Below are 144,179 nucleotides of genomic sequence, written 5' to 3' on the forward strand. Positions count from 1 at the left end.
GGAACGATTGCGATTACAAGTAGAATTGTATATGGTTGTCAGGCCTGCCCGCATGTCACATCAGGCCCCTCTCACATCACTGAATGACAGAGCTGACATGGTCCTGTCATGTCACCATGACAGGGTCACAGGAATATCGGGGCCCTGCTGTCACAGGACTTTCAGACCCTCTCTGACATCCCTGTGACAGCTATAGGGCCTGTCATCCCTGCAGGGAAAAGGGCTGTGGCAGGTCCTGGTCAGAACCCTGTGACCAGGATACGCATCATGTATCAGTAGTGTCGGCCGTTATTGTGTCTGCATCATGGTCAGTAGTACCGTGGTCGATATCATGTCAGTATCATGTCATGGTCAGGTCAGTGTCATGGACAATATCATTTCAGTATCATGGTCAGTATCATGTATCTTGTCAGTATCATGGACAATATGTCTGTGTCATGGTCAGGTCAGAATCATGTCAGTGTCATGGTCAGTATCATGTAAGTGACAGTATCTTGTCAGTATCATGGACAATAATGTGTCATGGTCAGGTCAGTGTCATGGACAATATCATCATGTCAGTGTCATGGTCAGTATCATGTAAATGACAGTATCTTGTCAGTATCATGGACAATATGTCTGTGTCAGTGTCATGGTCAGTATCATGTAAGTGACAGTATCATGGACAATATCATGTCTGTCATGGTCAGGTCAGCGTCATGGTCAGAATCATGTCAGTGGCATGGTCAGTATCATGTAAGTGACAGTATCTTGTCAGTATCATGGACAATATGTCTGTCATGGTCAGGTCAGTGTCATGGACAATATCATCATGTCAGTGTCATGGTCAGTATCATGTAAGTGACAGTACTGTATCTTGTCAGTATCATGGACAATATGTCTGTGTCATGGTCAGGTCAGCGTCATGGTCAGAATCATGTCAGTGTCATGTCAGCATCATGGTCAGTGTCATGGTCAGTGTCATGGTCAGGTCAGCGTCATGGTCAGAATCATGTCTGTCATGTCAGCATCATGGTCAGTGTCATGGTCGATATTTAATTCTGCACTTGGGATGTTTGATATCAAAGACAGAACTATCCCTTTAACCACTTCCGTCCGTACTTTCGCTCCCCTTCTCCTTGTCTTCTCTCTACGCCAAATCTCGTCGCCAAAAAATGGCAGATCTACGCGCTCAAAACGCGTATCCCGGCCCGTTGTCAGCTTTTGTTTTCGCTATTTGTACTGAATTCTTTGCTTATGGTTCATGGGTTAACGGGGGTCATGCACTGGTGATTCAAGGTCCAGCACAGATCTCTGGAGCAGCGCTCTCCCACGCAGAGACACTTCGTGAATGCAGGATCCAAAGTGAAAAATAGTCAGGTATGTTTTTTTTCTAGTGCGTGATAATGTTGCTTATATTAATAAACAACGTCTTTTGTTCAAAACACTCTTGTGAACTCAGTCTTTGACTCTTTACCAGCACCGGCACATATGCAGCAAAGGTAGGACTGTTGTATTGCACTGAATGTGAAAACATGCTGATAATTATTTATTGAATCAGAAACACAGACTGATTCAGACTTTAGGCCCGAACTGCACCAATGATTCTCCTTGCAACCAAACATTTTCGAGTAGTTGCAATGTAGTTGCACGAAACCATAGAGCACCGAAGTCTGACGTCAATATCGGTAGTGGGCGCAAATCCACAGGTTCATGTACTTTTTATTTGCATTGTAATCCCCATAGGGGGATTTTAGATCGCCTCATATAATAACTGTTTTAAAAATAAACAAATCATCCATATTATCATATGGATATGAAGAATCAACTGACTGAGAGAAAACGTTATTGTTACTGCTACTGAATTAGTTACATTTTCACTAGAAACAGACTATCATATATGGGTCACTGACGGTCGTAAACCATACAGAGACACCTCCCTGACTAACGCAGAGACAGCTTGTTTATTTTTGGATCACAACGCTTATATGAAACGATTTTAAGATGAGCCCATGTTATTCTCCATAGAGAAATTACTTCCGTGAACCAGGGGAATCGAGGGGATGAGCGAGCGAGTGACGCCAGGACTTCGGCGCACTATTATCCCCAATGGTAGTTGCAAGGAGTTGCATTGGTGTGACTGACATCCTGTCGACAGTTTTGTTGCAAGGAGATTAATTGGTGCGGTTTGGGCCTTGACTTAAAAGGATTCCCTGGATAATAAGACAAATATGCCTTTAAACATTATACTTGCCCTCTATAACTAAAATACAAAAATAAAAACACCTTAAATACCGGTATTTCTTTTCTTTCATAAATAAAGAAACTTTCACTCAATAGGAGCTGCTCCCGTCATACATCCTAAGGTTAATATGAGCATCAAAGCAATATTTTAAATACTTTTTATTAGCATGTGCATTCCATACATTCCATAGGGCTGGACCATACATGGACATATGACATCAACTTGCGACGGGAGCAGTTCCTATTGAGTGAAATATTCTTTATTTATTTTAGTTATAGAGGGCAAGTATAGGGTTTTAAGGCATATTTGTCTTATTCTTTATTAAGTCACAACGGGCAATAGTAAAGTCATATTTACTATTTCCCCCACAGTACCTGTTAATAGGTCTATCAATAGAATACATTTAAGGCCTTAAATATTTATCGTAACTTACCATAGAAAGCAAATGTGGTAGGCCTATATTCAAAAAGTGCGTTACAATTTTTAATAGTAAATTGTTGATGGTGCCCAGTTTTTCCCAAGGGGCGGGGCTAATCCAGACCTGCACCAATATGATTGGACAATCAAAAAGATTTTTCACGATGGTGCATTGGTGCACTATCAGAGTTCCAGACCTGTGAGGCCTACCAAACACCAATCAAGCAAATGTTTGGTTTTTATGTTTTTTTGGGCCACCACAATGCTTTTCCAATGGGAGTCACATGGTTTGATCAAACATTTGTGTTTGATTGCTGGTGGTGTTCTGCCCCTCCCCCCTCATCAAACAAATGTTTGGTCAAACCATGTGACTCCCATTGGAAAAGCATTGTGGTGGCCCCCAAAAAACGACCAAACATTTGCTTGATTGGTCGTGTTTGATACGTGTGAATGAGGCCTAAGGGTACATTTGGTTCCATTTGTACACACTCAGAGTTACAGACCAGTAAGGGTTAATTTGGTTCCATTTGTACACACTCAGAGTTACAGACCTGTAAGGGTTAATTTGGTTCCATTTGTACACACTCAGAGTTACAGACCAGTAAGGGTCCATTTGGTTCCATTTGTACACACTCAGAGTTACAGACCAGTAAGGGTCCATTTGGTTCCATTTGTACACACTCAGAGTTACAGACCAGTAAGGGTCCATTTGGTTCCATTTGTACACACTCAGAGTTACAGACCAGTAAGGGTTCATTTGGTTCCATTTGTACACACTCAGAGTTACAGACCAGTAAGGGTCCATTTGGTTCCATTTGTACACACTCAGAGTTACAGACCAGTAAGGGTCCATTTGGTTCCATTTGTACACACTCGGAGTTACAGACCAGTAAGGGTCCATTTGGTTCCATTTGTACACACTCAGAGTTACAGACCAGTAAGGGTTCATTTGGTTCCATTTGTACACACTCAGAGTTACAGACCAGTAAGGGTCCATTTGGTTCCATTTGTACACACTCAGAGTTACAGACCAGTAAGGGTCCATTTGGTTCCATTTGTACACACTCAGAGTTACAGACCAGTAAGGGTTAATTTGGTTCCATTTGTACACACTCAGAGTTACAGACCAGTAAGGGTTAATTTGGTTCCATTTGTACACACTCAGAGTTACAGACCAGTAAGGGTTAATTTGGTTCCATGTGACGTATGTGCAGTCAGGGGAGGCATCATGAGAAGAAAAAGAAAGGAAATAATACAATACAATAAGTATTAATATTTGTCCTCTGGTCTATGATTTCAATGCAATTTTGGTGTGGTTCCTAATGTATTTTGATCATTTTTATAGTGAAAATCGCTGAAATTCTGTTCAAATACAACGGTGAGACGAGAGGTGAGGCATGGAGGAGCAGAGCCTCCCTCCAGATTACGCAACTGGATTGAGTGCGTGCAAATTGCCATTACTATGTATGGTGGAAAATGCTTGCCTTGAGGCAGCCAGTACCTCTGCCTCAAGGCAGGCTGCTGTTTAGAGTTCATGACGGGGTTAGCGGGGTGACTCTTGTAGAAAAAAAAAGAAAAAAACACCACAGCAACAAATGCGACGCTATAGAGCTTAGCTGTGATTTCTCGCCCTGAAAATGGAGGATTAGATTTGATTTCTAAACTAAGACATTTTTCAAAGCTGGACTTTCAGTCAAAGGCGCGATTCATACTCCTATTTTAGAGCCGAATAAAAGTCGGTTCGGCTCTGTAGAGCCTACAATGTGACGTCATTTGAGGTTCGGGGGGGGCGGGTACCGTCCTAAAGTCGGCTCTTCGGTGCTACTGAAAATGTCTGACGAGCCGAAATCATTTCGGCACTACAGCGCCGAAACAGCTGTAAAATAGGAGTATGAATCGGCCCAAAGCAAGAACTCATAAATATTGGGAGACCGACGCCAGAAGAACTACGAGGTTTGCTTCAAACGACGGGAGTCGGGAACAGACGGGAAACTACTCGTTCTTTTCAAACGGATTGGTATACTCGTAAAGACTGGCTTTGTGGCTCGTATAAAAAAAAACGTCTTTACTGCTTTCCCTGCCTTTTATTCTCAACGAGTGACAATTGTGCACACTCAAAGTTACAGCCTTTACGTTATTTCAGCTCCAAAAAAATCTAGACTATGAATAGGCCTTTAAGGGTCCATTTGGTTGCTTCAGCAATGTCCTGCACATAAGCAATATTTTTGGTTAAATAATTTGTTTTAAGGTAGCTCTGGTCCAGAGCTAGGTTTAAGGACAAGGTAAAGCTCTATATTGTCATGGCTACTATAGTCATGTGATTTAGAGGTGCAGTTGCATGTTGTTCCCAATCGAGGGCGCAATCCACTCTATATATTCAGGAACTGCTTCCTGTTCTGTAATTGTCACTTCCTTCCAGGTCGTTTTGAGTTGGCTGCTGAGAACAACAAGCTGTGAACAACTACTGGTATGAAAACACACACAGAATAATCATGTATTTCCATAACACGTAAGAGATAATGAGCCATTCTCTTATTGGAGGCTGTGATCATGAAGCAAAGATAATTCAGTCAAGTTTGGTGTTGTTGTGAGACCACTAGCTATAGACCATTTGCAGACCATGGCCATGTTTCCATCAGAGTTTGGAAGCACTCTTGCATTATGTGCTAATTCAAAACAGGTTGTATGCACTTCCAAACTCCAGCACTTAGAAAAATAATCACCTGCAAGTTGCAAGGACACAATGTAGCTCATAACATGTATACAGTGGATTTTTATGAAACAAACACTTTGAGGATAGAAAGAGAATAATTCAAGCTTTCTGTACAGCTGCAATGTTGGCGAGTTTGACATAGTTTAATACAATCAGACAGGACTTTTCTGTTTGGATGAATGGGCTGCCAATGGAAGTTGCACCTAGGTAGCACCTTGCCAGATTAATTTATATGGTAAAATGGTCTGCATATGGAGAATAGGCCCAAAAGCCTGTTGCTAATGCTAACACTAGCATGACTGAAGTAAAATGTGACAAGTAGCATATTAATTCATATTTAGAAAATGTTTCAGATGTCAAACATTTATGAGATGATGATGGTGGTCATGGAAGGGGAACCTTCTGAAAGCTTCATGGGCAAAGATAATCAACTTAGAAATCTCAAAATAGGTCAAAATGACCACTTCACCACTTTTCAACCTATACATTCATATGTTCATGATAGAAATGCCACAATTATTTTCTACTGTGTCTGTCGTATGGGAAGGCTGTGGACACGCTGATATGTGACCAGATTTGACTGAGAGCCTGCCATTGTGCAACGTACCTCCAGCTTTTCACCAGAGGAGAAAAACTGAATTTATTTACATTTTATGATCCAAAATGAGTTAATAGCACAGGAAGACTCTTCACATACTAGAGCATGTCTGGAATAAATATTCAAAAAAATCCAATGGTAGTCCCTCAGTCAAATTTGGCCTCATGTGTCCTGGTCAAACTGTGTTACACACAGTAGCATGCTGTGGTCTGAAATACAGTATGCGTGCGTTCAAATGAAGTCAACATGCATCAGTGTTCCAGACGTTTTGTTAACGGTGTCAAAATCGCTCTCACTGCCGAGTGTGAAGTCCGCATTTAGTCAGTTCCTTTGTCAAATCTTCTTTCGCTTTTAGATCTATTTATATTGTTGTTGTTGTTGTTTTTCTTGGAGCGGGCCTTTTAAATTGCCAAATTAAAGGCTCTGTCAGAAATAATGGGTTTGGTAAACAGCCATGCAGCGAAATCAGGCCCTGTTCTGGACGCAGCTGTCCTTGGCTGATTGGGTATAGAGAGCGGAGAGCCAATTAAATGTGGAATTCAGTTTGAACAGGGCCTCTGGTTTTGGCATCCTGACGGTGAAGCAGTTTAGGGACGGTGTTAGTGTCATGTCAACAGATGACACATGCAGAGGGAACGCACTTCAAGGAGCACACACACACACACACACACACACACACACACACACACACACACACACATTTTGACCTGAGATCAGATTCTAAAAATGTCTTCTACATCCTGACCGTTTTCTGAAAAAGCTATGTTTCTATGTCAGTCGTTCTTCGATTTTTCAAAAATAGCAGATCTACAAGCTCGTAGCGCGCCACTCGGTGGCGCACTATGAGCTTGTAGATCTGCTATTTTTGAGTGGTGTAAACCACTCCAACAACTGGCTTTGTACCCGTGTCTGTTCGTACCAAAAAAAATGTACCCGTGTCTGTTCGTACCAAAGAAAATGAGCATGGTTGCTATGGTCACCCAGTTCACACAGGTGTGATTTCATTACGTCAGACATTACGTCAGACCACAGCTGATCAGTCTATATAAGACCTTACACCACTCAGTTCACACGGGTGTGATTTTTCAATAGCTAAAGCATAACATAATGCTTACATCAAAAGGGGTTCCCGGAACTTCCCGCCCAAAATGGGTTAAGCAGTGGCGTCATGTGGCAGTCACAGTGGGCACTAAAATATGTTCCTATGTCCAGCTTTGAGGGTTTGTGTAAACACAAACATTGTCCTAACGCAAACATTGAAGACAAAAGTGTGTAAACACAATTACATTGAAGACAAAAGTGAGGATGCAAATTGTGACTGGCCAGAATGAGATGATAGGAGTGCCCCTCACTTCACACGGGTGTGATTTTTTTTTTTTTTATCCCATTATTTTGTAACCCCGTTTTTTTTTCTTCCACCCAGTGTCAATTATCTAATGTAATCCTGGGCGCTACACTCCCTCTGCCAACCTGGGGAGGGCAACCCCCCCCCCCCCCCCCCCACCTAGTGTATATGGCCCATACAGTACATGGGCACTGATGACGTGGAGGAGGGAACAACACGCCCTCAGCGCCCACACAGCGTCCCCAGCAGGAATCGAACCCAGGACCTTCTAGCGGTGAGACCAGTTTCCCCACGGGTGTGATATTTCAATATGCTCCCCACTTTGGAGAGGGATTGGTTGGAAGGGGTGCATGCATATTTTTTATTTAATGTTTTATCCCACGATTTTGTAACCCATTTTTTCACCCAGTGTCAATTATCTAATGTAATCTTGGGCGCTACACTTCCTCTGCCAACCTGGGGGGGCAGCGGACTGACCTCATGCTTCCTTCTATGCATGAGGAGTCCAAGCTGCTTCTTTTCACCTGACAGGGGAGAGTTTCCCCGGGCCGGACGTAGCACGTGGAAGGAACACGTTATTCCGACCAGTTCCTTTCCCCTCCATCAGGCGCCCTGGCTGGCCAGGGGGAGGTAGTTTAGAGACCAGTATTACGGCATGTTTTTGTGAGGGTACCTACCCTAGGGGGCACGGGGAGAACATGCAAACTCCACACAGAAAAGGCCCTTTCGGAGGAGGGAACACGCCCACAGCGTCCCCAGCGGGAATCGAACCCAGGACCTTCTAGCTGTGAGGCGACAGCACTACCGACTGTGCATGCATATTAAAATGGTGACAAGTTGCTTCTGCTATCTAGGCTCTGTCTTCCTCTGAGGGGTTCTGTTTTCCCCTGGGGGGGGGGGGGGGGGGGTGGTGTGTGTGTGTGTGTGTGTGTGTGTGTGTGTGTGTGTGTGTGTGTGTGTGTGTGTGTGTGTGTGTGTGTGTGTGTGTGTGTGTGTGTGTGTGTGTGTGTGTGTGTGTGTGTGTGTGTGTGTGTGTGTCTGTTTTCCCCTGGGGAGGTTTGTGATCCAAACAATGTCTCCCTGCTCTTAAATGGTTGTCTCCGAATTGTGCTTCACAGGGAATGATGTGTAGCAGAGCCTGAAGATCAAAATATACATCTGCCCCCAAACTATTTGTGAACGTTCTGACTGAACTGTTAGTTGGTTAGCTTACTCTGTGCGTGCGTGTGCGTGCGCGTGTGTGTGTGTGTGTGTGTGTGTGCGTGTGTGTGTGTGTGAGAAACACCTGCACCGTTTCAGTAATCTTTTGGACCCTGCGAGGCGGAACCTGAATCAAAGTCCTCCACAGCAGCCAGCTGCCGCTGCCGCTGCCAAATTGGGAGGTCCTCCTCAAAAGTATAGCTACTGAATTCCTGGACGTCGCTCACAAAATATGAGTGAGGCACTCATATTTGATACGGTCTGTTTCTAGCGAAAATGTATCTAATTCGGCGGCATTAACATTAGCGTTCTCTCGACAAAGAAATCATGTATCGTATTAAATGGATGATGCATGCTGGAAATAGCAGAGTGGCGCGCTACGAGTAGGTCTGCTATTTTTGAAAAATCGTGAAAATGTGCCTCAAATCTTTGAATAGATATTCTTTCAGAGCGAACGTTTTTAACTCAAATCTTTGCTTCTGGAGGGCTCCCTGGAACAACATATTTTCAGTTTTCAGGGTTGGTGGTCAAATACAGATTCTGGGGTCCTTGACATGAAATATTGAACACCACTGATGTAGAAACATAGGTTTTTCAGAAAACTGTCAGTATTTAGACAGTTTAAAAAAAAAAATGACGTCAGGCCTAAATGGGTTGGGTATGCTCAATAAGTTACATCATGCAAAATAAAAGGCTAATGCAACAATACAGTGCATTAAGTTCAAACTATTAAAACCATCTATACAACGCAGTCATATATAAATCAGTGAATACAATACAATGTGCTCTCCACAGGTAACTCGCCGTGGCGGTGGGACCCACCCCAGGGGTCTTAGCTTGTGACACCGCCCAACTCACCGGGGAGATGCTTGCTGGACAACATGGCGATGGCAATGCAGACGACATCGGGGTCCAATTCTCTGTGCGGACAGCAGCTCGCACAGATAGCCCGTTGGCAGAGCAAGGTGAGCACACAATCTCTAAAGTTCCACCTGTGTCTAACTACAGGAGACTGCAAGTGTAACGCTGTAATGCTGACATAATGAAGTGACATTATTCCTATAAAACAAACGTGTATGTGTTGCACTATTATTGTCTCCACCAGGCCGAAGGCATTGGGAGAGAGTATGTTTTGCACTCCGTGTGTGTGTCCGTGTGTGTGTGTGTGTGTCCTTCCGTCCGTCTGTTACCAGCTAATCTCCGGCACACACACTCCCTGGATGCCAACGATGAACCTCTGCCCCACATTTTCCAGAACGGCCTGTTATAGCGCCACCAGGACGCCGCTTTGTGCAAAACAAGTTTTTGGACAGTACACCTACAGATTTTGTCCAAACATCACACAAATTGGTACACAGTCTCTCTAGAGCCATTCAACGAAACAGGTCTTTCAGATTTCTCAGACTCCATCCTGATTGGCTAAGATTGGCTTCCAAAGTTCGCAGGAGTGCTCAGTTTCAAACAAAATGCTGCAAATCATGAACACATCGTGTGATTTCCGTGAAATTGTGCACGCACATTCCCACTAGGCCGAGGAAGAAATGCCACATGAACATTTTCAACTCAGCCTCATGGTGGCGCTATAACTGGCCGAAAAGTGTTTTACCTCTAACTGCATGGATCTGTGGATAACTTTGTATGCCAACTCCCTAGAGGCCAAGGAAAAACCTTTGCCTGGAATTTTTCACATCTGCTCTTTATAGCGCCACCAGGAGGCCGACATATGTAAAACACATTTTCTAATATTACTCCTTCAGATTTTATCCAAATTTCACGCAAATCAGTACACATGTTCTCCATAGTCATGTGATCAAGACGGGTTTGTTTGATTTCTCATAATCCACCCTCATTGGCTACGATTGGCTTCTAAACTTTTCAGGAGTAGCCCGCTTTGTACCCGTTTTGTACAAATCGCCACAACTACTCAACGCAGCGTCCGATTGCGGTGAAACTGTGCATGCATATTCCCACTAGGCTGAGGAAGAAATGCCACTTGACAGTTTTCCAATCAGCCTCATGGTGGCGCTACAACAGGCCAAGCCGCGTCTCACACACACACACACACACACACACACACACACACACGTTTATATATTACTCCTACACATTTTGCCAAACATCACACACACTGGTGGAGACCTGTGCCCGGAAGGGCACTTTTTCTAGTTTTCTCTCTTGTCTGTCCTCTCGCTTGTTTTCTTTCTTTTGCTCTCGTTTGGTTGTTTTTCTCTGTCTCTTGTTTGTTTACTTAAATGAAAATACTCGTGCTCTGTAATGACGTCATGTCAGTAGCACTCGGGTCACGCTGCAAGGGACGTTTGGACAGTTTGATATGTGACTCACGTCACTTCATGTGGTCGTTGCATTCAGACTGAGACAGATCTCAGATCGGATTTAAATCAGATTTGAAACCACCTCTGGATGTGACTCAAGTCACATTTGAAAAGATCGGATTCCATATGACCTGTCTGCATTTAGACTTATTTAAGCAAATCGGATTTCTATCTTGAAGTGACACAGATCTGATTCAGGCTACATTCAGGCTAGATTTGGCTGCCAGTGTAAATCAGGCCTAAGTGACTCTTTTATATTATCATCGTCCTCACCCCACCTGAAACCAATGCAGGTAATGACTTTGTCCCCGCTCTATACCGTCGTTGCACCATTGATGAGTCTGTGCTCCAACACACACAACACAATATATTTAGTCTAAGTTCTAGTCAACATAGCTTAGTTTTTATTTAATTTTCAGTCGGTGGGAAAAAAGTAATCGACGAAATGAACACTGGCGTTCACTTAACAGGTTCAGGTTCATTTATTTGTTTGTCCCCGAAGGGCGATTTGGTGTACAGCAAAGCATAACAGGCAGACACAAGAATCACATAAATTACAGTAAAAAGAACATGGTACACATATGATGTATATGTACTACAAAGAGAGACTGCTTTTCTCCCTCTATAAAGCTCATAAACAGATGTAAAGACTTGACTTAAATACTCAGGCAAAAATACGGAGAAGTTCTGCAGACAGATAGACAAGCAAGCAGATGAATGAAGGTTTCGGAGTCCCGTTTTATTTTCAGAGAGTACAAGACATCACAGCCATGGGGCCGGAGCCCCATGGATGTACCCAGCAGCCCTACGGCTTGTGGGACTAACTAACACAGATAGACATTTTCAGTAGATTTTATACAACTGAAGACAGAGACATCAAAGGGAAATGCAAAGGTGGTCTCAACCCCCTTTACCAAATTGTCAACATGTCTATGTCCAAATAAGGTAATGGTCAAGTCACAGACTCACAGGAAGAACAGTGCTGCTATCAGCAAGCCAGATCTGTCCCCTGCAGCTGCCTAGGTGTCGGTCAGAGCAGGAGACAACGAAATGTTTCTGCAGTTACTTTTGCTATTATTAATGTGAACTGTGGTTCCAGATACCACACATAGTAAATAAAAACAGGATGGCAGTTCAAGGTTTCGGTGTAGCAACGGAAATTCATAACGGCGACAAAGTTACAAAGGGAAGGGCACACGGCAGAGTCGCGTGCATTAAGAACAGAGAACGTAGCAAAGGGTACAAGGTCGTCAACGTGACGCAGAGTAAAGTGGGTGAGTGAGGTAGAGGACAGTGAGGTGTACGGAGCCTGAGGAGGACAGATGAATGGAGCTATTCAGAGTGACAGGAAGACGTAGAAGAGAGAATGGTGGACTGCATGACATTTAACCCCTTCAAAATTGTTACGTTCGAGTACAAACCGCTTCGAAGAACACCATGGAAACCTGCAAAGTGTATACTGCACCACACAATGGCTTTTTTTTATAAATAAGTTATAGCGGTTTTGAGCGCTGCAGCTGCTCCTACGCACAGCTTTGTGTGTCTGTCTGTCTGTCTGTCTGTCTGTCTGTCTGTCTGTCTGTCTGTCTGTCTGTCTGTCTGTCTCTATTCTGTCTGTCTGTCTGTCTGTCTGTCTGTCTGTCTGTCTGTCTGTCTGTCTGTCTGTCTGTCTGTCTGTCTGTCTGTCTGTCTGTCTGTCTGTCTCTATTCTGTCTGTCTGTCTGTCTGTCTGTCTGTCTGTCTGTCTGTCTGTCTGTCTGTCTGTCTGTCTGTCTGTCTGTCTGTCTGTCTGTCTGTCTGTCTGTCTGTCTGTCTGTCTCTATTCTGTCTGTCTGTCTGTCTGTCTGTCTGTCTGTCTGTCTGTCTGTCTGTCTGTCTGTCTGTCTGTCTGTCTGTCTGTCTGTCTGTCTGTCTGTCTGTCTGTCTGTCTGTCTGTCTCTGTTTGTCTGCCTGCCTGCCTGCCTGCCTGCCTGCCTGTCTGTCTGCCTGCCTGTCTGTCTGTCTGTCTGTCTGTCTGTCTGTCTGTCTGTCTGTCTGTCTGTCTGTCTGTCTCTGTTTGTCTGTCTGTCTGTCTGTCTGTCTGTCTGTCTGTCTGTCTGTCTGTCTGTCTGTCTGTCTGTCTGTCTGTCTGTCTGTCTGTCTGCCTGTCTGCCTGCCTGCCTGCCTGCCTGCCTGCCTGCCTGCCTGCCTGCCTGCCTGTCTGTCTGTCTGTCTGTCTGTCTGTTCGTTTGAGCACAGAATGTTGGCAGAAATGTAATCATTACAGGGTACAGTCAGACAGAAATGTAATCGGTACAGGGTACAGTCAAACAGAAATGTAATCGGTACAGGGTACAGTCAAACAGAAATGTAATCGGTACAGGGTACAGTCAGACAGAAATGTAATCAGTACAGGGTACAGTCAAACAGAAATGTAATCGGTACAGGGTACAGTCAAACAGAAATGTAATCGGTACAGGGTACAGTCAGACAGAAATGTAATCGGTACAGGGTACAGTCAGACAGAAATGTAATCAGTACAGGGTACAGTCAGACAGAAATGTAATCAGTACAGGGTACAGTCAGACAGAAATGTAATCAGTACAGGGTACAGTCAAACAGAAATGTAATCAGTGCAGGGTACAGTCAAACAGAAATGTAATCAGTACAGGGTACAGTCAAACAGAAATGTAATCATTACAGGGTACAGTCAAACAGAAATGTAATCAGTACAGGGTACAGTCAAACAGAAATGTAATCAGTACAGGGTACAGTCAAACAGAAATGTAATCAGTACAGGGTACAGTCAAACAGAAATGTAATCAGTACAGGGTACAGTCAAACAGAAATGTAATCAGTACAGGAATCAGTACAGGGTACAGTCAAACGGAAATGTAATCAGTACAGGGTACAGTCAAACGGAAATGTAATCAGTACAGGGTACAGTCAAATGTAATCAGTACAGGGTACAGTCAAACAGAAATGTAATCAGTACAGGGTACAGTCAAATGTAATCAGTACAGGGTACAGTCAAACAGAAATGTAATCAGTACAGGGTACAGTCAAACAGAAATGTAATCAGTACAGGGTACAGTCAAACAGAAATGTCATCAGTACAGGGTACAGTCAAACAGAAATGTAATCATTACAGGGTACAGTCAAACAGAAATGTAATCAGTACAGGGTACAGTCAAACAGAAATGTAATCAGTACAGGGTACAGTCAGACAGAAATGTAATCAGTACAGGGTACAGTCAAACAGAAATGTAATCAGTACAGGGTACAGTCAAACAGAAATGTAATCAGTACAGGGTACAGTCAAACAGAAATGTAATCAGTACAGGGTACAGTCAAACAGAAATGTAATCAGTACAGGAATCAGTACAGGGTACAGTCAAACGGAAATGTAATCAGTACAGGGTACAGTCAAACGGAAATGTAATCAGTACAGGGTACAGTCAAACGGAAATGTAATCAGTACAGGGTACAGTCAAACGGAAATGTAATTAGTACAGGGTACAGTCATACAGAAATGTAATCAGTACAGGGTACAGTCATACGGAAATGTAATCAGTACAGGGTACAGTCAAACGGAAATGTAATCAGTACAGGGTACAGTCAAACGGAAATGTAATCAGTACAGGGTACAGTCAAACAGAAATGTAATCAGTACAGGGTACAGTCAAACAGAAATGTAATCAGTACAGGGTACAGTCAAACGGAAATGTAATCAGTACAGGGTACAGTAAAACGGAAATGTAATCAGTACAGCGTACAGTCAAACAGAAATGTAATCAGTACAGGGTACAGTCAAACAGAAATGTAATCAGTACAGGGTACAGTCAAACAGAAATGTAATCAGTACAGGGTACAGTCAAACAGAAATGTAATCAGTACAGGGTACAGTCAGACAGAAATGTAATCAGTACAGGGTACAGTCAGACAGAAATGTAATCAGTACAGGGTACAGTCAGACAGAAATGTAATCAGTACAGGGTACAGTCAGACAGAAATGTAATCAGTACAGGGTACAGTCAAACAGAAATGTAATCAGTACAGGGTACAGTCAAACAGAAATGTAATCAGTACAGGGTACAGTCAGACAGAAATGTAATCAGTACAGGGTACAGTCAGACAGAAATGTAATCAGTACAGGGTACAGTCAGACAGAAATGTAATCAGTACAGGGTACAGTCAGACAGAAATGTAATCAGTACAGGGTACATTCAAACAGAAATGTAATCAGTACAGGGTACAGTCAAACATAAATGTAATCGGTACAGGGTACAGTCAAACAGAAATGTAATCGGTACAGGGTACAGTCAAACAGAAATGTAATCGGTACAGGGTACAGTCAAACATAAATGTAATCGGTACAGGGTACAGTCAAACAGAAATGTAATCGGTACAGGGTACAGTCAAACAGAAATGTAATCGGTACAGGGTACAGTCAAACAGAAATGTAATCGGTACAGGGTACAGTCAAACAGAAATGTAATCGGTACAGGGTACAGTCAAACAGAAATGTAATCGGTACAGGGTACAGTCAAACAGAAATGTAATCGGTACAGGGTACAGTCAAACAGAAATGTAATCGGTACAGGGTACAGTCAAACAGAAATGTAATCGGTACAGGGTACAGTCAAACAGAAATGTAATCGGTACAGGGTACAGTCAAACATAAATGTAATCGGTACAGGGTACAGTCAAACATAAATGTAATCAGTACAGGGTACAGTCAAACATAAATGTAATCAGTACAGGGTACAGCCAAACAGAAATGTAATCAGTACAGGGTACAGTCAAACAGAAATGTAATCAGTACAGGGTACAGTCAAACAGAAATGTAATCAGTACAGGGTACAGTCAGACAGAAATGTAATCAGTACAGGGTACAGTCAGACAGAAATGTAATCAGTACAGGGTACAGTCAAACAGAAATGTAATCAGTACAGGGTACAGTCAAACAGAAATGTATGGGTAATCATTTCCTCTCCCTTTGGCATGCAGAAAGGTGGATTTTCAGGCCTGTTTTAAAGGAAGCCAGGGATTTGCATTTTTTTGAGGGAGGGAGTCGGGGCATTCCACACTCGGGTGGCAGTGCTGTAGAAGGAGAATTTGCCCGCATGTTTGTTTTGAAAGTGGGTGGTACCAGGTCGTTTGTTCTCGCTTCCTCTTGTATTGTGGCTCAGTGGCTGTGGGAGACACTCACTTTTTTGAGGTAGTTTATCAGGTATGCGGGTACAGGGGGCATAGAGGGAAAAGCTGCATTTACAATTTGACGGCCGGGCTACACCGGGCGATTTTGTGCGCGTTTACTTGTATACGCACACACACGCTTTTTGGTCCGGTCCTATTTTAAGTGCGCAGTGCGCGAGGCTCGCGCGTTCGCGTAAACGCGCTCGAAAAGCCTGGTGTAGCCCGGCCGTTAAATGTCAGTCCCAATTTCAATTGCCTAACTCTGTTTTTTTTATGTTTTTTTGTGGCTTTCGCCTTTATTTTATACTTTTTATGGAGGGACAGATGGTAGGCTGACAGGAGATGGGGGGAAGACATGCAGTAAAGGCCGTCGGGATCGGGAGTTGAACCCGCGGCACACTGCCAGACTGGATTACCAGCCTAGGTGCCTAAATGGGTCCCAGACCGAGGAATAGTCGAATTAGTTTGTTAGCTTGGTCTTTAGTGTCATAGGGATGTTTGAGAACCAAGAGGTGCAAGCATAGTCAAAGTAGGGCTGAATTAGGGCTCCCGCTAGAGCCAGGGTGCCCACACTTTTTGAGTGGTGTAAACCACTCCTACGACTGGCTTTGTTAGTTTACGTGTCTGTCTGTCTGTGCTCAAAAAATTAGCACGGTTGCTAAGGTCACCCAGTTCACACGGGTGTGATTTCATTACGTCAGACATTATGTCAGACCACAGCTGATCAGTCTATATAAGACCTTACACCACTCAGTTCACACGGGTGTGATTTTTTGACTTGCGAGCTACTTTCAAAATGAAGAGCTCAACAAGATCTACCCACCAAAAAAAAACAGTATTATCCCATGGCTGAAAATTGTTTAAAATTGTACCAGCAGCGCACTTGAGGAAGAGAGGGGAGGAGGGGAAGAAATGGAACTGGTATGGTTTTAAAAAAATATATATACTGTATAACTGTACAACACTCTTGAAAACAAAACAAAGTCTTGCATTGTGGGTTTGAGCTGACAGGCACTTTTTGATGTCAGTCAATCAATCAAGTCACCTTAATTCTCTGTCACGTCTTTGTACACTTCATACTCTGTTTCCTCACATGATAGGTATTGGATAATAACAACAATAATTACTGCAACAACAAAAAATAACGAGTACATATATAAATATACACACCAGCAAAAGGAGATTAAGAATAAAGAGAAAGACAGCTTCAGGATAGACTTCGATAGACTTCAGTGAGGAGATCGACACCCTCTGCCAAGAGGATCCTATTTTATTAGTTTATTAGTTTATCAGTTCATCAATCTACAAGTTCATCATAGTCAGTTTGTTATGGTAGTCTCCCCTCAATATTTCTTATATTATTAATAATGTTCCCCCATATTCTGTCAAATTCCATTGGTTTCCCTTTAACGTTGTACATAATCTTTTCTGATGTGCTGTATGATAACAATTCTCTCCACCATTGTTTGAGTGTGGGCGGTTGAGATGCTTTCCAGTTGGTTAATATAATTTTTTTTGCTGCTGTCATTATTAAGAGTATCGATCTCCTCTCATCCTTATTAAATTCCTTGAGCATCTCAACATCTCCCAGTATTGAAATTCTGCGCTAGAGTCTTGAGAGCACTTTTGTTGACAAACGAGGAAATTCTGCCCAGGAATCTTGTTCTTTGGTTTACTTTATTGATTACCCTTGTTGTCAGGAATACAGCCAAGATATGTAATCTCTTCTTTGCTAGAGATTACTATGTCTGACCTTGAAATCATTTCCGTTTACTTTACTGAGAGCATGTTTGGACCCAAAAAATAATAGATTCTGTTTTTTCCCGAGATGTAGTGAGAGTTGCTCATAAGATTGGACATCATGTTGTTGACATCATCAGACGTCGTCCTTGTGAAGAAAGGCACCGCTCGCTTCACACAAGTGTGATTTTTTATTTTATTTTAAATCAACTCGGTGATTGTGAATATTGCTAGGACAAGTTGAGACCAACACAGTCTGTTTTGTAAACGGAGCTGCAAACACATACAATTATACTTATAATAAAGCTGGGACATTTGCATAAAGTTTCACATCAATATTCCACAAGAGAACTTTCCTGACTAAATTCAATTTAATAAAATGGGTATCTTTTGAAAAACAAAGCAAATGTCCCGCACACTGTCAGACACTTGCCAAAATGTTGCTCTTTATTAGGTCGATGTTTCGGACTTTCGGTCGCTTAGACCTTCATTTGTCTGTCCTGATGAAGGTCTATTCGACCGAAACGTCAACCTACAGTAATAAAGAGCAACATTTTGGCACTGTGTCTGACAGTGTGCAGGACATTTTCTTTGTTTTTCAAAGATACCCTTTTTAATATATGCTCTATTACCCTACGCACCTGTCACTATAGCCTTCTGAGGTGTGCATCGGCCTTTTGCTAAAAAAAAGAAGAAGTTTGTTCTCTCATTTAAATTCAATTCAATAAAATGTGTTTTTGGACTGGATACTCAATTTAAAATGCAGTTACAGTGCAGTTACAGCTACACTCCCACATGTTTGGCCCACTATCCTACTGCTGTTGGATACGAGCCTGGAATTGTAAAAAAAAAACAAAAAAAGGAAGTCAAGAATGATAACCACATATTTTAGAGATGCTCCCATAATCGGCCAGCGATCGGTTATCGGCCGATATTCACGCTGATCGGTAATCGGCATTTACCCTGTCTGTGATCGGCAATTTACCTTATCTGGAGAAACTTATCTTTTACACCATTTAAGTGGTATAAATGTCAATCAGATATATATAGTATGACATCATTTTGCATTTTTGTGACAGGCCTAAACATTCTCCCCTTCCTCCCCACACACAGGAACATCTTTTGGAAATATTAAAATGTGCAACATTTCACAAGATCGGTATCGGACCTATCGGCCGATCATGAGAAAAACAATCGGTGATCGGTAAAACCTGATCGGAGCATCCCTAACATATTTTGATTGAGTACGTTTTATAACAGTACAGCAGTATATATATAGTCAAGAAAGCTCTGCTGAAAGGATGACACGAAAAACCCAGAGGACTAGTGTTTATCGACTAAAACTATGACGAAAAATGTTCGGCGGCTACCTTTTTTCACTGACAAAAACTAAATAAAAACTAAGCCATGATGACTAAAACTATGACTAAATATACTGTCGATTTTGTCAACAAATAAAAACTAGACTAATATGTTAGGAAGGGACTATAGTGTAAGCAAAAGACATTTTTCACTTGGTTGCATGCTGGAAATAGCAGATCTACAAGCTTGTAGATCTGCTATTTTCAGCAAGTGTAAAATCAGTCATTACGACGGCATCAAGGCCCGTCAAAATACATTTTAGTCAACTAAGTCAACTGTAGATTTAGTAGACTAAAATCTTATGATATTTAGTCGACTAAAACTAGACTAACACTAACACATTCCAGGTGACTAAAATGTGACTAAAACTAAATGAAAACTATTCAAGAGACTGACTAAAATAGAAATTTAAGCTGCCAAAAACAACACTGCCAGAGGGGCTTGTTTCCATTGTGCTCCATTGAGAGAGATGAATTATTATGACTTGTCTTAGCCATTTAAACCCTATAGAGCGTTGCAGTCTTTCATGACGACGCCAGGCCCAGGAAATAATTCCCAATGCATTTTTCCCATAGACATTTCAAAAAGTATTTTTTTTAAAGACAGTTACGCCGCGGACAAAGCCAACTCGAGTTGTGACAACTCATGACAACAAACACAATATTTTGGACCAAACAAATAATTACTAAGAAATTGTTGTAACCTGCCGTTTTTTTCTTCTTTCTACTTATTTGTTCGGCCCAAAAAATTGTGTTTGTTGTCATGATCTGTCACAACTCGAGTTGGCTTTGTACGAGGCTTAAAAGGTCTTTAAATAAATACTTTTTGAAAATGAACGGGGAATCATTTCCTGAGCCCTGGTAGGGGGTGGGACTGCGACGCTCTATAGTGGTCTATACTTGGGCCGCTTCCTTTTTTGCCCCCACACCTTAATCTATTCTCAAAGATCTGCTATTTTCACAGAATGTTTGCCTACTTTTGCAAAATTTGGTCGTCTATAATGAAATGGAAAGAATGGCGACATGGGTTCCCACACGTCAAAATGAAAAGCACCGGCGGGCATAACCGTACAGTCTCATTCAGTTAAAGATCTTTAAAAGGGCATCAGACGCAGGGAAACTGGAAGTACCCTCACTAAAAACAGGAGGCATACTATGGTCCGACGGAGCATTAGTTCGACATGCGTCCGCACCTCAGACTAGCGCCTGCTCCCGTGCTTGCGGTTATGGTTAGGTTAGGGTTTGAGGTGGGTTGTCGTGTTTCGGACCAATGACTAGTCGGACCAAACACATGCACTCACTAAAAGCGCCAGGACAACGCTCCACACGTCCCAAACTCTTCTCCCTTCTGGCTCCAAAACTATGGAATGCACTTCCCATTACAATCAGAACTGCAGCCTCACTCTCAATCTTCCGCCGTAGTCTGAAAACCCACCTTTTCAGACTCCATCATGGCCCGTAGCACTTAAGGCCTATTCATAGTCCAGTTTTCGGGTGAAGAGGTGACCACCGAAAACTACAACATGACATCACACTGCGGTGGTCACCGCTCACACAACACATCTCTCTGTTATTACTAACCACCGTTTCGGTGGTCACCTCTTCACCGAAAACTGGACTATGAATAGGCCTTTATCCTACCCCCTTAGATAGCACTTTTTGTAGACTTAGATAGCATTTGATACAGACTTATAGCATGTTATGTAGACAGCACTAGAATTGCATTGTATGTAGTCATAGCACTTCATAGTACATATGTATAGCATAGTATAGTATATAGTTTATATGTATAGTTTCATTATATAGATATTCCACTGTTACGTTTTTATCGTTTTAACTACTTTTTATGTATGTGATGTATTGCCATGCTTTTTGTTCTTGCTTAATGCAAATTGCTCTGGATTAAGAGCGTCTGCTAAATGCCTAAATTGTAAATTGTCAAGTTGGTTGTTAGTTCTACTTTATTAATCCCTGTGGGGAAATTTGTCCTCTGAATTGGACCTGATCCAGACCTATTAGGAACAGCTGTGCACAGACACTGCATGAGCCCAGCCCAGGGACCAGCAATTTACAATTTAGGCATTTAGCAGACTTCTTAATCCAGAGCAAGAACAAAACATGGTAGTACATCAAATACATAAACAAGTCATCAAGAATCATATTTACGCTAAGAACCTAACAGTGGAATATCTATATAATGAAACTATGCATAATGCGCAGTGGTGGAAAAAGTACTCAATTGTTTTACTTAAGTAAAAGTACCAATACTGCAATTTAGAACTACCGTACTTCGTTACAAGTAAAAGTACGGAATTGAAAATGTACTTAAAGTACTAAAAGTAAAAGTACTCATATTGCAGAATGTCCCACTTCACAAGTTCAAAATGTGTACAAAATCTATTAAAAATAGCCGAAATGTATAGGGTTGAAGTGGTTAATGTATGTTTTCTAATCAAAAAATAATTGTAGTGGAGTAAAAGTACAAATTTTGGCTCTGAGATGTAGTGGAGTAGAAGTAAAAGTACTGGAAATTGGAAATACTCAAGTAAAGTACAAATACCTCAAAATTATACTTAAGTAAAAGTACTTAGTTACTTTCCACCACTGATAATGCGTATATTATATACTATAGAGTGCCATGCATGTCTACATAAAATGCTATTTAAGCCAATTTTACCAACTGAAAATGGGTTTGTTTCAGACTGTTACACATTTAATCTCATCTCTTACTGATACCAATACACAAGGTTTAAAAAACAAATGGGAAAGAGAATTGAGGACTGAATTGACAGATGAGTGGTGGGCAGATCGACGCACTCAACCACCTCATGTGCACGCCTCAGCCTACTTCAACTGAAAGCAGTACATAGAGCTCATCTTAGTAAAGCCAGGGTAGCTGAAATTATATCCTGAGGTAGACTCGAAGTGTGTTTCCGCTGTGTCTAGACACAAGCACATCTCACACACATGTAATGACCTCAGCCTAATTCAACTGAAAGTAGTACTAGTACATAGAGCTCATCTTAGTAAAGCCAGGGTGGCTGAAATGTATCCTGAGGCAGACTCGAAGTGTGTTTCGCCGTGTCTAGACACAAGCACATCTCACACACATGTAATGGTCTTGTCCCCAGTTACAGCGATTCTAGTCACTTGAGTTTGACACACAGATGTGTGTCAGATCGTGCTAGAAATTGCGCTAGAACCATGTCTATTGAGAGCTATATTTGGCACACCACCTTACAGTGTACACGAATCAGAAGTTAGAGATTAATTGCTTTTGCAACACTCTTAGCTAGAAGAAGAATATTACTATCTTGGAAGTCTCCAAAACCACCACCTCACTCAATCTGGTTCAACGATGTGAGGTACTTCTTAAGCTTAGAAAAAATGAAATTCTCTAGAGGAACCACAGAAGGATTCTCTAAGGCATGGAGACCTTTTATAGAATGCTTTAATATTCGTACCTCCCTGGATTAGACGGCTCTGTGTGACACTGTGAATTAACAGACAGTGCTTCTCTCACAGGTGTACATACTATGACTGTGACCCATGATGTGAACCATGACCTGTTTTTTTTTAGTCTGAAGAGGTGGGTTTTCAGACTACGGCAGGAAGATTCATAGTGAGTCTGCAGTTCTGATTGCTATGGGAAGTGCATTCCATAGTTTGGAGCTAGACGGGATAAAAGTTTGGGACGTGTGGAGCGTTGTCCCGGCGTTTTTTGCGAAGGTACTTCCAGCCTCCCTGCGTTGGTTAATTGATCTGAGCGTGCGGGATGGTTTGTAGTGTCCGATCAGACTTTGCAAGATATATGGGGGTGCCCTACCTTTGGTTGCTTTGTTTTGTACTTTTGGCGACCGGGAGCCATTGGAGGGAGCGGAGAACGGGGGAGATATGTGAGAATTTTGGCTGGTTTGAAAACCAGGTGAGCTGCGGCATTTTGGATCAATTGGAGAGGCTTAAGTGTGCATGCCGGTATAGGCCAGTAAGGAGGGAGTTACAATAGTCAAGTTTTGATAAGACTGATCTCTGGATAAGAAGCTGGGCTACTATTTTGATAAACATTTTGGAATAGTTAAAATAGCCAATCTACATTGACAGACACGTTGTGAGCTTGTAGATTGGCTATTTTAACTATTCAAAAATGTTTTTCAAAATAGTAAAAAAAAAAACTACTGAAAAGTAGTTTAGAGATAAGGCATGGACGGAAATAGAGCACTTAGGGCTCCATTTTTGTCGCCGCCTTTACCCGCGACGCGGCTCACAAGTCAGCCGCTGCCCGAAAATTACGAATATAGGAGCTTGCTCTGTCCCTTAATGGTATTTTGGTCCAGCGTCTATATCTATTTTGCCGGTATATAGAGGTGTGGTCATGGGCGTGCACGCTTTCCCCTAAATTGCTATTTTGGTCACACACATTTGGGAAGGCGATAGTGGAGTTTAAAAGCACCCGTAAACCGTATGCCAAATTAGTTTGGTAAAGAGCGGCGCGCACCACATGCCTACATGGAGATGTCCGCGTAGTGCAGGCTGCGTCAGCTCTCCTTATTCTCCTACACATCTAGGTGAGTGCCGGCCACTTCCTTGTGTCCATTGTGTTTATGTAATTGTATAGTCAAAGAAGTTATTTGGCTTATGCCAGGCATTGTGCGGCGTGCGCGATTCCATTTGCTCATTCAGTTTCATCACCCCCCCATAGCGCAGCAAATGAGGTTTAATCCGTTTTACCGAACTTTCCTTTTCGCTTGATACCGTTTTCGTAGAGATGGCCTGCACGCACGACATATATACCAAATGAAAGCCCTCATTTCGTAGTGTACTTTGAAATAAAAAAAACGAGCGAGATCTGAGCGAGTTGTGACTCACTGAAAAGACGAGTGTTCTTGGCTCTGTGCGGGGTGGGGAAAAAAAAGAGGCATCGCCGTCCCTAGCTAGTTCAGCTAGGGTGTCTAGGAGCAGCTGGTGGTTCAGGACTGCAGAGTGGGAGGTAGCGCCTGGGCAGCATGTAGTGGTGCTTCTGCTCCAGTTCTAAGGGCCTCCGTGCTCAAGGGCACTACTGTATATAGCAGGAGTATTAGTAACCTAACGCATGTCTTTTGTTGTGGGAGGAAACGCGCACAAAGACAAGGGAGAGCATGCAGTCTCTATAGTCGGGTTTAACCCATTCTGAACGGGTTCCCCTTTTGGTGTTTTAAGCATTGTGTTATACTTTAGCTATTGAAAAATAGCAGATCTACAAGCTCATAGCGCGGCACTCGGTGCCACGCTACGAGCTTGTAGGTCTGCTATTTTTGAAAAATCGTGACAATGTGGTGCAAATCTTTGAATATATTCGTTCACAGCGAACATTTTTACCTCAAATCTTTGCTTCTGGGGAGTCCCTGAAACAACATATTTTCAGATGGGGGTCGGCGGCCAAATACATATAATTTTAGGAAAATGTTTGAAAGGGACTGACATAGACACATGGGTTTTTCAGAAAACTGTCATGATTTAGAAGACATTTTTATAGAATTTCTCAGGTCAAAATGGAGCGGGAACCCCTTTTGATGGTTACATACATTATGTTATTTAGCTATTGAAAAATAGCAGATCTACAAGCTCATAGCGCGCCACCGAGTGGCGCGCTATGAACTTGTAGGTCTGCTATTTTTGAAAAATCGTTAAAATGTGCCTCAAATCTTTCAGAAAATTGTCATGATTTAGAAAACTTTTTTTTTCAATTTCGACGTCAGGCCTGAATGGGTTAAAGTCAGACGCAGAACCCTCCTCCTGTGAGTCAACAGTGGTATTACCGTGCCGTCCCATAATGGCACGTGACATTTACAGTATGGGAGCGGAGGCGGCGGTGCTTCATGCACAAAGATTTGGGGGCGAAAATAGCCTCCTGAATTGAGTGCTCTTTCAAAAATACACTCTTGGGGCTTAATTGCCTCTGGTTATACAAAAAGCCGCATGGGGATTGGACAGAAGCGAACGAGGCTCGTTGGGAGGGAGGGTGGACAGCCTTGATCATCTCGTGCCTCTATACGAGACGTTTCGTCGGCGCGGTGGTTTTTCGAGCTCGCTCAGACCTAAATAAAATATTCAGGCTACAGCGCGGCTCCGTGCTGAAGACATGCCTGCATGAAACATTTCTCCAAATGCATATACTGTACTGCCTCTCTCTCACCTATATCTCTCACTCTCGCTTTTGAACTTGGCTTCACCCTCTCTGCCGACATGCGCATGCACGCACGCCCACCCTCCCACACACACACACACACACACACACACACACAGACACAGACACACACACACACACACACACACACGCACGCAGAAATGCTCACACAGTCACAAGTCTGCACCCTGCAGATAATGGGTACGAGGCCCTATTGAGAGTATTTAGAAGCCAATCAGACAGGCATTCAGCGCTTCCCCCACTTCTCCACAGTTTCCATCCTGTCGCCATCACGGCTGCTAAAAGCTTCTAAATCAACAGACCCGCCACATGAAATTCATGCCTCAGCTAGCCGACGTGACACTGTGTGTGTGTGTGTGTGTGTGTGTGTGTGTGTGTGTGTGTGTGTGTGTGTGTGTGTGTGTGTGTGTGTGTGTGTGTGTGTGTGTGTGTGTGTGTGTGTGTGTGTGTGTGTGTGTGTGTGTGTGTGTGTGTGTGTGTGTGTGTGTGTGTGTGTGTGTGCGCACACGCATGTGTGAGTGAGCAGGTGGTTAGCCTCAAAAGAAAATCGGCACAAACATAGACAATTAATTAAACAGAAATGTGCCTACAGCAAAGACTACAGTAGCTTGTCACTTGTCCTCGAGTCCACATACAGTAAGTGTGTGTGTGTGTGTTGGAGAGTGTGCGTGTTTCCGCCTGTTTCTCAGCAAGCAATTATTTACAGTTAACTCAATAAGCATAACGTGTGGAACGTTGTAGCACGTGTGTATCACGCAAAACTGTGTTGCCTTGATGCTATTTACTGCTTTTTCGCCTGTGCTAGCCTACTGCAGGTGCGAGACTGTTTACCTAATGGAGAAACTAAATGGAGACTGTGTGTGTGTGTGTGTGTGTGTGTGTGTGTGTGTGTGTGTGTGTGTGGTGTAAATTATCTCAGTACCTCTTCATGTGTAAACACCAAAGAGTCATTATTTGGCACACATTGGCCTGGCTTCCACACACTCAATTGGCCTTTTTGGAGTCTGTTTTAAGAATTCATGGAATTTGTTCACCCAAATTACACACCCCATGATGAAGCCTCATAGTTAGGGGAAATTAGCAGAAAGTTGTGGCAAATCTGCAAAACAAACGCTCCCTGACAAAGATGACCCGTTACCGTGGATAGACGTGGTTGAGCGAGGAGACTGAAGCCAGGCAGAACTTAGTGGCGCTTAACCCATTTTGGGCGGGAACCCCTTTTGGTGTTTTAACTAAGCATTATGTTATACTTTAGCTATTGAAAAATAGCTAAAGATCTACAATCTTTAGCTAATAGATCTACAAGCTCATAGCGCGCCACCGAGTGGCGCGCTACGAGCTTGTAGGTCTGCTATTTTTGAAAAATCGTGAAATTGTGCCTCAAACCTTAATTTGAATATATATTCTTTCAGAGTTTCAGTTTTTAACTCAAATCTTTGCTTCTGGAGGGTCCCTGGAACAACATATTTTCAGATGGGGGTCGGCGGCATATTACATTTTACAATAATACAATTTTTGGGGTCCTTGACATGAAATATTGAGAACCACTGATATAGAAACATTTTAAAAATATATATTTTTTAATTTCGACGTCAGGCCTAAAGGGTTGCATACTTAGTTTAGACTAGTCATTGGTTAGACATGGGTTTAGGTGTGTGCTGCCCCGTGGGAGGTAAGGTTTAGGGTTAGGGTTTGAGATAGGTTGTAGTTGTAGGACTAATGACTGGTCTAACCAATGACTAGTCTAAACCAAAAACTGTCTAAACTAAGTACTGCATGCACCCAGCCTAAATGGGTTAAGTGCCATGATGGGCCCGCAGCCGGCATGGTCCTGTGTGCGAGACCATTTCAAATAGGGTACAGCTGTTGCTTCCATCAAAACCGTATTCATAGGTCACCAATTTCAATGTAACGCAACACAGGAACCCCCGCTATAGTGTTTTGGTCGTCCAGCAGTTTTCTTAACCCATTTTGGGCGGGAACCCCTTTTGGTGTTTTAATCATTGTTATACTTTAGCTGTGGTAAAACATGTTTTAGTGTTAGTCTAGTTTTAGTCGACTAAGTATCATAAGATTTTAGTCGATAATCTGCAGTTGATTTAGTTGACTGAAATGTATTTTGGCGGGCCTTCATGCCGTCGTAATGGCTGATTTTACACTTGCTGAAAATAGCCGATCTACAAGCTCACAACGCGTTGTGAGCTTGTAGAATCACATCAGCGCGTGTGCATAGAGGGTATGCGCATGCATAAAGTGAATGGCAAATCGAATGGCAAAGTGAGTTTAACGTCGTTTAATGCAATCATATTGGACTTTTTTTTTTCTTTTTTTTCAAAATATTTTTTATCCCACGATTTTGCAACCCAGTTTTTTCACCCAGTGCCAATTATCTAATGTAATCCTGGGCGCTACACTTCCTCTGCCAACCTGGGGGGCAGCGGACTGACCTCATGCCTCCTTCTATGCATGAGGAGTCCAAGCTGCTTCTTTTCACCTGACAGGGGGGAATTTCCCTGGCCAGACGTAGCGCGTGGAAGGAACACGTTATTCCGACCAGTTCCTTTCCCCTCCATCAGGCGCCCCGGCTGGCCAGGGGGAGGTAGTTTTAGAGACCAGGATTACTGCATGTTTTTGTGAGGGTACCTACCCTAGGGGACACGGGGAGAACATGCAAACTCCACACAGAAAGGCCCTTTCGCCAACCCCACCTCGGGTATGGGCACTGATGACGCGGAGGAGGGAACACGCCCCCAGCGCCCCCAGTGGGAATCGAACCCAGGACCTTCTAGCTGTGAGGCGACAGCACTACCGACTGTGCCACCGTGACCCCATATTGGACTTTTCTGTTTGGATGTATGAGCTGTCAAGGCCAGAAAGTAGTCTTTTGGCACTCAGTAGGCGTTCCTGCATAACTTCCTGGTTTGATGATGATGTAACGCGCTATACCCTCTATTGGGCCTTTTGATTTGGTGTATAGCGCCAGGGCCTTCGTAGCGGTTGATCCGTCACTGACTGAAGCCCTATATAATATCGAAATATGGTCAGACGAGCACATTAACTATTTTCTTTGCCAGCTTACGTACATATTCGTACCCCCCGCCTATGGGACGTTATCTGCCAGCTACGTACAATTCAATTCAATCTTTATTGCAGACTCAGGGGAATCCATATCACAGTACACATTCGTACACATTTTTTTTCCACCATATATGAAGCGGTTGAGCAGAAAATCAGCTTTTAACATTAGTCCGGTTGCTAGGCAACGTCACCCCCAGCACCAGGGTCTTTGCACACGGCCCCCATTCACCTCCAGTCAAAGTAGGATTTTCAAAGCCTATTAACTCTGGAAATCCGAGCGCTGTCCTTCATGGTGATCGGCATCCATCCTAGGTTCGGGTGTTATTTGTGATTTTGTTACCGCATCGCTCACCGACATGTTGCAGTGTGAACGCAAACGCAGCAAATTAAATATGCAAGAATGATGCAACTTCACCCAACCCCCCCCCCCCCCCCCCCCCCCTCCCACACAATCACATCCAGTCTACCGAAGTACAGGTCTGAATGTGAGAGATAAGGCATGAAACCATAGCAACATTTTCCAGTGCTTGCAAATGCTGGACATTTACATTTTTTTGAGATTGGAAATTGATTACGATTTAATTCGCTGAGTAATATCAGTTTCATGTTGCGTGTCCATAAGCTGTGTTAAGAAAATATAACTAATGTGATTAACCCACTCTGGGCGGGAACCCCTTTTGGTGTTTTAGCGCGCCACCGAGTGCCGCGCTACGAGCTTGTACGTCTGCTATTTTTTAAAAATGTGGCGCAAATCTTTGAATATAATATTCTTTCAGAGCGAACATTTTTAACTCAAATATGTCCCTGGAACAACATATTTTCAGATGGTGGTCGGCAGCCAATCACATATATTTTTGGAGGTCCTTGACATGAAAACGTTTGAGAACCACTGACATAGAAACATAGGTTTTTCAAGAAAACTGGAATCAGAAGACATTTGTAGAATGTGGTCTCGGGTCTAAATGGGTTAAATTATTCAAGTAAACAAGGTATTAAATTTGCATCATCCGGTATTTGAGTGGTGTGTACGTGACTGCCGGGGACTGGCGTAAAAAAACATAATGCATAGCTGAACGGAAACCGAGTATAACGCATCAACTTTATTTTCGGTTTCCATGGAGGACACAAAAGGCAAGTCCAAACAAATTACCAGACGCGGTCAAGTGTTATCGGGTTTTATCAAATTGCCAGCAGCAGCGTCTCAGCGAACAGAATTTGAAAGAGATTTATTTCAGACTGCCTGCCTGCATATGTGAGTGAGTGTGCAATGTGACGTGTGTGTGTAGAGTACAGTAAAGGAGTGGAGCCATAGCTCAGAGGCTGCAGGATTTGATTTAGATTTTAACCACTTTAAAACCTGTTCTATATGACGGATATGAATCATATGATTAACCCATTCTGGGCGGGAACCCCTGTTGGTGTTTAAGCATTATGTCATGCTTTATCTATTGAAAAATAGCAGATCTACAAGCTCATAGCGCGCCACCGAGTGGCGTGCTACGAGCTTGTAGGTCTGCTATTTTTGAAAAATCGTTAAAATGTGGCACAAATCATTGAATATCTATTTCAGAGCGAACATTTTTAACTAAAATATTTTTGCTTCTGGGGGGTCCCTGGAACTACATATTTTGAGATGGGGGTCCGTGGCCCAATAGAGATCATTCTGGGGGTCCTTGACATGAAAAAGGTTGAGCCCCACTGACATAGAAACATGGGGTTTTCAGATTTTTATTTTATTTTTGAAGCCTTTTTTTTATCGACCTCAGTCCAAAATGGGTTAAATATCTTAAGTGGTTAACCCAGTGAACCCTGGCGTCTCCGTTCTAGGGCATGTCATAATATATTATGTGAACGTTCAGCAAAAACAAGTTGGAAAAAACATGGTGTAGACGTGGAGGGGAAATAAGTAGATACTGTGTAAATATCAGCCATTATGACGGCATCAAGGCCCGCCAAAATACATTATAGTCGACTAAATCAACTGTAGATTTAGTCAACTAAAATCTTATGACATTTAGTCGACTAAAACTAGACTAACACTAAAACATTCCAGGTGACTAAAATGTGACTAAAACTAAATCCAATCCAACTTTATTTATAGAGCACATTTAAAAACAACAGAGTTGACCAAAAGTGCTTTACATAACATAACATAACAAAAAACACAAGTGTACAAAATCGTCAAAGATAAAAAAAAACATATTATAGAGATACAAATATACAACAGGGTGGAGAAAAACAAAACAAACTGTAAAAAAGAAAAAAAAATAGATTTTTGGTCACTGTGTGCGTGAGAAGTGAAGGTGGGGAAAAAACAGTGACCCCCCCCGCCCCCAGAATGTCATTAGAGGTCTGACTGGCATGCACAGGTGCAGGTGCTCAAGTGGAAAAAAGGGCACCTTGTGTGGCACGCGTCACGGAACCGTATACCTGGGGGGCTGGCAAAATTACATTTTGAGGCATAAATTATATATTGGAAGCTTTTAATCCAGAAATGGTCGATGTCACCATGCGGGCCACATAATGTTATGCTGTACAAAACAAAACAAAAACTTTCAAAAGGGCACATTGCTGTCCAAAGGGCAACCGTGTGTGGCACACGGAATCGTACCTGGGGGAGCTGGCAAAATTACATTTTAGGCCATAAATAATATATTAGAAGGTTTTAATCCAGAAATGGTCGATGTCACCATGCGGGCCACATACTGTTGCGCTGTACAAAACAAAACAAAACAAAACAAAACAAAAACTTTCACTTGCAAAAATAACTGGTGCTCTTAGCACTAGTACCTATCAGTGTTGTTTTTGGCAGCAAATTTCTAATTTAGTTTTAGTCATATTTTAGTCACCTGGAATGTTTTAGTGTTTGGTCTAGTTTTAGTCGACTAAATATCATAAGATTTTAGTCGACTAATACTGCAGTTGTTTTAGTCGACTAAAATGTGTTTTGGTGGGCCTTGATGCCGTCGAAATGACTGATTTTACACTTGCTGTAAAATACCCGATCTACAAGATCTGCTATTTTCACGATGCAACCAAGTGTAAAATGATTTATACTGGATCTCTTGTCCGCTAGTCCCTTCCTAACATTTTAGTCTAGTTTTTATTTGTTGACGAAATTGTCTATAGATTTAGTCTTAGTTTTTGTGACCATAGCTTAGTTTTCATTTAGTTTCCATTTAGTTTTCGTCAGTGAAAAAAGGTAGTCGACGAACATTTTTCATCTTAGTTTTAGTCGACGGAAACAACACTGGTACCTATATAGTGTATCTGTACACATCCCTGAGTCTTGAAAGAACCGTTCGTTCCAGGTGATTGAGGTTAAGCTCTGATTGTCCTATAGCCAAGTGGCCGTACGTTGTGCGTCTCGTTCTTCAAAGCAACCGGCAAATCTGTCTCCAGTACCCAATTATCTCTACTCAAACTTTACTTGAGTAAAAGTACAAAAGTATTGGCATCAAAATGTATTTAATGACACCAATGCAAAAGTGCTGGTGGAAATCTGTCCTGATTGAAGGGCTGTTCAAAGGGAACAAAATGCCACGTCTTTACCTATAAGTGGCTGCCACGGGAAATAAATTACACTCTCGACGATAATGGTGATGACGGTGTCCTTCGTTTGTTCCGTGCGTCACCCTTCGTCCAAAACGTTATTCGTAACAAAATGGACGAAGACGAAAGTGCAGTAAATGGGGTGCAGAGCAACAGGTAGCAAGGCTGAACCAATATTATTAAAAGCCACTAATGGACGCCGGCCGTCAAACCAAAGAGCTCAACACGTGAGATGCCTTTAAAAGTGAAGGGTTGAGGAGAGTTCATCCAGTACATGATGGGGTTGGGTGTGATAATGCCAGCCGATGGTCTGAGGCTCCAGGAAGTAGACGGGTCCAACAAGTACATTTTAGGCATTTTATTTACCTTCAAAAGTGCCGTGCAAACCGGCGACAAAGTACAAACGTATACATAATGCTGGCCAAAGTTAAATGTTCCAAAAAACAAACTATATATACTCAATAAACAAACAGGAACTGTTACAGGCTTTTTCTTTTTTTTTTAAACTTTTTTTTTTTTTTTTACATTTCTTCACATGACAATACACATGTATGCAAGAAAACACACAAAACACACAAAGATATACAACCCCCCCTCCCCCCTCCCCCCTAGGCTAAAACAAAAACAAAAAACAAAAGAAAACAAAGTGGTGGGACAAAGCAGCGGACTATCATAGATCAAAAAGAGTCAAGACAGGGACATAGTCGGACACAGTCCGGATTACAGTTCACTGAAATGAAAAGTCCTCAACAAACTCCACAAAGGCACTCCAAGCCAGGACAAAGTTTTTTTGGGCTCTGTCCGCTTTATACCTGAGCTTCTCCAGAGGCAGGAATGATAGAACTTCTTTTAGCCATTGTTGAAAGGAAGGTGCTGTTACAGGCTTTTTATCCTACAATGAGGCCCTGGCTTGCAGTTCTCCCCTGATGTTCTCTCTACTACCCTCAAGTCAGACTGAACTTCTCCTCACCTGCAGCATTCTACAAATGTCTTATAAATCCTGACAGTTTTCTGAAAAACCTATGTTTCTATGTCAGTGGTTCTCAAACTATTTAATGTCAAGGACCCATAGAATTATATGTTTGTGTTTGTGTGGGGCGACCCCCATCTGAAAATACGTTGTTCCAGGCACCCCCCAGAAGCAAACATACGAGTTAAAAACGTTCGCTCGGAAAGAATATATATTCAAAGATTTGTGCCACATTTTCACGATTCTTCAAAAATATCGGACCTACAAGCTCGTAGCGCGGCACTCGGTGCCGCGCTACGAGCTTGTAGATCTGCTATTTTTCAATGGCTAAAGTATAACATAATGCTTAGAACACCAAAAGGGGGTTCCTGCCCCAACATGGGTTAAACCAGTGCCAGAGAGAGAACGGAGATTGCATTTTAATTACCGTATGTCACGACTCTCACACCTCCTACTTATACTGTTTGTGCAGGCCCGCCGTCTCGCTTGAACTTCAAGGAGTCCAAGTTGAGCTGTCTAAAAATTTACATGCATGTCACCCGCTGCGGCCGAGCGGTTCCACCGGCAGATTAATTAAGAAGTCCGGATGTAATTCACTTCAAAATGGCCCAGAAAGGGGGACGGTGTGACCTGGAGTCAAAGTAAATGCACCCGGTACATGAATCAGTGGAGGAAAGTACAGTATATTTACTCAAGCACTGTACTTAAACCATTTTGGGTGGGAACCCCTTTTGGTGTTCTAAGCATTATGTTACACTTTAGCTATTGAAAAATAGCAGATCTACAAGCTCATAGCGCGGCACCGAGTGCCGAGCCACGAGCTTGTAGATTTGCTATTTTTGAAAAATCGTAAGAATGTGGCACAAATCTTTAAATATATATATTCTTTAAATAGCGAACGTTTTTAACTAAAATCTTTGGTTCTGGGGTTTCCCTTGAACTACATATTTTCAGATGGGGTCGGCGGCCAAATACAGATGAGTCTGGGGGTCCTTGACATGAAAAAGGTTGAGCACCACTGGTATAGAAACATAGGTTTTTCTGAAAACTCTCATGATTTAGAAGACATTTGTAGAATCGTCCTCAGGTCTAACAATTTGGAGGTACCGGTATTAACAATTTTCAGTACTTTTCTACTATGTCAAATGTAATGGACAACAAAGTTTCCTAGAGGCAAATATTATACTTTTAATCCACTACAATTATTTGAACTTACTAGTGTTGTATCTGGTCCATATCATACTGTTAAACCTGGGAGAGCACTCGATGAAGTTTGTGAGACACGGCAGACAGAGCAGATGAGATGTTGTTGGTTTATTTCAGATCGTACAGCACAGCACACAGGTTAAGGCCTCACTCAGACCTTTACTGCATTGCTGTATGCTTGGATGAATGTTGTGTAGTGTCATGGCCGCCCCAATGCATTTCCAATGGAAGTCACATGGTTTGACACAACATTTGTGTTGTATGAGGGGGAGGGGCACAGTCGAAACACAGCCGAAAGCCATACAACAGCTTGTAGTCCAAAATGTGGACTACAAACCATGTGACTTCCATTGGAAATGCATTGGGGCGGCCATGACACTACACAACATGCAGTAAAGGTCTGAGTGAGGCCTAAAGCTCACGCTAGCCAGAATGGCTGGTGCTCACGCATGGGCTGACGCCCGAACTGACAAAGTAGTCGTATGATAGTTAGCTATTTAAGGATCTTACATGGGTGTAGGGTGTCGACAGAAAGATGCATACACTTTAGTGACAAGTCCTTTGATCAACCAGTCTGTTTCTTCGTGTCAACAAACTCCTTTGTCATACAAATGACCAGGCACCTCACCACACGGGACCGGGTGTGGGAGCCTGAAGTGAAAGATGGTCTCAGATAGACACCTCCAGACAGTGACGTAGAGTCTGTGGGGGCCGGGGGGCCAGGGCCCCCATGAGGAATTGGACCAGGGATCTCGGCCCCCATGAGGAATTGGACCTGAATATATATTCGCCTCGGTTCGTCCCGTTTGTGCCGCATCAGGTCGCGCCCGTTCGCGCAATTCTCGTCTTGTATTGACTTTGTATGTAATCGCGCCCTAACCATCCAAGTCTGACACCTTAACACGTCTGTTTTCCTCACTGTCCGGGGCGGGGGGTGGTGGGAGGTGGACCGTGTTGCGTGTCCTCTTTAACATGCAGATCAGGCATTGAAATGCTAATATGGGTGCTTAACCTGCCAGGTAGGAAATAGCAGACCTACAAGCACGGGCCCCCATGAGGATTATGAAAACTATTCGTCCCTGCCTCCAGATGACAACATGCAGGATGAGCACACATTACTTATGAAATACGCATAGAATTATTGGTTCCAGATTCCACATATCCCCCCCTCATGACCGTCCACAAGACTGTCATGCCAAAATATGGAACCATAACACCCCCCTTGACCCTCAGCTGTTCCAGATTCCACACTAGCTACTTTGTAGATTTTGATTACACAAAACATACATTAACCACTTCAGCTCTATATATACATTTCAGCCATTTGAAAATACATTTCAGCCATTTGAAAATAGCAGATCTACAAGCTCACAATGTGTGTCGCACGTGACGTATTGTGACCTTGCAGATCAGCCATTTTCAAAAGCTTTTTTTATACACTTTGGAAACGTTTCTACTTTTACTCAAGTACATTTTGAATTCGGGCTCTTTTACTTGTAACAGTGTGTTTATACTTTCTACTTTCAGTATTTACTTTTACTTACAGTAAGTAAAACATATGAGTACTTCTTCCGACCGACTGTCCCAACGGTAATACAGTGATTCTGTGGATCTTTTGAATTCCAAGGACCACCCAGTCTGATATAATATGCATCAGGCCTTTAGGCAATGCCTCGCTTAAGCCATTTAGACCTGAGGACGATAATACAAAGTTCTTCTAAATCCTGACAGTTTGTGGTGCTCAACCTTTTTCACGTCAAGGACCCCAAAAATTATATGAAATTGGCCGCCGACCCCCATCTGAAAATACGTTGTTCCAGGTCCTCCCCAAGAATCAAAGATTTGAATAAAAAAAAAATCTGAAGATTTGCACCACATTTTCACGATTATTTCAAAAACAGCAGATCGACAAGTGCCGCACTACGAGCTTGTAGATCTGCTATTTTTTCAATAGCTAAAGCATAACATAATGCTTTAAAACACCAAAAGGGGGTTCCCGCCCAGAATGCGTTAATCTCTGAAAACACACTAGAGGCTATGGCACGGTGACATACAACCATACGAGGTGACATGTTTAGTTAACGTCTCCTTCGACCATGCTCGGCTCCTACATTTTTTCCGTGTCCCACATCTTCCCTCTGTCATGTTTGGGTATAGCAGCATGACAGCATTACAGGCCTATAGTTATATAAGAACCACCACCCAGGGTGCGGCGGCGGTGGCGGTGGCGGCGGCGACTGCACGGTGTTATATCGACCACATAAGGTGACACGGTCGCGGTTCAATAACCCGCGAAAAGGCCCTGCAAGCCACTGACGAATGACAATCAACGCCACCCTTCCGTAAATGTGAGAACTGGAAGATAGATAGATCTATCTTGTCTTGGCCGGGGGGACTGAGGCTGCATGCTGCACTGCATGGGGTATGCTCCCGACTTCAATGAGATTTGTTTTCCTGCAGTATTAAGGCCGGATAGTGGGAGGGGGGGTCATTAGTACAATGCATCTCCATAAAAGCATCGGTTCCCAATCTTTTCAGGGCCCAATGGGCTCTATGCCGCCAACACTTCCGCATTCAGTTTGGGCCGCCGGAACGCTTCTGGTCGGCAGAAACTCATTCACTGTGAACGTACGGTCGTGATTTTGTAGGAATAAAGTTCAGTACTTTATACAACACTATTTCATTTGATAATGTGATGGCATAGTTTTTCATATTTGTATTATTTGTGTTGCGACGTTGACATGATGACACGATAGAAACGTCTTAAATCTCCTGTTAAAAACGGGAGTTGTTCATGGATTTCTCCGATGTTGCCAGGTCCGCTTGTTATAAGCGACTTGGGGCGTGGCTTCTTTTCATAGACCTGATTGCTTATTTCTCTCACACAATCTGGCGACACCTACCTCTCGTCTCCAGCTGTTATACACAGCAGTGTAACAACCGGTGTTGCCAGATTGTGTGAGAGAAATAAGCACTCAGGTCTATGAAAATAAGCCACTCCACAAATGAGCTACTATAATACTTAATATTTATATACGAAGACTATAGGACATCGGCAGCTACTTGAGAATAGCAGATCTACAAGCTCACAATGCGTCGTTGTGAGCTTGTAGATCAGATATTTTCCAAAATAGTTTTTGTTTTATACAAATACAAAATAAAAACCTGGCACAAAACATTCAGATGGGGGTCCGTGTGCACAAATACATGGGGGTCCTTGGCTTTATGACAATGTTTGAGCAGAATCACAGGTTTAAACAACATTAGGGAACAAGCCTAAATAACCATACACTTCAGAAACAAGCACCGGGAAATGCAACCTAACCTGTCAATATTTTCAAGCAACTTTACTGAAAAACAAGACCAAAGTCGCTTATAACAAGCAGACATGGCAACATCGGAGAAATCTATGAAGAACTCTCGTTTTTAACAGGAGATTTAAGACGTTTCTAACTCATGTCATCATGTCAACGTCGCAACACAAATAATACAAACTATGAAAAACTATGCCATCACATTATCAAATGAAATAGTGTTGTATAAAGTACTGAACTTTATTCCTACAAAATCACGACGGTACGTTCACAGTGAATGAGTTTCTGCCGACCGGAAGCGTTCCGGCGGCCCAAACTGAACGCGGAAGTGTTGGCTGCATAGAGCCCATTGAAAATCTCGAGGGCGTTCACAGGCAGTTTTAAAGATTTTTTTTTATTTTTTTTACACAAATTGTATATGAATCTATTGTATATTAAATATTGTCATTCAAATCTAGGACACCAATCTAGGTTACATTTTGCACAATGTTGGAGTTTCAGACGCGTAAGGAGGGTCCATTTTGGTTCCTAACTATCAATCATTTAGCTGGGGGATCCCTGGTCCAGTGATGTCATAAGTCAGGAATCATACAATTTATATGATTCACAATTCCAGTTCTTGCCTGTCCACATGGAAGCAAATTAATTTGAATAATGCAGTGAACAATGCAGCACATAACCTTTATGGACAGTTGGTGAACTTGGTGTTGTGAGTGGGGGAACCCCTCCTGCAACTCCACAGGGCAGAAGTGGATGTGACGGAAAGACAAAGTGGACGGAAATCGTTGAGTCAGTCCATTTTACCCATTTTAGTTGCAAGGCAAAGCCTATGAATTCTAATACCATAATTAGAGAATAATTGTTGTATCTTTATTTTGTGTTTGTTAGCCTGTTAGTGGATGGCCAAATTCAAGGCTGTTGATGATGTGCACACTGCTGCCATCTTGCCAGCACGGTGCTACCTAGATGTAACTTCCCATAGACAGCCCATTCATCCAAACAGAACAGTCCTGTCTAATTGTATTAAATAACGTCAAACTCACCAACATTGCAGCTGTACGGAAAGCTTGAATTATCCTCTTTCTATCAATGTGTTTGTTTAATAATAAAATCACACCCGTGTGAACTGAGTGGTGTAAGGTCTGTAAGCCTGTCTGACGTAATGAAATCATGTCTGACGTAATGAAATCACACCCGGGTGGACAGGGTGAACATAGCAACCATGCTCATTTTTTCTGCACAACAAAGCCAGTTGTAGGAGTGGTTTACACCACTCAAAAATCCACTGTAGACATGTTATGAGCTACTCCCTTTCAAGAGATTCCTTGCAGATGATTTTTTGAGTGGTGTAAACCACTCCTACAACTGGCTTTGTTAGTGCAGAAAAAATGAGCATGGTTGCTATGTTCACCCTGTTCACCCGGGTGTGATTTCATTACGTCAGACATTGAGTGGTGTAAACCACTCCTACAACTGGCTTTGTTAGTCTGTGCAGAAAAGATAAGCATGGTTGCTATGTTCACCCGGGTGTGATTTCATTACGTCAGACATGATTTCATTACGTCAGACAGGCTGAGAGAGAGAGACCTTACACCACTCAGTTCACACGGGTGTGATTTTATTACACTACGATGTATAAATGGCCATTCATTACCAATGGCAGTTAATTTTAGTTGGTAGTTAGGACAACGTTTGTGTTTATACGCAGACTAAAAGCTGGACATAGGAGGACAACTAAAAAAATGTGTTTTTTTAGGTGTTGTGTGTGTGTGTGTGTGTGTGTGTGTGTGTGTGTGTGTGTGTGTGTGTGTGTGTGTGTGTGTGTGTGTGTGTGTGTGTGTGTGTGTGTGTGTGTGTGTGTGTGTGTGTGTGTGTGTGTGTGTGGTTGTGTCGTCAGTCATAGGAAGTGAAGGCAAAGGCTCGCAACTCACTTTTGTAATGCTCCAAGTATTTATTTACAATCACAGCAGGCAGGACATGTGTTATGTGATTGTGAATAAATACTTGGAGCATTACAAAAGTGAGTTGCGAGCCTTTGCCTTTCTTCATGATCTGTTAGTTTAACAGTTTGGCTCAGCACCAAGATCGGAGGATGTGCGCTGTTCTATTTAATTCGTCAAGTCTATGGACCCTTTGTGTTTGTCTTATTCACGGCGTCCCTTTGTGACGTCATGTCACAGTGGGGGCCCCTCACTTCACACGAGTGTTATTTTTATTTATGTATTATAACAGTACAACTCTGATTGCTGTTGCACAGTCCTGTGTACAATGGCCACAATGTCCCAACAGCATCCCCCATGCCTGTACCTGATTGGACCACAACAGCATCCCCCATGCCTGTACCTGATTGGACCACAACAGCATCCCCCATGCCTGTACCTGATTGGACCACAACAGCATCCCCCATGCCTGTACCTGATTGGACCACAACAGCATCCCCCATGCCTGTACCTGATTGGACCACAACAGCATCCCCCATGCCTGTACCTGATTGGACCACAACAGCATCCCCCATGCCTGTACCTGATTGGACCACATGGCGTCACCGCAGTGTCGATCACAATGACGACAACTCCAAACGGCTATTTAGAGAGAAGTCTGAACAGGTGTTCTCATTGTACACACGGCGATGCTATGGAGAGGGTTTGGACTACAGCGAGGAATAGGATAGGACAGAACCAGGACACATCCTTCCAATAGGATAGGATAGAACCAGGACACATCCTTCCAATAGGATAGGATAGAACCAGGACACATCCTTCCCCACAAATCAAATGGGGCTAAATCCTCAGGTAATGGACGAAAGGGACCTGTTTCTCAAGCTCTTAGAGCGATCACTGAAGACGTTTTATAAAGGCAGACGCGACTGCGTCCAAGCACAGGGACACGTCAGGGACCAGGCGTGGAACCTGGATTGGCACATGAAGGAACAGTTCAAGATGCTCCATGGCTTCCTGAATCACACGGAGAAGGCCATGGCGGCCGAGCTGACGCGGGACGAGCAGGAGAAGCTGAGGGTGCTCGCGGCGAAGCTGGACGGCCTGGACGGAGGCATCTCCACGCTCCTGAACACCATCAAAGGCACCAAGAAGGACAGAAGAGTGAGCCGCTCCGTGGCGGCGCTGCGGGAGCACAAGGCCCGAGCGGAGCCCGAGCTGCGCTCGCTGCCGGACCCGCGGCTGGACCGAGGGGCGCTGATCGACGAGGTCAAGTACCGGGGCAACCTGGTGTTCCGGGTCTGGGGGAAGATGAAGGAGGTGGTCACCTACACGCCCGTCCTGCTGGACCCCAGCACCGCCCACCCCATCTGCAACCTGACCGGCGACCTGACGGGCATGACGCGGCTCGACGACGAGAACAAGTTCGAGCCGCTGCCGGACAACGCAGAGCGGTTCGACTACTGGTACCTGGTCCTGGCCTCCGAGGGCTTCAGCTCGGGCTTCCACCGGTGGGACGTGGAGGTCGGCGACAACGAGCGCTGGCAGGTGGGCGTGCTGGAGGAGTGCTTCCGCAGGAAGGGAGGCAGCGCGGGGAACTTCTGGAGGATAATGTTCGCCGACGGCGAGTTCAACGCGCGCTGCTCCCCGGGGCGATACCAGGACCTGGCGGTGAGCTCCAAACCCTGGAGGATCAGAGTCCTGCTGGACTGGAGCCGAGGGAAGCTGTCCTTCTTTGACCCCGACGCCAACACGCACATACACACCTTCAGGCACACGTTCACCGACACGCTCATCCCGTTCGTTTATAACCTCACCGAGGAGCCCCTGAAGATCTCGCAGAGGGACGTCAGTGTCATCACAGAAGGAGACGTCATCGCCCGTTTAGAAGGTTGCGGGGAAGGAACGGCCGTCCCACAAGCACGGACTGAGCGTGGCTGCTCGGCAGGCACGCCTCAGCCCGGCCACGGCACGCAAACGGAACCGGTTCTAGAGGAGCTCACCAGCGGGGAAGCAGTGCGTGTTGAGGAGAACCAACCACTTGAAGGTTTTGAAGTCAATGATGCTGGAAATGGAAAGAACTTTAGACAAGATCCTGGGCTCACCGTGGGAGTAGCACCTTCTGGGGACCTCTGTGGAGCGACCCAGCCCAGCCAGGACATGCACACCTTACCGCTTACGGAGGAGCTCAGCTGCAAAGGGGGAATTGCTGGCGAGCGGCATGAGCTCATCAACTCTTTAAAAAAAAACTCTACAAAGAAAGGAGTTGTTCAAAGGACGTTGTTTAGAACTCGTACTAAAGAACGAAGGGCCGCTTCCGAAGAAGTTCCTGACCTTGCCAAGGGAACATCAGCCTCCCAAAGCATTGGTGGAGCACACCAGGACAGTCAGGACAAGCAAATGTTGCTGGTTACAGAGGTGCCTCTTGGCAAAAAAGAAGAGAGAAAGCCGCATGGCGCCAGCTCTAAAGAACGAACAGCCGCTTCCGAAGAGGTTCCTGAACTTGTCAAGGGAACATCGGCCTCCCAAAGCATTGGTGGAGCACACCAGGACACGCAAACGTTGCTGGTTACAGAGGTGCCTCTTGGCAAAAGAGGAGACGAGAGAAAGCTGCATGGAGCCGGCTCTAAAAAAAGAACGACCTCTTCCAGAACATTGGCCTCCCGGGACCTTCGTGGAGCGTCCCGTGGAAGCCGGGAGAGGCCTGGGGAGTTATTCTGCGAAGGAGGAGTTCATGGTGAGGAGAAAAGGCTAGCAGACGCTGCAGATGGAACGACCGTTGCACAAGCAGATCCTGCGCTCACCCTGGGAGTAGCAGCCAGCCAGGAACTCTGTGGAGCGTCCCAGCCCAGCCAGGACCTCTGTGGAGCCTCCCAGCCCAGCCAGGACCTCTGTGGAGCGTCCCAGCCCAGCCAGGACCTCTGTGGAGCCTCCCAGCCCAGCCAGGACATGCACACCTTACCACTTACGGAGGAGCACAGCTGCAAAGTGGGAATTGCTGGCGAGCAGCATGAGCCCATCAACTCTGTAAAAAACTCTACAAAGAAAGGAGTTGTTCAAAGGACGTTGTTTAGAACTCGTACTAAAGAACGAACGACCGCTTCCAAAGAGGTTCCTGACCTTGTCAAGGGAACATCAGCCTCCCAAAGCCTTGGTGGAGAGCACCAAGCCCGGGTGCCTGTCCCCGTCACCACACGACTCCTACACCAAGCCCGGGTGCCTGCCCCTGTCCCCGCATGCCACGACCGAGCTGAACAGGCAAAACGAACCAGTTCAACTGCCGAACTTCGGAGGAAGAGCTGGTTGCGAGGAACAGGAGGCACCTGGAGGTGACGTTGACCATACTGCTACAGCAGCGGACTCCGGGAGTGGAACGGCCCTTCCACAAGCAGATCCTGAGCTTGACCCCAGAGTAGCAGGAGTGTCCCAGCCTGGCCAGGACATGCAAACGTTGGTGGTTACAGAGGATCATCTCGGTGAAGGAGAAAATGAACTGCCGCATCTGGAGAACCTTGGCGGAAGACCTCGTCACAGGGAACAAGAGCTATGCGGTGGTGAAGTAGACCGTACCGGTGGAGCGGGCCGCGGAGACGAAACGGTCGTTCCTCAAGCAGATCGAGCAGCGGAAGCATCGCAGGACGCTTGCGCAGAGTCCCAGGGAAGCCCGGAGGCGCAGGGGGAGCTTCCGTGCAACGGAGGAGCAGGCAGTGAGGAGCGGCACACGCCTGTACGCGGACGTAGCGTTGCTGCTGCTGCTGGTGGCGGCGGTGGAGCGGGCACCGGGAGACCAACCGCCGCCGCCCAAGCGGCCCTTCCACCGCTTGGCTCGGGAGCAACAGCCTCGGCCAACGCCAGGCGCGGAAGGTTCCGTCAGAGGTGGCAGCAGCAGCAGCAGAAAGAAGGCGGTTCATCAGGCGAACTCAATGGATCTGGATTCAGCGGTCTGGCCTGGTGGGAGAATCAGGACGGGATACACGAGTTTAAGAGGAAGTGTTGGAAAACATAACATAAAGGCAGTGGTCCCCAAAGTGTTTCACGTCAAGGACCCCCAAATTGACACTAATTATCCCTTTGGTGTGTGGTCTGTTAAAGGTGTAGTGAAATTAAAAATACGTTTTTCACACTTTTAGACCATATCCGTGGTCATCATATGGGCATACCCAACAATGGATGCCAAAAAAATGGGCAAATTCTCATTGTTGTGTGTTTTTATATCAAAAGTCCATAAAAATATTTTTTGAGTGGTGCAAACCACTCCAACAACCAGCTTTGTCTGTATCTATGTATGTGTCTATGTATGTGTGTACCTGTACCTGTGTGTACCTGTACGTGGCCCCACGTACATGTGAGCATGGTTGCTATGGTTAGTGTGTGACTAGTTGCACCACTCAGTTCACACGGGTGTGATTTTTTTCTAAGTGCTGGAGTTTGGAAGTGCTCGTTGACCATCACTCAACAGCCCATACCACCTGTTTAGAATTTGCACATACTCTGACACTTAGAAAAAGAATCACCTGCAAGGAATTTCTTGACAGGGAGTAGCTCATAACATGTCTACGGTGGAATTTTATGAAACAAACACTTTGCAGATAGTAAGACGATAATTCAAGCTTTTCATACAGCTGCAATGTTGGTGAGTTTGACGTTATTTTTATTTTATTTTTTTAAGATATTTTTTGCGGCTTACGTCTTTTATTGGTTTTTGAAGGGACAGACAGTAGGCTGACAGGAAACGGGAGAGAGATGGGGGAAGACATGCAGTAAAGGCCGTGTCGGGCTCGGGAGTCGAACCCGCGGCACACTGCGACTGGATTACCAGTCGGGTGCCCAGACGGTTACGCCACCGCCTGGGCCAGTTTGACGTTATTTAATACAATAAAATAGGACTTTTCTGTTTGGATGAATGGGAAGTTGCATCTAGGTGCTGGCAAGATGGCAGCCGTGTGCATACCATAGGTGTAGCAGGATTATATTTATTTCTCTACTTGCTCTGTGTGTCATATATGCTGGTGGCTAAAGGGTCTTTAATTTCTGTAAATATCTAGTTATCCAAAGTTATTAATAAAACAATGTTCACTCCCAATTTATGTGGCATTTCCTTTTTCCCCTAGATCAGGGGTTCTCAACCCGTGGGTCGCGACCCCTCGGGGGGTCGCCAAATTATTTTGGAGGGTCCCCAAATTATTTTTTTTCACGATTTTTCAAAAATAGCAGATCTACAAGCTCGTAGCGCGCCACCGAGTGGCACGCTATGAGCTTGTAGATCTGCTATTTTTCAATAGCTAAATTATAACATAATGCTTAAAACACCAAAAGGGGTTCCCGCCCAAAATGGGTTAAGGTTATTGTAGCAGTCAATTTATATTTGGGGTCGGGAGGGGGCGGGGTGGGGGTCCCGAGACATTGCCAAAGCATTTCCGGGGGTCCCCGGCCAAAAACGTTGAGAACCCCTGCCCTAGATGGGGACATACAATTACATTGGCAGTAGTCTCGCGTTACCAGACTGTTGCCTCCGCGATTTCCAAACGCTTCGTCATACAGTCTGGGCCAACGGAAAAGGTCTCATGAGTATCCGGATACAGCGGAAGTGGAGCCTCCTCGCCACTTCCGTTTAGTCTATTTACAGTCGCGCATATTTATCCTAAAAACATCTAAGGCTATAGTTTGTTGCTTAGCAGAAAAGGAAATAAACATATATATATTTTCGTGAACGGAAATGGCAGCTTCCGTTACTCAGCTCATGGAGGCTATAGAGCGTCGCAGTCCCGCCTCCTACCAGGGTCCAGGAAATGATTCTCTGTTCATTTTCCTCATAGACATTCAGAAAGTATTTATTTTAAGACGTTTACACCGCGGACAAAGCCAACTCGAGTCGTGACAAATCATGACAACAAACACAATTTTTGGGGCCGAAAAAATAATTAGAAAGAAGAAAAAAACGGCAGGTTACAACACTTTCTTTGTTGTTTTTCTTCTTTGTAATTATTTGTTTGGTCCAAAATATTGTTTGTGTTGTCATGAGTTGTCACGACTCGAGTTGGCTTTGTCCGTGGCATAACCGTCTTTAAATAAATACTTTTTGAAATGTCTATGGGAAAAATGCATTGGGATTCATTTCCTGGTCCATAGTAGGGGGCGGGACTGCGACGCTCTATAGTCACAGACTCTATATAGCATTCGGAGATTGTGGAATAGTTGTCTGGCTACGCGAGACTACATTGGCAGCAAAGACACGCCATCCTTTTCCTGTTACCACCCCCCCCCCTCCCCCACCCTTAAGACAAACAACTGTCCCTGAACCGGCGGAAACCCCAAAGCTTTGTGATTGGCATGTGCCAAAAAACTAAAATAAGCAATTAAGGTGTAGACTGCAGGCAATGGAGACACGTCTCTGTGTCAGTCAGATGGACAACAGAGGCTACCGCTCGATCTGTTGTCCTCTGAAGGTTAGGCAATGAACACCTGCTCTCGCTTTCCATCTCCCACCACACATCCGTCTAACCGCCGCCCTCTGCTGCACCCAATAATTATTTTCGTTGCTGTCGGGTGGGAAACATTGTCCAAAAAAACCCGACGCTTTTCAAGGGAACGGAGCTTTTCAGAAATAGTGGGAAATAGCCGGTTCCACAAGGTCACGTGTCGCGTCGTGGCACGCTGGGGAGCTTGTAGATTATCTATTTTCACTGCATTCGCTTGGGAATTCTTGTATGGCGAAGTACAGTTTTCTGAAATACCTATGTTTCTATATCAGTGGTGCTCAATATTTAATGGCAAGGACCCCTAGAATTATCCATATTTGGCCGCAGACCCCATCTGAAAATATGTTGTTCCAGGGTCAAAAGTCAAAATAGATATACAAGGTTTCTGCCCGACAGCGACAGCCAAGCTCGTTACGTTTTTCACCCCATTAAATAGAGGTAGGGGTGGGTGTGTGCGCGCACACGCATGTGTGCGTCGGGCTGTATAGCTGTCGTTTGTTGTGTCTCTGTGTTGCTATAGCTCTCATTTCTCCATCTGTGATGGATTAGCGAAGCATTCCGGGTCAGGGGTGCAGGTGGAGGCCGGCATGATGCAAACCCATCAGAGCTTTAACAACAACAACAAAAAGACACCTTGAAAAGGTGTGTTTGTGAAAGCTTCCGCGAGTGTATGGCACGCACGCACGCACGCACGTACGCACGCGCGCACGCATGCGCGCGACAGCCAAGCTCGTTACGTTTTTCACCCCATTAAATGGAGGTAGGGGTGGGTGTGCGCACACAATGTACTGGAGATGACCTGGCCAAGCCAAATGCCACTGCACTCGTCTGTGCCAACCACTGGAAAGACGTGATTGCGAACGCAGTGATTGCGAACGCAGTGAGCATTTACTATGAGACCCAGCAGATCATGTCTGTCTGTGTGTGTGTCTGTCACGCTGTAACACCACCCGCCCACCACCAGAGGGCGCAGCTGTATCACACACAAACACACACATGCACGCACACACACACACACACACGCACGCACGCACACACACACACACACACACACACACACACAAAACTTAACTTAAAAAAAACTTAACTTAAAAAAAAGGAAAAACTTTAAAAGGAAAAACTTAAAAAAACTTAACTTAAAAAAGAAAACTTAAAAAGGAAAAACTTTAAAAGGAAAAACTTAAAAAATAACTTAACTTAAAAAAAAACTTAACTTAAAAAAAAATCTTAAAAAACACAAAAAAAAGATAACTTAAAAAAACCCTTAAATTACGTAATTTATTCTAATTGTTGTTTTTGCAATTTACGAGCTGCGTTCCCGCGTTCGCGCGTCTTACTTGTATATAGAGGATGGCCGGACACGAAGAAGAAGTACAGCACCACTCAGTTCAGACGGGTCTGATTTTTTGTTTTTAACATAGCTGCGCTGGTCTGTCACATCCGAGGTACGCAGACTTCGTAAGTAGCATTGCACTCCAATATTCTTGCTTTTTCATTCTGTTCCGATCGAGTCCTTTCATGCCTCTCCCATCCCCTCCTTTTTTGTGCAAAGGCACATTGTAAAGTCACTGTGATGAAAAGACTTTTGATACCAAAAAAGAAAAAAAAAAGTGTGGGCCTTCCAGGCTCGCTGCCGGTATATGAAAGAAGATTGACGAGACCAGAGTCTTCAATCATACCGATACAGCATATATATGTGGGAGGAAGAAGGGGGAACACGTGTCGCTGAAGCAGAGCCCACCATAGTCTCTCTCTCTATATATATAGGCTACTCATTTTATTTTTATTTTTATTTTTATTTTGGGGGGGCTCGAGTGTTTCAACACAGCAATTCGAGCACCGTTTGAGGCCCCAAGGTGGCTCATGCCGTCTCGGCAACAACCCATTCTCTTGCTCTCGACTCGAGTAAAGTGCTGCATGCTGTGCAGTTTTTTTTCTCTCTCCCATTGTTCATTTCTATATGTGCCTCTTTAGCACCACTCAGCCGTTTGTTCCGGTTCTCTTATGTAAGGTTTTCTAACCCATTTAAAGGCCCGACGTCGGAATAAAAAAAGTCTTCTGAAAGAACAAAGATTTGTGCCGCATTTTCACGATTTTTCAAAAATAGCAGACCTACAAGCTCGTAGCGCGCCACCGAGTGGCGCGCTACGAGCTTGTAGATCTGCTATTTTTCAATAGCTAAAGTATAACATAATAATGAATTGCATTTTTATAGCGCTTTTCCAAGTGCTCAAAGCGCTTTACAATGGTTCATTCATTCATACATTGGGAGGTGAAGCGGGGAACAGTCGACGCCAGCGTCCTCACTTCCCACATTCACACACCAATGGTGGCGAGCTCACACCGACCGACTCATTGGAGGCAATGTGGGGTTCAGTGTCTTGCCCCAAGGACACTTCGACATGTGGAACATAATGCTTAGTTAAAACACCAAAAGGCGTTCCCGCCCAGAATGGGCTAACCCAGCCCCTCGCCTCTACCCCGCCCGCGATAAGTATAAGAAACGCTAGGGAGAGATAGATTGGAGTGAGTCCAGACAAGACGGGGTGATGGAAAGTAACTTTTATTCAAGCACTGTACTTTTACTTGGCTTGAGCAATTCCATTTTTTTGTCCTAATACTTTACACTTCTAGCTCCATTACATAATCATATTTTACTCCATTACTACAATTGATAGCTTTATTTACTTTAGTTATACTTTGTCCTTGTATGGTCCTTGTGGTCTTGTTTCCATTGGGGTCCTATGTATTCAACTCATCAATAACAAAAAATCATCACAAATATAAAACAGTGTCCATGATGTAACATAAATTATATAACTAAACCCGCCGACCAGGCCTAATGAAAGGCGTCGCTATTTTTACAAGGACAACTTTCGGGTTTTTTTCAACCAAGGTTCATGTTTTAGGTTGTTATTAGAGAATGCAAAAGTTGTGTTCATTTTCATTTCCTGCTTTCTTTCATCTTAACGATTTTCGACAGGAGGGCGGGGGCATTCGAACATAAATATTAAATATGTATTTACAAAATGTTATGGCGATTTCTTTATTATTATTTACTCTAGTCCTACTAGAACCCAGGAAATTGCATCTGGCCTAAGACACACATGTATGGCAGCCCGTACTTCGCAGTTGTTCTTTCAGACACACGGGAAAAAACTACTGTGACCAGATGTAATTTCCTGCGGTCTAGTGGGACTATAGTAAATAATAAAGAAATCGTCGTAAAATGATACATATTTTGCCCCCCTGTCAAAAATAGCTAAAATCGTTAAAACAAAAGAAAGCAGCAAAATGTAACACTCCTTAACACTCATCTTTTACTTTCTCTAATAACAACCTCAATCATGAACCTTGGTTGAAAAAACCAGTTGTCCAACACATTTTGTGCCCAAGACGTCTGTGGACGTCCTTGGTATTACCGCACGGGCATAGCCCAAGACGTCTGTGGACGTCTTTGAAAGAAAAAATAATAATAATATTTGTATTTATTTTGATTAAAAAAAATCAAAAAAATTTTTTTTAATACTTGGTGCCAAAGTTTGTGTTTTCGCCATTGAGAATGCATTTGGCGTTTAAATTAAATAACTCAAACTATAAAACATTTCAAAGTAAAAAGTTCCAGCATGTGTCTCCACAGTCAGCTGAATTATAAAAAATGTGAATGGATTTTCTAGGTGAAAGTGATTTTTGGGCAATTTTGCGTGGGCTCTCAATTTATAAAACACATCTGTGTACTTCTTCTGAGAGTGAGCGCGGTGGGCCGCTATTAGGATGGAGAAGAGAGTCAGTCAGAGAGGTTTTTGCCGTTTTCCCCCTTGTTGGGATTAGACGAAGGGAGGTGGGGATTGATGTGGAGATTGAGAGCAAAGGGCCTCTCTCCTCCCCTTGCCCCACTGTGTGCTTGGTACGAGCGCTGAACCTTTCAGACAAGCCATGATTTATTTAGGCCAGTATATACTTGAGGGAGCAGCGTGGAGAAGTTTGCCACTGTACTGCTCCATCTCCAGTTATTTTTTTCCCCCTCCGATGAAACCGCCAAACCAAGTCTCGGCAAAGATTGTGTATATACTCCCTATTATAGCTGTTGTTTGTCCTAAGGTTAAGTCTCCCGAGCCAGGCTGTTGCCTCTGGCCATTTTCAAATGCTTCAGGTCACACAATCTGCGCAGAGGAAGCCCCATAAACTATCCGGGAGTAAGCCTATAGGCCCCGCCTCCTCCGTTTCATGATTCATCTTTGCAGTCGCGTACATTTTGTCCTACTGTGAATTGAATTGGTCGAAGCATAATGTATAGCTTGCTATGTAATTTTTTTTCTAAATATTTCTTATCCCACGATTTTGTAACCCATTTTTCACCCCTGTGTCAATTATCTAATGTGATCCTGGGCTCTACCCAACCTAGTCCCCATATATGGGGGACATGGGGAGAGCAACGGACTTGAACTCATGCTTCCTTCATGCCTGAGTGTCCAAGTTGCTCCATTACATAGGGGGGAGTTTCCCTGGTTGGACGTAGCGCGTGGAAGGAACACGTTATTCCAACCAGTTCCTTTCCCCTCCATCAGGCGCCCTGGCTGGCCAGAGGGAGGCAGTTTAGAGACCAGGATTACTGCATGTTTTTTGTGAGGGTACCTACCCTAGGGGACACGGGGAGAACATGCAAACTCCACACCGAAAGGCCCTTTCGCCAACCCCGCCTCGGGCACTGATGACGCGGAGGAGGAAACACGCCGCCAGCACCCACAGCGTCCTGAGCGGGAATAGAACCCAGGACCTTCTAGCTGTGAGGCGACAGCACTACCAACTGTGCCACCGTACCCCCCAAAACTATATGTTTTAAAGATATTTGGAAATAGTTATCTGGCTATACGCGAGACTATAACCATGTAGGTTATTATCCCTGACTACCCCTCATAACAAATAACTGTGTAGCAATAAGGGCCCACCCTTCTCCCATTGTTGATATTGTGTTTCGTTTCCAAGATGGCCGCAGCACCTGGAGGGGGTGGGGCGGAGGTGAGCGGGTGGGGGTAGACATATGACGTCTTCTGCCCCCCTTCTGCCCCCCATCAAACAAAATGTTTGGTCAAACCATATGGGCTTCCATTGGAAATGCATTGGAGCGGCCATTAAACACAGACACAAGACAGACCAAGACAGGTGTCTTGAATGTGTGAACACAGCCCAGTAAGGGCATATGTGGACCCCCACCTCCACCCACCCCCTCCTGGTGCTGGGGCCATCTTGGATCCTAAACACAATATAAACAAATGGGAGAGGGGTGGGGCCATGAAAGGCCCTTATTGTGCTGAGGGACCAAGTAAGGACATTTGCTAAATAAACTAAAAATCACATCCGTGTGAAGTGAGGAGTGCCCTTATCATCGTACATCATCATGACGTAAAATAGACACTGACTATTTGCTCAATGCTCAGACACCATGATGTAAAATTGTCCATTCATTGTCAATGGGAATTTAATGTTTGTTTAAGACGAAGTTTGTGGACGCCTGGACGGCAACATAAAAATCACACCCATGTGAAGTGAGGGGCGCTAATATATTAAAGTCTAAGTCATGTTGATTAGGTGATGTAATGGTGATGTAAAACAAACGGTGCCAACACAAACATTAAATTGTCTTTATTGTTAACTAGACCTGTACGGGCCCGTCGCAGTCGGCCTACTTGGGAACGATACAACTTGGGAACCTAATGATATACGTTGTCATAGCACCCGTTTTAACTGTCAGCCGGTGTCCCACATGGAGATCTTTGTATGTGTGTGTTAAGACTATGCAAACTGAAAAGTGTACTTGGCAATCAATTTGGCCCACTGGCAGAGCCTGATTGGTTGAGCCTCAATTGGCTGAAGCAGAGGCTGGAAATTGCACAGGTGAAAGGAGTTGGCCTCATAAGGCCCACTGGCAGAGCCTGGCCCAGGTGAAAGGAGTTGGCCTCATTAGGCCCACTGGCAGAGCCTGGCCAGAGCCTTTTGTGGTGGTTCTGGAGAACCGTGGGTCCGACTGACACCTGGCACTGCACATTCGTGTGTCGAATGTGAAGTCGGTGGGTCAACCGGTTCTCGAGTTACGTGCATTACAACCACGTAATGTACACACACACACGGACGCACACGGAAGCACGCAGAGACGTGGAGCATTTATAGTAGGATGTTTGTGTTAGGGACAAGATGACGTACATTTTCCCTTCATTGTCAATGGCGTTTTTAAAACAAACATTAAACTAAAAACAAACATTAAACCTGTATATAGGAGAGGCTAGCGCCCCTCAAAAAAAAAAAAGGAAAAATAATTACACATGTTCACCTATAACACCAGGTTGAAAGATTAAAATGCTTTTATTTCATGATATAGAATTTGTCTGTTATGTTTCAAAAAATGAATAAAAATGGAAGTGACAAAAAACAGAATTTGTCTCTGTATTGGGAAAAGTAGGCAACTTAAAGTTGCCTACTTGTAGAGTAAAAAAAATCACATCCGTGTGAACTGAGTGGTGCAACTAGTCAGTGACGTCACACACTAACCATAGCAACCATGCTCACATGTACGTGGGGCCACGTACAGGTACACACATACATAGACACATAGACACATAGATACAGACAAAGCTGGTTGTTGGAGTGGTTTGCACCACTCAAAAAATAAATCACACTTGTGTGAAGTGAGGGGCGCTCTTATCATACATCATCATACCTCATACCATGCAGCCAATCAAATCATCATTAAGAATGGTGGTCCCCTATTGGCCGGTGGACAACACAGACATAAGCGGGGTGCATACTTAGTTTAGACTAGTCATTGGTTAGACATGCGTTAAGGTTAGGTTTGTCGTTTAGGTTTATTCAACTCTCTCTGCATGTAAACAACCTGTCTGTTTGTTCCTGTCTCACGAGCCGGTCTCCCGCTCAGTCGCCCCCTGTGACGTCATCACCCCTCAACTCTGTAGTCTTTCTATCATAACACAATCACACCACAAGGTTTAGGTGTGCTGCCCCGTGGGAGTTTAGGTTTAGGGTGAGGGTTTGAGATAGGTTGTAGTTGCAGGACTAATGACTGGTCTAACCCAGGGGTTCTCAACGTTTTTGGCCGGGGACCCCCGGAAATGCTTTGGCAATGTCTCGGGACCCCCGCCCCGCCCCCTCCCGACCCCCAATATAAATTGACTGCTACAATAACCTTAAACCATTTTGGGCGGGAACCCCTTTTGGTGTTTTAAGCATTGTTATAATTTAGCTATTGAAAAATAGCAGATCTACAAGCTCATAGCGCGCCACCGAGTGGCGCGCTACGAGCTTGTAGGTCTGCTATTTTTGAAAAATCGTGAAAATAAATTTTAAAAAAAAATCTTTTTTTTATTTTATTTTTTTTTTTAAATAATTTGGGGACCCCCTAAAATAATTTGGCGACCCCCCGAGGGGTCGCGACCCACGGGTTGAGAACCCCTGGTCTAACCAATGACTAAACCAAAAACTGTCTTATGCCTGTTTTCCATAATTCTTGTGCGCGCTGCTATCGCAAGTAATTATGGAAAACAGGCATAAGTGGTCGAACAGAGAGAAGACGTGAAGTCAAAAACAGATGTCCTCATCAAGGATAAAAACATCAATCACATACACTACCGCTGCGGGAGTGATGCAGGGTAGACTCTCTTATCGCTGCAGGCTCTCTCAGTGCAATTATAACACATTTTAACCACATTCCGTGGGGAATATTATAGCCAAAAGTGGCAGATACAAGCTCACAATGTGTCACAACGCCTTGTTATTCTTTTTGGATATTTTTGGATTGTAGACACAAGAAAAAAGAGGTGAACTCATGTCCAGTTTACTAAGTCTATAGACTCGAGGGTTTAAGTGCTTATAACACCTTCCGGAACATCGATTGGACGGGGAGTGTCAATCTCGACAGTTTACTGAAGCGACTCGTATCTTCGCCCTATATGTTGACATTGGACTCCCACTGTTGACAGCTACTCTCAAGCTTTAAAAAAAGGTTTATAGGCAGGGCACGGAATCGCAGTGTCCGTGAAGGCCATGGCTATACCGTACCCTCTCAGTAGGGCTCTGTGCCCCTTCCGAAAACGATATGCCCCGAGGCCACAGTGGCTTTAATACAGGAACGAACTCGGTATATTGCAGGATATCTGTCTTGAGAGATTACAGTGGCCTTGATGACCCCGCGCGCACACGCACACACGCACACACGCACGCACACACGCACACACGCACGCGCGCGCACACACACACACAGCCCCCGCTGATTTCACAGTTTTCACCTCTTCCTATCAATATGGTTTTTAGACACCAATGACCTTTGTTGAGATTCAGGTCAAATGAAACGCTGTGCACATAAACCAGTTTGATTTCAAGCATGGCGTGAATAACCACCTGGAAAACTTTTTATGCTGATGTCTGACACAAATCTATAGCACTGGCCAACCAGGATACTTGATGGGAATGACAACTTCATGTTGATTTCACAGTTTGAATGACTGTATAGGAACATCAATCAACAGTACAATGGAGGAAGTTGTCATTTTTAAATGGCATGGCTTTTGAAGATTATGTCATATGGCAAGCCAAGTCTATTTTCTACTCAGTCTGTGTCTCATAGGAGGGCTGTGGGCAGTTCAGAAACCCGTCCACCAGTGACATCATCATTAGGCAGATTTTTTAAAACAAGATTTTTTTACAAAAATGTTTAGATTTTCATTATCGTGAGAACGATGGCTACCATTTTCGCATTGCAACTTTTCAGGACTAGAAAGCCTGTAGTTTCTATTAGCTTGTATTCCCCATCGATGATGTCACTGGTGGACGGGTTTCTGAACTGCCCACAGCCCTCCTATGAGACACAGACTGAGTAGAAAGAAATCACACCATTTTTTCATGATTATTAGTGAGGACCTATTATATGAAGATAGGTTGAAAAGTGGTGAAGTGGTCGTTTAAGAGCACTTATGACATCAATCGTTCAATGTTCATTTAGGGCAGTGGTTCCCAAACTTTTTCATGTCAAGGAACCCCAAATTGACACTCATCATTGGCCTGCGGACCCCCCCCCCCCCCCCCCCCCCCAGTTTGACATGCATTAGTCTACAGACGCCCATTTAATGGCATTTCTATCGAGACCCCAATTTATATTGTAAAATCAAAGTTAATTTAACTCAGAGAGTGGTCCATTTGGTTCCATTTGCACACTCGCAGGGTTACGGACCCACAAGGGTCCATTTGGTTCCAAACTATCATTTAGCTGGGGACCCCCTGGAACTCCCTCAAGGACCCCTGGGGGGTCCCCGGACCCCACTTTGGGAACCACTGATTTAGGGCACTAAATGCTGATTTAAGACGTCATGTGGCCGATATACAGACAGTGGGCCGCCCTCACTTCCCACTTGTGTGATTTTGTTTTATTCTTAAGAAATTCTGTGTGGGGTTTTTTGAGTGGTGTAAACCACTCCTACAACTGGCTTTGTTAGTTTACGTGTCTGTTCGTATCAAAAAATGAGCCCTACAACTGGCTTTGTTAGTTTACGTGTCTGTTCGTACCAAAAAATGAGCATGGTTGCTATGGTCACCCAGTTCACACGGGTGTGATTTCATTACGTCAGACCACAGTTGATCAGTCTATATAAGACCTTACACCACTCAGTTCACACAGGTGCGATTTCATTACGTCAGACATTACGTCAGACCACATTTGATCAGTCTATATAAGACCTTACACCACTCAGTTCACACGGGTGTGATTTTTAGTGATACATATAGGATATTGGCGCTAGCCCCTCCTATATACAGCTTTTGTCCCCAAACGTCTCAAGATTTGCCATCGACAAATGAACAGAGAAATGAGGTCAAAATTCTGCTAAATATGATGTCAATTAAACGCCATTGACAATGAAGGAAAAATGTACGTCATTATGTAGACGAGCAAATCAGCTAACCAATCACAGGCAACAGGCATTCTGATTGGCCAGTATGAGATGATGCATGACGATGTACGATGATAAGAGCACCCCTCACTTCACGCGCGTGTGATTTGGGTGTGAATATGTTTCACAAAACTAGACTAGAACAGCAATTAACAAAAGAAACCACTCAAAAAACACATCGAAATATAATGACCTATAGAGGAGTTCCTCAGCATGAGGATATACACCCAGCATGAGGATATACACCCAGCATGAGGATATACACCCAGCATGAGGATATACACCCAGCATGAGGATATACACCCAGCATGAGGATATACACCCAGCATGAGGATATACACCCAGCGTTGAGGATGTACACCCAGCATGAGGATATACACCCAGCATGAGGATATACACCCAGCATGAGGATATACACCCAGCATGAGGATATACACCCAGCGTTGAGGATATACACCCAGCGTTGAGGATGTACACCCAGCATGAGGATATACACCCAGCATGAGGATATACACCCAGCATGAGGATATACACCCAGCATGAGGATATACACCCAGCATGAGGATATACACCCAGCATGAGGATATACACCCAGCATGAGGATATACACCCAGCGTTGAGGATATACACCCAGCGTTGAGGATGTACACCCAGCATGAGGATATACACCCAGCATGAGGATATACACCCAGCATGAGGATATACACCCAGCATGAGGATATACACCCAGCATGAGGATATACACCCAGCATGAGGATATACACCCAGCATGAGGATATACACCCAGCATGAGGATATACACCCAGCGTTGAGGATATACACCCAGCGTTGAGGATGTACACCCAGCATGAGGATATACACCCAGCATGAGGATATACACCCAGCATGAGGATATACACCCAGCATGAGGATATACACCCAGCGTTGAGGATATACACCCAGCATGAGGATATACACCCAGCATGAGGATATACACCCAGCATGAGGATATACACCCAGCGTTGAGGATATACACCCAGCGTTGAGGATATACACCCAGCGTTGAGGATATACACCCAGCATGAGGATATACACCCAGCATGAGGATATACACCCAGCATGAGGATATACACCCAGCGTTGAGGATATACACCCAGCATGAGGATATACACCCAGCATGAGGATATACACCCAGCATGAGGATATACACCCAGCGTTGAGGATATACACCCAGCATGAGGATATACACCCAGCATGAGGATATACACCCAGCGTTGAGGATATACACCCAGCGTTGAGGATATACACCCAGCGTTGAGGATATACACCCAGCGTTGAGGATATACACCCAGCATGAGGATATACACCCAGCGTTGAGGATATACACCCAGCATGAGGATATACACCCAGCATGAGGATATACACCCAGCGTTGAGGATATACACCCAGCGTTGAGGATATACACCCAGCATGAGGATATACACCCAGCATGAGGATATACACCCAGCATGAGGATATACACCCAGCATGAGGATATACACCCAGCATGAGGATATACACCCAGCGTTGAGGATATACACCCAGCATGAGGATATACACCCAGCATGAGGATATACACCCAGCATGAGGATATACACCCAGCGTTGAGGATATACACCCAGCATGAGGATATACACCCAGCATGAGGATATACACCCAGCGTTGAGGATATACACCCAGCATGAGGATATACACCCAGCGTTGAGGATATACACCCAGCGTTGAGGATATACACCCAGCGTTGAGGATATACACCCAGCGTTGAGGATATACACCCAGCATGAGGATATACACCCAGCGTTGAGGATATACACCCAGCGTTGAGGATATACACCCAGCATGAGGATATACACCCAGCATGAGGATATACACCCAGCATGAGGATATACACCCAGCATGAGGATATACACCCAGCATGAGGATATACACCCAGCATGAGGATATACACCCAGCATGAGGATATACACCCAGCATGAGGATATACACCCAGCATGAGGATATACACCCAGCATGAGGATATACACCCAGCATGAGGATATACACCCAGCGTTGAGGATGTACACCCAGCGTTGAGGATATACACCCAGCATGAGGATATACACCCAGCATGAGGATATACACCCAGCATGAGGATATACACCCAGCATGAGGATATACACCCAGCGTTGAGGATATACACCCAGCATGAGGATATACACCCAGCGTTGAGGATATACACCCAGCGTTGCCCAGTCTACTGTGCGATAGCCGTTTGGTGGCTATCGACAAATCCACAGAGGGATGCCCAGTGGGTCTTACAGTGGAATTTTAGTGTTGATTGAGGTCCTTAGAAATGTTAGTATCTTTTAAGAGATAAAAGAAAAGTTTGTGCGCACACACACACACACACACACACACACACACACACACACACACAGCAAAAACTGGACATAGGACATTATATCACTGAAGTAAGAGAACATAATCTGGGGAAAGAGAGCTTCAGCTTTATGTGGTAGATATAGATGGAAGTTAATGGTGATCAGGCTGAAAACTTTCCCAAATATCGAGTATTATGGCGCAGATACATCATAGATAGTGACCGACATCGTAGACTGGCCACTTGAAGTCCCAGAATCCACATGTAGCCACAACATCTTTCTGAAGACAAGACTAAAAAGCACAAATAAATAAATCAAAATGTCCGCCGAGGAGACATGCAGGGACGCGAGTGCTGAATTAGCCCTTCACTAAATCCCACCCCAAAAAACGATTGTCCAATGCCAATCCAAATAGTTTAGCAACGGTTGCTCTGCAGGTCAAGCTTTCTTCGCTGCTAACGTGCCTATTGGACAAGAATGGGTTGGGGAGGGACTTAGTGAAGGGCTAATTGCCTTTGCGTATGAGTAAACAGGACACGCTGTGATTGGCCAGTAGTCACGTTGAGTGGCAGTCGGGCAAACGCTCTCGCCAGAACACGATTTACTATTCTGTCCATACCGGTTCGCAACTCGAACGGGGCTGACTCAGCTAAGCGAACTTCGCAACGTTCGACACGGCAACTCAGCGGCGCCGTGTCATTAGTCTGAAGGCTCATTGTTCCAAAATTACTAACCCTAAACATAACCGCAAGCACGGGAGCAGCGCCAAGCCCCCAGTAAGGCTATCCAACGTTGAAGCTGCCACTACCTACTGGTGAAACAGCACTGTCATGGAGGTGGACGGACGTTCATGACGTCACGTGCGTAAGCCCCATGGGGCTTTTATTACTCTATGAGCAGCACATGTTCTGGGCAGTCCCTCGACTCAGTGGTGTCTCTCGTGGCTCAAGTTTGCTTGAGACGGCGCCCCTCCGTCGTGGTCTGAAACTGTACTTGGAGGGGGGTGGGACCCTTTACTCAAACCGAAGGCGATTCAGCAGGGACTGTGTCAATATCCTGATGAGTGGATACGGGCATGTGTGGTCCTTGGCTTGTTTTTGTTTCCTCAAAAAACTGATTCCCCATTTGTTCAGAAACAACAGCTGCTGAGGGGTCGATAGGCCTATCTCACAGCCCGCTTTCCACGCCCACTTCCGGTAAATAGTGGTGTCTTTAACATGAGCATTTACACGTTTTTTTCTCTGGAGAATCTAAGTACATTTTCTAATGTAAAAATGTGACCAATATTATTATGAAGCAAACAAGATGGTAAATCAGGTCGAACAGATAGAACAAACCTTACCTTGAGAAAACAAAAGTTGTAGACTTCTTAAATTACCTCTGTTAACATGTAGCGTCTATGGAGTGACGTCACGCTATCACCACTAACCCCGAAAGGGGGCGTATTTAGGGGGGCGGGGAAATTCTGTGAGATAGGCTTATTAAGTAGAATTCGATTCTATGAATAATAATAATGGTCTCATGGCCCCCGGTTCCGATCCCACCCTCAGTCCTCCTGGGGGGCAGGTCTCCTCAGGTCTCTGGGGGGCAGGTCTCCTCAGGTCCCTGGGGAGCAGGTCTCCTCAGGTCCCTGATCTGTTTGACCAGGTAGGTCTTTTCGTCGTTAAACGTTTCGTCCTCCGTGCTGTCGTTCTGGAACTTGCTGAAGAACTCAATGAGCTGGGTCTGGTTCTTCAGAAGGATGTCCAGGATTGGCTGTGTCTTGTTCGAGTTCGCCACAAACACCTTAAAAACATGGAACGCCTCGAACTGAGTGCAGGGGCTTTCGTCCCGTAGCAGGTTCATCATCAGCTTCAAATTCCCTGGCTTGCTGATGTATTTTGTCATAATGGTGAAATTGTGCCGGTAGAGAAGTAGCTCCTCCAGCAACTGGAGGGATTTCCTTTTGGTCACGTAGTTCTCCGAGCGAAGCAACTTCTCGTACTGACTAAAAAACGTCTCGTAATTCTTCTCCAGGAACTCTGTGCTCAGCAGCCTGTGTCTCGTGAGCAGGTCTTTGAGAGTGTCGAACGGCTCCGCGCCGAGGACGAACGGGGAGGTCTCCGCGAGCCTGAACAAGTCGTAGAACTCCTCCGACCGCAAGACGATCTTGGCCAGTGGCTCGTGTTTGACGCACTCTCGCAGCATGCTGCTGTAGTTCAGCACCAGCCCTTGGTCCTCGTAGCCCTTGAGCAGCGTGAAGAGCAGGCTCTGGTGGGCGCACAGGTAGTCCACCGTGGGTGCCTGGGCTCCTCCGACCTGATGCCTCAGGACGCTGCTGAAGATCTGCACCACGTCCTTCTGCTCCTCGGGAGCCGCGATGAGCTGCAGGTTGGCCACGAGGGTGCCGAGCAGGCCGCTGGCGCAGAGCTCCTGGACCAGCTGGGCCACGGCCTCCGCCTGGGGCTCCTTCTCGTTGGTGCCGTGGAGGATCTCCTTCATGGCCGCGAGGCTCTTCGACGTCTCGCCCGCGGCCTTCTCCCGCGACGCCTTGTCAGGGCCGTCCTGCTTCTCCAACGCCGCCATGCTCTCCCTCAGGCTGTTGACGGTGTCCGCCGGCGACTTGGGGCAGGTTTGGGACTTGCTGAAGGGGAAATGCATGATGGATGGTTTATTGGGGGGAGGGGGGGGCAGTAGCACGTATATTCGTTTTAACGGTCGCGGTACTGCGTTCTCAAAAGCTGGTCTGGTTTGCTATAGCACATGGGTCAGAATAATGTTCGTTTCTTAACACTGCTCTTTGAGTTTTTAAGCCCTGTGATCTAACTTTGTATATGTACAATGCGTTCTTAAACAATCTAGTGTGGTAAACGGGTCTTGTATTCTCTGTATGGATATTAATTAATATTAACTTTGTTTGAGCTACTGTGAGATTAATGTGAACTTTGAGTTTATTTGACTGCCTGGATTACAACCTTTTTTTTTCAATTACTACTAATGAGTCAGTGGATTCTCGACACACATTTAATGATATCGTCTAACATTCCCAAGATGGTGCATCATAGCTGCATGCTGATTGGATCCAGTTTGGCTACGTCATGGTTGCTATGGTAGCAGAGGCAAAACGCACTTCTTTTTACGGTGTGGCTCTGTAGGATGCGAGCCATCTAGGGCAGGGAGGGGTCTTCAACAGGGGGTCTGGGACCCCTAGGGTAGGTACTGGTAGTGATAGGATCACTTTTCTTTTATATGAACCCCTTGAAACCTAGAATCTACAGTTGGGTGCCACCGATACTGTCCCTTATCATTTGACCCATTTAGGCATGACCTCAAAATTTAAAAAAATCCTTCTAAATCCTCCAGTTTTCTGAAATAAATATTTTCACAATTTTTCAAAAATAGCAGACCTACAAGCTCGTAGCACGCCACTCGGTGGCGCGCTATGAGCTTGTAGATCTGCTATTTTTCAATAGCTAAATTATAACATAATGTTTAAAACACCAAAAGGGGTTCCCGCCCAAAATGGGTTAACTGTCCTTTTGCACAGATCACGCAAACCTCAGCAAAAAGAAAAGGACAATATCGATGGCCTCCAACTGTAGGTGTACGTCTGTAATCCACGTAATTCGAGAACCGTTTGGCCCAGTGACTTCACATTTGACACATGCATTCCACAGTTCCACACCACCACAGAGAGTGCAGTGCCCGGCCTTGACCAGGTCGGGTACACTGTTGTCCAGAACCAGCACAAAAGCCTCTGCCCCGAGCTCTGTCTGGACCTGATCACCCCTATATCTCCATATATACTGTATGGAGCTGGCCTGTTCTGACATCACAATGATTGTTATGACATCACAACGATGTTCTGACATCTGCATGGACTCCATATTTGGGCATGCCTGACAAAGAACTCCATATATGGGCATAAAAGGCACACAGACATAACTAGAACTGCACTCTGTCGAGTGCCTACTTACAGTTGGAGGCCATCGATATTGTCCTTTTCTTTTTGCTGAGGTTTGCGTGATCTGCGCAAAAGGACAGTTAACCCATTTTGGGCGGGAACCCCTTTTGGTGTTTTAAACATTATGTTATAATTTAGCTATTGAAAAATAGCAGATCTACAAGCTCATAGCGCGCCACCGAGTGGCGCGCTACGAGCTTGTAGGTCTGCTATTTTTGAAAAATCGTGAAAATATTTATTTCAGAAAACTGGAGGATTTTGAAGGATTTTTTTAAATTTTGAGGTCAGGCCTAAATGATAAGGGACAATATCGGTGGCACCCAACTGTACTTACGTACTGTTGAGTTGACCGCTACGAACTTTCAAATCTCAGCCTCTGTAAAACATTGAAATGAACAAGAGTGGGTTACTGTCGTTTGCGACGGTGGTAGATGATCCGTGAGTATGTAATCCTCCTTCTCTTCGGGCCCCACGATGACCTCTCTGTAACCTCCGACGGTCTAGAATCTTTTGGATTCTTGTGGTCGACAGGTCCTTTGTTTTGTGCCCGAGTCCATGTTTACATTTGACACATGCATTCCACAGTTCCACACCACCACAGAGAGTGCAGTGCCCGGCCTTGACCAGGTCGGGTACACTGTTGTCCAGAACCAGCACAACAGCCTCTGCCCGAGCTCTGGACCTGATCACCCCTATATCTCCATATACTGTATGGAGCTGGCCTGTTCTGACATCACAATGATTGTTATGACATCACAACGATGTTCTGACATCTGCATGGACTCCATATTTGGGCATGCCTGACAAAGAACTCCATATATGGGCATAAAAGGGACACAGACATAACTAGAACTGTACTCTGTCGAGTGCCTACTTACAGTTGGAGGCCATCGATATTGTCCTTTTCTTTTTGCTGAGGTTTGCGTGATCTGCGCAAACCCCTTTTGGTGTTTTAAACATTATGTTATAATTTAGCTATTGAAAAATAGCAGACCTACAAGCTCGTAGCGCGCCACTCGGTGGCGCGCTACGAGCTTGTAGGTCTGCTATTTTTGAAAAATCGTGAAAATATTTATTTCAGAAAACTGGAGGATTTAGAAGGATTTTTTTAAATTTTGAGGTCAGGCCTAAATGGGTCAAATGATAAGGGACAATATCGGTGGCACCCAACTGTACTTACGTACTGTTGAGTTGACCGCTACGAACTTTCAAATCTCAGCCTCTGTAAAACATTGAAATGAACAAGAGTGGGTTACTGCCGTTTGCGACGGTGGTAGATGATGGTTCGTGAGTACAGTTGGGTGCCACCGATACTGTCCCTTATCATTTGACCCATTTAGGCCTGACCTCAAAATTTAAAAAAAATCCTTCTAAATCCTCCAGTTTTCTGAAATAAATATTTTCACGATTTTTCAAAAATAGCAGACCTACAAGCTCGTAGCGCGCCACTCGGTGGCGCGCTATGAGCTTGTAGATCTGCTATTTTTCAATAGCTAAATTATAACAATGTTTAAAACACCAAAAGGGGTTCCCGCCCAAAATGGGTTAACTGTCCTTTTGCGCAGATCACGCAAACCTCAGCAAAAAGAAAAGGACAATATCGATGGCCTCCAACTGTATGTAATCCTCCTTCTCTTCGGGCCCCACGATGACCTCTCTGTAACCTCTGACTGTCTAGAATCTTTTGGATTCTTGTGGTCGACAGGTCCTTTTGTTTTGTGCCCGAGTCCATGTTTACCCTTTTATTCTGCTCTCTCTTGGTCGAGCACCAGTCTCTCCACAGTATGACCTTTGTCCACACAGTCTTTTGGACTATTTTAGCGGGCAACTCTTTGGTTTCTTGATCCTAGACCAGGGCTACTCAACTTAAGATGGCTCAGGGGCCACTCAGCAAAATACCAAAAGTCCAAGGGCTGCAAGCCCAAATAATGTTATAATGAATTGCATTTTTATAGTGCTTTTCCAAGTGCTCAAAGCGCTTTACAATGGTTCATTCATTCATACATTGGGAGGTGAAGCGGCGAACAGTCGACGACAGCGTCCTCACTTCCCACATTCACACACCAATGGTGGCAAGCTTACACCGACCGACTCATTGGAGGCAATGTAGGGTTCAGTGTCTTGCCCAAGGACACTTCGACATGTGGACAGGAGGAGACACACAGAACGACCTACATTTCCATCTATAAGGCCAAACCTCATTGAACAAAAATCATGTCATGATGACATTGAATTATTAATGATGAAAAAAACAGATTACTGTTGCCAATAAATCAAATCAGAGGTAGGTAAGAGGCCAATACTACTACTGAAATTAAGCCATATTAGTCTCATGGCTACCTAAAATACAGTTTTGGAAACGAGAGGTGTGTGTGTGTGTGTGTGTGTGTGTGTGTGTGTGTGTGTGTGTGTGTGTGTGTGTGTGTGTGTGTGTGTGTGTGTGTGTGTGTGTGTGTGTGTGTGTGTGTGTGTGTGTGTGTGTGTGTGTGTGTGTGTGTGTGTGTGTGTGTGTGTGAGAGAGAGCCTCAAGGAGGGAGAGAAATGTTCTTACGAGGGTTGAATGATAGCTACAGTCTGTCGCTGTCAGATGATAGCGTCTTTGTTTGTAAAATCAGCAAAAAGTGACTCACCACAATACTTGCACGCTCTGCTTGCTGCTACGGACTTTCAAATCAATGGTGACCTAATTACGATATGTTTCAATATTGGTTGAGTAACAGGTAACATATGTATGTATACAGTATGTAAGTTGTAAGTTGAAAGTACTATACTGGGGTCGGCTGGCTTATATACCGTATGCTGGGAGGTATATATGCTGATGTTGAGGGTGACGTAATGAAGATATGTATCAATGCCAGGGTATAACTGGCTTTCGATGGTGACGTAATGAAGATATGTATCAATGCCAGGGTATAACTGGCTTTCGATGGTGACGTAATGAAGATATGTATCAATGCCAGGGTATAACTGGCTTTCGATGGTGACGTAATGAAGATATGTATCAATGCCGGGGTATAACTGGCTTTCCATGGTGACGTAATTAAGATATGTACCAATGCCGGGGTATAACTGGCTTTTGATGGTGACGTAATGAAGATATGTATCAATGACGGGGTATAACTGGCTTTTGATGGTGACGTAATGAAGATATGTACCAATGTCAGGGTATAACTGGCTTTCCATGGTGACGTAATGAAGATATGTATCAATGCCAGGGTATAACTGGCTTTTGATGGTGACGTAATGAAGATATGTACCAATGCCGGGGTATAACTGGCTTTCCATGGTGACGTAATGAAGATATGTATCAATGCTGGGGTATAACTGGCTTTCGATGGTGACGTAATTAAGATGTGTACCAATGCTGGGGTATAACTGGCTTTCCATGGTGACGTAATGAAGATATGTATCAATGCCGGGGTATAACTGGCTTTCCATGGTGACGTAATTAAGATATGTATCAAGGCCGGGGTATAACTGGCTTTCCATGGTGACGTAATGAAGATATGTATCAATGCCAGGGTATAACTGGCTTTCGATGGTGACGTAATGAAGATATGTACCAATGTCGGGGGGTATAACTGGCTTTCGATGGTGACGTAATGAAGATATGTATCAATGCCGGGGGGTATAACTGGCTTTCCATGGTGACGTAATGAAGATATGTATCAATGCCGGGGGGTTTAACTGGCTTTCGATGGTGACGTAATGAAGATATGTACCAATGCTGGGGTATAACTGGCTTTCCATGGTGACGTAATGAAGATATGTACCAATGCCGGGGTATAACTTGCTTTCCATGGTGACGTAATGAAGATATGTATCAATGCCGGGGTATAACTGGCTTTTAATGGTGACGTAATGAAGATATGTACCAATGCCGGGGTATAACTGGCTTTTGATGGTGACGTAATGAAGATATGTATCAATGCCAGGGTATAACTGGCTTTTAATGGTGACGTAATGAAGATATGTACCAATGCCGGGGTATAACTGGCTTTTGATGGTGACGTAATGAAGATATGTGTCAATGCCAGGGTATAACTGGCTTTCCATGGTGACGTAATGAAGATATGTATCAATGCCGGGGTATAACTGGCTTTCGATGGTGACGTAATTAAGATATGTATCAATGTTGGGGTAGAACTGGCTTTCGATGGTGACGTAATGAAGATATGTACCAATGCCGGGGTATAACTGGCATTCGATGGTGACGTAATGAAGATATGTATCAATGCCAGGGTATAACTGGCTTTCGATGATGACGTAATGAAGATATGTATCAATGCCGCGGGTATAACTGGCTTTCCATGGTGACGTAATGAAGATATGTATCAATGTCGCGGGTATAACTGGCTTTCGATGGTGACGTAATTAAGATATGTATCAATGCCGGGGTATAACTGGCTTTCCATGGTGACGTAATGAAGATGTGTATCAATGCCGGGGTATAACTGGCTTTCGATGGTGACGTAATGAAGATATGTACCAATGCCGGGGTATAACTGGCTTTTGATGGTGATGTAATGAAGATATGTATCAATGCCGGGGTATAACTGGCTTTCCATGGTGACGTAATGAAGATATGTACCAATGCCGGGGTATAACTGGCTTTTGATGGTGATGTAATGAAGATATGTATCAATGCCGCGGGTATAACTGGCTTTCCATGGTGACGTAATGAAGATATGTATCAATGCTGGGGGTATAACTGGCTTTCGATGGTGACGTAATGAAGATATGTATCAATGCTGGGGGGGTATAACTGGCTTTCGATGGTGACGTAATGAAGATATGTATCAATGCTGGGGGGGTATAACTGGCTTCCGATGGTGACGTAATGAAGATATGTATCAATGCCGCGGGTATAACTGGCTTTCCATGGTGACGTAATGAAGATATGTGTCAATGCTGGGGGGGTATAACTGGCTTTCCATGGTGACGTAATGAAGATATGTATCAATGCCGGGGTATAACTGGCTTTCCATGGTGACGTAATGAAGATATGTATCAATGCCGCGGGGTGTAACTGGCTTTCCATGGTGACGTAATGAAGATATGTATCAATGCCGGGGTATAACTGGCTTTCCATGGTGACGTAATGAAGATATGTATCAATGCCGCGGGGTGTAACTGGCTTTCCATGGTGACGTAATGAAGATATGTACCAATGCCAGGGTATAACTGGCTTTCGATGGTGACGTAATGAAGATATGTATCAATGCCAGGGTATAACTGGCTTTCGATGGTGACGTAATTAAGATATGTATCAATGCCGGGGTATAACTGGCTTTCCATGGTGACGTAATGAAGATATGTATCAATGCCTTTAATCCACCCGACACTGAAACATATCCCAATTACGTCACCATCGACAGCCAGTTATAACCCGACATTGAAACATATCTTAATTACTGTACGTTACCATCAACATCAGTATACCTCCGAGCATACACGTGCACGTACGAGCACGACCACAGTACTTGCGCACTCTGCTTGCACAAGTAATAACTGGATGGGGCATGCATTTCCAACTTGCATCGTTCCAAGTAGGTTACACGGCGGAAGTCCCGCATTTCGATAGCTTTTCTGCCTTAGGTTGTGACCAGGCTCTTCTTTTTCGCAGTTAAGTGAGCCTGGGACCGAGGCTAAGCTGCATGGGGTTTCCCGGTCATGAATCCACGGGTCGGCCTGTAGTCCCTCCTCTTACCACTAGGGCCCAGTGCTTCAACGTTGAAGAGGCTCACTGGGGCCTTGGGGTCCCTGCTTCATCTCTCTCTCAGCTAAGGGGTCCTTGCCTGAAAAACGTTGAAGACCCCCTGATCTAGGGCAGGGGTTCTCAACATTTTTGGGCTGGGGACCCCCGGAAATGCTTTGGCCATGTCTCTCAGTTCGTCTGTCTCCGTGTGATTGTCCGTGGCAAATCTTGCAAACTGTTCGGCATCACATTTCATTGCGCTTCATTTGTAGGTTGGCAATTTTTGCCAAAATGGTCGCCTACTATGACATTCCCAGAATAGGAATGCTACGGTTCATGGTTAACTCCATGAATGAAACCAAATGGACCCATACGGGTCCATTTGGTTTCATTTTACGATCTCAAGAGGTAAATTATTGTTAATTATTGCATTACTTAATTTACAAGAAGTCTACGCAATTAGAGAATGTAGAAGAATTGTTTATTTTGCTCAACGACAACAAAATATTCTTTAGTTTTGGGGTCTGAGAGGGTAAATCTCATCAAATGGTGGTTTGTGGCTCAAATGCTGAATAGGCCTTGATACGACAATGGTTGAAAACCACTGAACCACAGGAACTATTTGCGAACGCAGTGATTGCGAACGCAGTGATTGCGAACGCAGTGAGCATTTACTATGAGACCCAGCAGATCATGTCTGTCTGTCTGTCTGTGTGTGTGTGTGTCTGTCACGCTTTAACACCACCCGCCCACCACCAGAGGGCGCAGCTGTATCACACACAAAAACACACACACACATGCACGCACGCACACACACGCACGCACGCACGCACACACACACACACACAAAACTTAACTTTAAAAAAAACTTAACTTAAAAAAATCTTAACTTAAAAAAAAAACTTAAAAAGGAAAAACACGCACGCACACACACACACACAAAACTTAACTTAAAAAAAAGGAATAACTACGCACGCACACACAAAAAACTTAACTTAAAAAAAAACCTTAAAAAAAAAAATCTTAAAAAACACAAAAAAAGAACTTAAAAAAAACCTTAAAAAATTACGTAATTTATTCTAATTTGTTTTTGCAATTTACAAGCTGCGTTCGCTTCCCGCGTTCGCGCGTCTTACTTGTATATACCCTTTACTCTCTGTTGGCTTTCAGGAAAGCCAAAGTGTTCGGCCTCAGATTGCTCTGCTCACAATGAGCCAGAAGCAGGGGGTCTGACAGAGAGAAGTCAGCCGGTTTGTGAAGCAGTCGACAGTGGTTCACGGGTTCATTGTGGCGAAAGCACAGAAACAACACACACACACACACACACACACACACACACACACACACACACACACACACACACACACACACACAGCATGGAACATCCATTTTGGGGTTGTTATTGATTGCTTGGTGCCAAGCGCTTGGCAGAATCTGGATCAAAGCGGGCGTCAGTTGCTCTATTAGCCATAAAAAAGGCCATGTTGTGATGGGGGGCAATTTGGGGAATTGTTCCATCCAGAAGGGCCTCTGGGGGGGGGGGGGGGGGAATCATATTGTGCCGGATACGTGTGCATCCGCGCGCGATGTTAAAAACAACACATAACACGGGTGCCGGTTCTTCATGAAACGTCTTTCAAACCCATCTGATCACAGGACTATATGATTTGCCAGTGTTTCCCATAGAGTATATAAAAGGATAGAGACTGATCTGGCGCGAAGCTCCAGATGAGCGAGAGAGAGAGATGGACTTGCAACATGCCCCAATATCAGTGGCGTGCACAGACATTTAGAGGGGCAGGTGTTCAAGTTAAAAAAGGGCACCTTGTGCAGCGCGTGGAACCGGCCGGTTGCCTTAATCCATTTTGGGCGGGAACCCCTTTTGGTGTTAGCATTATGTTATGCTTTAGCTGTTGAAAAATAGCAGATCTACAAGTTCATAGCGCGCCACCGAGTGGCGCGCTATGAACTTGTAGGTCTGCTATTTTTGAAAAATCAAAAAAAAAGAAGAGAAAAAAAGTTTTTTTTTCTTTTTTTTTCAAAATGGCACATTGCCAAAAGGGCAGGGGGTGCTCTAGCACCCCCTAGTGTCTATCTGTGCACGCCACTGCCCAATATCCTGTAAATAAATAATCTTGTACCATGTAGTCCAGGGGTTCTCAACCCGTGGGTCGCGACCCCTCAGGGGGTCGCCAAATTATTTTTGGGGGGTCCCCAAATTATTTAAAAAAAATGTTTTTTTTTGCTGAAAAACTGAATGGAGTTTACATAATACACAAAGTGCATGCATAAACTTTCCTTAATGATTATATCTGGTTTCAGTATTCATTTATGATGTATTTTCTCTTTTATTAAGGTTATTTTTGCAGTCAGTTTGTATTGGTGGTGGGGAGGGGGGCGGGGCGGGGGTCACGAGACATGACCAAAGCATTTCCGCGGGTCCCCAGTCAAAACGTGGACAACCCCTGTAGTAGCTAGGCTAACCTGTGCTACAGTATCTTGCCATACCCTGTAGTACCATGCAGCCTAACACTATATCACCCTGTACTACAGTGGAATGTAGAATTAAATGTCATTCTGACATAATACCACCGAGATAAGAAGTCTCAAATGTACTAAACGGGAACCAAAACCTGGACAAACCGCCGGTCGATAAGCACATTCTAAATGGCTCCTTCTGACATGCTCACAAAAGGAGTTCACACACACTGCCACTGTTGGCCTGCGGGGGTTGCCCCTGAAAGCACACTGACATTTTCAAGGAAGAAAAACCACCCGATGGCGACTTGTCGGGGGGAACTTTCACTGAGGCATGTTTGTGAACATGCTGTTTCCTATTCGTTGCAGTGGGATTGCCCGTGGGGGATCTTGGGTTTGTTTTGGTCTCTGCGGGGGTTTCGTGTTGGTGTGCGTTCAGGTCAACTCTGGTCCCCAGATAAACAACACAGACACAAACAACGCGCACGAGCACACGCACGCACACACGCGCGCGCGTATAAACACACGCAGGCGGCTGTCTAGGTAATTATCCTCTCCTCTGTGTTCAGAGCTGCTCTGTCTGACAGGCTCAAACTGTACCTCTAAAGACCCTGAGTTGACAGCCCCTCCACTCACTATAGAGCTCGTCTTCATCGTGTTGGCTTAACCCATTTAGGCCCGACGTCGAAATTTAAAAAAATGTCTTCTAAATCATGGCAATTTTCTGAAAAACCTCATGTTTCTATATCAGTGGTTCTCAATATTTCATGTCAAGGACCCCCAAAAATTATATGTGATTGGCCGCTGACCTCCATCTGAAAAAATGTTGTTCCAGGGACCCCCTCAATTAAAAAAAATCCAGGGCCCCCCCCCCTCCCCCCAGAAGCAAACATTTTGAGTTAAAAAGTTCACTCTGAAAGAATATATATTTAAAGATTTGCGCCACATGTTCACGATTTAAAAAAAATAGCAGATCTACAAGCTCGTAGCGCGGCACTCTGATCTATCTGATCTATAAGCTATTTTTGGGGCACACCACTGTAATATAAATTAGGAGCAAATGGTGTTGAGCATGAATTAGCAATGAGGGCAGTGGTGGAATTTTGAGGTACTTTCGCTTTTCTTGAGTTATGTCTAGTGACGGATCTACCCGGTTCCATTTGTACACTCTCAGAGTTACAGACCCATAATGGTCCATTTGGTTTCAAACTATCATTTTGCTGGGGGCCCCCTGGAACTCCCTCAAGGCCCTCTGTAACGACGAAATGAAAATTGACCAGGACTCTCCTGCCTGTTTACTCCTATCCATTACTGTCAATTTTGGTTTGGTACACCCATCTTCTACCTATTCATTTGGGTAATGAAAATGAGATGACGGAAATGGCAAAACGATCAAACCAAACAGAAATATCATGAAGTCATGAATTGTCCTGCATCTGCCACTTTAGATTCCATCCATATCAAACCATCAGAAAGCGTACAGACATTTTGGAGAAAGGCGCACAGTACAGTACGGCAGGGGTCGGCAACCTTTTTGACATGAAGCACCATGTTAAATGTTTTCATTTTCTTGATGGTGTGCAATATCAACATTACATTTAATTTAGTTGAAATTATAATTCAAATTTAAATTGTTTATGTGGTGTCATAATATGACACAAATGTAATATTTCCAACTGATTTTGATTGTCCATAGCTGTACATACTTTTTTTTCCTTCAGAATCATTTTCTTTCACACCTGGATGTAATGATCATTAGACTGAATTCTGCATCTCACCTATCTCCCAGACTCCCTCCCCAGTCAGAGTTAATTGTTTCAATGAATGTAGAATTACGTGCAAGATGTAATTTCGTATATTGATGAGTGGACTTATTTTTTTTCTTTTTTTGAGGGGCGCTAGCCTCTCCTATATACATTTGTTTTAAAAACGCCATTGAAAATGAAGGGAAAATAATAATCTTAATAGTCCGTAACACAAATATTAAATGCCATTAATAATAAAGAGAATTTAATGTTTGTTTTGTCACCGTTTTGTTGGACTTTAATATATTAGTGCCCCTCGCTTCACACGGGTGTAAAGAAAAATCGGACCCATCTGAAGCGAGTGGTACTGTACTGTACTGTACTGTACTGTACTGTACTGTACTGTACTGTACTGTACTGTACTGTACAAGCTGTCCTCCCTGGCCTGTGTGTGTGTGTGTGTTAGGCTGTACAACAGTGACACTTAGTGGTGTGTTAGGCTGCGCAACAGTGACACTTCACGTGGTGAAAAAATGCTATTTCCGTGCTCAGACCCAGGGACACAGCCAGGCAGAGACACACATAGCTGGGCATAGGAGTGCTGCACCTTACGGTTGTATCACTCAAAAGACTCACACACTCATGCCAGTACGTGTGCCAGTGACAACCCTCCTTAAGTACAGTACTTATACATGTACTTTCTCCACCATTTGCCGTCCAGGTACAAGAAGACACCGGCGGAGATGTACGAGCTGCGGGCGCGGGGACAAATGAAGAGCCTGCGCTCGTCTCAGGTCAGCACGTACCTGGGACTGGACAACCGGCGCCGCAGTCTCACCACCTCGCTACCGGGTGGGGGCGAGACCCGGAGCCAGGGGGGCAGCATGAGAGGACCACCCATCACGCCGGTCAGGGCCATCAAGGCCCGGCCGCTGTCGGTTCTGCGAAAGAGCTGGACGAGCGCTACTCGCTCCCTAGGACTGCGCGCGACCTCATTGTTACAGAACAAACACTCTAATAGTACTGTACTATCAGAATATAGAGCAATTTAATACTTCAACGAAAGAAAATCACTTGCCCTACCTTTACAATTTTAAGGACCCTCTTGAACTCTGACATTTGTCAGAGACATTTTCAGAGTTTTAAGGGTCCATTTCGAGTCCCTGGACGTCACTCTGAGAACTGCTGGCTTAGGCTTACACACCAGCCCAGCTCTCAGAAATCAATCTGAGGAAATATGCAATATATATTAGAACAAAAGACACAATTAAAAGAGGTTCCTACTGTGACAAGCTGTTGCTTTTTACATTTTAGTTTGGTGGTCTTAAAGGGTTTGCTGGAGGAAAACAAATGCATACAAATATAAAGCAAAATGGCAGCAAAACCTTTTTGAGCGCTCAAAGGTTTAAGATTGGGTTTTGGGTAGGGGGTTGAGCTACCAGACAACGCTCTAACCTTCCTCTGGCACCGTGGGACCTGCCCCTCATCTCTTCTGACAGACTGCCCAGCTCAGTCCCTTGTCATCGTCCACCTGCATGTGTAGGCCGCGCATGCATCAGAGGCACTCACAGACTCCTTTTCCACCGGTTGGGAACCAGTTAAGTTCAGAAGAACCAATTCTTAGTCCATGAGCCAGAGCTAAAAAATTGCAACGTTAATTATTAATTGAGTGTGCAAAACCATAACTATATTAACCCATGACAGTTTTCTGAAAAACCTAGTTTCTAGTAGTTCTCAAACATTTTCATGTCAAGGACCCCCAAAAATATATGCATTTGCCTGCCGACCCCCATCTGAAAATATGTGGTTTCAGTGACCACCCAGAAGAAAAGATTTTAGTTAAAAACGCTTGTTCTGAAAGAAGATCAAAGATTTACGCCACATTTTCACGATTTTTCAAAAATAGCACACCGTAGCGCGGCACTCGGTGCCGAGCTTGTAGATCTGCTATTTTGCAATAGTAATGTATAACACAATGCTTAAAACACAAAGGGGTTCCTGCCCAGAATGGGTTTCGGGAGCGTATAAACAACAAAGTTGGCTCATGGACTAAAAACTGGTTATGAACTGAACCAGTTCCCAACCGGTGGAAAAGGGGCCACACAGTGCTCTCACCACCATTCTCCTGGCTGAACTGTACAGTAAGTTTGCCCTAGCTTTTTTTTTTAAATAATGGGATGAATCTAGAGTTGCAATACCCTCCAGTGACATCCCATTCATCCAATCTGCATTTCCGATCTGCTTGTATTAAACAACGTTAAACTCACCAACATTGCAGCTGTAGGGAAAGATTTAATTATCAATCTGCAAAGTATTTGTTTCATAAAAATCCACCGTAGACATGTTATGAGCTACTTCCTGTCAAGAAATTCCTTGCAGGTGATTATTTTTTAGATTATTATTTAGTGTTGGAGTTTGGAAGCACTCGTTTTTATTAACGGGTCGCGCTGCTGCCGCCTCCATTATGTGAAAATTCGAAATAGGTGGTACGCAGGGCTGTTCAATGACTTTGTCAAGCGCTTCCCATCCCATTATAAAAAAAAATCTAGTGTTGCAAATTGCGGCTAAGTTTGCCCTTTGACTCACAATAGAAGACTTTTTTCTTACAATATGCTAATATATGGTTGGCCTGCAACGGGGGGTTTGAGTACTCATTTTATTTTTGTTTTATTTTCATATGCTAGTTTAGAGAGGATTCTAAGGTTCAAAGTGTCAATTGTGTATTCACATTGCATTGGGGAAGTGTAAAAGTGAACAGTGCATTTACCTGTTGAACTGTATTGAGTTTTATTTGAATTCATATTTTTAAGTAAAATTATAAAAGACTTGTGTTGGTTAATTGTTTCTTCTATTTGCTTAGAAAAGGATTTCATAATAAGGTGTACATTTAAAAAAGGTTTAAAGGGTTTAAGCTTAAAAGGTTAAAAATGAGTGATTTCATGGTAATAAGGGAACTAAAGTTTATATTTAAAAGTTTAAAAAGCTAGGTACTTTTAAGTTAAAAGAACTTAGGGGCCCTGAACGTAATTCATAAGGGGTAAAAGGGGCTACATACGGGCATATGAAGACACTATCCATCACACCTATTACATGTCATAAAGACACTGTATCCACCACACCTATTACATCTATTATACAGTCATAAAGACACTATCCATCACACCTATTGCATCTATTATACAGTCATATGTGAACCCTCCCCCCCCACACACACACATACACAGACAAGCACAGTTACCACACTAAAATCTGGTAAAGACTTAAACAGTGTGTTAAATTCTCTTCAGACATAAAACATTTGTCGTTTCTTCTGTCTGTCAGAGTGTCCGTCAATCCTCTCTCTCTTCTAATTAGTTATGCACTGCAGCTGCACGCACGCATGCACACACACACAAGGAGGTGCTGCCAGCCGTGCACTGTCTCGGCTGTGCGCAGCTTCTTTTTCCGGGTTTTTAGACAGCTGGTGGATGGAAATTAAGCTCCACCTCCGCGGACGACTTGCGCGACGGCCAGATTCCCGGAAACGCTCTCCTCCGCGCAAGTCGTCCGCAGAGGTGGAGCTTAATTTCCATCCACCAGCTGTCTAAAAACTCGGAAATTAAGCTGCGCACAGCTTAAAACGTGCGCGGCTGTCGACCGTTTTGCGCTTAGGTGTGGGAACAGTGACACAATGGAAATCGTTATGCATTTGTGTCAATAAAGATGTCTTGAAATCAAAACTGCAGCTTAAAAGTCAGGGGTTAGCAAACTAAAGCCAAGGTTGTAGGTTCAAAACTCAAAAACTCAATATAAACACCAAAACAAACAAACAATGCCTCAAAAGTGACTCCAATGCATCAAATGGCAACTGCCAATAAAACAGATGAAAAATAAACAACCTTAAAAATCAAATGCCTCAATGTCAAACAATAAAATAAAGAACTTTACTTAATATGCAAATATTGAAGATGTGCAATTGGCAGCTCCTCCTTTGTAGAGTGAAGCTTTTCTCACTGAAATGTATGTTAGTCTTTGGCCTTCCGTACAAGTAGGCTCTTCTACAAGTAGGCTCACAGAATAGGCTCTTCTACAAGTAGGCTCACAGAATGAGGTATATTGGTATATTGTCTAATATATATATTGTCTATTGAATAAGGTATATTGTCACTCATGCATGTGTGCTTCTAATTCCCATAAGGTTAAGAACTTTGTTGTCCACAACATCTTCCAGGATTCTGTGGCAGAGATAATATAACCATGCCTTGTAAACCAAAGGTCAGTGGTTCAAGACCAGTCAAAGACAATTTCTGCCTAGTGTCTTTCGTTGCCCAACGATAAAGCATCTTAAAGCTTTAAGATGTATTTTCCCCAACGTTGCGCATGTGATTAAACAGTCATTTGAAAGGAAAAACTTCTGGAAATGCACAAGTGTGCGTCTAAACCCCATAAGGTGAAGAACTTTGTTGTCCCCAGCATCTTAAGAAATGTGTTGTCCCCAATATCTTTCATGTATCTGTAACAAAAAGAGCATATGACTGTTTCAATCCCAAAAGGTCAATTATCATTAACATTAACATTCCCGGTATCATTTGCTGTGCCAGCGTGGCGCAGCCAAAAAGCTAGGGGTTTGCAAACTAAAGCTAAGGTTGTACGTTCAAAACTCAATATAAACACTAAAAAAACAAACAAAATGCCTCAAAAGTGACTCCACTCACTGCCAATCAAACAAATGAAAAATAAACAACCTTAAACATCAAATGCCTCAGTGTCAAACAACAATTACTAATACTAAAATAAATCACTTCTGTCAAGTGTCTTTTGTTGCCCACCTAAATTCCAAAAGGTCAAGTATTACATTCCCGCAAAATCTTTCATGTCTAGGTAGCACAGAGGATATGACCATGTCTTGCAAACTGAAGGTCAGTGGTTCAAGCCCAGTAAAACTTTTTTTCTGTCGTCTTTCGCTGCTCACCTAAATTCCAAAAGGTCAAGTATAACATTCCCGCAATATCTTTCATGTGCCAGCGTGGTGCAGTCTAATAGTCAATGGTTCACAAACTAAAGGTTGTAGGTTCAAAACTCACAAAAACTCAATATAAACACTAAAAAAACAAACAAAATGCCTCAAAAGTGACTCCACTCACTGCCAATCAAACAAATGAAAAATAAACAACCTTAAACATCAAATTCCTCAGTGTCAAACAACAATTACTAATACTAAAATAAAGCACTTCTGTCAAGTGTCTTTTGTTGCCCACCTAAATTCCAAAAGGTCAAGTATTACATTCCCGCAAAATCTTTCATGTCTAGGTAGCACAGAGGATATGACCATGTCTTGCAAACTGAAGGTCAGTGGTTCAAGCCCAGTAAAACTTTTTTTCTGTCGTCTTTCGCTGCTCACCTAAATTCCAAAAGGTCAAGTATAACATTCCCGCAATATCTTTCATGTGCCAGGGTGGTGCAGTCTAATAGTCAATGGTTCACAAACTAAAGGTTGTAGGTTCAAAACTCACAAAAACTCAATATAAACACTAAAAAAAAAAAAAAAAAGCCTCAAAAGTGACTCCACTCACTGCCAATCAAACAAATGAAAAATAAACAACCTTAAACATCAAATGCCTCAGTGTCAAACAACAATTTGTAATAATAAAATAAAGCACTTCTGTCAAGTGTCTTTTGTTGCCCACCTAAATTCCAAAAGGTCAAGTATTACATTCCCGCAACATCTTTCAAGTCTCTGTAGCACAGAGGATATGACCATGCCTTGCAAGCTGAAGGTCGGCGGTTCATGCCCAGTAAAACACATTTTCTTCAACTGTCTTTCGCTGCTCACCTAATTTCCAAAAGTTCAAGTATTACCTTCCCGCAAATTCTTTCATGTCTCTGTAGCACAGAGGATATGACCTTGCCTTACAAACAGAAGGTTGGTGGTTCAAGCCCAGTAAAACATATTTTCTGTCAACTGGCTTTCGCTGCTCACCTAAATTCCAAAAGGTTAAGTATAACATTCCCGCAATATCTTTCATGTGCCAGCGTGGTGCAGTCTAATAGTCAATGGTTCACAAACTAAAGGTTGTAGGTTCAAAACTCAATATAAAAACAAAAAATCCTCCAAACAACTAACATGCCTCAAAAGTAGCACCAATGCATCAAAAGACAACTGCCAATCAAGTTAATAAAGTGAAAAAAACCCAGTTTCTAATAAAAAAAACAATTTAATTTAATATGCAAATTCCAGCCCGCCTCCAGGGGGAGCTCCTCCCCATGGAGGCGGGCTTCTAAAAAAATCCTCCTCCTGGAGGTGTACCCTCCATGCTCCTCCCTCTTCAACTGGAGCTAAAAGAGAGCGGGAGGAGGGAGGCGGGCTGCCTCGGCTCTCTACACCTTAAAAAGCCCGAAAATGAAGGTTTACCCTGAGCAAGATTCAAACCCACCACCTTCAGCTTGTGAGACCTATGCTTTTCTCTTGCGCCACTGGGCTTTTCACACTAATAAGATTTTGGAGGTTGTATTTAAGGTTGAAGGGAGATGTGACATGTCAAAAGATGAAAATCCATAGAAAACACCTCTACCCCTGACAGAATGGCTGAAAATCTAAGAATCTGCTAGATACACCCTCTGATGATCAGGGTTCAACTGAGATTTAGATTATTGCTTAAAACCATATGTTAGAACATTGTTAGAGACTGCACATGGATTTAAACTTTCATTGAAACAAAATAGAGAAGTTTCATATCAGCCTAAGTACTGTCATTAAAATTCATACCCATTGTATCATATTAGTTTCCGATGATCAAAAGTTAAGTACATTTTGTTCTCACTTAAGACTTTTACTTTAAAGTGAGAACAACAAATGTACTGTAGTCTGTTTATCAAAAACTCTACAAACAGGCTGCAGGGGATCTTGCTAATCAGCACAGGTGGAAATAATGTTCTCAATCAGTGGCATGCTCTTTCACCTAGAAGACACTCTAGTACAAAAGTGTTTTGTTATTAGTGTAATTTTTTTACACTTACATTTTGTTAAGTACAGTTGCTGTTCTCACTTTAGACTGTTACAATAAAATGGTCATTAAAGTGTTTAACTAGTTTCTCAAACAGTGCTGTTATGACCACAGCTCATCTTAGAGTAGCTCAATTCATTTAGAAAAAGCAACACTTTATACACTCATGGCATGCAGCATGTCAATCAAATCAAGTATAGGCTGAGCTCCATACTTGTGATATGCATTCTGTTTTGAGCTAGTGACTCAAGGATATACATTATTTAATTACAATTTACAATTTACAATTTAGGCATTTAGCAGACGCTCTTAATCCAGAGCGACTTACATTAAGCAATAACAAAAGCATGGCATACATTAGCCGCAATTTGCAACTCTAGATTTTTTTATAATGAGATGAATCTAGAGTTGCAATACCCTCCATTGACTCCCCACTCATCATTTTGCATTTGCGATCTGCTTGTCTTAAACGACGTTAAACTCACCAACATTGCAGCTGTAGTCCAAGCTTGAATTATTCTCTTTCAATCTGCAAAGCTTGTTTTTCATAAAAATCCCCCGTAGACATGTTATGAGCTACTTTCTGTCAAGAAGAAGAAATGTTGGAGTTTGGAAGCGCTCGTTTGTATTAAGGGGTCGCGCTGCTGCCTCCTGCATTATGTGCAAATGCGAAACAGATGAATGCAGGGACGTTCAGTGACTTACGACGAGCGCTTCCAAACTCCAGCACTTAGAAAAATAATCACTTGCACAGAATTTCTTGACAGAAAGTAGCTCATAACATGTCTACGGGGGATTTTTATGAAAAACAGGCTTTGCAGATTGAAAGAGAATAATTCAAGCTTGGACTACAGCTGCAATGTTGGTGAGTTTAACGTCGTTTAAGACAAGCAGATCGCAAACACAAAATGATGAGTGGGGAGTCAATGGAGGGTATTGCAACTCTAGATTCATCCCATTATAAAAAAATCTAGAGTTGCAAATTGCGGCTAGGCATACATCACAATCACATATATAAAAGTAGTTATCATGAATCATGCGTAGACTAAGAACGTAACAGTGGAGTATCTATGTAAACTATACATACTATACTATATAATATATTATACATGTGTACTATAAAGTGCTATGACTACATAAAGTGCAATTCCAGAGCTGTCTACGTAACAAGCTATAAGTCTGTTTAAAATACTATCTAAGTCTACATAATGTGCTATCTAAGGGGCTAGGCTAGGGCAAATAATTGAATCAAACAAATTCCATTGTATGTATTTATTACAACAAACACCAATCACTTAAATACAAAAACAAACAACAATTTGGGCTAAGAACTAAGTACTGTGGAATTGTATGTGTGACCATGTCTTAAATTCAACTTGATGGTATGCCATCTTGGGAAACCACACTGCTTATACATTCCACAATGGTGAGAGTAGACAAGCCTATAAGCAGAGGTTTGTTAGAAGAACCACATTATGAAGGTCAAAGGCAACATTCCTGCACATTGGTCATCGACACTGACGCGTAGAGAGGGGACACCTGAGAAACATACATTAGGACCACAAAGTCCAAAAGATTAATCGATGGCCTAAACTCAAAAAGTGCTAAGGCAATTACAAGCAGTTTCCTACTTTGCTCAGTCAGTGCACACAAAGAAAGACCAAACAGGAAATGTGGCATGGGCACCAGGCTTTATAGGGGAGGGGCTAATCAGTACCTACTGACACTTGAGTAATTGGGGTGTGGCCTGGTCTCCCTGTCAGGTGTAAGTAGCCTAATCAAACAAGTCCCATTTGCAGCAGAAATAGCAGGGCCAGTATCTTAACCAGTAGTAGCACCACCATAGTTCATATCTGAACTGTTATTTTGTGTACAATTCAGTGAAAGATCAGATAAAGGTGCAAGAGTCAGGTAAAAGTAGAAAGACATCCTTGCTGTATTTGAACCAGGAACCTTCTGGTTGCAAGCCCTGTATCTTCACCACTGCACCACCACTTCTCATACAGAACTCATGCTATTGCATGCTCTACAGTGAAATATTGGATTAAGATGCAAGTTTGAAAAAACACCCTTGCTGGACTTGAACACACAACCTTCTGTTAGGAAGGCCCATATCTTCACCACTGCACCAACTGGCTCATATAGAATTGATACTATTGTGCACACTTCATTGAAAGATCAGATAAAGGTTCAAGAGTCAGGTAAAAGTAGAAAGACATCCTTGCTGTATTTGAACCAGGAACCTTCTGGTTACAAGCCCTGTATCTTCACCACTGCACCACCACTTCTCATACAGAATTCATGCTATTGCATGCTCTACAGTGAAATATTGGATAAAGATGCAAGTTTGAAAAAATACCCTTGCTGGACTCGAACACAGAACCTTCTGTTTGGAAGGCACATATCTTCACCACTGCACCATCTTGGTTCAAGGATTGTTTGTTCTCTTGTGACCTCTTTATTGAAACGTTAGAGACAGGTAGGCCTACAAGGGTACAAATTTGGAAAGATGCAAAAAACAACAAAAGGTTCTGCTTGTGGAAATGCAAGTACAAACTTGGAAAATAGCCCTTGCTGGATTTGATTTGAACCAGGAACCTTGGGCCTGAATCTTCACGACTGCACCACCACAGTCGATACATCACCTCTTCTCTTGAGTGCTGTTTAGTGAAAGATTAAATAAAGGTAACAGAGCCAGATAAAAGTTTGGGAAAAAAATACCTTGCTGGTTTTGTACCAAAAGTGTTCTTCTTACAAGGCCTGTATCTTAATTAGAGCCCTGCAAGCCCATTGGGACCCGACCCCGGCCGTTTCTGTCCGTGACCAACGAGCCGGGCTCACGTGCTGTTAGATTAATTTTCCGATGTGAAAATCTCCCCCCCCCCCCCCCCCCACACACACACACACACACACACACACACACACACACACACACACACACACACACACACACACACACACACACACACACAGAGACAAGCACAGTTACCACACTAAAATCTGGTAAAGACTTTTAACAAACAGTGTGTTGAATTCTCTTCAGACATAAAACATTTCTCGTTTCTTCTGTCTGTCAGAGTGTCCATGCCACGGTGCTGTGCTCTCATCCTCTCTCTCTTCTGATTAGTTATGCACTGCAGCTGCACACACGCACGCACATACATGCACATACACATACACATACACATACACATACACATACACATACACATACACTCTAGGTGCTGCCAAACTTATAAAAGAGCCGCGCACGTCTTAAGCTGTGCGCACCTTATTTTCCGAGTCTTTAGACAGCTGGTGGATGGAAATTAAGATCCACCTCCGCGGACGACTTGCGCGGAGGAGAGCGTTTCCGGGAATCTGGCCGTCGCGCAAGTCGTCCGCGGAGGTGGAGCTTCTTTTCCATCCACCAGCTGTCTAAAAACTCGGAAAATAAGGTGCGCACAGCTTAAGACGTGCGCGGCTGTCGACCGTTTTGCGCTTAGGTGTGGAAACACTGACACACAGGAAATCGTTATGCATTTGTGTCAATAAAGACCGCAGCTTAAAAGTCAGCTTAAAAGTCAGGGGTTAGCAAACTAAAGCCAAGGTTGTAGGTTCAAAACTCAAAAACTCAATATAAACACCAAAACAAACAAAATGCCTCAAAAGTGACTCCAATGCATCAAATGGCAACTGCCAATAAAACAGATGAAAAATAAACAACCTTAACAATCAAATGCCTCAATGTCAAACAATAAAATAAAGAACTTGACTTAATATGCAAATATTGAAGATGTGCAATTGGCAGCTCCTCCTTTGTAGAGTGAAGCTTTTCTCACTGAAATGTATGTTAGTCTTTGGCCTTCCGTACAAGTAGGCTCTTCTACAAGTAGGCTCACAGAATAGGCTCTTCTACAAGTAGGCTCACAGAATGAGGTATATTGGTATATTGTCTAATATATATATTGTCTATTGAATAAGGTATATTGTCACTCATGCATGTGTGCTTCTAATTCCCATAAGGTTAAGAACTTTGTTGTCCACTACATCTTCCAGGTTTCTGTGGCAGAGATAATATGACCATGCCTTGTAAACCAAAGGTCAGTGGTTCAAGACCAGTCAAAGACAATTTCTGCCTAGTGTCTTTTGTTGCCCAACAATAAAGCATCTTAAAGCTTTAAGATGTATTTTCCCCGACGTTGCGCATGTGATTAAACAGTCATTTGAAAGGAAAAACTTCTGGAAATGCACAAGTGTGCGTCTAAACCCCATAAGGTGAAGAACTTTGTTGTCCCCAGCATCTTAAGAAATGTGTTGTCCCCAATATCTTTCATGTATCTGTAACACAAAGAGCATATGACTGTTTAAATCCCAAAAGGTCAATTATCATTAACATTAACATTCCCGGTATCATTTGCTGTGCCAGCGTGGCGCAGCCAAAAAGCTAGGGGTTTGCAAACTAAAGCCAAGGTTGTACGTTCAAAACTCAATATAAACACTAAAAAAACAAACAAAATGCCTCAAAAGTGACTCCACTCACTGCCAATCAAACAAATGAAAAATAAACAACCTTAAACATCAAATGCCTCAGTGTCAAACAACAATTACTAATACTAAAATAAAGCACTTCTGTCAAGTGTCTTTTGTTGCCCACCTAAATTCCAAAAGGTCAAGTATTACATTCCCGCAAAATCTTTCATGTCTAGGTAGCACAGAGGATATGACCATGTCTTGCAAACTGAAGGTCAGTGGTTCAAGCCCAGTAAAACTTTTTTTCTGTCGTCTTTCGCTGCTCACCTAAATTCCAAAAGGTCAAGTATAACACTCCCGCAATATCTTTCATGTGCCAGCGTGGTGCAGTCTAACAGTCAATGGTTCACAAACTAAAGGTTGTAGGTTCAAAACTCACAAAAACTCAATATAAACACTAAAAAAACAAACAAAAAGCCTCAAAAGTGACTCCACTCACTGCCAATCAAACAAATGAAAAATAAACAACCTTAAACATCAAATGCCTCAGTGTCAAACAACAATAAGTAATAATAAAATAAAGCACTTCTGTCAAATGTCTTTTGTTGCCCACCTAAATTCCAAAAGGTCAAGTATTACATTCCTGCAACATCTTACAAGTCTCTGTAGCACAGAGTTTATGACCATGCCTTGCAAGCTGAAGGTCGGTGGTTCATGCCCAGTAAAACACATTTTCTTCAACTGTCTTTCGCTGCTCACCTAATTTCCAAAAGTTCAAGTATTACCTTCCCGCAACTTCTTTCATGTCTCTGTAGCACAGAGGATATGACCTTGCCTTGCAAACAGAAGGTTGGTGGTTCAAGCCCAGTAAAACATATTTTCTGTCAACTGGCTTTCGCTGCTCACCTAAATTCCAAAAGGTTAAGTATAACATTCCCGCAATATCTTTCATGTGCCAGCGTGGTGCAGTCTAATAGTCAATGGTTCACAAACTAAAGGTTGTAGGTTCAAAACTCACAAAACTCAATATAGAAACAAAAAATCCTCCAAACAACTAACATGCCTCAAAAGTAGCACCAATGCATCAAAAGACAACTGCCAATCAAGTTAATAAAGTGAAAAAAACCCAGTTTCTAATAAAAAAAACAATTTAATTTAATATGCAAATTCCAGCCCGCCTCCAGGGGGAGCTCCTCCCCATGGAGGCGGGCTTCTAAAAAAATCCTCCTCCTGGAGGTGTACCCTCCATGCTCCTCCCTCTTCAACCGGAGCTAAAAGAGAGCGGGAGGAGGGAGGCGGGCTGCCTCGGCTCTCTACACCTTAAAAAGCCCGAAAATGAAGGTTTACCCTGAGCAAGATTCAAACCCACCAACTTCAGCTTGTGAGACCTATGCTTTTCTCTTGCGCCACTGGGCTTTTCACACTAATAAGATTTTGGAGGTTGTATTTAAGGTTGAAGGGAGATGTGACATGTCAAAAGATGAAAATCCATAGAAAACACCTCTACCCCTGACAGAATGGCTGAAAATCTAAGAATCTGCTAGATACACCCTCTGATGATCAGGGTTCAACTGAGATTTAGATTATTGCTTAAAACCATATGTTAGAACATTGTTAGAGACTGCACATGGATTTACACTTTCATTGAAACAAAATAGAGAAGTTTCATATCAGCCTAAGTACTGTCATTAAAATTCATACCCATTGTATCATATTAGTTTCCGATGATCAAAAGTTAAGTACATTTTGTTCTCACTTAAGACTTTTACTTTAAAGTGAGAACAACAAATGTACTGTAGTCTGTTTATCAAAAACTCTACAAACAGGCTGCAGGGGATCTTGCTAATCAGCACAGGTGGAAATAATGTTCTCAATCAGTGGCATGCTCTTTCACCTAGAAGACACTCTAGTACAAAAGTGTTTTGTGATTAGTGTAATTTTTTTTACACTTACATTTTGTTAAGTACAGTTGCTGTTCTCACTTTAGACTGTTACAATAAAATGGTCATTAAAGTGTTTAACTAGTTTCTCAAACAGTGCTGTTATGACCACAGCTCATCTTAGAGTAGCTCAATTCATTTAGAAAAAGCAACACTTTATACACTCATGGCATGCAGCATGTCAATCAAATCAAGTATAGGCTGAGCTCCATACTTGTGATATGCATTCTGTTTTGAGCTAGTGACTCAAGGATATACATTATTTAATTGAATCAAACAAATTCCATTGTATGTATTTATTACAACAAACACCAATCACTTAAATACAAAAACAAACAACAATTTGGGCTAAGAACTAAGTACTGTGGAATTGTATGTGTGACCATGTCTTAAATTCAACTTGATGGTATGCCATCTTGGGAAACCACACTGCTTATACATTCCACAATGGTGAGAGTAGACAAGCCTATAAGCAGAGGTTTGTTAGAAGAACCACATTATGAAGGTCAAAGGCAACATTCCTGCACATTGGTCATCGACACTGACGCGTAGAGAGGGGACACCTGAGAAACATACATTAGGACCACAAAGTCCAAAAGATTAATCGATGGCCTAAACTCAAAAAGTGCTAAGGCAATTACAAGCAGTTTCCTACTTTGCTCAGTCAGTGCACACAAAGAAAGACCAAACAGGAAATGTGGCATGGGCACCAGGCTTTATAGGGGAGGGGCTAATCAGTACCTACTGACACTTGAGTAATTGGGGTGTGGCCTGGTCTCCCTGTCAGGTGTAAGTAGCCTAATCAAACAAGTCCCATTTGCAGCAGAAATAGCAGGGCCAGTATCTTAACCAGTAGTAGCACCACCATAGTTCATATCTGAACTGTTCTTTTGTGTACAATTCAGTGAAAGATCAGATAAAGGTGCAAGAGTCAGGTAAAAGTAGAAAGACATCCTTGCTGTATTTGAACCAGGAACCTTCTGGTTGCAAGCCCTGTATCTTCACCACTGCACCACCACTTCTCATACAGAACTCATGCTATTGCATGCTCTACAGTGAAATATTGGATTAAGATGCAAGTTTGAAAAAACACCCTTGCTGGACTTGAACACACAACCTTCTGTTAGGAAGGCCCATATCTTCACCACTGCACCAACTGGCTCATATAGAATTGATACTATTGTGCACACTTCATTGAAAGATCAGATAAAGGTTCAAGAGTCAGGTAAAAGTAGAAAGACATCCTTGCTGTATTTGAACCAGGAACCTTCTGGTTACAAGCCCTGTATCTTCACCACTGCACCACCACTTCTCATACAGAATTCATGCTATTGCATGCTCTACAGTGAAATATTGGATAAAGATGCAAGTTTGAAAAAACACCCTTGCTGGACTCGAACACAGAACCTTCTGTTTGGAAGGCACATATCTTCACCACTGCACCATCTTGGTTCAAGGATTGTTTGTTCTCTTGTGACCTCTTTATTGAAACGTTAGAGACAGGTAGGCCTACAAGGGTACAAATTTGGAAAGATGCAAAAAACAACAAAAGGTTCTGCTTGTGGAAATGCAGGTACAAACTTGGAAAATAGCCCTTGCTGGATTTGATTTGAACCAGGAACCTTGGGCCTGAATCTTCACGACTGCACCACCACAGTCGATACATCACCTCTTCTCTTGAGTGCTGTTTAGTGAAAGATTAAATAAAGGTAACAGAGCCAGATACAAGTTTGGGAAAAAAATACCTTGCTGGTTTTGTACCAAAAGTGTTCTTCTTACAAGGCCTGTATCTTAATTAGAGCCCTGCAAGCCCATTGGGACCCGACCCCGGCCGTTTCTGTCCGTGACCAACTCTGTGCCGCGCTACGAGCTTGTAGATCTGCTATTTTTCAATAGCTAAAGTACTATTGTGGACTTTTTCAGTGGATGAATAAACCACCGGAGACTCGACGCTCGCATTGTCCACATGTGGCTCTGAGGCTGTTTTCTTCCTCCCACAGCAATTATTCACAACCTCTAGTCTAGTCTAGTCGGGCGATTCTCAAGCTGTGGGCCTGAGTACTGCATATCCATTTGGTTGCAGATCCCCCCCAACTCAAAATATGTTGTTCCACAGACGCCCAGAAGCAAAGATTTGAGTTAAAAATCTTCGCTTTAAAAATATATATTCAAAGATTTGCACACATTTTGTAAAATGTTTTCAAAAGTAGCAGATCTACAAGCTCATATAGCGCGCCGCAATGAGCTTGTATATCTGCTATTTTTAGTAGCCAAAGTATCAAACAATGGTTAAAGTGGTTACACAACAGATGGCCTTCCCGGGTTTTAACCCCTGGACTACTGTTGACGGAATTGACAGATTGAATTGATAAATCCAAACCTTCCGTTGACGGAATTGACGGGCTGGTTTAATTCCCTATAACCGGGGGTTTAATGTAGCAAAATCTAGCAACTTTTGGCTAGTTTGGCTAACGGCCGATGTAATCTACCTAAAACCGGCCGAAATCTGCGCGTGCACGGTCGATCACGCACGCGTGTGATCGCGCATGCATCGCTGCGTAAAATGCGATATTTTGGGCTTGATTAGAGCTTAATTTGACTTAGTTATAAAAAATACGATGATAGCTTAGCATTCCGGACATCTGATAGTGCAGCACAGTAGCAAAGATACTACCGGATATTTTGATCGCTAACCGGAAGTGATCTCACCAGACTCGCTCTATTTGGTCAAAATCTACATAATGGTGACGTTACCGCCACCATCAGGACTGATTGTCCCAATACTATAGTCTTGCCCCGTCAAAATGAGATATAGTGTGTATATCGCAGATCTTTCTTTTGGCATTAAAATTATGAATTAAAAATATGAATATGTCACTGAAAAGCTGCTATTGGGAGTGGCAGTCCAATTAATGAGAAAACACAATCGATTGATCGATCAATTTTAAATAAACATATGCTCTGAAAATGCACGTCACCGTGGTCAGATGAGTGGGCCGCGCAGTGGTGTGCACAGATAGACACTAGGGGGTGCTCTAGTGAGACTCTCAAGAGTGTTTGTCTAGCCCATGTCCTCAGCCAGCTGACTAGAAAGACGCAAATAAACAGAGATACAATGTTTTTTGTACAGTGTACACACTGTACAGTATGTGGACTCCTGATCTGATCCAGGAAAGGCTGACCTATATGAATACTGGATTCTCCATGCTCGCATTGTCCACACACACACTGTCTCCAATTATTCATAATCGCTATAGTCTAAATATAAACACTGGATTCTCCATGCTCGCATTGTCCACACATGTGTCTCCCACGTAGTAATTATTCATGATCTCTCGTCTAGCCCATTTAGGCCTGAGATCAGATTCTAAAAATGTCTTCTACATCCCGACAGTTTTCTGAAAAAGCCATGTTTCTATGTCAGTCGTTCTTAGATTTTTCAAAAAATAGCAGACCTACAAGCTCGTAGCGCGGCACTCGGTGCCGCGCTATGAGCTTGTAGATCTGCTATTTTTCAATAGCTAAAGCATAACATAATGCTAACACCAAAAGGGGTTCCCGACCAACATGGGCTAGTCCGCCCCGTGTCACGGAGCGACGTGCCAAGTGGCTCTGAACCACAGCGACACCCTAATCCCCATCGAGACATGACAGATTGAATATTGAGAAGAGTGCTAGATGGGGGTGCATCCTCTGCTCCTCCCATTAACCCATTTAGATCGATTCTACAAAATGCCTTCTAAATCCTGACAGTTTTCTGAAAAAAACCCATGTTTCTATATCAGTGGTTCTCAAACATTTTCATGTCAAGGACCCCCAAAGATATATGTAATTGGCCACCGCCGACCATCCATCTGAAAATATGTTGTTCCAGGGACCCCTCCCAGATAAGCAAAGATTTGAGTTAAAAACGTTCACTCTGAAAGAATATATTCAAACATTTGGGCCACATTTTCATGATTTTTCAAAAATTGCAGACCTATACAAGCTCGGCTATGAGCTTGTAGATCTGCTATTTTTCAATAGCTAAAGTACAACATAATGCTTAAAACACCAAAAGGGGTTCCCGCCCAAAATGGGTTTAAGACCTGATTAGGCCGATTCTAAAAATGTCTTAAAAAAAAAAAAAAAAATCCAGCCTTGTGTGTTTGTGTGAATCATAGCGATGATTTGATTGGCTGAGCAAAGTACATATTGAGGATAAAGAGTGAGCAGTGAGGACAGAAAAGTGTAGACGCAAATTGCAATTGGCCGGAAAGTGATGTATGACAACAAGAGCGCCTCTTGTTCACACTGGTGTGATTCTTTTATTTACATTTGGGAGGGGGGGGGGGGGGGTGAACCTGTTTAACATTCAAGGTTCCCACAATATTTAGGTGCTCACTCTTACTGAATCCGAAAGACTGATCGACCCTTCCAGTTCAATAGCACTTCCAGTTCAATTTCTCAACTCTTGACAAACAACATCCATAAGGCTTTTTATCCTCTTCACTCTGTCACTCTATCTCGGGGCCGGCCTGTCATTCTGCCATATCTCGTTCCCCCCATTGATCTGTACTCTCTCACTTTCTGACATATCTTCCTCAGTACAGACCTCTCCGTCCTCGCGCGCCTTGCTCTCTACGTCCAATCAATCTCTCTCTGTTGTATCCATAACTCCCCTCCACACTCACCTCCTTTACCTCACCTCAGGTCACCTCTCCCATCTGTCTCTCCATCTCTTTGTTTGTCTCTCTCCCCGCAGTGTTTTTTCTGTCAGTCAGCGCTCCTCACAGCGGGGGACTGATTCGCACGACGTTTCTGCGGTTAACCCATTTAGACCTGAGAAAAGATTCTACAAAAATGTCTTGTAAATCCTGACAGTTTTCCCATGTTTCTATATCAGTGGTTCTCAAACATTTTCATGTCGAGGACTCCCAAAAATATAATGTAAGTGGCCCGCCGACCCCCATCTGAAAATATGTTGTTCCAGGGACCCTCCCAGAAGCAAAGATTTGAGTTAAAAACGCTCGCTCTGAAAGAATATATATTCAAAGATTTGCGGAAATTATTATTATTTTTTATTTGTTCTGTATTTATGGACATTTCCTGATGTTTCTTCGAAGATTTTGTTTTGTATTTGTGCTGCCATGGGGATGTGGGGGGGGGGGGGGGAATATAATGTGAATAATTGCTTTGAAATTACTATGTTATAAAGAAAAATCAATAAACATGTTTAAAAAAAAAAAAAAAGATTTGCGGCACATTTTCACCATTTTTCCAAAATAGCAGACCTACAAGCTCGTAGCGCGGCACTCGGTGCCGCGCTATGAGCTTGTAGATCTGCTATTTTTCAATAGCTAAAGTATAACATAATGCTATCAACACCAAAAGGGGTTCCCGCCCAAAATGGATTAACTTTGCTCGACAGAACTTTTCCCACGGTGAAGCTGATCAAGCCGCCCCACAGCTTCTCCGGTTGCTCTATATGCATATTACACAATGTGATTGTTAGTTGCAATTTCACGCTGGTTTTCCCCTCAATCCAGGTTAGGGGGGGGAATCATGTTTACTTTATACAGTATTTGATTGCATTTTCTTTTTCTTCATTTTTCTGTGCATTTTGAATCCACTTTAAATAGCTGTGCTGTACAGTCTGCGAACCTGTACTGTTTTCAAGGTCAGAGTTATGGACCTGGGCATGTCTGTACTGCCGATGAGCACTAAGCGAGTGGAAGAGCCAGCCTGGCATGATTCATGAATAATGAGTTAGATTTCTTTATTATAATAGCCTTGGACTCCTGCCTTGTTTAGCATTAACCCATTTTGGGGCGGGAACCCCTTTTGGTGTTTTAAGCATTATGTTACAGTTTACCTTGAAAAATAGCAGATCTACAAGCTCATAGCGCAGCACCGAGTGCCGTGCTACGAGCTTGTAGGTCTGCTATTTTTGAAAAATCGTGAAAATATGGTGCAAATCTTTGAATATATATTCTTTCAGAGCGAGCGAGCGTTAACAACTCAAATCTTTGCTTCTGGGAGGGTCTATTACATATAATTTTTGGGGGGTCCTTGACATGAACATGTTTGAGAACGACTGACATAGAAACATGGGTTTTTCAGAAAAACTGTCATGTTTTAGAAGACATAGGTCTAAATGGGTTAACATCAAAGGATGTAATAGCCTATCAATGGTTTGGTCCGTCCGTCCGTCCGTCTGTCCGTCCGTCCGTCCGTCTGTCCGTCCGTCCGTCCGTCCGTCCGTCCGTCCGTCCGTCCGTCCGTCCACCACTTTGTTCTTTTTTTTCTCTTTTTTTTTTTAATTGAATTTTTATTCCACATCTTTGCAGTGACACATTGCATAATACATACATAAGCACATGGTACATATATATATTTACAGTAGGTGCGTTTCATGGTAGTCATTGCATGTTTGTGGATTTTTCTCTTTTTATCTTTTAAAAGAAAACCCCACCAGTATTACCCCTACTTCCAAGTACCCCCCCCCCCCCCCCCTCCCACCCATAGAAAGAAGAGTAGCCGATAGAGGGAAAAAGAGAAGAAGAATTAAAAAAAAAAAAAAAAAAAAACTTTGTTCTTTTACATTTTATCCCAAGATTTTTCTAACACATTTCTTTCACCCACAGTGTCAAATTGTCACACTTTTACTTAAATAAGACCACTGGCACCGACTATAGGGAGTCATTTAAATGGGACCACGTCACCAAAGCAGGTCGTTGTGTTTCATGGCGGACGTGCCCTTTCACACCCTCACAACGTGTCCAGATTGCCCAGATGGTAGATCTGGGCCTCATTACTTTAGACCTAATGTGGCATTTAATTAGCCATAGGCTACGCATCCTGCCAACTATACACCAAAATGTTGCATTAACTCATTCTGGGCGGGAACCCCTTTTGGTGTTTTAAAGCATTATGTTATACTTTAGCTATTGAAAAATAGCAGATCTACAAGCTCATAGCGCGCCACCGAGTGGCGCGCTACGAGCGGCGCGCTACGAGCTTGTAGGTCTGCTATTTTTGAAAAATCGTGAAAATGTGCCTCAAATCTTTGAATATATATTATTACAGAGTGAACATTTTAACTCAAATCTTTGCTTCTGGGGAGGGTCCCTGGAACAACATATTTTCAGATGGGGGAGTGGAGGCATATTACATATAATTGTTGGGGTCCTTGACATGAAATATTGAGCACCACAGATACAGAAACGTAAGGTATATCAGAAAACTGACATTTTTTATATTTCGACGTCAGGCCTAAAAGTCTTAAGAGGATATGTATAAATGAGTATGCCTGTCCATGTTCAAGGGTAGGACATCCGTGACACGACATAAGGCCTGCTTCACCACTGAGGGAATGAAATGGACGAGAGGCTGGTGTGGTATCTGGAAACCACAATTAACACTAATATAGCTTAAACAACTGTTTAGTATAGTGTGACATTACAGTTGGGTGCCACCGATATTGTCCCCTTATCATTTGACCCATTTAGGCCTGACCTAAAAATTTAAAAAAAATCCTTCTAAATCCTCCAGTTTTCTGAAATAAATATTTTCACGATTTTTCAAAAATAGCAGACCTACAAGCTCGTAGCGTGCCACTCGGTGGCGCGCTATGAGCTTGTAGATTTGCTATTTTTCAATAGCTAAATTATAACATAATGTTTAAAACACCAAAAGGGGTTCCCGCCCAAAATGGGTTAACTGTCCTTTTGCGCAGATCACGCAAACCTCAGCAAAAAGAAAAGGACTTCCTGGTGACCATATATGGGGACAATTTGGGACGAAGGGGGTTTGGGAAACCTGAGAGACCACCTTTGCATTTCCCTTTGATGTCTCTGTCTTTGAGTTGTATAAAGCCTACTGAAAATCTTTGTAACAGTGTGAGTTAGTCCGGAGGCCGAGAGGCTGAAGGAATCCATGGGGCTCCGGCCCCATGGCTGCGATGTATTCTGAACTCTGAAAATAAAATGGAACTCCGGAACAACCTTCATCTGCCTGTCTCTGCTGTTGACTTCATTCTCCGTCCTGAGTATTTTTTAGTCTAAGTCTTTACGTCTGTTTATGAGCTTTAGAGAGAGGAAAAGCAGTCTCTCTTTGTAGAACATATTCTTCACTGGAATATAACATTTTTATCTGTTTATTCGCGTCTTTCTACTCAGCTGGCTGAGCACAGGGCTAGACAAACACTCTGGAGAGTCTCAGGCCAGGGAACATTTGATCCATCGATAGATAGACAGACATACTGTGGTGTAGTAGATAACAAAACCAAACAAAAATTGATGCCCAACTCATATATTAGAGAAACAACAACAACAAACAAGACGGATACAAGACCTCAAATGCTCACCCTCTATCCTCCGTTTAGATCTAAAACCGGTAAAACCACATTGACCAGAGACAATAAAAAGAGTAAAGGCTGCTCAGGAATGCAATCGTTCTAATAAATAACACAGGTGGGAGAAACGTCAGTTATTTCTGGTCATAATAATAAGGGAATATTTGGCGAAAGATGTGAAAGTTGCTCAGATTTTTACTCGTTGAAATATTGCTTTTAAAAATATCTTTTTTTCATATCAACGCATTGCTACTATTGTTTTCACAATGCCTTTACGGAACCTTGTAACTCTCTGAAACCACCTAATGAATGAACTTAGTTTGATCAACAAACACTTCTACACAAAGCCGATATACTGTGGAAACATAGTATAAGATGCAGTCAAATCAACAAAAAGGACAGCTTTCTACTGCGACCATTACTGTCACATTCAGGCTAATAGGCCTATCTCACAGAATTTCCCCGCCCCCCTAAATACGCCCCCTTTCGGGGTTAGTGGTGATAGCGTGACGTCACTCCATAGACGCTACATGTTAACAGAGGTAATTTAAGAAGTCTACAACTTTTGTTTTCTCAAGGTAAGGTTTGTTCTATCTGTTCGACCTGATTTACCATCTTGTTTGCTTCATAATAATATTAGTCTGTCACATTTTTACATTAGAAAATGTACTTAGATTCTCCAGAGAAAAAAACGTGTAAATGCTCATGTTAAAGACACCACTATTTACCGGAAGTGGGCGTGGAAAGCGGGCTGTGAGATAGGCCTATTAAGAAGCTTGTGAACATTCACAGAATCACACTTTCTCCTTGGTTTCCCTGCACCTGTACTATTAGGGACGTTAAGCAACGACGGCTACGGCAGTCCGCTCCGGCAACCGGAAATGGATCAGTGCTCGATACATAAACCTGCTTGCCGTGACTGCCGTCGCAGCCGTTCCTACTACGGCAGAACCTACACTTCCACGTAGTGTCTACAACGCCATGGCATAATTGAAATAAACTGTCATACATTTACACCGATTGCTCCATCATCACCTCTCTCTTCTGCTGTGTAATGTGTTGGCATGCTCTGAATGAAGAAATAACACTAACTCCATATGTCATAATAACCATGTTTATTAAAACTGTTTTAAAATAACACAAATTGCTCCAGCACCTTCCGCTTCCCACTGCTGATCATGTCCAGCGCATGTAAGAAGCAATTAAGTTATCGGCAAGTTAGCTGACGCGAGACGGGGTGTTATTTTTTTTTTTAAATGTCTGTGTTTGTTTGACACATGCTGCCTAGACACGCCGTCGCCATGGGAACCAAAACGCGATGGGAACCCGTCGCCGATCCAGCTGTTTGCTTAACGATTTTGACAGCTGGGCCGATTGCGTCATAGCCGCCATACTTCCGCCTAGCGGATCCGTCCTGAAAACTGTCGTTGCTTAAAGTCCCCATTATCTCCAGTGATGGCAGGTCGTCTTTATTAATTTGCCATGAACACAATTAAGTGTGCTCACTCCGCTCTAAGACCTTCCTGCTGCTAGACAGATGCAATAGAGCTCACTGTGGTGGATTATTCAGAACTCACATCAGAGTCTTTAAGAAATAATCAAGGTAGAGAGTGGACTGAAACAATGTCACTTTATTACAAGGATTGGTCTGTACCCGCCCGGGGAGGAAGCACGAATGCAAGCCTCCAGAGCTGTTCAAATGCATCTCTCTTATACACAATGAAGAAGCCCTATATTGGCACGACAGGTTGCGCGTTGGTCTGGCGAGTGGGAGGCCCGGACTCAATCCCCGCTTTCCACGCAATGCTGCACACGGTCGTACTGAATATTTGAAACATGGAAAAGTAATCCACAAGCTCACATCATGACGATGAGTCATGCAAATTGCCATAAAATGTGACTTGTCAGTGGAATGTTATCTTATCAATGCTAATTACATGGCTTGGTTGAATGCTAGCTTGATTCTGATTGGCCAATCACTGAATTGAGCGGTGTGTTATTTCTGAATAATGACCGCTGACCTCAATAACAGGCCGCTGTCTAATCAAAGGCTTGGAGCAGCTGCCGCGCTGCTTGATTTTGTGCCGTATTTCCAACTCGGCAGCCCTGTAAACAAACACACAATGTAATTTTCAGCTAAACATTAAGCCATTTTGGGCGGGAACGCCTTTTGGTGTTTAAAAGCATTATGTTATGCTTTAGCTATTGAAAAATAGCATATCTACAAGCTCATAGCGCGGCACCGAGTGCCGCGCTACGAGCTTGTAGATCTGCTATTTTTTGAAAAATCGTGAAAATGGGGCGCAAATCTTTGAACATATTCTTTCAGAGTGAACGTATCTTTGCTTCTGGGGGGGTCCCTGGAACAACATAGAAATCCGGTGACGTCTCTATTTGCGAACGCAGTGAGCATTTACTATGAGACCCAGCAGATCCTGTCTGTCTGTCTGTCTGTCTGTGTGTGTGTCACGCTGTAACACCAACCGCCCGCCACCAGAGGGCGCAGCTGTATCACACACAAAAACACACACACATGCATGCACACACGCACGCACGCACACACACACACACAAACAACTTAACTTAATAAAAAAAAACTTAACTTAAAAAAAACTTAACTTAAAAAAAAACTTAACTTAAAAGAAATCTTAACTTAAAAAAATCTTTAAAAAAAAACAACTAATGTATCACACGCGCACACACACACACACACACACAAACAACTTAACTTAATAAAAAAAAACTTAACTTAAAAATAAATCTTTAAAAAAATATTTAAAAAAAAAATAACAAAAAAAAAACCTTAAAGTACGTAATTTATTCTAATTGTTGTTATTGCAATTTACGAACTGCGTTCGCTTCCCGCGTTCGCGCGTCTTACTTGTAATATATACTCTGGGCACAACCCACTGGCGGGACTTGACAAAGGGTCAGTTATCCATGCAGTTGCCTCTATCCTTCACTCAATTTTGAAGCACCTGCAGCACGCTCAGAACCCGCTCAGAACCCTTCCCGGGCACACTTTGAGGCTGAAGTGAAAAGAAAAACGTTTCTCTTTAGTGCATAAAGAACCTTGTTGTGTTTGTTACGCACTTGTTAACCGCCACAGCTGTATACTCCACCACGCTACTTTCACCGCGGCCAACGTCGACCCTGAGAGAGCGTTAATTAAACTAGAGAGCCACACAGATGGAACCGAGAGGACAGGACAGGACCTTCAACGGCTTTTAACCCATTTCGACCTGAGAACGATTCTACAAATGTCTTCTAAATCCTGCCAGTTTTCTCAGTGGTTCTCAAACATTTTCATGTCAAGGACCCCCAAAAATGTATGTAATTGGCCGCCGACCCCCATCTGAAAAATATGTTGTTCCAGGGACCGCCCCCAGAAGCAAAGATTTGAGTTAAAAAACGTTCTGAAAGAATATATATTCAAAGATTTGCGCCACATTTTCACGATTTTTCAAAAATAGCAGAACTACAAGCTCGTAGCGCGGCACTCGGTGCCACGCTATGAGCTTGTAGATCTGCTATTTTTCAATAGCTAAAGTATAACATAATGCAGTTATAACAGATGTATTATTTAGATATTAGGCTCCATGAACCCAGCTCCAAACAGAGTGATGTGTCGCTTGAATGAGTTGAATTGAGTTGAATGAGTTAAATTGATGGTCGCAATAATTTTGTGTCTCAACCATCTGGCCGCCAAGATTCATCCATTCATTTACCTGTATATATACCGCCAGGATTCGCCCCGTTTTACCCTTATTTTGAAGGAGCCAAAACCCACGACCGGATTATTTAGGAGTGTGTGTTGCGACGGACCAGATCCGGTCTCAAAGGATCACCGCAAACCATTACACCATTGGCTTGTTATTTTACCAGAAATCCCCATCTGGGACAAGGCATATAGAAGATAACGGTGATCGAAAGAAACAGATACAGTGGGGTGGGGGTGCGCGCGCACTTGAAAATGACGCACTCCATTGCCGTCACCTATAGCAGGGGTTCTCAACGTTTTTGGCCGGGGACCCCCGAAAATGCTTTGGCAACGTCTCGGGACCCCCGCCCCGCCCCCTCCTGACCCCCAATATAAATTGACTGCTACAATAACCTTAAACCATTTTGGGCGGGAACCCCTTTTGGTGTTTTAAGCATTGTTATAATTTGAGCTTGTAGGTCTGCTATTTTTGAAAAATTGTAAAAAAAAAAAAAGGAAAATCTTTTTTTTTTTTTGAAAATAATTTGGGGACCCCCTAAAATAATTTGGCGACCCCCCGAGGGGTCGCGACCCACGGGTTGAGAACCCCTGACCTATAGCAACCCAGTGGTAAATGTAAGTGGCATCACGACTCGATCGATCATAAACACTATAAAAGACCAATTGCCGTACATCTGTGAGCTACTGTATGTCTGACTGTCGCCTTCGCTCGAGTCAGTCTTGGGGCATAGCACTGCCTCAGAGCAGAGGCTCATTTTATTCCACCATACTGTATCAGTGCTAAAGACTGAAACATCAGCGTGCGTGCAAATATTTTGCTTTTATTTCTTTTTTTCTGGGTTGCCTGATGCATCATGAGGACACCTACACCAGCAGCAGTGGATCGAGCGTTATCTCTGCATTGGAACGGCGAAATCATCCGTTATCAGCACGTTTGAATGGTGCCAAAATGTCCATACTGGCATCCTCACCACATAGCCTGGTCAAGGTTCCCCCCTGGTGGACGTGTCATTTCCAACTATTGTCGGTGCATGGAACTAGGAGCTACTAATATATACTATTCTCTGCCTATCAGGACGTAACTCGGACGGCGCTGAGTCGGGTCAGGTGGCCTTCGCAACGCTCGGCACGGCGACTCGCTCGGCTAGCGCCTCGCTCGGCAGTGCCTCACGTAGCTCAGGGCCACCAGACACGGCGCGCCTCCGTCAGGACATCAGTGATAATGACAATGCTACAATCGCAGATAATGACATACTGAACAGTGAGGATGCCAGTATGGACATTTTGGCACCATTCAAACGTGCTGATAACGGATGATTTCGCCGATTCAATACATGATACCAGTCGAATGGGGTGACCTGAAGGGCTTTACCCGTTCTGAATATATGAACACCAAATTGTGTACAGCGTATCGCTGTTGCAAACATAGTGGATTTATACCAAAAAGCATGTTTTTGCAATAGGCGCCCCCCTACGGATGGAATTGCTTAAACCACCATGTGAATGAAATTTGGGATGGATTGGACATGTGTGTGAACGATATACGGACTATTCTGCCTGTGGTGTGTTTTAATCGGATAGGTCATACGGAATGCAGGGAAAGTGAATTTTTGATTCGATCGACCTACGGTTCAAGAGTTATAAGAGCTACATTCTTTCAGACATTGAGTGAATTATAGCATGATATGATTATACTATGTTGTTTTTCATGATTTTGGAGGATTTAAAAAATCATAAACAACATACTATAGTATGTCTTCATGAACTATAGTATGTCGTTTTTTCCTCAAACGACAAACTATATAGTATTGGGTTTTTTTAAATATATAGTATTGGGTTTTTTAAAATGATGAAAATCATGAGGGATACTACACTGATGGTAGATCTTGTGATATGCTAACTTATCCCTGGAATAAAAGTTGTGAAATAAAGTTGTGGAATAAGAGATAAGCTATGCATACAAAAAACAAATGTAAAAACATGACCAAAATATGTCACCCTGGTATAAGGATACACTTTAAGTACTATTTAACTGTTTTTGCTGAACTGTAAATCTGTATATTAAAAAAAAACCCTGTCTACTTGATGACTGTGACATACATTTCTAACTTACTATGAAACTCACTTTCTATGAGAGAAACTTCCTATGAAACTCACTTTCTATGAGAGAAACCTCCTATGAAACTCACTTTCTATGACAGAAACTTCCTATGAAACTCACTTTCTATGAGAGAAACTTCCTATGAAACACTATTGTGGATCATTTGACTAAATGATTATGTTTGTCCGTGTAGAGCCACCGTACTTCGGTGGGCGTTACTTACAGGTACCAGTGTTTTGAGTGACAGGTTCATGCATGTCATGGGCCAGTTGTAATGATACCCCCGATGTGTGAAGAACGCAATAAACCAGCAGTCTTATAAACCTGTCTGATTCCTATCCTCCTACCCTACAACAGGACTAGTTTTACAACTATGAAACTCACTTTCTATGAGAGAAACTTCCTATGAAACTCACTTTCTATGAGAGAAACTTCCTATGAAACTCACTTTCTATGAGTGAACATGAAACACTATGAATGTTAGTGTCCTTCTTCTCTCTAGAATGTTAGTGTCTTTCTTTAGTGTCTTTCTTCTCTAGTGTATGTCTTTCTTTAGTATTCTCTAGTGTCTTTCTTTCTTCTCTATAGTGTCTTCCTTTCTTCTCTAGTGTCTGTCTTCCTTTCTTCTCTAGTATTCTATAGTGTCTTTCTTTCTTCTCTAGTGTCTTCCTTTCTTCTATAGTGTCTTCCTTTCTTCTCTAGTGTCTTCCTTTCTTCTATAGTGTCTTCCTTTCTTCTCTAGTGTCTGTCTTCCTTTCTTCTCTAGTATTCTATAGTGTCTTTCTTTCTTCTCTAGTGTCTTCCTTTCTTCTATAGTGTCTTCCTTTCTTCTCTAGTGTCTGTCTTCCTTTCTTCTCTAGTATTCTATAGTGTCTTTCTTTCTTCTCTATAGTGTCTTCCTTTCTTCTCTAGTGTCTTCCTTTCTTCTCTAGTGTCTTCCTTTCTTCTCTAGTGTCTGTCTTCCTTTCTTCTCTAGTGTCTTCCTTTCTTCTCTAGTGTCTTTCTTCTCTAGTGTCTTTCTTTCTATAGAGAAATACTATGACACAGAACTAACATACCTCTAGTATGTTAGTTCTGTGTCATAGTCTCTCTCTCTCTCTCTAGCCACACCCCTTCCTCTCTCTAGCCACACCCCCTTCCTCTCTGCCACACCCCTTCCTCTCTCACTTCCTTTCTCTAGCCACACCCCCTTCCTCTCTGCCACACCCCCTTCCTCTCTCACTTCCTCTCTGTAGTCACACCCCTTCCTCTCTATCCACACCCACTTCCTCTCTCTCATAGAGACACACGGGGACTACAAATTCCACGCCCCCAAATGAGACAGCGTCCCCACTTCTGGTCCGTTTCAACTGTGTACTGCAGCTGCCAATGCAATCCCTATGAGAGGCATCATAAAATACCCTTATTTCACTGGTTCATTACTGAGGCTGTAGCGATTTATTTTGTGTTCGAATAATGTGTCCCATATGTTTTATTTGTCCTTTTTAATGTCATATACCTGCCATCTCAATATACAACCCACAATGTACTATAATATACTCCATAAGATTGTAAAGACTGCTAGCATCGGATATATTGAAGTTTCCCTGACGTATGATTTGTACGTCACGCATTAATCCTTATAAATACCGCTAGATGCGGCATTCCCCAGCGACGGATCGAGCGACCACGACAGAGTCCAGCGTTGTAAACGGTTAAACGGCCAGTCTTCATCATGCCTAAAGTGTGCTGCGTTCCTCTTTGTAAAAACAACAAAGAAAAAAACCCAGACTTGATGTTTCATCAACTTCCAGCTGATCATGAAAAGAGACAGAAATGGCTGCACCCATCCACTAGTAAAAAATCTGTGAAACCATCCAGAAGAAGTTTGTGAACTCCACAAGTGGTGGAAATTAAGTATTCAAGTGAAGCTTATGAAGGTATATGTCACAGTGAAAATAGCCTTGAAACTTATGATAGTCAGTCATGACGCAACTTCACCGTCTTTAGTGCCTTGCTACATTTACAACGTTTAAGTGTACATAAGCGTTCAGATTTCAAATATAAAGTGCTCATCCCCGGAGCTACGGATGTTATACATTTGCACGTTTATTAGCACCCGTGTAGTCCTTATATTGTTCAATAAAAAGCATTTTTATCCGACGGCTGGCCAATTTCTAATTTTTTCGCTATATGCTTTCAATACGTGCCCTTATCGGTTGGGAGGTGTATTGCACTCATGCATTATTATAACCTTTATAGAAAATGGTCACCGATCGGATTAAAATGCATTTTCTTGAACAATACGGGATGCACGGGTGTTAATAGCAGCCCGTTCAAAATTCTAACATCCGTGTCCCCGGGGGTGAGCACTTTATAGGCTATTTGAAATCTGAACGTTTACAAATGCACATAACTTAGCCAGGCGCTCAAAACAAAGCAAGTCACGCCACGACGCACGTGAAGGACGAGCGTCATGTGAACCATTAATCCTACTGAATATGATATAGATTGACAATATCAAGAAGGCAGGCAAAATCATCTGAGGAGCATATGCTGCTATATAGGATTACACAGACTGAAATTGACTGCCTGAAAAGTAATGTATTATATTATTCTTCATGAAGCTCCCAATTCCCGTGAAATTGCAATATATTGGCTATATAAATAAATAGCCCATATATTGTAATATGTATTAAAACTGTAATAAATAAGATAGATTCTAATTGATATTTTATTATCTATAAACCTGGAGAATCCACTAGATAGTTGACAATATCTGGATATGTCACTCCTGGCCATTTAGTCGGGTCATTTTCCCAACTACTTTTAGGCAAATCATATGGACAAATTGATAATCCAACAAGTTTTATTTTTTCTTTGTACCGTCGGAGCTCCGCGGCAGGTAAAGAATTCATATACGCCTGCATGTTCACACCATGCACCACAAATACGGATAATGTATCTTCAAACTCGGCGGCGCTTGGAACGTCACTTATAAGCGACAGGTAATCAGTCTGTCAACTCAGCTCTGCTCCGTTAACATTATGGGTAACTCATTCAAGTGGTAAATTAAATGTGAAACAAGTCATCTATTGAGAAAACAAAAAAATATGTTGACAAAGACACTTCATACATTTGGAAACATATTTTTATTCAAATCAATATAGTCTTCAGTTCATGTTGTATTATTTTAAAAGTAGGCTAACTACAGTGGAATTTCAATTGACTTCTATGGGCTGGCATGCAGTACACTGGTCTAACGGACCAGAAGTGGGGCCGCTGTCTCATTTGGGGGCGTGAAATTTGTAGTCCCCGTGTGTCTCTATCTAGGACAAATAAAGAGGATGGTGCACGGAGGTGCGGCCCACTCTCCTGCGGGAGGTTTGCACATGCTCAGTGTAAACAGGAACTGCGATGATGGAGTGTTCCAGTAGAGGTGCTAGATAGAAAGCTCATAACTTTCATGTAAATAATGAGATCCAGAACAGTTGAGAATTAAACAGCAGTCACCCTTCCCTTTTCAAATGTTTTATATCATCCACAGCACTTGAATGAACAGTATCCATGTTTCTTTGTCATTTCACAAAAATAAAAGTTTGACACATGTACTAATTAAAGAACATGGAAAAACCACAAAAGAAAATATACAAAAACATTAACATTTAGTAAATGTACTTGTCCTTTATCTTTCAGTCTGTTATACACAACATTTTTTCCACAGTTATGAAATTGATGTACTTTTTAAAATAAAAACAAAATCTACTTTGTACTATTCTCTTTTTGTGATATCCTTTTTATTATTTCAGTTCAGGGTCAGCAACTCTCATGCACCTCTAGCACCTCTGCTGGAACACTCCGTCATCGCAGTTCCTGTTTACACTGAGCATGTGTAAATCTCCCGCAGGAGAGTGGGCCGCACCTCCGTGCACCATCCTCTTTATTTGTCCTAGTCTCTCACTTCCTTTCTCTAGCCACACCCCTTCCTCTCTCTAGCCACTCTCACTTCCTCTAGTCACACCACTTATTTACATAACCACCTCGTTTTATTATCCTAGACCACCAGGGGGCAAAGGATCATGGTCCATGACTTATCAACCGGTAGGAGAACTCAACTGAGTCTTGCACAGGGTGTCTCTAACCATTGCGCCACCACAGCGTTCTCCTGACTGAGTGAGATTTCCGGGCGCTAATATCTTCTTCTTTCTTCAAAGTAAAGTTTCAGAGTAAAGAGCAGAGCGGGATTCGAACCCACAACGTCTGGATCATGTGTTCAGCCATGTAACACACTGAGCTACCGGGCTCTCTGTGTTCTGTCATGGTTTCTCCTCTGTATTATCTGACTAACATCCATGATAACACTTAAAGGCACTAAAGACACATGTGATGGAACAGCAAAACGCTGTTAAGATGCTCTGTATATGATCCCAAGGCCCCATTTGAAGTGACAACCAGAAGAACCTAAAACAGAAGCCAAACTATGAGGAATCTCAGAGAGCTGAATCAAAGTGAGCTCTGTGGCTCCCGTGTTAAGGCAATGTCTATGTGAGCCAGAGGTTGTGAGTTCAAACCCAGCTGAGCTCATTCTACTTTCACTCTGGAGCATGTTTTGGAGAAGAACACTGGAAAGAGATGGAAAGCTGAGGAGGAGCATGGTGGCTCTCTGGGTTAAACTGCTGTCTATGTGAGCCACAGTTTGTGGGTTCAAGTCCAGCTCATGTCCTTCTAAGGGTCAATTTGGTTCCAAACTATCATTTAGTTGGGGACCCCCTGGAACTCCCTCAAGGACCCCTGGGAGTCCCCGGACCTCACTTTGGGAACCACTGTATGGTGTCGTCAAATCGCTCAAAAATGGACGGCCTGCACAAATCTGCATTTCCAGGCTTGCACGGTAACAGTTTGTGCTGTGTGTGATGTCAGACCTTACCTCCTGGTCAGCCCATACATAACGTTTGAATTGTCATTACTTTTACTTCATCCCCGAGCTTAGTATTGAGTTTTACCCTGGAGGAGTTTCCTGAGAAGTAGCCCTGAGTGAGTGACTATTGTCCAACCCCAACAGAGGAACCTAAGAACTCTCGTTCTCCTCACAGTCCATTTAATAGCTGCATTTCATGATGGAAGGAAGGACACAGAGGAGTGAGCAGATCCCTTCAGCGGCCCGTCAGCAAATAATAAACTGCTCTGTAACCAGCCAGAAACATGGAGACACAGATGAACCTACATCTAACAGTCATCAACAGTTTACCACGAATGTAGCTCTGGCGGGAGGAGTAAAGACAAATCAGCCGAGTTACACAGGAAAGAAAGCACACATCTGTAAACAGTGTGACAAGAGTTTCAGTTGTTTAGGTGATCTGAAGAAGCACCAGCAAATCCACACTGGAGAAAGACCTTACCACTGTGAACAGTGTGACAAGAGTTTCTATGCGTCAGGTCACCTGAAGTCACACCTGCGTATCCACACTGGAGAAAAGCCATACCACTGTAAACAGTGTGACAAGAGTTTCTCTATGTCAGGTAACCTGAAGTCACACCTGCGTGTCCACACTGGAGAAAAGCCATATCACTGTAAACAGTGTGACAAGAGTTTCAGTAATTTGAAGTCACACCTGCGTATCCACACTGGAGAAAAGCCATATCACTGTAAACAGTGTGACAAGAGTTTCAGTGGGTCAAGTGGTCTGAAGAAACACCAGCGAATCCACACTGGAGAAAAACCATACCACTGTAAACAGTGTGACAAGAATTTCAGTAGTTTAGGTGATCTGAAGAAGCACCAGCGAATCCACACTGGAGAAAGACCTTACCACTGTGAACAGTGTGACAAGAGTTTCTATGCGTCAGGTAACCTGAAGTCACACCTGCGTATCCACACTGGAGAAAAGCCATACCACTGTAAACAGTGTGACAAGAGTTTCAGTAAGTTAGAGAAGCTGCAGAAACACCAGCGTCGCCACACTGGAGAAAAGCCATACCACTGTAAACAGTGTGACAAGAGTTTCAGTCAGTTAGGTAATCTGAAGAGACACCAGCGTATTCACACTGGAGAAAAGCCATACCACTGTAAACAGTGTGACAAGAGTTTCTCTGTGTCAGGTAACCTGATGTTACACATGCGTATCCACACTGGAGAAAAGCCATACCACTGTGAACAGTGTGACAAGAGTTTCCGTCTGTCAAATCATCTGAAGAGACACCAGCGTATTCACACTGGAGAAAAGCCATACCACTGTAAACAGTGTGACAAGAGTTTCCGTGAGTCAAGTGATCTGAAGAAACACCAGCGTATCCACACTGGAGAAAGACCTTACCACTGTGAACAGTGTGACAAGAGTTTCTATGCGTCAGGTAACCTGAAGTCACACCTGCGTATCCACACTAGAGCTCTTCACGGGTCCAAACAAATGGTCCCGAAATCCGAAATTAATCTGTGACATTTTACCGATTCCGACCCGTTCCGAAAACATTTTCAAAGAGGAAACCCAACCCGAATGGATCCGTGACTATTTCATCCGATTCCGATCTGTTCCGAGATTTCTTTCAAATGGCGGCACCGAGCCTGTCCAAGATCCGATTATTTCCGACATTCCAAGAGACCCGACCCAGCCAGGCAGAGATCAATGTGGACTTTATGAAATAATATAGCGGACGTAATGACCAATTACCATTTTATGATTAAAACGCAAGAGAGAGAGAGACACACACACACACACACACACACAGAGAGACAGAGAGAGAGAGGTTCCCTGCAGGCTGCAGCAGAGGGTAAGAGAGACCAAATTTGAGCCAGATTCTCATTCCATCGCTGCGGAGTGCCATCACTTTCTTAGCGCGATCAAAGTTTAGACTTTTATAAGGTCTCAAAGATGAGAGTTTGCCTCATTTTGAGGAAAATAAGGACTATTAAAAAAACAAAAAAATACATTTTTAATTACCGAATTAAACGATATTAAAGAAAGACGAAATTTCACGTTCTGTCACAGGCAGGGGGTGGAGAAATTAACGTAACTCCGTGTTCCTGGCATTAATGCGGTTAAAAAAAGTGTTTGTAATTTTATTGCACCCAAAAAGTATAGATTTTCTGTGGTCTGTGGTTTGTGCTCTGAATTGCCTGTAGACTGTGAGGATAAGAGTCCACAAATCTCATATATGACCAGGGCCGGACTTACCGTTGGGCTAGCGTGGGCTGCAGCCACTGCCTCTCTCTTTTGGGGGGGGGGGGGGGGGGGGGGCTGGGTACCCCAAAATTACAGCGAAATTAAAACAAAATACCCTAATTCTCATCAGCGCTGGAAGGGGGGTGCGGCAGCACCCCCTGTTCGTGGAGAGGAGAATTTTTTGACATGTCTATCAAAGCGTGCAGATTGCACAGTGAGTGAGTTGACAGATAGACACAACATGACGAGACGCTAAATGTATTGTAGTTTTACTTTCACCTGCACCAAGTGGTTTCAAGAAATCTAACCCAAACAACAACACAATAAGAGTCACATACTGTTATTATGATTAACTCGGTTACTCGGATGAGGAGGAGGTGGAAATAACAACTCAACGACAACTAATATATAGTAAGTATAACAGGTGTGTGTGTGTTAGAGATGTTTGTCGAGTGTTTGTGTTGGAACGCTCAGTGCGGCTGCACAGTTCATATACAGCTCCTTCCAGAGAGAGATCATATATGGAGAGTGGAGACACTACACTGCGATTTTTCAAAAATAGCAGACCTACAAGCTCGTAGCGCGGCACTCGGTGGCGCGCCATGAGCTTGTAGATCTGCTATTTTTCAATAGCTAAATTATAACATAATGTTTAAAACACCAAAAGGGGTTCCCGCCCAAAATGGGTTAATAGTCTGGTCTGTATGTTCTAAACAGACAGACAGACAGACAGACAGACAGCCAGACAATCGCAGCATCATTTGTCTTTCATTGTGATGTGCCGCTATACGAGTTCCACTGCCTTGCCTTTGACTGTAAGGCCTACTAAATCATTCATAAACTCTACCGTTTATACTATCGCTGCACGCCATTTGGCTTCATTACGATTCTCTTTCAAATCAAACCATCTGGTTATGCACTGTAACAATCCACCACAGAGCAGTAGTTTAGGAGAGAAAGCAGCTCTCTGTGTGCCAAGAGGCACCAAGGCACACACAGCTTAAGCTCCCCAAATAGCAGGCCCAAACAACTCTGACGAAACACTGCATACACATGGAGTCCTAGGAAAATAACACACATCCACAGTCCACGCCATAACACCAGTGGTTCTCAGACTTTTTCATGTCAAGGATATATCAAGGATGATGTATGTATTTGGCCCACGAATCCCCATCTGAAATATTTGTGGCGGGGACATATAGTGGGACATACAAGATTTGTGTCTAGCGTGTCTCTTCTCTCTCTCTCTCTCTCTATAGTCTATATGCCCTAATTAGCATAATTAGTTAAAGGGGCATTCCACTCATTTTCAACATTGTACTATGTCATTAATATACCTTAGAGCTGTTGTGTGGAAATAATACAAAAAGTCCCCTCATTCTGTGTTTCCTAGAACTGGAGGTCTGAAAAAAAAAAAACATGTCATCAAGATGTGATTCACCATGTTAATGGTTTTTTTACAAATGTTTATTATTTCCACAGCTCTAAGGTATATTAATTGCGAACGAAGAAGCTGGCCAAAACTGTGTGTGTGTGTGTGTGTGTGTGTGTGTGTGTGTGTGTGTGTGTGTCACGCTGTAACACCACCCGCCCGCGACCAGAGGGCAACTGAAATTGGAACGACACAGAGGTCTCTGTGTGTGTGTGTGTGTGTGTGTGTGTGTGTGTGTGTGTGATGTATATTTAGCACCAAGTTACCCACATTGTGTCTTTAGCAGTGATGGTCGTCGAGGTGGAATGAAAGGAGTCAGGCAGCAGGTTGTCGTCACATTCTGATCAGTTTTATTGAACAGAATAACTCAGTACAAGGCTTTCCACGGGCGGAAGGCCCCGTGGAATACATGAAGTCACATCATAGCTAATCAGTGTGGACTCTGCTAGTTTCACAGCGTCTGCAGTACTTACTAACTTCTAAGTCCCGCCTCCCTAGAAACTCACAGGATCTTCCGGTGAAGGAGGAGGAGTGTCACTCTATAAGTTTTATACCAAATAAGACTAATTCAATATCTATACTATATATGAAGTATGCCGAACACATGTAATGAAATTGTTCAAACTATATTGTTAACCAGTCTAAATGATTAAGCACAAATACACAGTGTAGATTCATGTCAATTCTGGAGCAGAGGAGAAGCAGAGAGCTTGAAGCTCCCTGCACACACACATACATGCAAGATTAGAAACAGCACCCAGACCCCCTGGGGTGCCTGGCCGCATTCTTAACAAAAGGCTTTGTTTTTACAGACTGGCTGTAAATAGCTCTAAGCCGTTTTTACTCTGTGCTAGTCACCAAGTCTCAACTTACAGAGCTCCTCTTGTGTCCTGTGCAAACTGACACTGTGTGTCAACTGTCTATTAAAATATCAACTGATTGATATATCTGTGTCCATGTCTATAAAATATCCATCATGTGTGTGTGTGTGTGTGTGAGTGAGTGAGTGAGTGAGTGAGTGAGTGAGTGAGTGAGTGAGTGAGTGAGTGAGTGAGTGAGTGTGTGTGTGTGTCAGACTGCCACAACAGCTTCGTTCGCTTCCCGCGTTTACACATAGTAAAATGTTGAAAATGAGTGGTATTCCCCTTTAATAGCGTCACATTCATTTTAACCATGGTTTATACTTTTGCCTATTCAAAAATAGCAGATCTACAAGCTCACAGCGGGTCACTTTGTGCCGCACTGCGAGCTTGCATGTCTTCTTTTTTTTTTGTGGAAGATTCTCAAAAGTGTTTGGAAAATGTTGCATCATTTTACATTTGTGTCTTCTGGGGGTACCTCCCTGGCATTAAACATTTTCACATGGGAGGTCCGTGCAATAGCTAAATGCTTTAGCTATTGAAAAATAGCAGATCTACAAGCTCATAGCGCGCCACCGAGTGGCACGCTACGAGCTTGTAGGTCTGCTGTTTTTGAAAAATCGAAGAACGACTGACATAGAAACATAGCTTTTTCAGAAAACTGTCAGGATGTAGAAGACAAGAAAACACTGTCAATTTAGGGTTCCTTGGCACGAAAAAGTTTGAGAACCGCCGCAATAATGCATGGAAAGAAATGCCTCAAAGAGATCTTTACAAAACAAAGAATGAGAACGAGGAGAGGAGAGGCTAATAGTTGCAGGGCGGTCACCAGACAGAGAAGCTAGGGAGTGAAGTTTCTCGGCTCATTAACGGAACCACACTCCGTCTTATTGGTGCCAGTGACCCTCGCACCCTAGAGAGAGTTTACCCTCCACTCCACAAATAAATAAAATAAAATGTTCCGCTCCCGAGCAGCTCAATTTGTGTTACTCGCATGTTTTACTTGAGTAAAAGTATCAATACTGCAATGTAGAAATACTCTGTTACAAGTGAAAGTCCGGAATTCTAAATTTACTTGAGTAAAAGTACAAAAATATCGGCACCAAAATGTACTCAAAGTTCCAAAAGTAGAAAGTACTCATACAGAAGTTTCACAAGTTTTCTCCATTTGTGTAGGACAAAATACTGATTATACTGATATACTGATACATATGACGTAAATTCTCCATTCAATGGGAATTGAATCTTTGTGTAAGACGAAAATCTACACCAATAGCTGAATATAGGAGGGGCTAACTAAAACTTGTACTTAAGTACAGTACTTGAGTAAACGTACTTTACACCAGTGCATGCCAACTACCAGTGGTGGACACAGTAACAAAGTACATTTACTTGTTTAGTCTAAGGCCTCACTCAGACCTTTAAAACATTGATGCATGCTTGTTGTATGAATGTTGTGAGTGTCATGGCCGCCCCAATGCATTTCCAATGGAAGTCACATGGTTTGTAGTCCACATTGTGGACTACAAGCTGTTGTATGGCTTTCGGCTGTGTTTCGACTGCGCCCCTCCCCCTCATACAACACAAATGTTGTATGCATTTCCAATGTGACTCCCATTGGAAATGCATTGGGGCAAGCTAACTCACACCCTTTGTATACAACAAGCATACAGCAATCTGTTGCGACCGTGTGAGTGAGGCCTTAGTGATTGTCTTTGGTACAAATACTGGTATGTGTTAAATGGCTCTACATTCTGATAGCACTCATTGCTACAGAGTGTAACAGTCTCCATGTTTCCCCACCTCTTTGTTAAACAGAAAATGCATGTTCAGGATGGAATACCAATTAGGATAGCCAGAAACTCAGTCAGGATACAGACTAAACAAGTGGAATTGGAAGTGATGACACATAAAAGGAGACATAATTGGAACTGGAACACTACTGAATGAAGCTGATAAATACTCTGGCTGAACGGTTTGCTCATTACAGTGCTGGAGAGTACAGGGAGACCCCCCTGTGACTGAACAAACACTCTAGCCCATTTTGAGCGGGAACCCCTTTTGGTGTTAGCATTATGTTATGCTTTAGCTATAAAAAAATAGCAGATCTACAAGCTCATAGCGTGCCACCGAGTGGCGCGCTACGAGCTTGTAGGTCTGCTATTTTTGAAAAAAATCGAAGAACGACGGACATAGAAACATAGCTTTTTCAGAAAACTGTCAGGATGTAGAAGACAAGAAAACACTGTCAATTTAGGGTTCCTTGGCACGAAAAAGTTTGAGAACCGCCGCAATAATGCATGGAAAGAAATGCCTCAAAGAGATCTTTACAAAACAAAGAATGAGAACGAGGAGAGGAGAGGCTAATAGTTGCAGGGCGGTCACCAGACAGAGAAGCTAGGGAGTGAAGTTTCTCGGCTCATTAACGGAACCACACTCCGTCTTATTGGTGCCAGTGACCCTCGCACCCTAGAGAGAGTTTACCCTCCACTCCACAAATAAATAAAATAAAATGTTCCGCTCCCGAGCAGCTCAATTTGTGTTACTCGCATGTTTTACTTGAGTAAAAGTATCAATACTGCAATGTAGAAATACTCTGTTACAAGTGAAAGTCCGGAATTCTAAATTTACTTGAGTAAAAGTACAAAAATATCGGCACCAAAATGTACTCAAAGTTCCAAAAGTAGAAAGTACTCATACAGAAGTTTCACAAGTTTTCTCCATTTGTGTAGGACAAAAATACTGATTATACTGATATACTGATACATATGACGTAAATTCTCCATTCAATGGGAATTGAATCTTTGTGTAAGACGAAAATCTACACCAATAGCTGAATATAGGAGGGGCTAACTAAAACTTGTACTTAAGTACAGTACTTGAGTAAACGTACTTTACACCAGTGCATGCCAACTACCAGTGGTGGACACAGTAACAAAGTACATTTACTTGTTTAGTCTAAGGCCTCACTCAGACCTTTAAAACATTGATGCATGCTTGTTGTATGAATGTTGTGAGTGTCATGGCCGCCCCAATGCATTTCCAATGGAAGTCACATGGTTTGTAGTCCACATTGTGGACTACAAGCTGTTGTATGGCTTTCGGCTGTGTTTCGACTGCGCCCCTCCCCCTCATACAACACAAATGTTGTATGCATTTCCAATGTGACTCCCATTGGAAATGCATTGGGGCAAGCTAACTCACACCCTTTGTATACAACAAGCATACAGCAATCTGTTGCGACCGTGTGAGTGAGGCCTTAGTGATTGTCTTTGGTACAAATACTGGTATGTGTTAAATGGCTCTACATTCTGATAGCACTCATTGCTACAGAGTGTAACAGTCTCCATGTTTCCCCACCTCTTTGTTAAACAGAAAATGCATGTTCAGGATGGAATACCAATTAGGATAGCCAGAAACTCAGTCAGGATACAGACTAAACAAGTGGAATTGGAAGTGATGACACATAAAAGGAGACATAATTGGAACTGGAACACTACTGAATGAAGCTGATAAATACTCTGGCTGAACGGTTTGCTCATTACAGTGCTGGAGAGTACAGGGAGACCCCCCTGTGACTGAACAAACACTCTAGCCCATTTTGAGCGGGAACCCCTTTTGGTGTTAGCATTATGTTATGCTTTAGCTATAAAAAAATAGCAGATCTACAAGCTCATAGCGTGCCACCGAGTGGCGCGCTACGAGCTTGTAGGTCTGCTATTTTTGAAAAATCGAAGAACGACTGACATAGAAACATAGCTTTTTCAGAAAACTGTTCTCAGGTCAAAATGGGCTAGTCAACAACAGCAATGATCACTAGCAGAATATAAAGCTTGCAGACAGAGTGGATATAGCCTGTTTTCCATAGAGAACATACTGACTGAAATCGGTCGTGGCAACTGAGAACTTTTAATACTTAAACTCACAAGTGCTGAGGAGTGAGAACAGTATATACTTTGTGTCCAGCGTGCCAGCTTCAGTAGCAGCACGTGCGCCACGGTGTGCCTGGTGGTGCAGTTGGCTGCCCATCCTCTGCCGTCTGGACTGGCCGAGGGGGATATCAGCACCTCGCTCAAGGGCACCTCAAGGGCTCGTCGTGAACGAGGGCGCGCGTGCGCGAGTGTGTTACTTGTTCCAAGTTTCATGCCGATGTTCCGTCAGCAGGTTTAGGCGTGAATGCAGGTGATCTTCAACTCTGAAAAAGAGTTGAAGATGACGGACCAATAAAGTTTTTCTCATTATTGGTCCGACATCTCCGACCGGCTCCCGTTAGTCAGAACATTATTAACACTGACATTAACTTCAACAAAGATGGCGAAAGCAAACATTCTTTGTTCTGTACGTATACATACAATTGTTATGGTACAAACCACTGAAGTCCTTAAAGGAGCATTCAGTGATTTGGGTGATTTGGAGAAGAAAAAAAAAACGGTCCACCCGGTCCGCCCCCGCTCGATCATGATTGGCGGAAGGCCCCTCTCGATGAAATCACTGAATATACCTTTAGACCAGAAACCTAACCTCACAGGAAGCCACCGGTGATTTTTAACCCGCAGCACGGATTAGTTTTTACCCGCCACGCATGCCGGGAGCCACTGGCGATTTTTTAACCCGCGGCACGGGTGAGTCTTAACCGACCACGCAGGTCTGACTAACGGGATCTGTCTGACTTATGGCCAGTCAATTGGAACGGGGGCACTCAAGGGGCCAGTGAGGCGCTCCAACGTTGAAGCTCTGGGCCCTAGTGGTAAGAGGAAGGACTGCAGGCGGACCCGTGCACGGACACGTAGGACCATCACTCCCTACGTCACCCATACGTCACCCCGGACCTCAAATTTGAGGTCCGGAGGAGGTACTTCCGGCAGTCTTCCGGGTGCTTCAAAACGCCACTGAGCAACTTCATCGAAATGAATAGCTTGGGGGCGGGGCTAGTGCTCCAGTTCGGTCTCTATCCTTTATATACTCTATGGGGGCACTGCACTTCTGTACTGTAATAGGAATGAAGCTGATTAATGTAGTTCATTACAGAGCTGGGAGAGACAGGGAGATTTAATGAACAAACCACTCTAGTCCACAGCGATGATCACTTGACATTGAGAATCACGGTAGGGTCATGGCATTGGTTCGACCTCCCGTTACTCAGATTACCAAACCCTAACCTCACACAGGAAGCCACGAATGATTACGTGTACTGTCTATACTGTTGTTTGGGCCTGCTATTTGAGGGGGGCTTACGCTGTGTGTGCCTTCGCGCCTCTTGGCACACAGAGAGCTGCTTTCTGTCCTAAACTCTGCTCTGTAGTGGATTGTTACACAGTGCATAACCAGATGGTTTGATTTGAAAGAGAATCGTGATGAAGCCAAAATGACATGCACAGTGATAGTATAAACGGTAGAGTTCATGAATGATTTAGCAGGCCTACAGTCAAAGTCGTATAGCGGCACATCACAATGGAAGACAATTGAGCTGCGATAGTCAGATAGTCAGTCAGTCAGTCAGTCAGTCCGTCTGTCATGTGAAGTGAGGGGCGCTCTTATCATCGTACATCATCATGACGTAACGTGTCGATTTGCTCGTCCACATATGACGTACATTCTCTTTTCATTGTCAATGGCTGTAGAGACGATTCCCTATATTCTTATATATAGGCAGCTGTCTAAGGGCTGTGGTGTAGGCTTGTAGGAGGGAGTCTAGATGTAGGCTTGAGCTTGGAGTATGTTGACCCAGGTACCTCTCTTTGTACTGGTGATGATGATTATATATTATCTTTATATATTAGCTTCTAGTTAAACTCTTCAAGTTGAACTTCTGAGTATATCTCTGTGGACACTTCTTGAGGTCGATCTGGAACAATTCTGAGCAACTTCCTGAGCTTATCCTGGAATGCACTTTCTGATCGTCTGCGTCTGGTTTTTATAGGGTAGCGTGACGTCGTGGCCCGACGTCACACCACTGACCGTTTCCGTGGTAACAATGGCATTTAATGTTTGTGTTAGCACAAAAAGCCAGTCAATTGGAACGGGATCAAAGCACTGCACTTCTGTACTGTAATAGGAATGAAGCTGATTAATGTTGTTCATTACAGAGCCGGAGATACAGGGAGATTTAATGAACAAACCACTCCAGTCCACAGCGATGATCACTTGACATTGAGAATCACGGTGGGGTGGCATTGGTTCGACCTCCCGTTAATCAGATTACTAACACTATCCCGAACCTAACAGGAAGCCATACGGGTGATTTTGAACCCGCAGCACGGGTAAGTGCATCCTGACTGAGTTCTCTATCCTGATTGGATACAATTCCTATAGCCTGACCTGAACATGCATTTCTGTTAGGGTCGGATCGGGTGATCGGAAATCGGGGGCCGATATACGTCATTTTCAAATGATCGGAATCGGATCGGGAGCCAGAAAAACGTGATCGGGACATCCTTAGTATCAATATTATATCATGATATTAGACTGGATATTGGTATTGCGATATGGCATAAACGTGTTCCATAAAACATAAATATTGGATCGGGAAAAATCGGTATCGGCAGATTCTCAGAATCAAATGATCGGAATAGGATCGGGAGCAAAAAAAGACGTGATCCCTAATTTCTGTTTAATAGAATTCAATTAAATAATGAAGGAGACACATGGAGACTCCTGTAATGATTACTATGAAAATATAGGGCCATTTAACACATTTTAACCAAAGAAAATCACTAACCCTATACCTTGGAAGTATAGACTAATAAACTTTTGTCACTGTGTCCACTACTATAATAGCCCATTTTGACCTGAGATCGATTTTACAAAATAGCAGACCTACAAGCTCGTAGCGCGCCACTCGGTGGCGCGCTATGAGCTTGTAGATCTGCTATTTTTCAATAGCTAAAGCATAACATAATGCTAACACCAAAAGGGGTTCCCGCCCAAAATGGGATAGTTGGCATGCAGTTGCGGCATAAAGTAGGGAATTCGCACATAGATCCCTGGGGGTCACCGGACCACACTTTGAGAACCCCCCCATTGCCGATCTGAAACCAGCGTCATCGCTCACGCCGTCTGATTGCGGGATTTCATAGTGCACTAATGCACTATGAAATCATACACGCCGCGCCACAGAGAAGCTAAAAGCACCAATTATGACACATAAGGTGTAATTACGGCACATAGCAACTGGACATAATGTATTCAAAGCGCACACCGTTACACAGGAGAGTATAGATGACCACTGAGCACGCAGCATTTCGCTGCTATAGGGTTAAATAGGTGATTATAAACTAATTACTACGAGCTGCACAGCCACGAGTGAAGCTATTATGATAAAGCTGAGGTGGAAGAAGTCGTCTTTTTTCACTTACTAGCTATACCAGTGGTTCTCGGGGATCATCGCCAAATGATTTCCGGGGGGGTCCCCAGAGTCCCAGACTCCCACTAGATGGTTAGCTTAATGTGCAACTTTGTTTTCTCACTCAACAGTACATAAACCAACACAGTATTTAAGTGTATAGTGCAGGGTATCTGCACATTTCTTTTTTTTTAAACAATATATTTATTGACATTCTTTTTCAATTATATAAAACATTACAGTTATAGCTCTGTTGTTAATAAAATGTCCAGAAAAAACAAACATAACAGATACACAAATACAATACAAATACAATGACAACAAATAAATAAAAAGACTCCTGTAATGATTACTATGAAAATATAGGGCCATTTAACACATTTTAACCAAAGAAAATCACTAACCCTATACCTTGGAAGTATCGACTAATCAACTGTGTCACTGTGTCCACTATTATAATAGCCCATTTTGACCTGAGATCAGATTCTAAAAATGTCTTCTACATCCTGACAGTTTTCTGAAAAATCTATGTTTCGTTCTTCGATTTTTCAAAAATAGCAGACCTACAAGCTCGTAGCGCGCCACTCGGTGGCGCGCTACGAGCTTGTAGATCTGCTATTTTTCAATAGCTAAAGCATAACATAATGCTAACACCAAAAGGGGTTCCCGCCCCGCATGCAGTTGCGGCATAGAGTACGGAACTCGCACATAGATCCCTGGGGGTCACCAGACCACACTTTGAGAACCCCCGTTGCCGATCTGAAACCAGCTGCGTCACCGCTCACGCAGTTGTACCCGTACTGTAGCCTACTCCGCTGTCGACCCGTACGGTTTCTGATTGCGGGATAATCAGAAACCGCACTAATGCACTATGAAATCATACACGCCGCGCCACAGAGAAGCTAAAAGCACCAATTATGACACATAAGGTGTAATTACGGCACATAGCAACTGAACATAATGTATTCAAAGCGCACACCGTTACGCAGGAGAGTATAGATGACCACTGAGCACGCAGCATTTCACTGCTAGGGTTAAATAGGTGATTATAAACTAATTACTACGAGCTGCACAGCCACGAGTGAAGCTATTATGATAAAGCTGTGGTGGAAGAAGTCGTCTTTTTTCACTTACTACGGTAGCTATACCAGTGGTTCTCGGGGATCGCCAAATGATTTCCGGGGGGGTCCCCAGAGTCCCAGACTCCCACTAGATGGTTAGCTTAATGTGCAACTTTGTTTTCTCACTCAACAGTACATAAACCAACACAGTATTTAAGTGTATAGTGCAGGGTATCTGCACATTTTTTTTTTTTTTAAACAATATATGTATTGACATTCTTTTTCAATTATATAAAACATTACAGTTATAGCTCTGTTGTTAATAAAATGTCCAGAAAAAACAAACATAACAGATACACAAATACAATAAAAATACAATGACAACAAATAAATAAAAAATACAATCATAACAAACACAACTCAACAATCAAAAACAAAAACAAATAAAACAGATATGGTCCCCATTTTCCTCCCCACATTACTGTGGATTATCTAATACAGGTCCTAATGGATTGCTGTTCATAAAATGCATGAACTGTCCCCATATTTCTTGAAAGTCATCAGATTTCCCTTTAATGGCTAAAGTCAATAGAGCGTCCTACCCTGGACCAGGAAATGAAACCCAATGCATTTTTCCCATAGACATTTCGTATTTATTTAAAGACGGTTACGCCGCGGACAAAGCCAACTCGAGTCGTGACAACTCATGACAACACAAACAATATTTTGGACCAAACAAATAATTACAAAGAAGAAAAACAACAAAAAAAGTGTTGTAACCTGCCGTTTTTTTCTTCTTTCTAATTATTTGTTTGGTCCAAAATATTGTTTGTGTTGTCATGAGTTGTCACGACTCGAGTTGGCTTTGTCCGCGGCGTAACCGTCTTTAAATAAATACTTTAAGAAATGTCTATGAGAATAATGCATTGGGTTTCATTTCCTGGTCCAGGGTAGGAGGTGGGACTGCGACGCTCTATAGTGCAAGACAATTTGACAATTCTTTGCATCATTAGTCCGGTGGCTTAGTGAAAGGATAGTGCAATTGCGGATAAAAGCGTAATTCTTTGCATGACGGTTCGTTAGGGTCAGTTATTGAATTTTAGCCTAGGAGCCCTTGTCAAATATCTATTTTAAATATAAAATTGCAAGACATTATTATCAATGCAATATGTGAAATATGTGAAAATCCGCTATACATCATAAAATGATCAGATTATTTCCAAATGTGATAAAGTTGACTTATTTTGACATTATTAAAGTCACAGAACATGAAATATCATCAATAACACCTTTATTGCAATGAAGAATACATACAAATGAACTAGAACTCGACCGGCCATCGGACGGTCTCGCGCCACACCATCCAGGTGGCCAGTTGTCCGGGTGGCCACTTGTGCATGGTGCCCACTTGTTCAGTCAGACTACATTTTGGGTGCGATACTGAACCATACTGTAGCGTACTGTACCATACTGTACCGTACTGTACAATACTGCACTGTACTGTACCATACTGCACTGTACTGTACCATACTGTACTGTACTGTACTGTACGGTACCGTACCGTACCGTACTGCAATGTACCATACTGTATGTTACTGTACCATACTGTATGTTACTGTACCGTACTGTACCAGACTGTACGTTACCGTACCGTACCATACTGTACTGTACCATACCGTGCTGCTGTGTGTGTGTGCGTGTGCGTGTGTGTGTGTGTGTGTAGTGAAAAAGGGAGGGGTCGGTGAATGTGGAAATTGTGATATAATTTGCGTCACAGCAAAATGTTGCACAATAACAATATGGCACACAAAAGCAATATTTGTACAATACATATGACAGGTGAGCGGAGGCAATGTAGTGCAGATGGATTCCTGTGGCATGTAGAATTTGTTTATGCTTCTTCTGTCGTATATGTCCTTAGACCTTCAGCTCCATTGCAGCAAACCAGTCCAGTGTGTCATTGTCTAGGTCAATTAAGCCTTGATCACTATTTGGTGGCCGGTATGTGGGGCAGCTGGTCAGCACGTGTTCCACAGTCTGTAATGGATCCCCACATTCTCAGTGGGCACTGTCTGTGAGACCCCACTTCTGCATGGATGCACCAAAGCGTCCCACACCCGTCCTCAGGCGGTTGAGGGTTGTCCACTCCCTGCAGGGGAGGCGCTGGCCAGGAACATCTGTGAGATCCTCGATGTAGTAGTGAAGCCTGGAAGGATCTGCTGCCTTCCACTGGTCCCTCCATCTTGCCTTCACCCAGGAAGCCTTGGAGGTGTCGGCTGGTGTTGTGCCGAGCAGTTCCTGGGCCTGTGTGGCAAAGGGCCGCCGGGACTTGAGATGCGTACGCTGTGGTGTCTCCGTGACGACCTTGTGGAGGAGGTGAGATTTGCTCAACTGTGCCTTCCGAGTGAGGGCCAGTGTAGCTGCTTCTCGCCTGACCTCTGCTGGGGCGATTCCAGCAAGGACTGGCAGTTGGTTGGTTGGCGTGGCTCGTAGGCATCCAGAGACCATGTCCAGCTTTTGGACATGGGGGCTACGGCTCCAGGCTGAGGCACAGTATTCAGCGGCAGGGAAAACTAGGGCCTCGGTGGAGATGCGCAGTGTCTTTGTGGTGACTCCCCACGTGGTGCCAGCTAGATGCTGTATCAGTGCGGCACGGGCTTTCCCTTAACACTGTCCATGTGTTGTTTAAAGGACAGTGTTCTGTCGAGCTTCACTCCATGTATGTCGGTGAGGACTGGGACTGTAGCCGGGCACCGTCGACCATGATGTTGATTTGGCGAGTTGCTTCCCTTTTGTAGAGGTGGAACATTGTCTTCTCAACACTGAGCTTGAGGTGGCAGTCCTTCAGGTATGAAGAAAGGGTGTTCATGTCCTCCGAGAGGCCTTCCCCTATACTGCTTCCCAGGAATGGCTTGCTGAGCGGAATTGCCAGGTTTCGTAGGAGAAGCCGGATGGATAAACATATTGGTTTGCGCCCCCTTTCCATTATAGTACAAGGATATGCATCATAGTGTGAAACGTGTTATAGAGCTGTGCTTTCTGCCTAGCTGTCACAATTGCATTTGCAAAGTGGGGAACGTGCAGTCCAAATTTGCATTACTGCATTTTCAGGTACTACACTACAGTCACCTTTACAGGTGCATCTGATCAGCTCTCTGCAAGCTCTGGAAACCTCTGGAATGGTCAGCCAAACTAGCACCCATGACCCTTCTTCCTTAACCCACCCATAGTTCTGTGGAGAAGGAATCACTTGGTAGCTTCGTGTGCTGGTGGCCCAGATGCCCGCTTGGTAGACTGCAATAGCCTAGGGGAACCCAAATCTCGAGCCCTGCCTATGTTTCACGCATATTCCGGTTGTGACACAACATATGCCTTAATAGCCGGGGAGCCAGTCACCCAAAATTTGAGAGGACCTGTGATGTCATAACATACTTTTTATTTGTGTTTTTTTTCTATTCATTTGGTCAGAGCAGACCTCTCATTAATAATATTAATAATAAACTTTATTTGTATAGCACCTTTCATACATAAATGCAGCTCAAAGTGCTTCACAGGGCAGGACACATTCTGTGTTCCTTAATGACCAAGTGAATAGAAAAAAAATCACACCCGTGTGAACTGAGTGGTGTAAGGTCTGTCTGACGTAATGAAATCATGTCTGACGTAATGAAATCACACCCGGGTGTGATTTCATTACATGGCTTTGTTTGTGCAGAAAAAATGAGCATGGTTGCTATGTTCACCCTGTTCACCCGGGTGTGATTTCATTACGTCATTACAACAGGGTGAACATAGCAACCATGCTCATTTTTTCTGCACAAAAAAGCCAGTTGTAGGAGTGGTTTACACCACTCAAAAACACAAATAAAAAGTATGTCATGACATCACAGGTTCATCTCTATTCCCGCTCCCCGGCTATTAATGGAAAGGGTAAGAAGTCAGCTTGGCGGACCTGGCAAGCCTATGATGCTGCCTGCGACAGAAACATTCGTCAATCTGGCAAAGCATCCCTTCCAGCAACTAGATGTTGACTGCCAGCACTTCCGGGTCCTTTGAGCTCCATCAACGAAAAAAGAAAATAAGTCTTCTGTGAACAAAATCGAACGATAGAGAAATTACCTCCCACCCAGGGTGCACTCACATGTGAAACGGGCAGTCTACCAAGCAGGCATCTGGGCCACCAGCACACAAAGCCATCAAATGATTCCTTCTCCACAAAACTATGGGTGGGCCAAGGAAGAAGGGTCATGGGTGCTAGTTTGACTGACCATTCCAAAGGTTTCCAGAGCTTGCAGAGAGCTGATCAGATGCACCTGTAAAGGTGATGTATACCTGCCAATGCAGCAATGCAAATTTGGACTGTTCCCCACTTTGCAAATGCAATTGTGACAGCTAGGCAGAATGCGCACAGCTCTATAACATGTTTCGCACTATGATGCATATTAATTTGTATTCTTCATTGCAATAAAGGTGTTATTGATGATATTTCATGTTCTGTGACTTTAATAATGTCAAAATAAGTCAACTTTATCACATTTGGAAGTAATCTGATCATTTTATGATGTATATAGTCTGAAAAATACTAGGCGGATTTTCACATATTTCACATATTTCATTGATATTGATAGTCTTGCAATTTGATATTTAAAATAGATATTTGACAAGGGCTCCTAGGCTAAAATCCTTTAGCATGACATAAAGAAGCCTCATACGCAATTTGGCGCTTTTATCCGCAAGTGCACTATTCTCCTAAAAAAGTGCACTAAGCCTCTGGACTACATTGCTTGATGTCTGGTTTGTCTGGGTTTTTCCAAAAGAGTGCATATCTGCACATTTCTAAAGTGACAATTGAACGGCAGTCTGAAAAGTTTGAGAATTACTGAGCTACCAATCACAGTATAGACGCTCAGTATAGACGTACACAGCAAACGATCAGTCTAACATTCAAAACCTTGAAACCTGTCTAACTGAAGTTAGAACATAAACTTCCTACTCCTCAACTCTGCCAAATCAGAAATGCTGCTAGTCGGCCCAGCCAAACATACCGGTCTGTTCAACAACACAACCATAACATAAACCTTGATGGCTGCCCAATAACTCACAAACCAACAGTCAGAAATGTAGGAGTCATTTTTGACTCGTCCCTAATCCTTTGTACCCCACATTAAAAGCATTACAAAATCCGCCTTCTTCCATCTGTGCAACCTAGCTAGAATCCGTCCAATACTATCACTTCCCGATAGCTGAAACCCTGGTCCACGCTTTCATCACCTCAAGAATATATTACTGCAATGCTCTTTTCTCCGGTCTACCGATCAACAGCAACAAATGGCCTTAAGACTTGCCTTAAAATGCAGCAGCTAGAGTACTAACAAGGACAAGGAAATTCGACCACATATCACACCCACACTCATAGCACTACACTGGTTACCCATACTAGCTGGGTCCCAATTCGTCCAAAATCAACACGATCGTGCAATTGGTGACAAGTTTTTGATTTTTGGTATGGTCAGGGGTAGAGTGGCTGGATGGTAACCGCAAGGTTGCCTGTTCGAACCCGGGCTCCCCCAGAGTTAGTGTCGAAGTGTCCTTGAGCCAGACACTGAACCCCAAATTGCTCCCGATGTGCTGGCTAGTGCCTTGCATGGTTTCTGCCGCCATCGGTGTATGAATGTGTGTGTGAATGGGTGAATTGATGCACAATCTATGTAAAGCGCCTTGGATAAAGGCGCTATATAAATGCACCATTTAAGCTTAAAATGCCTATAAACTGGGATTTAATACATACAAAATCATAACAATTATGCACTTGGTGACAAGTTTTAGATTTTTGGCATGGTGTTAGGTATGGGCATGAGGTTTTCAAAAACCATCGCAAACCAGTTGGGCTCGCCCCCTAGTGGTCCGTTTGCAATGAATCCAATGTTAAATAGGCCAGCATTGGATTCATTGCAAACAGACCACTAGGGGGCGAGCCCAACTTGTTTGCGATGGTTTTTGAAAACATTATGCCCATACTGTACCTAACATCATGCCAAATATCTAAAACTTGTCACCAAGTGCATAATTGATATGATTTTTTACATATTAAATCCCAGCTTTATATGCATTTTGCAGCTATTGTGGACGCAATCTTGAAAATGATGCCTTTCCAGAAGTTATTTTTTCCTACATTTTTAGTATGTTATTTAGCATACCCAATACTAATAGAATCCATTGACATTTTTCTTTTATCCATTATTATGGTTTTTAACCATATACTGGCCCATTTAATATTAGATTCATTGCAAACGGACCACTAGGGGGCGAGCCTAACTCGTTTGCGATGGTTTTTGAAAACCTTATGCCCATCCCTAATAGCCTGGCTAATAAACCAGACTAATATCACACAACACTGTCGCGGTATATCAGTCTGGGCTGGCTCCACTTGGATTTCATTTCCCGGGGAACATTTTCTCTTTGACGCAATTGGTCAGAGCTACTGTCAGTCAAAAGTCTCAAGCATTGAACGTCACTGTACCAAAGCCCGCCTATATTGCATACCGTGTCCCGATTGGTCCGACCTGTTCTCTGCTGTAGGAAAGAGGCGTGCTACTGAGCCTTGCCAGACCGTAATCCGCTGGTAGGCAACTTGTCACCAAGTGCATAATTGTTATGATTTTGTATGTATTAAATCCCAGTTTATAGCCATCGTGGACGCCATCTTGAAAATGATGCCTTTCCAGAAGTTATTTTTTCCTAATGTGATTTTTTCATAATGTGACCCCATAATGTGACCCCATAGTGTGACCCCATAATGTGACACCATAATGTGACCCCATAGTGTGACCCCATAGTGTGACCCCATAATGTGACCCCATAATGTGACCCCATAGTGTGACCCCATAATGTGACCCCATAGTGTGACCCCATAGTGTGACCCCATAGTGTGACCCCATAGTGTGACCCCATAGTGTGACCCCATAATGTGACCCCATAGTGTGACCCCATAGTGTGACCCCATAGTGTGACCCCATAATGTGACCCCATAGTGTGACCCCATAGTGTGACCCCATAGTGTGACCCCATAATGTGACCCCATAATGTGACCCCATAGTGTGACCCCATAATGTGACCCCATAGTGTGACCCCATAGTGTGACCCCTAGAACCCCCCTGTTGCCGATCTGAAACGAGCTGCGTCACCGCTCACGCAGTTGTACACGTACTGTAGCCTACTCCGCTGTCAACCCGTACGGTTTTTGATTGCGGGCACTAATGCACTATGAAATCATACACGCCGCGCCACAGAGAAGCTAAAAGCACCAATTATGACACATAAGGTGTCATTACAGCACATAGCAACTGAACATAATGTATTCAAAGCGCACACCGTTACGCAGGAGGGTATAGATGACCACTGAGCAAGCAGCTGAACGAGCTGCTAGGGTTAAATAGGTGATTATAAACTAATTACTCGAGCTGCACAGCCACGAGTGAAGCTATTATGATAAAGCTGTCTGCACGCTGAGGTGGAAGAAGTCGTCTTTTTTCACTTACTAGCTATACCAGTGGTTCTCGGGGATCGCCAAATGATTTCCGGGGGGGTCCCCAGAGTCCCAGACTCCCACTAGATGGTTAGCTTAATGTGCAACTTTGTTTTCTCACTCAACAGTACATAAACCAACACAGTATTGAAGTGTATAGTGCAGGGTATCTGCACATTTCTTTTTTTTAAACAATATATTTATTGACATACTTTTTCAATTATATAAAACATTACAGTTATAGCTCTGTTAATAAAATGTCCAGAAAAAACAAACATAACAGATACACAAATACAATACAAATACAATGACAACAAATAAATAAAAAATACAATCATAACAAACACAACTCAACAATCAAAAACAAAAACAAATAAAACAGATATGGTCCCCATTTTCCTCCCCACATTACTGTGGATTATCTAATCCCCATATTTCTTGAAAGTCCTCAGATTTCCCTTTAATAAATGGCTAAAGTCAATTTCTCTAGTGCAAGACAATTTGACAATTCTTTGTACCATTGTCTGGTTTCACATTTCTAAAGTGACAATTGAACGGCAGTCTGAAAAGTTTGAGAATTACTGAGCTACCAATCACAGTATAGACGTACACAGCAAACGATCAGTCTAAAATTCAAAACCTGTCTAACTGAAGTTAGAACATAAACTTCCTACTCCTCAACTCTGCCAAATCAGAAATGCTGCTAGTCGGCCCAGCCAAACATACCGGTCTGTTCAACAACACAACCATAACATAAACCTTGATGGCTGCCCAATAACTCACAAACCAACAGTCAGAAATGTAGGAGTCATTTTTGACTCGTCCCTAATCCTTTGTACCCCACATTAAAAGCATTACAAAATCAGCCTTCTTCCATCTGCGCAACCTAGCTAGAATCTGTCCAATACTATCACTTCCCGATGCAGAAACCCTGGTCCACGCTTTCATCACCTCAAGCATAGATTACTGCAATGCTCTCTTCTCCGGTCTACCGATCAACAGCAACAAATGGCCTTAAGACCCGGATACATTTCTACTTGCAAAAAAGAGATTTCAACCTTACTACTACTTTGTACTACTAGGACTTATGTTAAAAAATATGTAAAAAAAAAAAAAAAAGAAAAGTTTAATGAAAATGTTATGCACATTAATAATTATTAAAATAATAATAATAAATTAATAATTTACATTCGGTGGATATCTTTCACAATAATACATGATACATGTTCTAGACATTCTAATGATATATGCAAATATATACACAAATATATGTATTACATGCATTTTAGTTACTTTTATCAGGGTTAAAGATTAAAGGTCATAGGTCAATTTCGATTTTTTGATAATGTGACCCCATAGTGTGACCCCATAATGTGACCCCATAGTGTGACCCCATAGTATGACCCCATAGTATGACCCCATAGTGTGACCCCATAGTGTGACCCCATAGTGTGACCCCATAGTGTGACCCCATAGTGTGACCCCATAGTGTGACCCCATAATGTGACCCCATAATGTGACCCCATAGTGTGACCCCATAATGTGACCCCATAGTGTGACCCCATAGTGTGACCCCATAATGTGACCCCATAGTGTGACCCCATAGTATGACCCCATAGTGTGACCCCATAATGTGACCCCATAATGTGACCCCATAGTGTGACCCCATAGTGTGACCCCATAATGTGACCCCATAATGTGACCCCATAATGTGACCCCATAGTGACCCCATAGTGTGACCCCATAATGTGACCCCATAGTGTGACCCCATAGTGTGACCCCATAATGTGACCCCATAATGTGACCCCATAGTGTGACCCCATAGTGTGACCCCATAATGTGACCCCATGTGACCCCATAGTGTGACCCCATAGTATGACCCCATAGTGTGACCCCATAATGTGACCCCATAGTGTGACCCCATAGTGTGACCCCATAGTGTGACCCCATAATGTGACCCCATAATGTGACCCCATAGTGTGACCCCATAATGTGACCCCATAGTGTGACCCCATAGTGTGACCCCATAATGTGACCCCATAGTGTGACCCCATAGTGTGACCCCATAGTGTGACCCCATAATGTGACCCCATAGTGTGACCCCATGTGACCCCATAGTGTGACCCCATAATGTGACCCCATAATGTGACCCCATAGTGTGACCCCATAGTGTGACCCCATAGTGTGACCCCATAGTGTGACCCCATAGTGTGACCCCATAGTGTGACCCCATAGTGTGACCCCATAATGTGACCCCATAGTGTGACCCCATAGTGTGACCCCATAGTGTGACCCCATAATGTGACCCCATAATGTGACCCCATAGTGTGACCCCATAATGTGACCCCATAGTGTGACCCCATAGTGTGACCCCATAGTGTGACCCCATAGTGTGACCCCATAATGTGACCCCATAGTGTGACCCCATAGTGTGACCCCATAATGTGACCCCATAGTGTGACCCATAGTGGCGTCCGCCTGTCCAAATCCATTTCTGGCCGGGCCAAAATCCATACAATGAGAAAAAAAAGGACAAAAACAAGACCTGAGAACTATTAATGGACAGCTGATTGGCCGTTGCGGTAGAGCGCGACCCTCAATCACCCATTGGAATGTAAATGCATGCCTTTCAGCCTTTGTATCCTACTCGTCTGGCAGGTATATCTCTTTGAAAACCTTTAGTGCTACGATTGTGCGTGGGGAGACGACAATTAACACATGATCTTGCCTGCCCAAAACGTAATTCCTGGATACGCCACTGCACAACACCATGGCAACAACAGAGTAACAGAAAACCAAAACCAAACAGAGCAGTCAGGAACACATGAGCTTAATACAGATCACACTGAAATAACATACAGTAAATCATGTCCAAAACCTAGATAAGGACAGTCAAAGTCCACAGAGCGGCCGGACCGCGACAGAATCAAATGTTTTATGGTCATGATTCACCAGGAGCCTGAATGGCTTGGTTCCAAGCTTAAAATATTGTATATAAATATGTTTTGAAAACCTCTATGGGAAACATGAATGGGTTTTCCACGGAATGGCCACCACCGCTATATACAGTATGCCCTATAGAGCGTTGCAGTCCCGCCCCCTTTCATGACGACGCCAGGCCCAGGAAATAAATCCCAATGCATTTTCCCCATAGACATTTCAAAACGTATTTATTTAAAGACCTTTTAAGCGTCGTACGAAGCCAACTCGAGTCGTGACAAATCATGACAACACACACAATATTTTGGACCAAACAAATAATTACATAGAAGAAAAACAACAAAAAAAGTGTTGTAACCTGCCGTTTTTTTCTACTTTCTAATTCTTTGTTTGGCCCAAAACATTGTGTTTATTGTCATGATTTGTCACGACAAGAGTTGGCTTTGTCCGCGGTGTAAACGTCTTTAAATAAATACTTTCTGAAAAGGCTATGAGGAAAATGAACGGGGATTTATTTTCCGGGTCTCTCGAGGGGGCGGGACTGCGACGTTCTATAGGCTGTCTGGGGATTTGGTTAATAATTCATGCCAAAAAGGACACAATGGATCAAAATGACTCATTTCATATTTTGCAAACATTGCACGTAAACCAACCACATGGTATGGCAATATGGCCAATTAGAGGTGCTTTCTGGTGCCAGCTGAAATAGCTAGGCTACCCATGCATTATGGTTACTATCAGATGGAAAACTCATATGGTCCAAAACTATTACTTTTCAGGATTTAAAAAAACAAACAAAAAAAACACAACCGCAAAAGTAGCCGAGCTTGCGGATCTGCTACTTTTGATAGACTAGATGTGACGCTGTAGTATGATCAAGTAGGGCATTCATTTATGAAAAAAAAAAAACACTAAAAGTTACAATATGGAGATATGAGGTTTCTGTCCGACAGCAACGATGTATTTCAGAAAATTGAAAAAGCCCGAAAGGTGTCGGCGTCGCCTCGCGCTGCATTTATTCGTACTCGTCGATCTGCTACTTTTTGCCATTTTTAAATTCCGCATGAGGTTTTCTATACCCAACACAGGAGATAAAAATCTACCCTCAACGGAGTGAGGGAGGAGTGTCTCCACTCATTATTACTGCCCGTCACTCTGGTGCTGGAGGTGTGAGGAATCAATGCTCTATAATGGGTGAGTTCACACCCTCCAGATAACGGACGTACGCGCGCGCGCACACGCGCACGCACACGCGCACACGCGCGCGCACACGCGCACACGCGCACACACACACGCACACACGCACACACACACGCACACACGCACACACACACACACACACACACACACACACACACACACACACACACACACACACACACACACACACACACACACACACACACACACACACACACACACACACACACACACACACACACACACACACACAAAGCCACCATGCTGCAGGCAGGCTGCAGAAGGCCGACCCACTGTCCTTGGCTCGGGCTCTTAAGCCATTTACACCTGAGGACGATTCTACAAAATGCCTTCTAAATCCTGACGGTTCTCTGGAAAACCTCTGTTTCTAGGGTCAGTGATTCTCAAACATTTTCATGTCAAGGACCCCCAAAAATATATGTAAATTGGCCGCCGATTGACCCCCATCTGGAAATATGTTGTTCCAGCTTCTGGTCCACCGGCCATGAAGCAAAGATTTGAGTTACAAATGTTCGCTCTGAAAGAATAATATTCAAAGATTTTTCAAAGATTCAAAAATAGCAGATCTACAAGCTCGTAGCGCGGCACTCGGTGCCGCGCTATGAGCTTGTAGATCTGCTATTTTTCAAAAGCTAAAGCGTAACACAATGCTTTCAACACCAAAATAGGTTCCCGTCCAGAATGGAATAAGTGGTGGTGGAGGGAGAGCTCATGCAGGCTCCATCCATCCATCCATCCATCCATCCATCCTCCTGCGATACAGAGTCGTCGCATTGCGGCTCCATTTTCAATGCAGTTTCACGCATTTTGTTTTAGTACTTTGATGCCATTATACATGTTTTACTTGCATTAAAGTCATATTTGAAATACAGCTATAAGCCTTCTACTTCTACGGATATGATGATCATCATCATCGGGGGCGGCGGTGGCTCAGGGGTAGAGTGGCTGGATGGCAACCGCAAGGTCGCCAGTTCAAACCCGTGCTCCCCCCAGAGTTAGTGTCGAAGTTTCCTTGAGCAAGACACTGAACCTCCAAATTGCTCCTGATGTGCTGCTTGGTGCCTCGCATGGTTTCCGCTGCCATCGGTGTGTGAATGTGTGAAAAGTCCTATATGATTGCATTAAACAATGTTAAACTCACTTTATGCATGTGCATATACCCACTATTGGTGTCTGTATACTGAATGTGTGCACCCGACACAAAGTGGTCAAAAAAGTGTCCGGAAAAAAGAAAAGAAAGCTCGGCTTGTGAATATTTCATCTCGCCACAGTTCCACAACACATGCATGAATAAATAATCAAATCGGCACACAGTTTTCACCCACGCATATAATGTTGCCGCACAGAAATAGAGAAAATAGCTGTTCCACCACAAGCGCACATTGTCACAACACGTTGCGTTGTGAGCTTGTATAGATACAGTAGATATGCTCTTTTTTTAACCCATTTAGGCCTGACCTAAAAAATAATAAAAAATCACACCCGTGTGAACTGAGTGGTGCATATCCCCCCCCCCTCTCTCTCTCTCTCATTAGCAGGCAACAATGCATCTCTCTGTCTCTGTTTCTGCCACAACAGCGCCCCTACTGGTACTCATGAGTCACACACATTAACACGAGTCACATAGGTAGGTGAACACAGACATTGCTGTTCCTTGGAGTGGTTGCACCACTCAACAATCTTCTAAATCCTCCAGTTTTCTGAAATAAACATTTTCACGATTTTTCAAAAATAGCAGACCTACAAGCTCATAGCGCGCCACTCGGTGGCGCGCTATGAGCTTGTAGATCTGCTATTTTTCAATAGCTAAATTATAACAATGTTTAAAACACCAAAAGGGGTTAACTTCTTTTTAAAATAATCGTTTGTGAATCATAATCGAGGCAAAGGTGTGAATTATAATCGGAGTATTGATTCGAGGGCCAAGTAGGCCAACCCTATACTCCGAGTCTACTCTATCATCATCATCACCCCACTGGCCATACGAGGAAGATACTGTTATGTGAACCCTGATGATAAACCGTAAAATATATGGTCCATGAAATGGACACTTACACTTAATCACACTTAACTGTGTACTTTATAGCCCTGGCACGCAAACAGCAGGCGATGACAGTGTGTGTGTGTGTGTGTGTGTGTGTGTGTGTGTGTGTGCGCGTGTGCAAGCGACGGATCAATATTTAATCTCGTGAGGTGTGTTATCAGATGATTCCACGCAGCAGTGCAATTGACTGATAGGGAGGCGGTGGACATCATTTGAAATCGCACCACATCAACGGGACAAGGCCCCATGCAATCAAACTGAACCTCACGTACACACACACACACACACAAGCATATGCATGCACGCGCGCTCACGCACACTGTAAATGCAGAAGTTGACACCCTGGGTAATCCTTAGTCGTATCTGTGTCCCACAAGCAGCTGTGATATACTGATCCCTGGTGCGCGCGTGCGCGAGGGTGCGCGCGCGCGTCACGCCAGAAGGCTTTGACACCAGCTGTGCTACCGTCGAGTCCGATATATGCCAATAGATTAGATCATTTTGGGCGGGAACCCCTTTTGGTGTTAGCATTATGTTATGCTTTAGCTATTGAAAAATAGCAGATCTACAAGCTCATAGCGCGCCACCGAGTGGCGCGCTACGAGCTTGTAAGGTCTGCTATTTTTGAAAAATCGAAGAACGACTGACATAGAAACATAGCTTTTTCAGAAAACTGTCAGGATGTAGAAGACGTTTTTAGAATCTGATCTCAGGTCAAAATGGGTTAGACCATCCCACGCATGGATGTGCACGGCACGGCACGCACGGGCACAAACTGAAGGCATGTAGTCATGTATGTGTGTAAGAAACCCACACACAGAGACACGGAGCACAACATGACCAGACGAATGTGCAAACAAACAATCGATCGGCGCCGTCTGCATCCACGTCTTATAGATCGGGTCAGACGGTTCAAGCCATGCCAGTGACGCAAAACCAAAAAAATAAATGGTTTGCTTGGATCTGTTGGTCGATATTTTTGATAGGTTAGTGGCTCTCCGATAAAGCAATAGAAACGGTCACCTGCTTGGGCTGAAATGACAGTGACGTATACAACCCTGTACATTGAGAAATAATCTGTGTGCGTGTGAATGAACTTTTAGGCTACTAAAAGTAAGTCTCAATGGTATCTCAAAACAGCCTATAAAAAAGAAATTGTATCGGCCTAAACAGAAGGAATGTGCTCCAATATTGTTCTGCTGGTGAAATAGAGTATACATTTTTGTTTCTTCTCATTTTTGGTGGAAAAACTACACTACGGGACATTTCCCCACAAGTATAGTAGATTTGGAGAACTGTGAGGACCATTTATTTTGCCGTCGGGCAGAAACCTCTTATCTCCATATATATTTTAATGTTGTGTTTTGTTCGTAATTAAAACGCCCTATTTGGATCATACTACAGTGGCACACGATATCAAGAGTAGCAGATCTACGCGTTTCTGGCGTGTCGATCTGCTACTTTTGCTAGTGTTGACTTTGGACACACAGGGCTGTATTTTGAGTGTCTTAAGTACCAGGTCGTATGACTTAACTTAAGACCTGGAGGCGTGGTCAATGCTGTTTGGCCACTCAGAATAGCCAAATGGCATTGATCACGCCTCCAGGTCTTAAGTTAAGTAATAAGACCTGGTACTTAAGACACGCATAATACTGCCCACAGTCTTCAGCCGATAGAGAGACCATGTAGGCCTATTAGGTTTCCAGCCGAGAGAGAAAGAGACCATTTCCTGGTTACGTTTAGAGGGTTGGAGTTACAGTATGACTGATTTACACTTGGTTGCACACTGGTGGTGTCTCACACGGAAATTAGCAGATCTACAAGCTCACAACGTGTCAACATCACAATTTTGCAGCTATCTATATAGGCGTAGGCCTATAGAGCACCGAAGTCCTGACGTCACTGCCCTTACTACCAGTAGAGGGCAGTGAGCGCCATGGTTCATGTATGTTTTTATAAGCATTGTACTCTCCATAGGGGGATTTTAGATCGCCTCATATAAGAACTGTGTTTGAAAAATAAACCGATCACCCCGGCCTTTTCACTCATATGGATATGAAGCATCGACTGAAGGTGGAAATGTACAAATATACCCAAAGAGTAACAAAATAAGCGTTAGAAACGAGCCAAACAACCCAGAGACTACATTTCCGGGTAGGCTGCTTCTGCCCGCAGCCCGTCGCACAACAGAAACTGAACGTTAATTACGTTTATTTTTATTTTTATTTTATTGATATATAATGTATCGTGGTTAGTACGAGTCGAGTCACCACCAGCTGAGCTTACGTCAACGAGGAATCTCAGGAACGCAATATGTTGACAGCTGGGCGTGACGTATATGCTCAGCGACATTGCATTCATATGTAGTTTCAAGGCTTTTGCGGTCACATTAATTCCATTTTCTCTAGAAACTGGCTGTATCAAATATGAATGGACATCATTAACGACGCACAGCCACTCCCCTGACAGAAACGCCTAGGTGGTCGGTTTATTTTTCAAACACAGTTCTTATATGAAGCGACCTAAAATCGCCGTTTGGGGATCTCAATGCAAATAAACAAATACATGAACCTGGAGATTGACGCCCTCTACTGAAAGTGACGTCAGACTTCGGAGCTCTATAGGGTTAATACAAAAAAAGGCAAATGCGTTAGAAATGGCATGTCCTAAAATGACAATGTCCTCACAAGTACAGTATAGTAATACAAACGTGTGTGTGTGTGTGTGTGTGTGTGTGTGTGTGTGTGTGTGTGTGTGTGTGTGTGTGTGTGTGTGTGTGTGTGTGTGTGTGTGTGTGTGCACGTGCGTGTGCGTGCCGTGTGCAGGGGTGGGTGGCATGCTGTGACGGGTATATCATAAATACATGGTCTTGACAACACTGCGGACAAGGTTTACACAACTCAGACATCACACCACAACAGGCACAGTGGGAGTGCTACGGTATGTGTGCTGTCTTTGTAATGATGCATGTACTGCATATATATAGTACATGCATGCACACACAGTGCTATTGTGCACTCATTCCTGTGCATTACAATTACAATTTTTGTAACTTACATTACAATTACATCGAGTCAATTCATTATAAAAGATAATGTTTAAAAAAAAAGAGTGTTTACCGCTCTAGAGTTCGGAGGTTGGTTGGACGGACATACTGTATGTCTAAAACTGTTATTCAAACTATTCAAAACTAGCAGATCAACAAGGTTGAAGTGCTTCGCGCCGTGTTTTTCCGAGTTTGCGGATCTGCTACTGTTTTCGTGATTGATTTTGTGTGGCGCTCGGCATATGATCATATAATGATCGTATGATATCATCACTGACATCACATGATACGTGATTGGTATCATCAAGTATCTTGAATAGTTTATTTAGTTTTAGTCACATTTTAGTCACCTGGAATGTTTTAGTGTTAAGTCTAGTTTTAATCGACTAAATGTCATAAGATTTTAGTCCACTAAATCTACAGTTGATTAAGTCGACTAAAATGTATTTTGGCGGGCCTTGATGCCGTCGTAATGGCTGATTTTACACTTGCTGAAAATAGCAGATCTACAAGCTCACAACGCGTCGCAGCGCGCAACTAATTGTAAAATGACTTATACTGGATCTCTTGTCCACTAGTCCCGTCCTAACATTTTAGTCTAGTTTTTATCTGTTGACGAAATTGTCAATACATTTAGTCTTATTTTTAGTAATCATAGCTTAGTTTTCATTTAGTTTCCATTTAGTTTTCCTCAGTGAAAAAAAAGGTAGTCGAAGAACATTTTACGTCTTAGTTTTAGTCGACGAAAACAACACATTGATTGACAAGACTGCTCCTGTGACGGATGCGTCTAGCTTTTCTGATGGTGGTGGTGGTGGTGTTGTTTTTTTCCCCCCGACTATACTCCCCCGAGGCTGTTGCAGTAAGTAAACATGTTCTCTCAAAGGGATACAGTCGTCATTAGAATTTATAGCTGTGGAACTGTATTTCTCCCACAGGAACTCACAGTAGTAGCATGTCAACATTCTCCAATGTTATGGCGTGATGCCATTCTGCAACATCAGGAAGTACTCGTTACAAACCATAGGAAAACCGTACACGTACACCAAGGGGCCAGTGAGGCTATTCAACGTTGAAGCACTGGGCCCTAGTGGTAGGAGGAGGGACTACAGGCGGACCCGTGGATATATAGGCGTTAGGGCATTCACTTCTAGTAATTTTTACTAGTTGACTAGTTGCCTAGTTTACTAGTCGACTAGTCGACTAGTTGTTTAACTACCTATTATGTTTGTTTGTTTTTTTGGGAAATAAATATTTGTACATTTAAAAACTGTACATTGGTGACTATAAGTAATCTACCTGATCTTGAGGCCTACAAAATCGGAAAAAATACATTTTTTTTCTTATCAACTAGTCAACTAGTACCAACAAGGTCGACTAGTGGATTTACTAGTAGCAACTAGTCGACTAGTAAACTAGTCGACTAGTTGCTTAATGCCCTAATAGGCGTAGGCCTATAGGGTTAAAAAAAAAGGCAAATGCGTGTTGTCCTAAAATGACAATGTCCTCACAAGTACAGTATGGTATAGTAATACAAACGTGTGTGTGTGTGTGTGTGTGTGTGTGTGTGTGTGTGTGTGTGTGTGTGTGTGTGTGTGTGTGTGTGTGTGTGTGTGTGCGTGCCGTGTGCAGGGGTGGGTGGCATGCTGTGACGGGTATATCATAAATACATGGTCTTGACAACACTGCGGACAAGGTTTACACAACTCAGACATCACACCACAACAGGCACAGTGGGAGTGCTACGGTATGTGTGCTGTCTTTGTAATGATGCATGTACTGCATATATATAGTACATGCATGCACACACAGTGTGCATGCATGTACTGTATATATACAGTACATGCATGCACACACAGTGTGCATGCATGTACTGTATATATACAGTACATGCATGCACACACAGTGTGCATGCATGGTTGTGCTATTGTGCACTCATTCCTGTGCATTTGCATTACAATTTTTGTAACTTACATTACAATTACATCGAGTCAATTCATTATAAAAGATAATGAGTATTTACCGTTCTAGAGTTCGGAGGTCGGTTGGACGGACATTTTACTGTATGTGCATTACACCATAAAACTCCTTTAAACATTACAGGCTTTCTTACAAATAAAGGTAAGCAAGCCTTCTAGTCCGAAATTCTTCTATAAACATGTACCTAGGTGTAATGTTAGAGGCCACAGAAGTGAACCTTTCAAGCCTGTTTTCTCAATTCGCTGTTTTCTGCAAGACTCTATAAACCATATCTCAAAAAATCGTGACGAAAAAGGGTGACAAAATAGCGTGACGGAAAAGCGTGACGGCAAAGCGTGACGAAAAAGCGTGACGAAGAAAACAATATGTCAATTTGAAGCTGCTTCCATATGACATGAAAAAAAAAACAAAAAAAACAAAAAACAATGGCAGTCCCTCAGTCAAGTCTGGTCACTACTGTTGATGATTTTGTGTGACGCTCGGCATATGATCATATAATGATCATATCATAATGATATCATCGTATGATATCATCACATGATACGTGATCGGCATCATCAAGTATAGGGCGTTCATTTACAGAGAAAAATAAAACACGAAAAAGTTGGAGAGAGACACAGTAAGAGGTTTCTGCCCGACAGCAACGATAGTGGTTTGCACGTTGGTGTCCTGCGTTGAAAATTCAATGCACGACTCTCTGTATATAAATCACCCTGTATGGAAGCCCGGAGGAGGCTAAGCTCACACGCTAAAGTATCAGGAGTATAGCAGGCTCAAAACACAGCACCAACGTGGCGCTTTTCGAGCTGGTATAGGTGCTACTTTAGCCATTTTTTGAATTCTTGAAAAGTAACAGTTTTGGACGGGAGAGGATTCCACCCGACAGAGGCGATATGCAAAGGAGATAAAACAATACATATATATTATATATAATATATCTAAACTACTCTTAGCAGACCTGCTCAGTGTGGGCCAACGTATTGACAACAGTGTTGTTTTTGGCAGCAAGTTTAGTCATAGTCTCTTGAATAGTTTTCATTTAGTTTTATTCACATTTTAGTCACCTGAAATGATATTCAGTCTAGTTTTAGTCGACTGAATATCATAGGATTTTAGTCGACTAAATCTACAGTTGATTTAGTCGACTAAAATGTATTTTGGTGGGCCTTGATGACTATTTTTTACGCTGCGACGCGTTGTGAGCTTGTAGATCGGCTATTTTCATGCAACTAATTGTAAAATGACTTATAGTGGATCTCTTGTCCACTAGTCCCTTCCTAACATTTTAGTCTAGTTTTTAATCTGTTGACGAAATTGTCAATACATTTTAGTCTTAGTTTTAGTCACCACAGCTTAGTTTTCATTTAGTTTCCATTTAGTTTTCCTCAGTGAAAAAAAAGGTAGTCGAAGAACATTTTTCGTCTTAGTTAGACGGATGCGTCTAGCTTTTTCTGGTGGTGGTGGTGTTGTTTCTTTTCCCCCGACTATACTCCCCAGAGGCTGTTGCAGTAAGTAAACATGTTCTCTCAAAGGGATACAGTCATCATTAGAATTTATAGCTGTGGAATTGTATTTCTCCCACAGGAACTCACAGTAGTAGCATGTCAACATTCTCCAATGTTATGGCGTGATGCCATTCTGCAACATCAGGAAGTACTCGTTAAAAAACCATAGGAAAACCGTACACATACACCAAGGGGCCAGTGAGGCTATTCAACGTTGAAGCACTGGGCCCTAGTGGTAGGAGGAGGGACTACAGGCGGACCCGTGGATTCATCCTTTTATATACTCTATGACGTACACTATAAGTGAGGTCCGGGGACCCCCAGGGGTCCTTGAGGGAGTTCCAGGGGTCCCCCAGTTAAATGATAGTTAGAAACCAAATGGACCCTTTTGGGTCCATTTGGTTTACACTCTGAGAGTGTACAAATGGAACAGAATGTTGTCATTTGGTGCTATTTGTACACTCTCAGTTAAATTAACCTTGATTTTACAATATAAATTGGGGGTCCGAGAGATAGAAATGCCATTAAATGGGGGGTCCGTAGACTAATGCATGTCAAACTGGGGGTCCTTGAAATTAAACGGGTTGAGAATCACTGCTAGAGCCGTAAGAATCTTCTCTTATAGGCCCATGGGGGGTCCCTGGCATATCTTTTCAAATGGGGGTCCGCGGCCTAATTAGTGTCAATTTGGGGGTCCTTGACATGACACCGTTTGGGAACCACTGCCCTATACAACTAACCTGACTCCGCCACAAAACGGCCTGGCCAATCAGCAGCAGCTAGAGGCGGGATAGCTGCTGCTGATTGGCCAGGCCGTTTTGTGGCTGGGCATCAAGTCTGCCTGAGAGTTCCCAGATGGGAGCAGGAGGGGGGAACCCAGTGTACTCTCTGCTGCCCCATGTGGCGGAGTCAGGTTACTATACAACACCAGCCCAGTAAAAACCATGACCACATAGGCAAACGTTTGGCAAAAATAGCAGCTCTGAACTTGTAGATGGGCTATTTTTGACAAAGAGTTTTGGTGTTTCGGGAAGGATATAGAGCCCATGCGGGACCCACGTACTGTATTATAGGCTTTAAGTGGAGAAGCAAATAACCGTACATCATATCAGTTTAATTCATAACCAAACCAAACCAAACACAATCAGTGCCGGAAGTCCTTCAAAATAGGAGCTCTGGGGTGCCGGAACAACATGGCCGCTTTTACTCGGAAACCCATGACCCGGAAACAATCCACTAAAAAAAGTTTACTTTACATAGCTAGCTTACATTGCGATCGTTTTAGTTTATACGATATATGATCCAAAAAGCGTTCATATTTTGCGGGAGAGGAGCAGAAATGAAGCGCCAGTATATCGATCCGTTCAAAACCACGGAGAGCGCCCTGGATTAGGAGAGACGAGTCATTCTTTCCACCGCGCTAACGGCTAAGTCAATGGTAAGCTAACATGGGGACAGAGCGGAGCATACGGTAGCCGAAAGGCGAACTGACAAATAAAAAAAGGAGAAAATTCAGAATATTCTTATCTCGCCCCGTATCATTGAGGATGCGCTAAGACGTGTGAGGACGTCGGATGTACGCGTCGATTGGGACCCCTAGGACGTGTGGCGACGTCCTATGTACGGAAACGGTTAACATCCTCTCTGTATGAACTATAGCCAAACTAAATGCTACCCATAAAATCCTGTCGGTATGAACCAAAACAAAATGTTACAAAATAAATCCCATAGACTTGGCGGTCATATGACATCATCTTCAATCAAAAGCCATGCATGGAGGGCGCTAGTGCCCCTCGATAATCACTACATATGTTATTATCCATAACAGCCCAAATCATTTGGCGCAGCAGTGGGGCTGCTCACTCACAGCCTGTTGGATAATAGGCTGTGCCTGTGGAGTTTTTTAAGCAGTTGTGGAGAAAAAAGGAGTGTCCATCGCTCCAATTAACCAGTGACGCACTTGCAGCAATCAGGCAAGTTGATTGCAGGTGCCCAGGTTGACGCTATAGCTATTCAAGGTCACAGTGGTGGATGGTTACGGCCCTGTAGAAATTGCATGGGGGCCGCAGGTTGTGTGGGTGGGTGTATATTTTTCTCTTTCATTTTCCCCCTTCGGTGCCAAAGGTGATAGGAGGCGGAGTGACAGCACAGCTGGTCGCTGTTGCCAATCAGCCAGTATAGCCAGCATAAAAGCCTGGGAGAAGCTATATTCAAGTCCTTTTTTTCCCCCATTCTGACGGATGTGTGCCATATCTATATCTATAAATGTACCACGTCTGTGTGTACGTATCAGTGTTGTTTAGTTTAGTCATAGTCTTTAGTCATAGTTTTCATTTAGTTTTAGTCACATTTTAGTCACCTGGAATGTCTTACTAAACTAGCAGATAAAATAGCAGATCTACAGGCTCACAACGCGTCGCATCGGCTATTTTCAGCATGCAACCAAATGCAAAATGACTTACACTGGATCTCTTGTCCACTAGCCCTTTCCTAACATTTGTTGACGAAATTGTAAGTATGTAGTCTTAGTTTTAGTCATCGTAGCTTAGTTTTCATTTAGTTTCCATTTAGTTTTCGTCAGTGAAAAAAGGTAGTCGACGAACATCTTTCGTCATAGTTTTAGTCGATGAAATCAACACCGGTACGTATACGTGTGTACGTCTGTAATCCACGTAACTCAAAAACTGTTCGCCCCACCGACTTCAAATTCGCGTGCGTCCACACCTTAGAGTATATATGAATAGAGACGGCACCCGGATGAAACCCTGAGGCGAAATGGACATAGTGGACGAATTTGATATTGCAGTGTGGGCCCAAACACATGAACGCGCTGGTCCGTTGACTATCATTGTGCACGTTCACGATGACACGTGAACGCTGAATGCCTGCAATGATAGTCAGCGGCAGCGCGTTCATGTGTTTGGGCCCAATCCATCCCAGAATGCACTCTGTTCCTACCCAGAATGCACAGTGAAATCGCCTCATGCGCTTTTGAGCAACTTAATGCAAGTGGATGGGAGGAGAACTCGGGTGCCGTCTCTATTCATATATACTCTAAGGTCCACACACACACACCACAGGGAGTGCAGTTCCCCGTGTCGAGTCTGTCGGAGAGCCAAGGTTGTCCCAGAACCAGCACAAAAGCCTCTGCCCGGTGCTTTGGACCTGATCACTCCCTATATCTCCAGCTGGCCTGTTCTGACGTCACAACACTGCATATTTGGGCATGCCTGACACAGAACTCCATCTATAGGAATAAAAGGGACACAGAGGCCCCCTTTTCCACCCGTTGGTTCCCAATGGGAACCGGTTCAGTTCTTTTTGGTTTTTAGTCCATGAGCCAGAGCTCCAAAATTGGTGGGCAAACTACACCCTATATTAAATTGTTTATAGGATCAATAGAGGGTATGCGCATGCTTAAAGTGAATGGCACATCGAGTGGCAAATCGAGTGGCAAAGCAACAGGCAAAATGAGTTTAACATTGTTTAACGTTGTTTAATGCAATCAGAGAGGACTTTTCTGTTTGGATGCATGAGCTGTCAAGGCCAGAAAGTAGTTTTTTGCCACTCAGTAGGCCTTCCTGCATAACTTCCTGGTTTGATGATGATGTCACGCGCATACCCTCTATACAAGTAAATTAATACATGATAACCCTTCCACAGTAGTAGCTTTTTCATATTTTCGATTATTTTGCATATTTTCCTACATACTGCCTCATTTGCATATTTAAAAATGTAACATTTGTAATACAATAAATCATTGTCTTTGTGTAAGTACTCAATTGGGGAAGTTTAATGGTGAAAACAATCTAATATACAGTAGGTAGGTATGGTTTTGCCCACTCAATTCATAATTAACACTTTAATTGCCCGGAACTATTTAATCCATTACATTCATGCGCCCAGTCGATTTATAAACACGGACGCCTTTTCTGGACGGACCGGCCGGAAGTTCATGATGTTGTGTAGCAGCTAACAATAGCCACAGCACTTTAGAATCGATCGACAACAACGGGAGACAAGAATAAATCTATCGAGACTAGCGACTGGACCGCGGAGCGCCGTCTAACACAGGATCTTTTTTCAGAAAAAGACGGGATGATTTAGATCGCGATTTATGAACGTTTTAAGATTTTCGTTTTCATCAGCTAAACAGAGGAGGGAGTTTTTTGATGACGTCTCAGTCTTGCGCGTCACCGAGGAGAGCCCAGCAGGCGCGCCTGGGCTATACAGCCAGGTGATCTGTTCTCGTATCAATAAACTTCGTCTTTAGGACAATACTTCGTCCTGAGCGTCGGGCGTTACTAATAGAAAGGACAAAGAACTTCGTCCTGGGCGATTAATCTGTTAACATTTCAATTTTGGAGCTCTGGCTCATGGACTAAAAACCAAAAAGAACTGAACCAGTTCCAATGCACACTGAACCTGCACACTGAACCACACTGAACCGGAACCAACCGGTGGAAAAGGGGCCAGAGAGACAGATACAGAAATCTCCATATATAAAAGGGACACAAACAGATGGGTGGAACGGGTACTCTGACACCGATACATACGGTTTTGGCTGCAATATTCATATAATTGATTCATATAATTGATCACTGCAGCGTCAGTTGGTCACAGTGTCACGGACGGACCACAGTGATAGAGAGAGAGAGACAGACAGACAGACAGGACAGGAGATGCACCTTGCAAAACAGCAGCGTGTGTGTGCGCCTACAGTATTTGTTATTTAATTCATGGTTCACAGGTTCAGGTTTTCGTTCACTAATATATCTTGTTGTATATTAAATGAATAAAGACTTTAATAATTTAATATACAACAGTACAACTAACAACACACAGCAGGCGCGTAGCGTGGATCAAATGATTGACTGGGAAAATTAGCATGGGGGCGGGGGGGGGGTAGCGCATGGATGGGGCATGGATCTCCAACTTCCATCGTTACCGACTCGGTGCTCTACCACTCATCTGTTCAAATTAAACTGGATGAGGCTTTTATTGGATGCTGATACGACCTGTAAACAACCCTTTAAAAAGCAGCTCTTCAGTAAAGTGAAGATTTAAATATAATGAATAACTTCTTTTCAACAGCTGTGGCTTTTTTTTAATATAAAAGTTTAATAACTTTTTCAGAAAGTACTTTCGGGTACAGGCCTTCCCTCGTTTTGATTCACTTTTTCTCCTGCTTTGCGTTTGTCTCATTTGACTTGGTGTAAATTTATTTATTAATTACTTTGGCCCTTTATTGGTTTGGGTCTTGGCCACCCTGATGTCTTATATGCTTCCGTTCTTGACATTTTCTATTGAGTTTCTGTAAACCTTAAACTTGATCAGGGATGTAGAGTGAATTGAACCCCCAAAATGCAGAGCCACAACAAACTAGATGTTGGGAGTATTTAACAGAAAAAAAGGCAAAACCTGCAGTAATGTAGGAGGTAGTAGTCAAACGATGATGACAACACGGATCCATCCATCCATCCATCTTCAACCGCTTATCCGTAGTCGGGTCGCGGGGGCAACAGCTCCACCAGAGAGCTCCAGACTTCCCTCTCCAGAGCAACATCAGTGACTTCCACCTGGGGGGATTCCGAGACGTTCCAAGGCCAGTGAGTCGATGTGTTTCCTCCAACTGCGCCTTGGTCTGCCCCGGGGTCTCAACACCAACACAGATCAGAGGAGAAAATAATGATGCCAACACAGAGTGAGGCAACAGACCAGAGAGCCAAAAGGTGTCTGGGAACTTCAACGAGAGACCCCAGGCGGGATGGACCACCCTGGATGAAGATCTTTGGACCGCACACTCTGGAGGCGACGCCAGAGATCCGCTGCAGACGGGAGGCGACGCCACAGGGGATATATATATATACTCCACAGTTCTGGCAGAGACGCCACTGCAGGGGATATGCCTGCAAGGCTCTGGAGACGAGGCTGCAGGCGGTTATACCTGAAAGTACTTACTTTCTGTGAAAAGTTATTAAACTTTTATTTTAAAAAAAGCCACAGCTGTTGAAAAGAAGTCATTCATTATATTTAAATCTTCACTAACGCGAAGCACTTTACGAAGAGCTGCTTTTTAACACATTTAGGCCTGACCTCGAAATTTAAAAAAATCTTCTAAATTTTCTGAAATAAATATTTTCACGATTTTTCAAAAATAGCAGACCTACAAGCTCATAGCGCGCCACTCGGTGGCGCGCTATGAGCTTGTAGATCTGCTATTTTTCAATAGCTAAATTATAACAATGTTTAAAACACCAAAAGGGGTTCCCGCCCAAAATGGGTTAAAGGGTTGTTTACAGGTCGTATCAGCATCCAATAAAAGCCTCACAGTTTCCTTTTAACAGATGAGTGGTAGTGAAGGTGACAGGAAAGAGACAGCGGCGGCAGACAGTAAGAGAGTACATTACATTGATGATGACGGTACTTAAGTACATTTTTAATGAACCACGTACAGTAGGCCGTAGTTCAAATCTAGTGAAAATAGCATTTTGTGACCTGATTGTGAGATGACATCTTTTAGTATCT

General features: G+C 43.3%; 2 protein-coding genes across 2 annotated transcripts; one reads left to right on the top strand and one right to left on the bottom strand.

Annotated features, from left to right (window-relative positions):
* Positions 1-5,022: 5,022 nt before the first annotated feature.
* Positions 5,023-73,928, top strand: LOC306917424 (uncharacterized protein). Its single transcript, XM_079495649.1, has 5 exons — positions 5,023-5,108; positions 7,376-7,571; positions 8,597-8,733; positions 9,293-9,462; positions 72,746-73,928. Exons 4-5 carry the CDS (start codon positions 9,379-9,381, stop codon positions 73,040-73,042), a joined length of 381 nt encoding a protein of 126 aa, XP_079351775.1. The 5' UTR covers positions 5,023-5,108; positions 7,376-7,571; positions 8,597-8,733; positions 9,293-9,378; the 3' UTR covers positions 73,043-73,928.
* On the bottom strand, positions 59,733-60,800 carry LOC306917139 (calcium-binding protein 39-like; the record flags this gene model as incomplete). Its single annotated transcript, XM_079495272.1, has 1 exon — positions 59,733-60,800. The coding sequence occupies one exon, from the start codon at positions 60,798-60,800 to the stop codon at positions 59,733-59,735; it is 1,068 nt and encodes a 355-aa protein (XP_079351398.1).
* Positions 73,929-144,179: the final 70,251 nt, after the last annotated feature.

Source organism: Electrona antarctica (genome assembly GCF_951216825.1).
Source record: "Electrona antarctica genome assembly, chromosome: 24".
Taxonomy (NCBI): domain Eukaryota; kingdom Metazoa; phylum Chordata; class Actinopteri; order Myctophiformes; family Myctophidae; genus Electrona; species Electrona antarctica.

What these genes read in the sequence shown, in the direction of transcription:
- LOC306917424 (XM_079495649.1), top strand. Translation starts at nt 9,379, where the DNA reads ATGGCGATGGCAATGCAGACGACATCGGGGTCCAATTCTCTGTGCGGA. An exon ending in TAGCCCGTTGGCAGAGCAAG is followed by an intron (nt 9,463 to 72,745) that starts GTGAGCACACAA and finishes TTTGCCGTCCAG; the next exon opens with GTACAAGAAGACACCGGCGG.